Source organism: Pongo pygmaeus, chromosome 13 (assembly GCF_028885625.2).
Source record: "Pongo pygmaeus isolate AG05252 chromosome 13, NHGRI_mPonPyg2-v2.0_pri, whole genome shotgun sequence".
Classification (NCBI taxonomy): domain Eukaryota; kingdom Metazoa; phylum Chordata; class Mammalia; order Primates; family Hominidae; genus Pongo; species Pongo pygmaeus.
The window spans coordinates 124,350,373-124,482,752 of record NC_072386.2 but is presented as its reverse complement, the minus strand read 5'-3'; the positions used below and the strand labels follow the sequence as shown (position 1 = coordinate 124,482,752).

Genomic DNA, 132,380 nt, shown 5'->3' with positions numbered 1-132,380 from the left:
TGTGGCCAAGGAAGAGGTGCAGTTGGGGGGACATTTACAAGGCGTTGCAGGAAGGCCAATGCCACTGTTAGACACACAGTGGGTTTGCATTCCAGAGAAAGACACTGTCGCCTCCACCCCATGACTACCTTCTTATAGTGCAAGCATGAGAAAATGGCTTGTCAGGTGGAGGAAACATGGAAACGACTTGGGTTCCAGTGGCTTCCGGGAGTTTTCAGAAAACGCCTGCTGCCCAGCCCCCCAGGACCTTGGAGTGCAGGGGAACTTGTAGCTTCATTTGCTAACAGAAGGAAGTTCTTGGTCCTGGGGGAAGCTGGATTTTGGAGCAGCCTCTCTGAGAGAAGGAAAATGGCCCTTGGTGTTTCGCCGTTTATCACAGTGAGCTCTCAGGGTCAAGCAGCCCTTTTGTACCACAGATATTTACATCACAATGTATGGGTTTAACCTTGGATTAGACAAGAAAGAATCGGTGAACTGGAAAATAGTTCTAATGACATCCTTGACGATGCACAGATGAAACTAATGAAGACGGAGACGGAAGGAGAATTTCTAACGTACATATAATTTAGACAAATTCCAGAAGAAGAAAGTAAAATGGATGAGGAAGTAGAATGGATAAGAAGCAATATTTGAAGAGACACTGGGTTTGTGTCTGCAAGTAAACTTGAGAGGTAATCTAGGTCTTCAACATACAGACTGCAACTCTTAGGTGAGTCGCAGTGCTGAACTAGGCCCAGAGACAGTGGACTTGTGGGGCAGGGGGTAGGGGAGCATGCAACATACTGAGACACCAGCTGGGACAGCCGAGAGGGTTCTGGCATCAGCCCTCCCTTAACCCTAGGCTGCACAGCTTGTGGGTCTAAAAGAGACCCCTTTCTTCCGCTTGAGGAGAGGACAAGGAAGAGTGGGGAGGACTTTGTTTTGCATCTTGGACACCAGCTCAGCCACAGCAGGATCGGGCACTGGTCAGAGTCATCAGGCCCCTATTCCAGGCCAAGCTCCCAGATGACATTTGTAGACACACCCTGGGTCAGAAGGGAACCTGCTACTTTGAAGGGAAGGACCCAGTCCTGGAAGCATTCTCAATCACCTGTTAACTGAAGAGCCCTTGGGCCCTGAATAACCAGCAGCGATACCCAGGTACTATAAGTTGAGGGCCTTGGGTGAGCCTCTGAGACTTGCTGGCTTCAAGTACCAGCACGGCCACAGTGGGATAGAGCGCCAAGTGGGCTCTTGAGGTCCTTGATTCCAGGACTTGACTCTTGACAGCATTTCTGGATGCGCCGTGGGCCAGAGGAGAGCCCATTGCCCTGAACAGTGAGTCCCAGGCCAGGCAGCATTCACCACGAGGTGATTTAAGAGACCTTGGGTCTTAAGGGAACATTGGCTGGTAGTCTGGCAGTATTCCTCACGGCCTGGGGTGGTGGTGGCTATGGGGTGAGGCTCCTCTGCCTTTGGAAAGGAGAGGGAAGAGTGGGAAGGACTGCTGCTTGTGGTTTGAGTGCCAGCTCAGCCACAATACAGTAGAACACCAGGTAGACTTCTAAACTTTTTCACGCTAGTCTCTGACTCCCAGATGGCACCTCTGGATCCACCTGAGGCCTAGGGGACCTTGCTGCCCTGAAGGGAAAGACACAGACCTAGCTGGCTTTGCCACCTTCTGATTGTAGAGCCCCAGGGCCTTGAGTGAACATAGGCAATAGCCATGGAGTTTATAGCAGGCCTGGGGCAAGACCCAGTGCTGTACTGGCTTCAGGTCTGACCCAGTGCAGTCATAGTGGTGGTTGTCACAGGGGTGCTTTTGTCACTCCATCCCCAGCTTTAGGTGACTCAGAACAGAGAGAGAGAGACTCGTTTGTTTGGGAGAAAAAAGGGAAGAGAACAAGAGTCTCTGCCTGATAATCCAGAGAATTCTCCTGGATCTTTTCCAAGACCATCAAGGCAGTACCTCTACGAGTCTGCAAGAACCACAGAGTTACTAAGCTTGGGGTGCCCCCTAAAGCAGATACAGCTTAGATCACGACATCCAAGTCTTTTCAAAATCCGGAAAGCCTTCCCAAGAAGGATGGCTACAAATAAGCCCAGACAGAGAAGACTATAATAAATACCTAACTCTTCAATGCCCAGATGCCGAAAAACATCTACTAGCATCAACCCCATCCAGGAAAACATGACCTCACCAAATGAACTAAGTATAAGGCACCAGGAACCAATTCTGGAAAAACAGAGATATGTGACCTTTCAGACAGAGAATTCAAAATAGCTGTGTTGAGGAGACTTAAAGAAATTCAAGATAAACACAGAGAAGGAATTCAGAATTATATCAGATAAATTTAACAAAGATGCTGAAATAATTTAAAAGAATCAAGCAGAAATTCTGAAGCTGAAAAATGCAATTGGTATACTGAAGATTGCACCAGGATCCTTTAACATCAGAATTGATCAAGCAGAAGAAAGCATTAGTGAGCTCGAATATAGGCTATTTGAAAATACACAGTCAGAGGAGACAAAAAAGAATAAAAGCAATGAAGCACCCCTACAGGATCTAGAAAATAGCTTCAAAGAGGGCAAACCTAAGAGTTATTAGCCTTAAAGAGGAGGTAGAGAAACATATAGGGGTAGAAAGTTATTCAAAGGGATAATAGAGAACTTCCCAAACCAAAGAAAGAGATCGATATCCAAGTACAAGAAGGTTATAGAACACCAAGCAGATTTAACCCAAAGAAAACTACCTCAAGGCATTTAATAATCAAACTCCCAAAGGTCAAGGATAAAGAAAAGATCCTAAAAGCTGCAAGAGAAAGGAAACAAATAGCACACAATGGAGCTCCAACACGTCCGGCAGCAGAAACCTTACAGGCCAGGAGACAGAGGCATGACATAAAGCGGTGAAGGAAAAAAAAAAACAAAAAAAACATTTACCCTAGAATAATATATCCAGTGAAAATATCCTTCAAAAATGAAGGAGAAATAGACTTTCCCAGACAAACAAAAGCTTAGGGATTTCACCAACACCAGACCTGTCCTACAAGAAATGCTAAAGGGAGTAATTTGATCAGAAGGAAAAGAACATTAATGAGCAATAAATGATCACCTGAAGGTACAAAACTCACTGGTAATAGGAAGTACACAGAAGAACACAGAATATTGTAACACTGTAACTGTGGTGTGTAAACTACTGTTATCCTAAGTAGAAAGATGAAACAATGAACCAATCAAAAAGAATAACTACAACAACTTTTCAGGACATACTCAGTATAATAAAATATAAATAGAAACATCAAAAAGTTAAAAAACAGGGACGAAGTTAAGGCATAGAGTCTCTATTAGTTTTCTTTTTGCTTATTCGTTTATGCAGATAGTGTTAAGTTGTTATCAGGTTAAAATCATGGGTTATAAAATAGTATTTGCAAGTCTCATGGTAACCTCAAACCAAAAAACATACAATGGGTACACAAAATAGAAAAAGCAAGAAAGTAAATCATAACACCAGAGAAAATCACCTTCACTAGAGGAAGACAGGGAGAAAGATAGAAGAAGGAGAAGACCACAAAACAACCAGAAAACAAATCAAAATGGTAGGAATAAGCCCTTATCAATAATAACATTGAATGTAAATGGACTAAACGCTCCAGTCGAAAGACATGGACTGGCTAAATGGATGAACAAACAAGACCATTGACCTGTTGCCTACAAGAAACATACTTCACCTATAAAAACACACATAGATTTAAAATAAACGGATGGAAAAAGATATTCCATGGAAACCAAAGAGCAGGAGTTGCTGTGCTTACATCAGACAAAATAGATTTCGAGACAAAAACTATAATACGAGACAAGGTCACTATATAATGATAAAGGGGTCAATTCAGTAAGAGCATACTTTCAAAGTCATTCTATGAGGCCAGTATCACCCTGATACTGAAATCAGACAAAGACACATCATAAAAAGAAAACTACAGGCCAATATCTCTGATGAATATTGATGTAACAGTCCTCAGTAAAATACTAACAAACCAAATTCAACAATACATTAGAAAGATCATTCATCACAACCAAGTGGGATACATCATATGCAAATAGTTCAACATATGCAAATCAATCAATGTGATACATATCAACAGAATGAAGAATATAAACCATATGATCATTTCAATTGCTGCTGAAAAAGCATTTAATAAAATTCAACATCCCTTCCTAATTAAAAAAAAATTTAAAAACTGGGGATAGAAGGGCCGGGCACAGTGGCTCATGCCTGTAATCCCAGCACTTTGGGAGGCTGAGGTGGGCAGATCATGAGGTCAGGAGATCGAGACCATCCTGGCTAACTTGGTGAAACCCCGTCTCTACTAAGAATACAAAAAATTAGCCGGGTGTAGTGGTGGGCGCCTGTAGTCCCAGCTATTCAAGAGGCTGAGGCAGGAGAATGGCATGAACCTGGGAGGCGGAGTTTGCAGTAAGCTGAGATCACGCCACTGCACTCCAGCCGGGGCAACAAAGCGAGACTCCTTCTCAAAAAAAAAACAAAAACAAAAACAAAAAAACTGGGGATAGAAGGAACATACCTCAACATAATAAAAGCCATATACAAAAGACCCACAGCTAGGATTATACTGAATGGGGAAAAACTGAAACCCTTTCCTCTAAAATCTGGAACATGACAAAGATGCCACTGTCATCACTGTTATTCAACATAGTACTAGAAGTCGTAGCTAGAACAATCAGACAAGAGAAGGATGTAAAGGGCATCCACAATGGAAAGGTAGAAGTGAAATTAACTTAATTGTACACTTTAAAATAACTTAGTGTAATTGAATTTTTGGTAACTCAAAGGATAAATACTTGAGGGGATTTATACCCCATTCTCCATGATGTGCCTATTTCATATTGCATAACTGTATCGAAGCATCTCATGTACCCCATAAATATATACACTTACTGTGTACCCACAAAAATTAAAAATAAAAGAAATCTTCAAAAAAGAGAAATTCTCAAAAGTCAAAGACAAAGAGATACATTTGAAAGCAGTGAGAGAAATGGAATTCATCACATACAAGGAAACCCCTAGAAGATTATCAGTGAATTTCTCAGAAGAAATCTCACAGGCCAGGAGAGACTGGGATCATATATTCGCAGGGCTGAAAGGATAAAACCGTCAACCTTGGAAAAGATGTCCAGAAATGAAGGAGAGATAAAGGCTTTCCCAAACAAACAAAAGCTGTGGGAGTTCATTAGCACTGCCTTACAAGAAATGCTAAAGGGAGTTTCTCAAGTTGAAATGAAAGGACAGTAACAACATGAAGACACAAAAGTATAAAAACTCTGTAAAGATAAAAATATAGTCAAATTGGGAGTACTCTGCCACTGTGTCTTAGTGCATTTTGCACTGCCGTAACAGGATGACACGGACTGGGTAATTTATAAGGAACAAAAATGTATTTCTCACAGTTTTGGAAGCTGGGGAGTCCAAGATCAAGGCATCAGTATCTGGTGTCTGGTGAGGGTCTTCTTGCTACATTCTCACACGGCAGAGGCAGAGGGTAGAAGAGCAAAAGGGGACAAACTTCTTCCATCAAGCCCTTTTATAATGGCAGAGCCATCGTGATCTAAACACCCCAAAGGACACACTTCCCAATACTGTTGCACTGGGGACTAAATTTTAATATGAATTTTATAGAAGACAAAAACATCCAAAGCATAGCATATTGTAATGGTGACACATAAATTATTTTTAACTCTAGTATAAAATTTAAAGAATAATTATAGCAATAATTTGTTAATGGATACACAGTATATAAAAGGTGTAAAGTATGACCCCAATAACATAAAATGTCAGAGAGGATAAAGTGTAGAGTTTTTGTATGTGGCTAAAGTTTAGTTGTTATCAGCTTAAATTGTTATAACTATAAAATGTTGTACATAAACCTCCTGGTAACCACAAAGAAAAATAACTGTAGTAGACCCACAAAAGATAAAAGGGAGTCAAAGCATACCACTACAAAAAAAAAAAAAAAAAAAAAAAACCTCACAAAGACAGCGAGAGAGGAAGAACAATATGACTACAAAACAATCAGAAAACAATTAACAAAATGGCAGTAGTAAGTCCTTACCTATTAATAATTACTTTAAATTTAAATTGATTAAATTGTCTACTCAGAAGCCACTAAGCAGCTGAATGGATTCAAAAACAAAACAAAACAAAATCCAACTATATGCTGCTTACAGGAGACTTGGTTTAGCTTTAAGGACACAGATAAGCTGAAAAATGTTATTCTATCCAAATGAGAAGCAAAAGAGAACATAAGTGGCTACACTTATATCAGACAAAATAGACTTTAAATCAAAACTATCCCAAGAGACAAAGATGGTTGTTATATAATGATAAATGGATCAATTCATCAAGAGGATATAACAATTCAAAAAATACATATACTAGGCCGGGTGCGGTGGCTCACGCCTGTAATCCCAGCACTCCCAGCACTTTGGGAGGTCAAGGCGGGCAGATCACAAGGTCAGGAGTTCGAGACCAGACTGACCAATATGGTGAAACCCTGTCTCTACTAAAAGAATACAAAAATTAGCCGGGCATGGTGGTGCGTGCCCGTAGTCCCAGCTACTCAGGAGGCTGAGACAGAAGAATTGCTTGAACCTGGGAGGCGGAGGTTGCAGTGAGCCGAGATCATGCCACGGCACTCCAGCCTGGGCAACAGAGCAAGACTCTGTCTCTCTCTCTTTCTCGCTCTCTCTCTCTCTCTCTATATATATATACACACACCCAACATGGGAGCACCTAACTCTGTAAAGCAAATATTAACATAACTGAAGGGAAAATAAATTACAATAATAGTAGAGGACTTCAACACTTCAAACAGTGGACAGATTATCCAGCTGGAAAATCAATAAGAAAACAGGAGACTTGAGCAACACTACAGACCAAATGGCCCTAACAGATAGATTCAGAACATTCCATCCAATGGCAGCAGAACACACATTCTTGTCAAGTGCACATGGAACATTCTCCAGGACAGATCATATGTTAGCTCACAAAACAAGTCTTAACACATTTAAGAAGATTGAAATCATATCAAGTATCGTTTCCAACCACAATGGTATAAAACTAGAAATCAATAACAGGAGGAAAAGTGGAAATTTTACACATGTGTGGAAATTTAACAACACACTCCTGAACAACCAATGAGTGGAATAAGATATCAAAAGGGAAATAAAATAACATCTTGAGGCAAATGAAAATGGAAATGCAACATACCAAACCTCATAGGATGCAGCAAAAGTGATTGTAGGTGGGAAGTTTTTAGTGATAAATGCCTACATTAAGAATGATCTCAAATAAACAACCTAACTTCACACCTCAAGGAACTATAAAATGAACAAATTAAGCCCAAAGTTGGTAGAAGGAAAGAAAGATCAGAGCAGAAATAAATGAAATACAGACTTAAGAAACAATAGACAGGATTGACAAAACTTAAGAGTTGAGTTTTTTTGAAAAGGTTAACAAAACCCACAAACCTTAGGCTAGACTAAAATAAAAAAAGGCTCAAATAAATAATAAAATTATAAATGAAAGAGGAAAGATTACAACTGATACCAAAGAAATAATAGACAACTATGCCAACAAATTGGATAAGCTAGAAATGAATAAATTGCTAGAAGCAGAGAGCCAACCAAGACTGAATCCCAAAAAAAAACTAGAAAATCGGCCAGGGCGTGGTGGCTCACGTCTGTAATCCTAGCACTTTGGGAGGCCAAGGCGGGTGGATCACCTGAGGTCAGGAGACCAGCCTGGCCAACATGGTGAAACCCCGTCTCTACAAAAATACAAAAATTAGCCGGGCATGGTGGTGCAGCCTGTAATCCCAGCTACTCAGGAGGCTGAGGAAGGAGAATCACTTGAATTCGGGAGGTGGAGGTTGCAGTGAGCTGAGATCGTGCCACTGCACTCCGGCCTGCATGACGGGAGCAAGACTCCACCTCAAACAAACAAACACACAAAAACAAAACAAACAAAAAACTAGAAAATCTGAACAGACCAATAATGAGTAAGGAGATTGAATCAGTGATCAAACACCTCCCAATAAAAAATAGCCCAGGATATCTGATGCCTTCGCTGGTGAATTCTGCCAAACATTTAAGAAAGAATTAATGCTGATTCTTCTCAAACTCTTCCAAAAAATTCAAGAGGAAGGAACACTTCCAAACTCATTTTATGAGGCCAGAATTACCCTGATACCAAAGCCAGACAAGGACATTACAAGAAAAGAAAATTATGGGCCAATATCCTTGATGAACAGAGATGCAAAAATCCTTACCAAAATATTAGCAAACCAAATTCAGCAGCACATTACAAAGATCATGCATCGTGATCAAGTGGATTTTATCCTTGGCGGAGGTGACTTCTTTGAGGTAACAGCCCCTCTGTTGGTGTGGTCTGGAAGAGAAGATAGGAGCCAGGCTGAGCCTAGGCTGTCAGTCCCAGCCAGTGTAAGATCAGCCCCCGTCTGCCTGCTAGTCCCCTTCTGAGCCTGGGTCCAGCTCCCCCATGTTGTAATACTCCCGTGTGGCCACCAGGGGCGGTGTTTCCTGCCAAGGCTACTCTTCCAGGGCAGACAGCCTGAAGGTGACCAGTGACTTTCATCCGTGGTGGGCTGCTGCCCTCACCTGAGTATCTGTAAGGGCATTCAGATTCTGGGGCCCAAAGAGAGCACTGCACAGTCCTCCCACCCTCCGTTCTGTGCAAGACGCACAGTTCCCTGGCTGCCCAGCCAGCACCAGCATCTTCTTTGAAGGTTACTCTTGCTCCTGCAGCTGGATGGAGAGTCCTGGTCAGTGCTGGGAGTCCTGGTCAGTGCTAGAAGGGCAAAGCTCCCAGACGCCAGCGGGAAATGCAAAAGGGCAAAATGCAGGGTAAGAACTGTGGCCAGCTGGACTAAGAGTGACCCACCTAAGAGTGTCCAATGGGTTTTGGGCCCCATATGGCCAGCTTTTCAAGATTGAAGCTTGGAAATCTGGATTTTTACAGGAAGTTTCCAGGGCAACACATACAAAGACACAAGCACAGTATTGGTCATGCCAGGGGTCCCCTGCCCCTGGGCAGGCACATAAGAGCCCTGGAAGATTTGGCTGACCGGCTGAGGGGTCTAGGTGGTACTTGTGGGTCTCAGACCCTGGTGAGCCCAGGCTTCCAGCTTCCGCCCTCCCTCTTGCTTCTCTATCTTTCTCTCCAAATCCCCAGTGCAGACTGGGGCCCTACGCCAGGGCTGAGGTCAGCTCCCCACTGTGGGCAGGAAGTCCTTCTGAAGCTCCATGTCCTGTGTCCCCATCAGACGGTGTCAGTGCCTGCGGCCATGGACACAGTGCCCCGAGATGATTTCTTTTCTTTTTTTTTTGAGACCGAGTCTAGCTCTATTCTCAGGCTAGAGTGCAGTGTCGCAATCTCAGCTCACTGCAACCTCTGCCTTCTGGGTTCGTGCCATTCTCCTGCCTCAGCCTCCCAAGTAGCTGGGACTACAGGTGCGCACCACCACGCCTGGCTAATATTTTTTTTTAATTTTAGTAGAGACAGGGTTTCACCGTGTTAGCCAGGATGGTCTTAATCTCCTGACCTCATGATCCGCCTGCCTCGGCCTCCCATAGTGCTGGGATTACAGGCGTGAGCCACTGCGCCTGGCCGCGAGATGATTTTGAAGCACTCCTGGTACCTGCCTGGCACAGGCTCAGCTGCGGGGATCCACCATGTTTCCATGGATTCCACCGCGGATTCCATCCACCATGTTTCTTTCACTCACAAACAGTGTTAGGCCATGGAGTGGAGAGGGTGCTCCGGGGAATGAGGGTCTGCATTCCGGCCCTCAGGAGCCCCAGCCCACAACTGCCCCAGGCCACAACTGCCAGGTGGGGGTCACTTCAGCAGCTCATTCCTGGGAATGCCTGTGCCCAGATGGCTTCAGGCCTGGAGCCATTTCCACCTGCCCCTGTGCATCAGTGTCAGGCAGATGGGGGCAGCCACCTGCTTCTCAGGAAGGACCACCCTTACCCTGGGAGGGCATCTCTTCTACTTTGACAGAGGATAGAAGACATTCTGTCTTATGAAATCATGGGGATATTCAGTGGTAGTTTTCTTTTTGAGGTTCTTATTGAAAAAATAAAATCTTGGCAGTGTAAATTCAGCCCTTGAAAATTGTTCTGGAAATTTCCCTGGCCCATGAATCACCCGGGTCTGGCACCTGTTGGCTGTGTTCTCCCTCAGTTTTCCCATCTCCACAATGGGTAGCAGTTGTTGCTGTCTCATTTGACATGACACATGCAAAGCCTTTAGCACGCCGCCTGACTCCCAGGAGGCCCTCAGAGGTGACTGGGGCACTGCCTTCCTCCTGGTCATTGGTGATGTTGGCTATTATAGTTTGGGTTGGGGTGCTGTTGCTCATGTCCTCTTTCATAGGGCTGCACGCAGAGCTCAGTGGAGGAGCCTCCTCCCCCAGCGCCTCCGCTTCTTCCTCCCTGGACTTCTGCCCCATCAGAGGGCAGCCTTGCAGGCACCTCCCTCTGTCCTGGAAACCTGTCCAGCAAGTGGGGGTCAAGGGCTGGTGGGGGCCTGCAGAGAGGGCCAGCCTGAGCCAGAAGAAGAGTCTTGGGGTTGGCCCAGGTATGTCCAGGCCATGAGGGTAGAGGAACAAGTCCACCACAATCCCCACTGGAGCGGTGGCGGGGAGGCTGGGGAGGGCAGTGGAGCTGGAGGCAGCCCCTCACTCCTGAATGTTGAGTCAGCTGTGACTTTGATTTGCACCACAGTTTTCTTCAGAGTGCACTAAACATAGAGTCATACTCATTTTACGAGGCCAGCATTACCCTAATACTAAAGCCAGATAACATTACAAGAAAGAAAATTATAGACCAATATCCTTGATGAACATAGATGCAAAAATCCTCATCAAAATATTAGCAAACCAGCCGGGCGCAGTGGCTCACACCTGTAATCCTAACACTTTGGGAGGCCGAGGTGGGGGGATCAGGAGTCAGGAGTCAGGGGGATTGAGGTCAGGAGTTCAAAACCAGCTTGGCCATTCATGGTGAAACCCCATCTCTACTAAAAATACAAAAAATTAGCTGGGCATGGTGGTGCGCGCCTGTAATCCCAGCTACTTGGGAGGCTGAGGCAGGAGAATTGCTTGAACCGGGAAGGCGGAGGTTGCAGTGAGCTGAGATTGTGCCACCGCACTCCAGCCTGGGTGACAGAGCAAGACTCTGTCTAAAAAAAAAAAAATCAGCAAACCAAATTCAACAGCACATTAAAAAGATCATGTACCGTGATCAAGTGGAGGTGACTTCTTTGAGGTGGCAGCCCCTCTATTGGTGTGATCTAGAGCAGGACTGAAGGAAATTTACTCAGGGAAATTTATAAGGCTTCTGTGAAACTGACATGGCAGGGCTTTCAGCCTCCTGTTCCAAGATGGGAAAACTAAGTCTCAGCAAAGGGAGAGGTGATAAGACCAGCCTGAGATCATACAGGACCCTGTCTTGGCCTCCTTGTCCGGAGCCTGGCCCCTCCAGAGCTGTGACTACTAGTTCCCAGGGGGAGACAGCCTTTCTACCTCTCCCAGACCTGAGCTGGGTGCTAACAGGCCCTGCTGGATGAAAATCCTACGATGCTAACAGACAGCTAACAGGCCAGGACCGGCCCCCAGCCACCACCCCTTGTCCAAAGTGCAGGGTCATTGTGCTGCCCTCTTGGCTTGTAACAGTTTTGCAACAGTTGCCACTTGTCTTTGAGTGCAGGGACAGGAGAGGTGTGGGCTACCCAGCCACTGCCCTGGGGCTGTGGTGACTGCTGCGTTTCTCTCCCATGCACCTGCACGTCCAGGGCTCCTGGGAGAACTTGGGCCACACTCCTTCCTTGCCCTCTTGAGCTCATTCATCACCCTGTTGGGTGGGCACAGCCCTAGCTCAGGCCGCTGGGGAAGCCACACCATCCAAAGAGGAGGTCCTCTGCCCCGGGACCCCCACACCACCCCAGGTAAGCCTCAAACTGGTGGGGCCAGCTTTCCACTAGGCAGCCAGGGGCCTAGGCCAGTGAGCCCTTTGCCTTTGAGGCAGGGACTGAGAATAGTGTCAGCACGTGGTCAGGCCCAGAGCCCAGGCCCCCTCCTCTAAGAGGTCCTCCTGGATTCCCTGCTGGAAGGAAGCCAGCCTCATGGTGTCATGCCTCTCCCTGGATCTGTCTGCTTTGTGGACCCTGAGCCCCTTGAGGGCAGGGGCTAGGTGCTAGATGTCACTATAGGTTTCCCAGCAGTGCTTTGTATACATTAGGCGTTCAGTAAATGTAGAGGATAGACAAGCTGGCAACAAGACAGTCGGACATCCTCGGTGTGAATAAGAACGCAATGATTCGATTGGTATTAATTACAGCAGTTTACTATATGATCACTTCCGGTATTGGCAGCTGGCATCACTACAATATTAACAGACTGCCATTGAAATGCCCCGTCTTTGATCCAGCACGAGGAGGAGATCTTTACATCAGCACCTGTTCTGATTCTTTGGGCATCCAGAGGTGTATTCTTTCTGGGTTTCCTCCACACCCCTCCTCTGGGTGTCTACTTCTGTCTGGGAATGGGTAACTTGCCCCAGCCCAGAGTCAGGCTGCAGCGTCCGGTCTGCCTCCTCCACCAGCTTGCTGTGTGGCCCCCTCCCTGGGCACTGCTGTCCCCAACAGTCAATGGAGGCTGCAAGCCCTGCCCTGGGGCCTACGTGCTGTGCAGTAGAAGAACCAGTGGCTCGGGGCGTCTCCCCAAACACCAGAGGGGTCTGGGAGCTTGGGAAAGCAGGACGCAGACAGACCAGGAGACCCTGTCCCTGGGAAACCCACCCAGGCCTTCTCACTCGCCTCTGAAAGCAGTGAGCATCCCATCCCTGGGGGTGAGCAAACTGGGGCATGTGCTGAGATGACCTCACCAAAGGAGCCTCCCTGCAATGGACAGGCCCCCGGCCCAAGCTGCTGCTGACCCCACCTTTGCTGCCCACCCTGCCTGTGCATAGCTCGTTTTGGGTGTGGGGAGCTCGGGCAGGCTCCAGCAGGCAGGGGTGCCTGGGTTCACTGCAGCAACCCTGAGGCCCCTGTTTCAGAGACGAGGAAATGAGGGTTGGAGCGGGAGGTTGACTTCCAGGTCGCCTACGGGTAATGGGGCATGGGGTTCACAACCCTGCTCTGCCGCCCTCAGAGGGAGCTGCCCACAGGGCTGGCCTAGAAGCCCCGACTAAGCTGGCCAAGAAGCCGCGGTGGTGGGCGGTACGCTCCGCCCAGATCCTGGGCGGCGACATGGGGCTGGCAGCGAGGGTAGGGGGCGGGGGAGGCCTGGAGTTCCGGCCAGGCCACTGCTTGGGAAGCAAGAAGGTGAAGGCACCTCTGCTGGGCCAAGCACTCTTAGGGCCGAGGGGCGCTGCAGCTGACAAGAAGTACTTGGAGGTACACCCCCAGGGAGGGACAAGGCTGGGGCCTCCCCTATGTGGGCGGGGCTGGGCCTGGTCGGAGCTGGCTGGGATCTCCTTGTGCCTCTGGCTGCAGGGACCATCCAGCTGCCTGAGCAGGACCAGGGTTCACCATACGGGCAGCTGCCTCCCCGCCCCCCGCCGCTCCTCCCCACAACAGTCTGCCTTCCCCCACCAGGCGAAGGTGCCAGGCGCTCTCCTCACTTGACCCCCGCCACCCCCTGAGCCTGGGAGGAGGGGGCGTTCCTGGGTCCTCTGCTTTGCAGTGAGGTTAAGTTGTTGCTCAAAGTCCCAGTCCTGTGACAAAACCCCCACCCGTCTGTCTGATCCCAAGCCCAGGGCTGTCCTCAGCCCTCACTCCTGGGAAGCTGACTCAGGTACGGGACAGAGTTGGAGCGGGCAAGAGAGCGGGTTAATGTGGAGGCAGCTGTTTCCAGGGAGGTGGCAGGCAGGAGGGGCTCCGGGCTGTCCCCACTGGGGCCGCTGCCAGCCCCCAGCCCCCAGTCTGGCAGTCAGGAGAGCCCTGACTGACCAGGCAGGTGGTGAAGGGGCACGTGGTAGCCTCTGGCGCCAGCAGCTGTCACATTGGGCCCAGTCGGAAGGAGGAGGGAGGCTTCTGCCCAGAGCTGACCAGGTGTGCTGTGCCATGCGGCACTGTGGTGGGTGGTGGGGGGTGGGGTGGGGGTGTTCAGCCTTGGAGAGCCTTCCTCAGTGCCACTCAAGCTGGCTTTCCTCTGGTAGGGCACCACTTCTGGGGGCTCCTGGAAGACTGTGGACCTTCAAGGACTGAAGGTATGTACAGATATGTGCAGGAGGCATGCCTCCTTGTCTGGGGCCACCTCTGCAGGCAGGAGGCAGGCGGGCTGACACACTGAGGGCTGAGAGGCTGAGGACAATCTCCAACACCTCCTCCCTCCCCTACGCCGCTGCAATCAGACTCCCTGCTCCCTCCCTTTGGATGGGGCCCTGGGGCAGGAGATGGGAGGCAGCCCTGACCAGCCTGAGAGCTGGGATCCCCCGCACATCCCCACCGTGCCTAGGACAGTGTTCTGCACCTCGTCAGGGCTTGGGCAGTGCCCACAGTTCAGGTGGGACAGGGTGTGGCAGGGGGTCCTGAGTCCCCCTGGGATGGTCAGAAGAGTGGGCAGGAGAGAGTCCCCGGCACGGCCACATGGAGGCCCTGTGACCCTGGTCACCTCAGGGAGCCTCTCCGTGTGTCAGACTCCCCCGCTGTGATGTAGAGACGTTATCATGTGTCTATAGCTGCTCAATGAGAGTGAACGAACGTGCATAGCTATGGTCCACTCTTGAAAAGGAGGCTGACTTTCTTAGCTAATTACATCAGTCATTCGTACTGACGTAGGTGGCACAGCACTTCACACCTTGGATCACAGCCACATCCCTTTCACTTTTCCTGCAGATCCCAGAAAAGGGCAGTGGAGGTCCACATCGGGCAGGACACCATCCCACCCCTGCATTGAGGGCTGTTGTGAGACCTCGGTTCTTAACTTCTTAAAGAATTTAGGCCGGGCACAGTGGCTCATGCCTGCAATCCCAGCACTTTGGGAGGCTGAGGCATGCAGATCACCTGAGGTCAGGAGTTCGAGACCAGCCTGGCCAACATGGTGAAACCCTGTCTCTACTAAAGATACAAAAATTAGCCAGGCATGGTGGCATGCACCTATAATCCCAGCTACTCGGGAGGCTGAGGTGGGAGAATCGCTTGAACCCGGGAGACAGAGGTTGCAGTGAGCCGAGATCATGCCACTGCACTGCAGCCTGGATGACAGAGTAAGACTCTTTCTCAAAAAAAAAAAAAAAGAAAAGAAAAAAAGAATTTAAACATGAGACCCACAGCAAAAGAGCTGCAGCATAGAGCAATTTATTGCAAAGGAAAAAGAACATTTTGAAAGTTAGGTGCGGATGCACCCTGGGAGAAAGAGGATTCCGGCAGGGCGCTGCTCCTAAGGGTGAGGCAGCGTTGACGATTGCTGGAGAAGCCCCCTTTCAGGGAGTCTTCCACAATTATTCATAAGCGGATGGAAAGAGAGGAAGAGAGGTTACTAGGCAGCATGTGATGGCGGGTCCTCTGGGTGCACATGCGGTAGCTGTACATGCTTGTTCATACGTCACATGTCTCATTCACATCTTTTTTTTTTTTTTTTTTGAGACGGAGTTTCACTCTTGTTGCCCAGGCTGGAGTGCAATGGCACAATCTCAGCTCACTGCAACCTCCGCCTCTTGGGTTTAAGCAAGTCTCCTGTCTCAGCCTCCCGAGTAGCTGGAATTAAAGGCATGCACCACCACACCTGGCTAATGTTGTATTTTTAGTAGAGATGAGGTTTCTCCATGTTGGTCAGGCTGGTCTCGAACTGCTGACCTTAGGTGATCCGCCCGCCTTGGCCCCCCAAAGTGCTGGGATTACAGGCATGAGCCATGGAGCCCGGCCTCATTAGCATCTTAAAATCTCCACCCCGGGGGTGTGCTTTTTTACTATTAGAATGAGCAAAGGGTCAGTTTGAGGACAGGTAAAATCAATATGCGCATGCCCTCTCCAGGGGAAAGGCCCTACTGCAGACAGCTTTGCTTGACCGAGCTCAGTTACAACGCAAACGTGGAGGCTGATTGTGTTGATTGCAGTCAGCACGGTTGCTGCGTTCCCCTGGACATGGTGACTCCTTTGACTGCCTGTCCTGCCTCGCCCGCACCCAAGGAGACATCCGTCTTCATCAGCACCTTCTCTCCTGAGAAGGAGGGCTCCCTCTTGCATTCTCATTGTTATTGGATTTTTCTGACTGGAGAGATCTGGGAGAGCTTCCTGAAAGAGGAGAGAATTGGGGTAGATCAGCTGGGAAGGAGCAGAGGGGAGGAAGGCCTGTTAACCCAGCTTCTGAGCCCCTACTCTGCAATCCCAGGTGGCCCCAAGGGAGCAGAGCCGGGACAGCACATCCTTCATCAGCTTCCGCCTTAGTCCCACCGAGCTTTGGGGCTGATGAGGGGGCAATACCTCTTGTCTGGGTTTGGGAGGGGTCTGCCCAGGAGGAGGTGCTGGCTCCAGGCTTGGGGGTTGGGTGCCCCATCTCGAGGCTGCCTGCCGATACCCTGCGGCCACTGCTGTAGCATCCACAGTGCCTCTCCCTCCTCCTGCTTTCTGTCTGGGAGTGCAAGTGACTCCATCCCTCAACACAACCCCCTCCCTGCCCTGCTGTGCCACCACCACCGCCTTCTCTGGGCACTCCTGCCTCCCAGGTCCCATCCCCACACCGCAGGACCTGGGGTCTGCCCCAGCACAGACCTGCGGGGCCCCAGGGCTGCTTGGCCCCTCAGGAGCATCTTGAGCTCTGAAAGGGCTCTCGAGGCTGGTGGGACGGCCCCCTCCCAGCCCCAGCCTCTCACTGTCTGTGATCTGGGGGTGAGTGTCCCTGAGACCGGAGCCCCTCCTTTCCAGCTATTGGTCCTCTGCCCTCAGTCCCCTCCCCATCCTCCCTGCCCGGCCTCATGGGGCAGCCCACTTTCCTCAGGTCTCACTTTGGATCTCTGCCAGCCACATCAACCACTCTTCTCTGCCCCCCCCTTGTGGCCCCGACCCCCACTTCTACCCAGAGCTTGGCACTGCCTGTCTTTCCGTGGGCTGGCAGAGACCTATCCTTACCAAGGTTGCCCCTGGGCACTGACAGAGCCCGCTGCATACCAGGCCCTTAATACATACCACAGAATGAATGAATGAATAAGTGAATGAATGAATGAATGAATGAGTGAGTGAATGAATGAGTGAATGAATGAATGAGTGAATGAGTGAATGAATGAATGAGTGAATGAATGAATGCCATGGGGAAGCGGCAGTGTTACCCTGGGAGGTAACACTATAGGGCCCTTATTCCCCTGGGTACTCAGCACAGCCCCCACCGTGTCCCATCTGCACCCCACCCAGCTCTGATTCTCTCCCCAGTTCCCTGCCGTGCTGAGGCCCGGAGCCCCCATGGCCTCACTGAGCCGAGCCCTACGTGTGGCTGCTGCCCACCCTCACCAAAGCCCTACCTGGGGCCTGGGGCCACGCAACCTGTCCAGCGCAGCTGGCCCCACAGCCAAGAAGAGTGTGCCGTATCAGCGGACCCTGAAGGAGGGACAAGGCACCTCGGTGGTGGCCCAAGGCCCAACCCGGCCCCTGCCCAGCACAGCCAACGTGGTGGTCATTGGTGGAGGCAGCTTGGGCTGCCAGACCCTGTACCACCTGGCCAAGCTGGGCATGAGTGGGGCGGTGCTGCTGGAGAGGGAGCGGCTGACCTCCGGGACCACCTGGCACACGGCAGGTAGGGACTGGGGTCCAGGTAGGGGCAGGGAAGGATAGGACATAGCGAGGGGCCACAGCCCCTTGCTAACTGGGACAGTTCTTGGTTCACAACCACCGGCCTGGGGAAGAGACCCTGGGGAAGGGTGCGTGGCCAATTGGCAGGCAGGCGGAGCTGGGGGCACCACGAATCTCTGAAGAGCTGCGGTGGGAGGAGGGAGCAGATGCTGCTTGTGTGGCCTGGAGAGTGAAGCTGGGGCCAGGGCTGGAAAGTCCAGGCAGCTGTCCAGAGGGCAGAAGCCCCTTTCCTGGATGGAGCCACCAGGATTGAGGGCATTCCAGGGAGTGGAGGAGGACGGACGGGGACCATTGAGGGTGAAGCAGACCTGTGTCCTCCATGAGCACTAGAGGCTTCTACAGTTCTCATTCTCCTAACTAACCAGTGGGCATATATTAAGTACCTATGGTGTGCATGTCCCAGGACAGCCAACCTTCTGCCTTCACCCTTTCAACCATGGGTGTCCTGGCAAACTGGATCTCCTGACCTGCAGTGTTGGCCAGTTCCTGTGGTATAAACACTCCCGCCTTAGCCAATAGCGAGCCACCAGTATGAGGTCACTGACTGTGGAGTTGGGAAGAGGTTTATCCCCGGGCTTCTGAGAGCTGATACGAGCCGGCTCCCACACACCACCGCTCCAACTCTTGCTCTTGCCTTCTCACTGGCCCCCTAGCTGGGCTGTCATAGCCTCTTCCCTGATGTTTCACCAGCCACACCCCTGGCCTGCCACCTCTCAGATTCAGCTGCTGGAGGACAGCCTTTGTCGGGGAGAGTGCAGATTTAGGCTTCATTCAGTAGTGGGTTGGTGTCTCTGTCCCCCCTTCACTCACCTGCCCTGTGACCTCGGCCACAGAACTGTTGGTGCCACTTGAACTTGATCTATAAGAGAATCATGCCCTCCTCATAGGGCATGACAGGCTTAGCACAGGGCTTGGCACACAGTAGGTGCTCCCAAAATGGGGGCCTTTGCCATGTCACTCTCTGAGATGCCCAAGGGTGGGACCTCCCTCACATTCATCTTGATCCAGTTATTTCCTGCTCAACAACCTCTCCAGGCCCCCCAGGTCCTGCAGAGAAACACCTTGCAGAGAAAGACACCCATGGTTGAATATCAGGGTATCCCCTGATATTCGTCTGGGGGGAAGGAGGTGTAGTCCACTCCCTGGGGAGTGATGGCACCCACCCTCCTGGACAGGCCTGCTGTGGCAGCTGCGGCCCAGTGACGTGGAGGTGGAGCTTCTGGCCCACACTCGGCGGGTGGTGAGCGGGGAGCTGGAGGAGGAGACGGGACTACACACGGGCTGGATCCAGAACGGGGGCCTCTTCATCGCGTCCAACCGGCAGCGCCTGGACGAGTACAAGAGGCTCATGTCGGTGTGTCCTTCACTGCGGGGGGCAAGGAGGGGGGCTTGGGTGGGTGGGTCCACTCCCTGGGGGGCCATATTGGTGGGTGCACCCCCTGTAGGGGGTAGGGTGGGCTCCCTGTGAGGGTGGAGGTACGCGGGGGGTTCATGTCCGTGTGCGCATCCCCTGCGGGAGGCTGGGGGTGGGGGGGCTCGTGTGGATGAGTCTGCCTCCTGCGGGGTCGGGGGTGGGGCTCGTGTCGGTGGGCACCCTTCTGCCGCGAGAGAAGAGGACACGCCACAGGGAAGGAGCCCCGCCCCGGCAGGAGACAGATCTGGGTTCCAGCCCTAGCGCTGCCCCTTGCTGGCTGTGCCACCTGGAGAAAGCGACTTTGCCAGGCTTCATTCAGAATTCCCAGACAGAGAATCTGATTGGCTCAGCTTTTGCCTGTCCCAGTGGTCCACGCCTGAGGACACTGATTGGCTGTTCTTGGGCCAATCAAATGTGGGGGCGTGGTCTATCTGACAGTCTGAAACTGAGGATCTTGGCCTCTCTTGACAGCTGGTCTGACTGGGAAACCTCTCAGGCCCAAAGTATTAGACCTGTTGGGTTATTTATTTTATATAATAGACACTTTGTGCCAGGCACTGGTCTAAGTTCTTTGTCAATGACATACACTATTCTCACCCCCACTTCACCTGAGTGAGCCTGAAGCGACTTTGCCCCAGGTTGGTCACACAGCTGGCGAGGGTCGGATTGGCACAGGCAGCCTGGCCCCGGAGCCTGCCTCAATGCAGTATCCGCTGCTCCTTAACTCTTATGCTGAAGCGGATTCAAGGGACAGGCTCCGGGGGCGTGGGGACCGGCTAAGGCTTCTGGGAGAAAGTGAGGCTGGGGTTCGTGGTGGATGCCCAGTTGGGGAGGGGAGTGGCCCAGGGGTCTGCTCCCCATGGAGTCAGTTACCCTCCCCTGGGTCCCCCTAGCTGGGCAAGGCGTATGGTGTGGAATCCCATGTGCTGAGCCCGGCAGAGACCAAGACTCTGTACCCGCTGATGAATGTGGACGACCTCTACGGGACCCTGTATGTGCCGCACGACGGTACCATGGACCCCGCTGGTACCTGTACCACCCTCGCCAGGGCAGCTTCTGCCCGAGGAGCACAGGTACTGATGGCCGCCCAGCTCTGGGTCCCCTGTTCCCAGCCCACTCCTCCTGCCTTAGAACCCCGAGAGCAGAAGGCAAGAGAACAGGAGCCATTCTCTGACTGCTGTGTGACTTTGGGCCAGTGGGGACCTCTCTGAGCCTTCTGGTCCACTCCTGCCAAGGGGAGGCTATGCCTTCCGTCTGTTCACAGACATCAGGTCGTGCCGTGGGTGCACCCATTCCTCTGCTGCACAAGCAAATCGTCTCAAAAGCCCTTCCTTGTAATTTGTATCTGCGTTTATCTCAACTCCGCACATCATTGTAGAACAATTTTTTTTTTAAATTTTTTGAGACGGAATTTCGCTCTGTCGCCCAGGCTGGAGTACAGTGGTGCGGTCTCTGCTCACTGCAAGCTCCGCCTCCCGGGTTCATGCCATTCTCCTGCCTCAGCCTCCCGAGTAGCTGAGACTACAGGCACTCACCACCACGCCCTGCTAATTTTTTGTATTTTTAGTAGAGACGGGGTTTCACTGTGTTAGCCAGGATGGTCTCGATCTCCTGACCTCGTGATCCACCCGCCTCGGCCTCCAAAAGTGCTGGGACTGTAGGCGTGAGCCACCGCCCCTGGCCTGTAGAACAATTTTAAGAAGACACATCAGCACAAAAGAAGTCAAAATCACCCAGCAGTAACTAGTATTGACATTTTAGTATGTTTTACTCCAAATATTTTTCTATGAAAATATATATGTATGCAAAATAGAACCAAGCTGTTGTTGTTTTGTGACTTTGTTTTTTTACCAAGCAGTAGACTGCAAACATCTTTCCATTAATCAAATATCTTGCCTTTAAAAAAAAAAAAGTCAGCTAATTTTTCACGTTATGAAAAGAGGGCTCCCTCCACAAGTCAAGTGAAAGAACTTGCCCAACTTTCAAGTTCTCCAAGTCAAGGCATGGGTATGGGTGGGTCTAGTTTTCTGGCGCTGTGGTCATCCTGTTTCCCTGACAGTGTTGCAGGGGGCCTGCTGCTAGCAGAAATACTGTCCCCAGCTCCCCTCTGGGAGGAGGGGTTGGTTGGAGTGGGGTGGTAAGCACCCCCAGGGAGTCCCGTGGGATTTTAGAAGCAGTTCCTCTCAATCCCAGGTCATTGAGAACTGCCCAGTGACCGGCATTCGTGTGTGGACGGATGATTTTGGGGTGCGGCGGGTCGCGGGTGTGGAGACTCAGCATGGTTCCATCCAGACGCCCTGCGTGGTCAACTGTGCAGGTGGGAGTGGCATTTCTCCTGACTCCTGTGTGCCCGTGCTGGCTGCTCCCTAAACCTGCTCCCACCTCTGCAGGGCTTCTTTCTGGGGTGGGGAGCCCCTGCTAGGGCAGACAGGTCTGCAGAGGCAGCCTGTGCTCACCTGAGAGGCAGCTCCCACCTGGTGTCAGCAGAGCTGAGCTGTCTGTGCTCTGCCCGCAGGAGTGTGGGCAAGTGCTGTGGGCCGGATGGCTGGAGTCAAGGTCCCGCTGGTAGCCATGCACCATGCCTATGTCGTCACCGAGCGCATCGAGGGGATTCAGGTAGGTGGGCAGCCCCGGGTTCTATGTCAGTCTGTGAGGGGCACAGAGACCTGGCTCTGAATCCCAGCTTGAACCCAGGTGGTGCGACCCTCATGGGTTCCCTCACTGCCCCAAGCCTCAGTCACCTCATCAGTGAAATGGGGATTGTAACACGGAGTGTTTCCGGGTGGTGTGAGGATTAAACTAGGTAGCACAGGTGTATCCCTGTCGGGGCTGACCCCCTTGTTCCTCAGGACCTGGCCTCTCTTTGATGCCCAGAACACAGTCCAGCCTGTCCTGCATGGTGCAGGCAGCCTAGCTTTTTGCCATGTTCTGTGCCCAGGAGTTTCAGGGAAGCCCCGAATGTTTGCATGCTCTCAGTGTGCCTGGGGTGCTTGTCTCAGAGGGTGCTGGTTCCTGGCATGAAGAACCTCTCTGAGAGCCTTCTGCCAAGGGAGGTTGGGGGCCTGGGTGCACCTGCTGGCACCTGGGGCTAGGTGCCTCCTGCCCTCTCTTCTCTCCTGTCCTCAACTCCTCCCTCCAGGGATGGTGGCTGGGAGCTTCCTGCCACCTTGTTACTGACTGCCCTCTTTCCATCCATTCATCATGCAACCCTCCCTTACTCATTCCTCTCTCTGTCCAGCCCTCTGTCTCTCCATCCATCTCTCCATCCATCTACTCCTGTATCTATCCATGCCTTCTCCCATTTATTCCCTCATCCCTCTACCCATCTCCCTTCCCTTCATCCATTCCTCCCTTCATTCCCTCCCTCTATTCATCTTGCCATCTCTCCATCCATTCTTGCCTCCTCCATCTCTCCATCTATCTATTCATCTATTTATCCACATGTTCATCTGTCCATCCCTTCTTTCATATATCCTTCCGTCCACCCACCCACCTAAACTTCTACCCATCAATCCCTCCCTCCCTCCCTCTAGCCACTCATCTCTCCCTCTGCCCTTCCTCCAGCATCCACCCACATATTAATCCAACCATTCACATTCTATAGAACCCTCCCTGCATCAGACATTGATGGGGTGAGCTTGGTGTTTCAGGCCCTGTTCTAGAAGCTGTGGCCATAACACAGACAGAGACCTAGTTCTTGCTGGGCAGAGCTGAGGGGAGGTACAGACAAGTACATGTGCAATTCCAGAACATGCTGATAAGGGCTCTGATGGGGTCTCAGGGGCTATAGGAATTCCCAGCCCTAGTGGACCAGGGGAGGCTCCCTGGAGGAGGCGGCTGCATCTAGGTGAGGCTCTTGAGGGTGGCGTGGTGGACAAGGAGCGTGCACAGAGCATGGCCATTCAGAGAGCCAGGGCCAGAGGCTGTGGGGCGGGGTCAGTGTGAGAACAGACGGCCCTTGTTTAGAGTCAGGGCCAGTGAGAGGGAAGCCTGGGACCCTGAGCTGGGAGCCTCATCCCTGGGGGCTGCCCATCACCACCCTGTGCCAGCCTGGCTTCCCTACAGTCACCGGGGAGGTACCAGGCTTGGCTGCTTCGTAGACCAAGGTGGTGAAGAGGGTGGTGAAATGGGGCCGGAACCTGGGTCCCAATGTGCTCCTGCCTGTGACTCCTGTGCACTGGACAAGCCACGCCCCACTGGACACAAGACCCCTCGTTCATAGAATGAGTCTATAGAATGAGCCGCTCACTGCAGGTGGCTGGTGCCATGTGCCGGGTTAGGGACTAAGTAGTCACACGGTGGGTGTCGGAGCTGAGTGCTGACGCCTCCTCCCTGGCTCCAGGTCCCTGGGGAGAGCCTCCTCCCCTAGGTGGTCACCAGGGGTCACGCTCAGGTCGCAGTGGGCTCCGGGAGGGTGGGCAGAACTGTGTCCTGGGGCTTCAGGGAGGGTGGCCACAGAGTGTCCACCGAGCCCAGGACTGTGGCTCCATCCTCCATCCCTAATTCCTCCCAAGGCCTGCCTTTGAGGTGCCTTTCCAGGGAAGAAGCAAGGCAGAGTTGGCCTAGGTCCCTGCAGCTGCCTCCTCCTGTATATGTCAAAATTCAAGCGGAGCTAGGGGGTGTTACTTACAAAGCCAGTCCAGATCCCAGCGTGCCTCTGGTACCAGAGCACAGGAAAAGGGCCATCAGCCCCAGCAGCTCTGAGACCTGGTAGGAGAAAAGTGGAGATCTGGGGCTTCGCACAAAGCCCCTCATGTTCCTCTGACACCTGGCCATTTGCAGGTGTCTGGAAGTTGTCCCTTCCAGAGACTGCAGCTAGGCAGTTGGTGTGAATCTGAGGAAGGAGCCAGGCCGCTGGCCCTGACCCGCCCACCTGCTGTGGTCTGACCCTTGGATGGGCCACAGAACAAGCCAGGGGGCCCTCTCCTGTGTGCATGGCAGCTGTGCAGCCCATTTCTGTCTGCTCAGGAAGCTCCCCGGGCATGGCAGCCTCGTGCAGCAGGACACTGTCCACCCTGATCAGACACAGCCACACATATCGGGGCCTGGGGGCTCCAGCTGGCAGGTGAGGGCTCAGGTCTCACGTGTGGTTCATCTTTCTTCTTGGGTGGCCGGAGGGCTGTGTGGCCCCAAGGACCTCCCTTTTCTGTCCCAGGCCTGGGTCCTAGAGAGCTCTGCCCACAGCTTCCTTTGTGGCTAGGGCTCATCTCTTCCCTCTCTGAGCTATCATTAAAGCAGGTGGCTCGGGCGCTGTTAGGTGGTTTCACAATTGTGCTCCGGCGTACTTTTGCAGTAGCAAGGATCGGCTGTTCCATCCGTGGGCAGAGCTGTGGGTAACAGCCTGGGTGCTGGGTTTAAACGCTGACTCCTCCATTACCCAGGCTGAGCAAGTCTGTCACTGCTCTGAGCCTTGGTTCCTTTTTCTGCAAAATGGGTCATAACCATCCCTACTGCCTCAGGCTGTGCTGCAGGAAGGACAGAGTGATGCAGCTGGGCGTGGTGCCTGGCATACAGCAGGTGCTCGTGAGGTGGTAGCTGTGTGATGACAAGGACAAGGACAGAGGGGTGTGGAGTCGTTGCCAGCTGGCGCTTCGGAGGAAGAGAACACAGAGGGCAGGAGCAATCAGGCAGGGATCAGATGGAAGAAAGGGGCAGGTGGAAGGCATGGGCTGAGGTCAGGAGGCAGGTAGTCAGTGGCACCAGGGCCAGACTGGGGACAGCCAGAGCAGGAGGCTGCTGCCTGGAGAGAAAGTCCAGGGCTCCACTGGACGCTGATGCTGAACTGGGCACTCCGCTGGGTGCTCAGAGGCAGCAGGATCTGTGCAAGGGGCAGGAAAGTCCAGACATGGATCCTGCTGGGACAAACGTCAGGGGCTTCCCTGGCCACCAGGTGTCCCCACTGTCCTGCTCTATGGAACTCTGGGGCTGGCTTTGTTTTTAGAGTAGTAGTGCTAGTAGAGGTAAGGATATAACTATCATCATTATTATTATTATTGTTATTATTTGAGACAGGGTCTCACTCTGTTTCCCAGGCTGGAGTGCAGTGGCATGATCATAGCTCACTGCAGCCTCGACCTCCTGGGCTCAAGCAGTCCTCCCACCTCTGCCTCCCGAGTAGCTGGGACTACAGGCATGTGCCACCACTCCTGGCTAATTTTTGTATTTTTTATAGAGGTGGGGTTTTGCTATGCTGCCCAGACTTGTCTCAAACTGCTCAAGCGATCCTCCTGCCTCAGCCTCCTAAAGTCCTGGGATTACAGGTGTGAGCCACCTCGCCTGGCTATTATTTTTAAACAGTGCTCAGTTACTGGGAACTTCTATGTGCCGCCTGACAATGATACCCTGGTGCAGATATTCTCATTCCAATGAACAGGACTCCTGGGATCCTGGCGGAGAGGGAGGGAGCATCTGCCAGAATGTCCCTTCTGGTCTCTGCACATCCCCTTTCCTGCTCTCAGAGACGGGACAGCGGTCATATCTCCCTGTGCTCATCTCGAGTTCGGGGGCAGGTGACAGAGGGATTGAGAGAAGGCTGTTCCTCGCATGCAGAGGAGCCACAGTGGAGGTGGACGCCATGCCTGCTTGCTTTCTAAACAGTCTTGTTTGGTTTGGTTTGTTTATTGGTTAAATCAGTAGTTCCTGTTTGCAATATTATGATTATGTAAACATTGCTTTTTTTTTTTTTTTTTTTAAGACAGAGTTTCACTTTGTTGCCCAGGCTGGAGTACAGTGGCACAGTCTCGGCTCACTGCAACCTCCGCCTCCCGGGTTCAAGAAATTCTCGTGCCTCAGCCTCCCATGTAGCTGGGATTAAAGGTGCCTGTCACCACGCCCGGCTGATTTTTTTTTTGTATTTTAGTAGAGACGGAGTTTCACCATGTTGCCAAGGCTGGTCTCGAAATCCTGAGCTCAGGCAATCCACCCATCTCGGCCTTCCAAAGTGCTAGGATTACAGGCGTGAGCCAACATGCCCAGCTGATTATGTAAACATTGTTAATACCTGAGCAAGTAGTGTCCAACTTTTTGTGTTTCTTGGAGTTATTAATAGTTTTTGTCCCAGCTGCTCAGTTTCTTCTGTAACTGTTACGTGTGTGTGTGTAACATTATCTTCACGCCCCAAAACCCATACCTGTTATCAATCACTCCCCATTTCCCACCCTATCCCCAGACTTAGGCAATCCCAAATCTGATTTCTGCCTCGATGGAGTTTCCTATTCTGGACGTTTAGTATAAATGGAATCACGCGATGTCTGGCTTCTTTCGGGTGTTGTGTTTTCACGGTTTGTCCGTGTAGTACATGTATCAGTATTTCATTCTTTTTTGCAGCTGAATAATACTCCATTGTATGGATACAATGCACTTTATCCATTCACCCACTGGTGGACATTTGGTGTTTCTCGTTTCTGGTTATTTTGAATAGTGCTGCAGTGAACATCCATATGCACGTTTTTGTGGGGACCTATGTTGTTATTTCTCTTGAGTTTATACAAGTTGAGCACCCCAAATCCGAAAATCCAAAATGCTCCCAAATCCAACACTTTTTGAGCACTAACATGATGCTCAAAGGAAATGCTCACTGGAGTATTTTGGATTTTGATTTTTGGCTTGGGGATGCTCAACAGTTAAGTATAATGCAAATATCCAAAATCCAAAAAAATTAAACATGTGAAACACTGCTGGTCCCAAGCATTTCAGATAAGGAATACTCAATCTATACATTGGAGTGGAATTACTGAGTCATATGGTAACTCTATTTAACATTTCAACGAACTATCAGACTATTTTCCAAAGAAGCTGCACCATTTTACACTCCCACCATTGAGGTATACAGAGGGGTTCCAGTTCCCTTCCATCCTCACCAACTCTTGTTATTTTTTGTCTTTTTTTATGCCAGTCATCCTAGAAGGTGTGAGGTGGTGTCTCACCGTGGGTTTGATTTGCATTTCCCTAATGACTAATGATGTGGAGCATCATTTCATGTGCTTACTGACTATTTGTATATCTTCTTTGGAGAAATGTTTACTCAGACACTTTGCCCATTTAAAAATAGGGTTACTTATCTTTTTATTGAGTTGTAGGAGTTCCTTAAATATTCTGGATACAGGTCCTTTATTACATATATGATTTATGAACAATTTCTTCCATTTAGTAGTTGAAACTTCTATTCAGTGGTTGTCTTTTCGCTTTCTTTTTTCCCCCCAGAATCCAGAAGTCATTACAAATCACTTTGTTATGGTACAGTTTGTAGCACAAGTTTTAAATTTTAATAATGTCCAATTCATCTCTTTTTTTCCCCTTTTGTCATTTGTGCTCTTGGTGTCATATTTAAAAAGACATTTCCCAACCCAAGACTATAAAGATTTACTTCTAATATTTTCTTCTAAGGCTTTTATAGTTTTAGCTCTTATACTTATGTCTGTAATCCATCTCGAGTTAAATTTTGTGCATGGTGTGAGGTAGGGATCCAACTGTATTCTTTTGCATGTGGCTATCCAGTTGGCCCAGCAACATTTTTTGCAAAGTCTGCTTTCCCCCAAGGAATTGTCTTAGTGCCCTTGTTGAAAATCAATTGACTCTGAAGAAGAAGGTTTATTTCTTGACTCTCAATTCTAATCCATTGATCTGTAGGTCTATCCTTATTTAGTATCTCACTGTCTTGATTATGTAGCTTTGCAGTAAGTTTGGAATCAAGAAGTGTGAATCCTCCAACTTTGTTTTTCCTTTTCAAAATTCTTTTGAGTATTCTTGGTCCCTTGCATCTCTGTATGAACTTTAGGGTCAGCTATTTAATTTCTTCAAAGAAACTAGCTGAGATTCTGACAGGCATTGTGTTGAAGCTATAGATCAATTTGGGGTGTGTCATCACCTTAACAAAAATAAGTCTTTCATTTCATGAACATGAGATGTCTTTCTATTTATTTAGGTCTTCTTTAATTTCTTTCAAAAGTATTTTCTAGTTTTTAGAGTACAAGTTTTGCAATTCTTTTGTCAAATTTGTTCCTAAGCATATTTATTATTTTTTATGATACTGTAAATGAAATTATTTCTTAACTTCCTTTTCAGATTATTCAATGCTAGTGTGTAGAAATACATTAGTTTTTTGGCTGAGCCCAGTGGCTCACAACTATAATCCCAGCACTTTGGGAAGCTGAGGTGGGTGGACTGCTTGAGGTCAGGAGTTCCAGACCAGCCTGGCCAACATGGTGAAACCCTGTCTTTACTAAAAATATAAAAATTAGTCAGGCGTGGTGGCACATGCCTGTAATCCCAGCTACTGGTAGGCTGAGGCAGGAGAATCACTTGAACCCAGGAGGTGGAGGTTGCAGTGAGTTGAGATGGCACCACTGCACTCTAGTCTGGGCAATAGAGCAAGACTCTGTCAGAAAGAAAGAAAGAAAGAGAGAGAGAGAGAGCTAGTAGTTTTTTAGTGGTTTCCTTAGGATTTTATATATACAAGACCTTGTTATCTGCAAATAGGAATATTTTTACTTCTTCTTTTTCAATCTGGGTGCCTTTTATTACTTTTGCTGCCTAATTGCTGCCCTGGCTAAAACCTCCAATGTAATGTTGGGTAGAAGGGGTAAGAATGGATATCCTTCTCTTATTCCTGATCTTGGGGAGAAATCAGCCATCCTGCTTCCTTGAAGTATGACATTCGCTGTGGGTTTTTGTAGATATCTTTCAGCACTTTGAGGAAATTCCCTTCTTCCAAGTTTGTTAAGTGTTTGTTGAGGCTTTTTAAAAAAAAGATCATTAAAGATGTTGGATTCTGTCAAATGCTTCTTACGCATCTACTGGGATGATTATGTGGTTTTTGTCCTGTACTTTGTTGATGTGGTGTATTCTATTGATTGGTTTTCATACATTATACCAAACTTGCATTCTTAGGATAAATTCCAGTTGGCCATGGTGTTTTGTTTTGTTTTGTGTTTTTGAGATAGAGTGAAACTCTGTTGCCTAGGCTGGAGTGCAGTGGTGTGATCTTGGCTTACTGCAACTTTCGCTTCCTGGGTTCAAGCAAATTCTCCTGCCTCACCCTTCTGAGTAGCTGGGATTACAGGCATGTGCCACGACACCCAGCTGATTTTTGTATTTTTAGTAGAGATGGGGTTTCACCATGTTGCCAAGGCTGGTCTTGAACTCCTGACCTCAAGTGACCCTCCTGCCTCGGCCTCCCAAAATGCTGGGATTACAGGCATGAGCCACCATGTCCAGTCTGGCCATGGTGTATCATCCCTTTTATATATTGCTGGATTCAGTTTGCTATTGTTTTGTTGAGGATATTTGCATGTGTATACACAACTGTCACTGTTTTTCTCCAGTTGTGTCAAGGGATCTGTCAAACATATTGATACTATTGATACTATTTTCTGAATACGCACAGACATCAGATAAACCACCTAACGCCTCTAAGTCCCATCTCCCTCCCCTGGAGGACTTCCTGCTGCCTTCAGATCTTCCGCTCCCTTTCAGACTGACCGCTGCGTGGTCTAAGCTGTCACTCCAGGGCCTTCTTCACGCCTCCCCACTGGAGCCATGGCTTTCACTCCTTCTGGGCTTATTTTCCTCCTTTTGTCACAGCGTGTTCTCTGGCTGTTTACTGCAAAGGAGTATGTGAGAAGTACGTGTTTTGTGTCCACGAATGTCTGAAAAAGCCTTTATTCTTTTCTTACACTCGGTTGATGGCTTGACGGGATCTAGAATTCTGTGCTGAAAATCATCCATTAGACGTTTGAAGAGTTTGCTCCATGTCTTCCAGCCTCCAGTGATGCGGTCCCCTGTTGATGGCCCTCCTGGCCACCCGGTGTTGTGATGTTTCCCACGGCGTGGCCTTGGGGCAGGCCTCTGTCCAGACCCAGGGCTTGGTGGGCGCTCTTGGGCCCTTCCATATGAATGCGTGATTTTCAATCAGAGGACTCTTCTTGGATTGTTGCTTGGACATTTTTCTCGACTCCATTTTTCTCTGTCTTCTCTTTCTGGAACCCCTGTAAAATGGACGTTGAACTTTCAAGATGGACCTTCTGATTTTCGTATTTTTTTCCACTCCTGATTTCTGTTTTGTTCTTTTTCTTTTAGCCTAGTTGCTGGATGATGGTCCCAGCCTTATCTGGCCCTTCCGTTGAATTTTAAATTTTGACTATCGTATCTCGTTTAAAGACCTCTTTCTTCATCTTAGATTCCTTTTTCATAGCACTGTCTTTCACTCTGATACAGTTTGGCTGTGTCCCACCCAAAGCTCACCTTGAATCGTAATGATCCCCATGTGTCAAGGGTGGGGCCAGGTGGAGATAATTGAATCATGGGGTGGTTTCCCCCATACTGTTCTCATGGTAGGGAATAAGTCTCAGGAGATCTGATGGTTTTATAAAGGGAGTTCCCCTGCACATGCTCTCTCTCTTTCCTGCTGCCATGTAAGACATGCCTTTGCTCCTCATTTGCCTTCCACCATGATTATGAGGCCTCCTCAGCCATGTGGAACTGTGAGTCCATTAAACCTCTTTCCTGTATAAATTACCCAGTCTTGGGTATGTCTTTATTAGCAGTGTGAGAACACACTAATACACCATCTTCTTGTGTTCCCGATGTTCTTGTTGTGGTTTGTGGTTATTTATTTATGAGACGGAGTTTCACTGTTGTTGCCCAGGCTGGAGTGCAATGGCGCAATCTTGGCTCACTGCAACCTTCACCTCCCAGGTTCAAGCCATTCTCGTGTCTCAGCCTCCTGAGTAGCTGGGATTACAGCCACGCACCACCATGGCCAGTTAATTTTTTGTATTTTTAGTAGAGATGGGGTTTCACCATGTTGGCCAGGCTGATTTTGAACTCCTGACCTCAGGTGATCCACCCGCCTTGGCCTCCCAAAGTGCTGGGATTACAGGCGTGAGCCACTGTGCCTGGTCTGTGGTTTTATTTATTTATTTATTTATTTATTTTGAGACAGAGTCTCGCTCTGTCACCCAGGCTGGAGTGCAGTGACACGATCTCGGCTCACTGCAAGCTCCTCCTGCTGGGTTCACGCCATTCTCCTGCCTCAGCCTCCCGAATAGCTGGGACTACAGGCATCCGCCACCACACCTGGCTAATTTTTTGTATTTTTAGTAGAGACGAGGTTTCACTGTATTAGCCAGGATGGTCTTGATTTCCTGAACTCGTGATCTGCCCGCCTCAGCCTCTCAAAGTGCTGGGATTACAGGTGTGAGCCACCGTGCCTGGCCCTGTGGTTTTATTTTTATGAGAGAGTGAGCAGCAGTCTGATTGGAGGCTTGGAGGGGAGGACTGGAAAGCCTCTCAGGAAGGTTGGGCAGCAAGCCCTTTGCTTTTAGAGGGACCCTGGTGTCAGCATCTCAAGCCTTCCCTGGGCCTCTCAGTGTCTCACAGAAGAGTCTCCAATCTGCTTCTGGGGTGGGGGGGTGAGGGGATGGCAGCCCACTCTCCCCACGTCTGGAGCCTCTCAGGACCCACCTCTCCAGAGGAAGATCCTTCCATACATGAGCAAGCGCATCACCCCCTGCAGAGGGACCTGGGGTGGCTCTGAAGATTCAAGAGGAGGCAGGAGGGGCACACTGGCTTGCCTTGCTCAGTCTCCCTCTCCTCCAGGCCCAGCTAAGGCTCACCCCTCCTCCATCCACTCTGCATCCTCCAGGGTTGGTTGGAATCTCCCATCCTCTGGTGTCACCTCTGCCTGTTCTCTCATCTTTGTGGGTTATATGTTTTGCTTCCCTCCCTCCCTCGCTCTCTTCCTCGATCCATTCCTTCTTCCTTCTTCCCCTTTTGCTGTTATTTTATGGGATTTGGGGAAGGAGAGGCTTGAATGGCAGTGACCTGTTCACCGTGTGTAACTTGAGGCCCCATGTCCACTCTGTCCTCAGGGTCCTACAATGAGAAGGACCATCTCGAGCCTGTGACCCTGGGTGGAGGTGCTGGCCCACCATGGGGCATGGGGAACCAAGTCCCCACCCGGTTCTGGCTGATGCCAAGGCCTCTCTCTCTGCCTTCCAGAACATGCCCAACGTCCGTGATCACGATGCCTCTGTCTACCTCCGCCTCCAAGGGGATGCCTTGTCTGTGGGTGGCTATGAGGCCAACCCCATCTTTTGGGAGAAGGTAAGATGCCAGGGCCCTGGGATAATGGGAGGGAGTTGGGGCTGCATCTCAGCATGGAGAAGGCCTCTTTCAGGAAGTCCACCCTCCTGAAGCTCCTCAGAGGCACACCCGAGAAGTGGCCAGTCCCCTGGCCCCACCAAGCTCAAAGCCATCTTGCTCTTACCCTGACAGTCCTGGCAGGCAGTGAAATACAGAACCAGGGCAGCTGGAGGGCTTTGCCTCAAAACATCAACAGTGAAGGGCTGTGCAGTGTGGAGTGGTGACCTCAGAAGGGCATGAGAGCACACAAGTCCCATGTCCTTCAGCAAATGACACTGCCCTCTCGGCCAGCTGCTGCAGCGGCATTTCCCCTGGCCTGAGCTGTTCCTCGGGCAGCTTCTGGGGTTAGGGCAGCCCTGCAGCCCTGTTCTATGTGTATATGCATTTAGTCTACACATGGAATGACTGAGCGGCTACTTTGGGCTAAAAACTGTTTTAATTTCTGGAGAAAGAGGGAAACTAAGATAAAAGTCCCTGACTCTGGGTGCCTATATTTTGGTGGGGAGACATACAATAAACAAACAAATGGCTGGGCAAGATTACAAGGCTCACACCTGTAATCCCAGCACTTTGGGAGGCTGAGGTGGGTGGATCACCTGAGATCAGGAGTTTGAGGCCAGCCTGGCCAACATGGTGAAATTCCGTCTCTACTAAAAATACAAAAATTAGCCAGGCATGGTGGCAGGCACCTGTAATCCCAGCTACTTGGGAGGCTGAGGCGGGAGAATCACTTGAACCCGGGAGATGGAGGTTGCAGTGAGCCAAGATCGCACCACTTTACTCCAGTCTGGGCGACAGAGTGAGACTCTGTTTCAAACAAACAGACAAACAAACAAACAAACAAGGAATGAAATTCTGGAAGATGTTTGTGCACTGAATAAAATTAGCAGGTTAAGGATCAGCCTAGAGAGACTGGAGCAGAAGGATATCTTTTAGATGAGTGGTCAGGGCAGGGTTTTTCAGGGAGGGGACATCCAAGCAGAGCCCTGTACTGAGGCAACAAGCTAGCATGCCAGGTCTGGGCGAAGAACTGCCCCAGTGAGGGGTGAAGGCCTTGAGCTCACACAAGCTTGCTCTTCCCAAAGAGCTGCAAGAAGGTTAGGGTGGCGGGCCTAGTGGTAGAGGTAGGCAGGCTGGCACACGGCATACAGGGCTTTGGGGCCATCGTGAGCCGCAGGGGGCCAGAGGAGGCTTGTGAGTAGGGAAAGGGCATGGCGGGATCTAGGGGAGTGGGTGGAGGCCTGGGCTGGGGTGGGGAGGGGGAGCAGAGAGACCTCGCCGATGGGTTGGTGGGTGGGGGAGACAAAGGGCCGGGACGTGTGGGTGGCCACCAGCCCTCTAACGCATCTGATTCAGCAGAGGCTGGCCTGGCAGCCGTTACAAGGCAGGTTTGGCATGGGGATGCGTGGCCTTCTTGGGGACAAAGGAGATGTCCCCCTGCCCTGCCTTGGCAGGTGTCAGACAAGTTTGCCTTCGGCCTCTTTGACCTGGACTGGGAGGTGTTCACCCAGCACATTGAAGGCGCCATCAACAGGGTCCCCGTGCTGGAGAAGACAGGAATCAAGTCCACGGTCTGCGGCCCTGGTGAGTGAGAGCCTCGGAGCTGGGGTGGGCGTCCGTGGGTCTTTTGGTCTGACGACTGTTAGTAGTGATGCCCCGTGAGGCCAACCTGTGTCACGCAGGGGACCCAGGGCTGTCACCAGGCCCTCTCGCTGCACGGCTCCAGCAGCCCTGGGTGTTAGGTGTGGCCTTTATTCCTCTCTACGGGTGAGAGGCCTGGGCTTCACGAGGGCTGTCATCTGCCCCAAGCACGAGGCCAGGGCCTCCTCCTGCCTCAAGGGTGGCTTGTCCTGGCTTCCCCACCTGGGCTTCTTCATCCCTAGACTCGATTTGTCCCTGGAATTCTGTGTCTTCATCTGTAAAATGGGAAGAGCGGGCCACATCCCAGCACCCTGTGAGGCTGAGGGAGGAATGGAAAGGCTGAGACCTTCCCTGATGAGAGGCTTATACAGCTGTGAGTCCCAGTTCTGCCTCCAGCCCCAGCCCCCACCACTCCCAGAGAGCACTGCCCTGGCCAGGACCCCATGCTGCTGGCCTCCCCACTGTTCTTGGCGGCTTGCACCTGGAGGCCAGCTCAGCGGGGGATGGCTCTTGTGCCAAGATTCCCCTAACTCCGGCCCTCCTTGCTAGCCCCAGGAGAACTTAGCTGGAGGAGGCTGGAGCAAAAAGGTGGGCTCAGCTCCCAGATGCCCCACGTGGGTCATCCGCAGTGCAGCTCAGCCCCACCCCACCCTGCTGGCCTGGGGAGCCCGGAAGGCTCTGCCCCGGGGGGCGGGTGTGGGGCTGAGGCTGCTGGCCTGGGCCCTGGCAAAGGTGCACTCTCTGGGAAGCAGGAGAGGCTGCAGCTGACCTTGGCACCCCGGTGTTTATAACCATGGGACTTTGAGCCAGACGTCCCTGAGTTGAGTGTGGGGCAGCCCAGGAGCTACCGGTGACCCCAGAGCACCAGCATTCCTTCATGAGGGCATTTATTCTACATCAGGTGGCACTTCATCTGTGCCGGAGGCAGGCACGCTCAGGGCCAGCGCCCTCCTTCTGGCAGGGGAGACCCAATGCAAGTCACTGATCACAGCCCGTGGGTGGGTGCTCTGACAGGAGGCATGGGGTGACTGGGTGGCCACAGCCTGAGGACACAGATGGGCGGCCGGGAGGAGGGGCAGCCTAGCCCAGGCCCTGGAGGGCAAGTCGGCGCTGGGCCTGCCGCGGATACGCGATCTGGGCGGGGGAGCACCAGGTGGGCACAGAGAATCCCCCACATCCGGGTTCCGGCAGAATCACACGGTGTTCCCCACTGCTTCCTGGTAGGGGGAGCTCTGGCCCCGCTTCAGGGCTGGGAGAGAGGTTCAGGAAGACACAGTGTTGCCCCCAGGGAAACTTTGTGTCAGAAGCCCGGTGAGTCCCTCCGCGCCTTTAGTGAAGGGCACTGGAGTGGGTGCATCTGTGAGATGGTGACGGAGCACCGACTCGACAGGGTAGCCTAGGGACTAGAAGCCACAGGGGCGGTGCAGGCACGGGCCAGGCCCAGCAGCTGTAGAGAGCATTTGAGTAGAGGTGGGCGGCACGAAGCAGGGAGCCCAGGGACTTCCACGGGCCATGCAGGGAGCGGACGAGGGCCCTAAAGACAGGGAAGAGTGCCAACACAGAAGGGCTGTGGCCCACCGGGGAGTCCAGCCCCCTCTGTCCTGGCACGCTCAGCATCTGTTCAGCTGTTGGCAGGGGCTACTTTAATGGATTCGACTCCTGTGGGAGCCTTTGGTGTGAAGTGCAGCCCTGGGGAGAAGCAGATGGAGCCCCAGGGGCAGGGGCAGCGACAGGGTGGGAGCACACCCCTGAGACGCCCCACCCCCCCGCCCCCCAGCTTGCATGGGTCTGGCAGCGAGAAACACAGGCCCGGAAGAATCCCAGGGGCACAGATAACCCCAGGCGTCTCTCTGTCTCTCTCTATCTTTCTCTTCCTCTCTCTCGTTTTAATTAGCCTGGGGAGCTGGTACTCCCCACGAAGCCCTATTTTGGGGAAGATGTGCAGGCAAGGACATCTTGGATCTGGTCTGTTAGCTGGATGGGAGACTCGTGGGGAATCAGCATTTCTCCTTGCCAGGCACGGCCAATGGCCTTTGACCTCCAGGAAAGAGCAGGGAAGTCCCAGGCCCCCGTGACTTAGGGAGTGCCTCAGAGGGCAGGCAGAGCTCTCATTCCAGCATGGTGGAGCTCACCATGGCCTGGCCCCTGGCCATGCTGCCTGGAGGTCCCATGTGTCCTCGGGTTGCTCAACCCGCCTAAGTCATTTGTGAAACATCCAAGAGAACCTTGTTCCCTGCAGCTGCCCCTCCACTAGCTCTTCTTAACGCTCCCCACAGATTCCCTGTGAGGTTGTTCAGAGCTTCTTTCCTGTCCTCCCTGGGCCTGGAAATAGTTCCAGCCCTCCCAAGCTGCTCCCTGGGCCATCCCCAAACCCAGCCCAGGTTACCTCCCCCACCACCTTTCTTTAAAGGTCTTGCTGTGTTACCCAGGCTGGAGAGCAGTGGTGCGATTTTGACTCCCTGCAGCCTCCACCTCCTGGGCTCGAGCCATCCTCCCTTCTCCGCCTCCTGAGTAGCTAGAACTACAGGCTCGCTCCACCACATCCGGCTAATTTTTAAATTTTTTTGTAGAGATGCCGTCTCACTATGTTGCTCAGGCTGGTCCTGAACTCCTGGGCTCCAGACATCTGCCTGCCTTGGCCTCCCAAAGTACTGGGATTACAGGCGTGAGCCACTGCACCCAGCCTCAGCTTACTCTTTCTGCCCCATCATCACCTTCTCTGGAGCCTTCCTTGTCTCTCACCCAGATGGCTGCTCCAGCCTCTGCCCTCTGCTCTGATAACCCAGGCCCTCCACGTAGGGCCCTGCCCCTCTAGCCTGCCTCCTCCACCCTCCCCTGCAGTGGCCCTGCCACCTTCTGCCCCTCAAGGAGCCCTGCCTCTCCTGGCCAGGCTCTCAGCCCAGGCTCCCCATGGCTCTCTGCTCCCTCAGCTCCTAGTGTGGGGCCCTGATCGCTCTCCGGGGAGCGGGACGGCACTTGCTCCTGGTCTGCAGGCAGAGGATGACCCCCCAGACTCGGAGCCATCCCCGTATCATCGTTCACGAACGAAGTGCCCTGGGGTCCCTCAGACCAGGGCCGGCCGCTTCCTCATCTAGAGTCTAACACGGTGTGGTGCTGGGGCGCCAACAGTAGCAGCCGGCACCTCAGTGACGCGTGGCCCTCAGTTCATCGTATTTTCTTTACCAGACGGTCTGTTTTTTGCTTATTTAAGTATTTGCTCCCTCCCTCCGTCAGCTCCTCGAGGGCTGGGACATGTCCTGCTCAGCGCTGCCTCCCAGGGCCAAGTCCAGGACATGAATGTCTGTAGGCTAGCGAGCACACAGCCCTGGGGAGGTTCTGCTATCCCAGTTTTATAGACTAGGATGCTAAGCTTTGCTCAGAGAGGCGAAGTGACTCGCCCAACGCCACACAGCTAGGAAGGGGTGAAGCAGGGTTTGAATCCAGGACTGTGGCTGCAGAGAGCCGGGGTTCCCCTTCCACCATGTCCTGGCCTCTGTCTGAGGCTCAGCGGTGGCTGCCGGAGTGGGACATTGGTCTCCTCCCCCGCAGAAGTTGGGAGCCTTTGTTGGCTCAACAAACATTTATCAAGCACCCGCACTTGCTGGGCTCTCACCCTGTGCTAGGCGAGGGGACGTGGAGTGAGAAAACTGGTCCCTGCCCTCTCAAGGTCCAGTGGGCAGGAGTGACAAGTCTCTGGCAGGGACACAGCAGGACGCTGGTGCAGTGGGGGAGCCGCGGCGTGGTCTCCAGGGTCAGAGAAGGGCTCCTTGTCGGCAGGACAATGGCCACAAGACAGAGCTGGACCCCACCAGGCAGAATCCAGCCTGGTCGCCGTCGGCTGGTTCTGGCAGCACACGTGGAGGCGCTCGGAGAGCATGGGCAGGAGCCAGCAGGGAGGCCCCCATGAGGAAGTGGTGCTGAGCAGGACCTAGAGGAGGGAGAGGGTTTGGGTGGAGGGGCACCTGCAGACCCCTGCCTGATCACTGCTCTCTTGGAAGACCCCACCCTAAGAGTGTGTGCACTGCAAAAGGGACTCCAGGCCTCTCTCTCCCTTTCAGAATCCTTCACGCCTGACCACAAGCCCCTGATGGGGGAGGCACCTGAGCTCCGAGGGTTCTTCCTGGGCTGCGGCTTCAACAGCTCAGGTGAGTCCGGGCAGCAGCCCTCCTGGCCCCCAAGAAGGAGGTCCTGCCATTCCCAGAGCTCTGGGGGAGGCGGGCGCAGGAGCACCGTGGCCCCTGACAGTGGTGGGGACAGGAGAGGCTGGGGAGTCCAGCCCCTCCTGCTTCCCAGAGAGTGCACCTGTGCCAGGGTCCAGGCCAGCAGCAGTCCAGTCGGGAGGCACGCAGCACCCCAGGTGTGAGAGCAGGGCTTGGAGTGTCTGTGCTGTCCGTGGAGATGGGGGCACGGGATTGGACATGGGTGGGGGACCCTGGGGGACAGACCACAGCCCTGTGCTTCTCTTCCTGCCAGGAATGATGCTGGGTGGTGGCTGTGGACAGGAGCTGGCCCACTGGATCATCCGTGGGCGCCCGGAGAAGGACATGCATGGCTATGACATCAGGTAAGTGCCCATTGGGACCTAAGAGCAGGGCCCACCACTCAGGAGAGGTGGGGTGGGGTAAACAGTGAGGGCTACTTAGAAAGGAGCCTTGCCTGAAATCCAGGTGGCTTCCTGGAAGGGGCAGCAGTGAGGGAGGAAGGCCACCAGCAGAAGGCGGGCAGTGCTGAGGGGGTGGCTGGGGGACAGGTCCACGCCCCTTTACAGCTTCCAAGATCTCTTGTCCCAGGGTCCTGCCTGAGCCCCTGGACAGCTCTGGAGTCATCAGTGGGATGGCATCACCCCACCTCACAGATGGGGAGACTGAGGCCTGGGGGCAGCAGAGAGCAGGGCTGAGCTGGGAAAATTGTGCTGAGTGTGTGTGCCACGGCTTGCAGCCAGGCAGCCCCGGCTGTCCCATTCAATCGTACACTGACAAAGCAGCCAGGAATGAGACCCAGTGCAAGCCACTTCCTCGTCTCTAATGCAGGGTGATGGGGAGGGGCTGCAGAGGTTTTGGGAGCAGGAAGGGCATTTGTTCTGGTGAGGTGCCCAGCATGGGGTCTGCACATGGAAACGCTAAGTCATCCCCAGCCGAGGCATGGACTGGGGTGCTGGTGGCCAGAGCCGGTGATGGCAGCCTACCCCAATGGCCTTCTGCCAGTCAGGGCCATCTCTTGCAGAACACAGGACAGTGGTGCAGGCGCTCCCCGGCAAGGAGGGAGGCCCCTCCTGTGTCTCGTCCCCATGGCGGTGGCCTCTCCAACCCACACAGCAGGGCCTGTGGCCCGGGCCACACCCCGTGCGTTGTGGGGTGGCTGCCGAGGTAGGGCGGCTTGAAGGGAGGCTGGCCTCCGGGTCTCTCCAGCCCACTCTACTCCCGGCTGCTGCTGCTGGTGGACAGCCTCCCTGGGGAGGCAGTAGGTGGGGTGGGCTCCGGAGGGAGAAGGCCTGGCTCAGCTCAGTGCGCCCCTAGCCTCTGCTGACCTAGTCCTTTCCTGGCCTGATGAGGTCATTACGCCCACTGTGGGGGAGAATGTCCGACCCCACGGAGACAGACAGTGACACTGAGGTCCCCCAGCTGCCACCCCTCCATGGCGCCTGACACAGTGAAGCCTCCTCTGGCTGACTCAGAGCCCATCTGGGCCTGCGCCCCTGCACTCTCCCAAGCGAGGAATATTCCAGAAATGATAAAGCTGTAAAGGACTTCAAGGAAGGGCCAGTTCAGGCTCCTCCTGCTACAAACAGCAAAATGGAGGTGACTTGCCTGAAGTCACCCGGCTTTTGAACCAGAGCCAGGTAGGGACCCAGCTCCCTCCCCAGGCGGGACAGTCTTCATGCCCTGGGCTCCCTTGGGGACTCCAGCTCTGGAACCCACCAACCAGGGTTCTGTGTGGCCTCTCTGTGCCTCTGTGTCCTCGGCTGCAAAATGGAGCTGCCCAGCCTGCCCAGCTCCTGACCGGGGCCTAGTCCCGCACACAGCAGGCGGGATGTTTGCTCATGGGCTGGCAGAGGCCCTGAGGCGACCCCTGGCAAGTTGGGGACAGGCCTGGGCCTCCCTGGGTCAGCTGTCTTCCTTCCATCACTGGGACTTTGGCGGGAGTGTGCCATGGGCTGCTCTGGGGCTTGGAGCCAAGGGCACAGGTGGGGAATCCCTAGAGCTGGAGTACAGCAGCAGGAGGATCACCCACCCTGTTGGTCCCAGACCCCTGCCAAGCAGCCTGGCTGGTGGCACCCAGGACACACAGGCTAATGCCGTCCTCAGCCCAGCTGTCACTGACGTGGGGCTTCCAAACCCCTTCAGTGTGCCAGAGTGGACGGCCACCACCAGAAGGACCAGCCGGACCAGCCACCGGCCCCCAGGGCCTGTAGCGCTAATGCAATGTTCTGCCACCTCGGGCCTGTGCCCGGGGACAGAGACAAGACACAGACCCTGCAGGAGAGAGACAGAGCGAGGAGAGGAAGGAGGTACCTGGGAAAGTCGTTGAAAGACCCAGAAAAGAAAGTGAACAGAGAGCGTCGGCGCCAGAACGGAGCTTTCCCCTGCCCAGAGACTCCGGGTTGCTCCCCTCAGGCCAGAGCCAGAACACGCCTGGGTCGTCCTTCATCATACACATGGGAGACACGCACAGCGAGGGGGCATCCCGGGAGACCAGGCAGCCAGAGCCGTCCCTGGGTGCAGGGCCTGTCTGGGCTCCAGGCTGTGCATGAGGGCCCCAGGGCTGGCCGGGCACCAGGCAGCTTCCAGGCCATGGCAGCCGCCCTGCGCGTGAGTTCCTTTTGAAATCAGATAAGAGGCAGCCACTCCAGCCCCACATCTGTCAGCTGCATGGCCCTTGGTCAGTCGCTCCTGTTCTCTGAGCCTGTTTCGCCATCTGGAAAATGGGAACAATATACCACCCTCTTGGAGCACACTTGAGGCTCATGCGTGTGGATGCTTGGCCCAGTACCCAGTAGAGGCAGAGCCAGAGTGTGGGCTGGGCTGTTTTTTCAGGGAAATTCCTTGGGGACCAGGTGAGCCAGGGAAGAGTTGCTCTTTATTTAAGTGAAGAGGGTGGTCTGGGCCGGCCTGGTCCTTCTGCCCACTTGCTCACAGGCCAAATTGGCAGCTGGGACTCTGTAGGTCACTCACTGCTCCTGCCACCCGACGTGCACCTCACTGCTGCCCCCAAGAATGCTCCCAGACCTTCACCGGCTCCATCACCCCCTCCTTCAGCTCCTGGTCAGCGTAGCCTGGTGCAGGTGTGGGTTGCCTTTGCCGTGGCCTTGCCGTGTGACCGTGAACACTTGTGAGACCCTTCCGAGCCTCAGTTTCCCTCTCACGTGAAAGAGTTAATCTTGGGTCCCATGCAGAAGGCAGCTCTGGGGACAAAGAGAGAGGGATTTCCTCCCACGGCAGCACTCAGCTCTGGGCCTGCACTGGAGCTGGGTGCCATGAGCGACAGCAGCTGTTAATGATATCATTAATAATAATCCTCATGTCTGCACCTCTACTCCCCACCCGTCCAGATCAGAAAATCCTGCTTGCTGGAATTACGTGCAGGCTAAGAATCAGCCCTGACAGGTGTCACTGAGGATAGAAACGTCTCTGATGTGGCTGCTGAGGCAGCCTTGAGTGATGAGTGAGGTTCTAGCAGGTGGAGTGTGAGGGGGAGGCGGAGTGCTGGGAAAGCCGGGGGCTGACAGGGAGGTTTGTGCGTGGGAGGCGGCTGCAGGGCCCTGATGCAGCTGGGCCCAGGTCTCACTCCAGCCAGCAGTTCCGCACCGTCTGATTTGGGACGGGCGGCTGGTCTGAGGAGACCAAGGAACAAGCTGCGGGGCACTGGCTGCTCTGCCCACTCAGGGGCAGCAGAGGCCTAAGCCACAGGTGCAGCCACAGAGCTCCATAGCTCCATGAGAAATAGCATGGGGCCCGCCGGGCTCATGCTGGACACCACCGGGGGCTGCAGTGGCTGCACACTGTCCCCAGCCTCGAAGGAACAAACCCAAAACTATCGCAGCCACATCATCTCTGGTCCCAGGGGCTGGATTCTGCAGCTGCTCCCCAGACACAGCTGGGATTTCCCCCAGAGACTCTGTACCTCTTGGGTCCCTGGTCTGACCCACAGACGAGGCCCAGCTTTGGAATCACAGACTTGGGGGGGCCCGATGGGACGGGGGGCCCAATGGGACAGGCGGCCACCCTTGCCCCCACTCCCCTGCGGCAGGTGGAAAGGGGGGGGTCTCTTGCTGAGGAGGGGGACACTGGTGTTCTGACGCATCGCCAGGCTAAACTTCAAAGACCCTTCACATGGACCCTCCCCAGAGCATTCTGGGGATCTGAACCCATCCCTCCCAGGGGCCGCTCCCTCCCCAGTTGTGTGGGGGAAGCCAGGACTCCCCAGCACTGGAACCTAGGCAGCAGACAGCAATGTGTGGAGAGCGAGGCCGGAGCCCCATGTCCCTGTGGGGGATGAGAGCCTCAGCTGGGCCCTCTGTCCGCAGTGCCCACTCACTGAGGGCCACCGGGGTGGGGTGGCTCTGGGGGAGAAAGCTGAGTTCACCCAAGTGTGGGGCGAATGGAGAGTCAGGGGCCCCGCTCAATGCCGAGCCACAAAGGGGACTCTGGTGCAGGGGACCGGGGTCCAGGCTTGCCCTGCGTCCTAGGCTAGCCCTTCCCTGACGGGCTGTCTCCAAAGCAGTGACCCGTCCCCCTGTCTGCGGCAGGCGCTTCCATCACTCGCTCACAGACCACCCCCGCTGGATCCGAGAGCGAAGCCATGAGTCCTATGCCAAGAACTACTCCGTCGTCTTCCCCCACGATGAGCCGCTGGCCGGGCGCAACATGAGGAGAGACCCGCTGCACGAGGTAACGCCCCTACAGCTACTGCTGGGGACTGGCGGCGAGGGTCTGGGACGTCCTCAGGGCAGCAGAGTGACAGAAATGCAAGGCGTACCCCAACCGCAGGTCAGGCGCGGTGACGAGGTGTCAGTCATTCCCCAGGTAGTAACCCGGCACCCTCATGTGTTGGGCGCAGTGCTCAGGGCCAAGGACACTAGGGAATAAAGTGGAAATGGCTCCTTCCCACCCGGGGGGCTTCCGTTCTGGTGGAGGAGCAGGAACACACACCCAGGAACCGCCCCCCACCAACTGCTGGCAGCAGCGCCAACAATGCAGGGGTCCTGGGGGCGGGGTCTTGGTGGGTGTATGCAGCCACGTGTCGGGGAGCAGCCAGAACACGGCGTACACTGGAGAGGGGCTCCTGCTTGTAGAGCCTGCTGCGGAGGCTCTTCTGCCCTGGTGAGCTTCGACTTACCCATTCAGTGAAACCCACTGTCAGGTGCCCCTTTCTCAGGTCTGCCCCTGTGCCCTCCCCTGGGCCCCCAAAGACCCAGGAGCTCCTTCCCTGCGCTCCCAGCCCCGTCTCCATTCCTTTCCCCTCTCCCTGGCCATCTCGTGCTGGACGCTTTGCTTTCTGGGGAACAGGGGCTATGTCCTAGGCACTCTGGTTCCTGGGCATTGAGGTGCTCAGGGGATGTTTGTTGAACAGATGTATGGTGGGGGGAGGCAAGAGGGCAGGCTCAGGGAGCAGGTGGTGTTTAAACTGGAGAAGGGGCCTCCCTCACCTGAGACTCCAGTGTCTGGCCCCAAGAGAGATCCTGGTATTAGCTGCACCTCCTGGGGAGAGGCCCAGAGTGGTCAGAGGGCTGGCTCCCAGACTGCCCTGGCCCTTTGGCCTGGCTTGGTGGACCAGCTATGATCTCAGGCCACACATGGCCCTGGGGTCTCCCTAGCATGCCCCCAGGCCTGTAATCAGTAATCACGCCCTTGCCAGTCCTGACAGTTCAGAAGCCTCCCTGGGTGAATGCAGGGTTTGCTCCTCTCGCAGTCAGCTCAGACGCATTCCTCAGAACTGAGCAGCTCTACCGAAGAAACTTGGCAAGGGCTGCAGCACGCCCCTGCCCCCCAGGGAAATCTTGGTTCACCCACGCCTCGACTTCCCTTCCTAGTTAGCAGCCTTCTTGTGACACTTGACAGCCGCTTAAGTTTGTTCTCTTTCTTTCTATCTTTTATAAAGAGGGGAGCGTGCCCTCTTTTAATGGGCTCTTGAGATGAACAGTTTCCCTCCTTGGAAAGGTGGCCCATGGGATGTCCCCATGGTTCACTGAGGGGTGGGTGGATTTTGTGCCCTCGATTGCCACCCCCTCAGAATCCCAGGCAGGCAGGGAGGACATGTCCATGTCATTGATGAATGCTGTGGCCTTGGGCGTGCCTCCTCCTTCTTGGGGCCTCTGGGGTGGAGTGCAGGGCAGGTGCTGTTGGGACAGACCCTCAGCAGGCCATCCGGAACCAGATGCGGCCCCCGAGGCCCTCTCAGCCCTGGGCTCGGGGCCTCGTTCCAGTCAGAGGGGGTGGCCCCTGGGTAGGCCCTTCCAAACCTGAGAGTGGGTTTTCTTTTTCTCCCAAAGCAAATTTATTTTTAAAGAAATCTCCCACTCTGTTTCTCTAGTGTGTTCATTACATTCGTTGTTGTGATTAAGTAGGCAGATCTTAAAATGAGCCATTTTAACTGCTCTAAAGTGTACAATTCAGAGGCATTAAGTGCATTTGCAGTGCTATGCAACCGTTCCCATTACCCAGTTCCAGAACATTCTCATCACCCCACGGGGAAACACCATCCCCAGTAAACAGCCCTTCCTCATCTCCTCCTGCCAGCCCTGGCAACCACCAAGCTGTTTTGGTCTCTATGGATTTGCCTGTTCAGGTCACTTCATATGCCGGGAATCATCCAATACATGACCTTTTGTGTCTGGCTTCATTCCTGTAGCATGTTTTCAAGGTTCATCCATGTCATAAAATGTGTCCAAATTTCGTTGCTTTTTATGGCTGAATAATATTCCATGGTGTATGCAGACCACGCTTTGTTGATCCACTCATCAGCTGAGGGCCACATGGATTCTCTCCCCTGTTTGGCGGTTGTGCATAGAGCTCAGTGAACATGCATGAACAGAATTTGTTTGCAACTCTGCTCTTGGTTCTCTTGTGCATACTTGGGAATGGAATTGCTGGGTGGTATGATGCATCTTTCTGCTAGGGCAGCCACAGCAAAAGGCCACAGGTGGGGAGGTTTCAACAGACCTTTTTTTTCTCACATTTCTGGAGACTGGGAGGTCCAAGATCAAGGTGTTGGACGATGGGTTCCTGGAGAGGGCTCTCCTGGCTTGTAGTCGGCCACCTTCTCACTGTCCTCATGCAGCGGGGAGAGGGCCCTGGCGTCTCTTCCTCCTCCTATAAGGGCTCCAGCCGTATGGGATTAGGACCCACCCTGATGACCTCACTTAACCTAAAGATCCCATCTCCAAATAGAGTCACGCTGGGGTCAGGGCTTTGACATATGAATTTATGTGGGGATGTGATTCCGTCCATAGCAGATGGTAATTCTACAGATGGGGGTTCTCAGGGCAAAGGCAGATCAGGGCAGGTGGTAATTCTACAGATGAGGGTTACTGGGGCCAGGGCAGATGGGGCAGGTGCTATTCTATAGCTGGGGGTTCTCAGGATGAGGGCAGATAGGGGAAAGTGATAATTCTGCAGATGGGGGTTCTCAGGGTGAGGGCAGATGGGGCAGGCGGTAAGTCTATAGATGCGATTCCTGGGGCAAGGGCAGATCAGGGCAGGTGGTAATTCTATAGATGGGATTTCTGGGGCAAGGGCAGATTGGGGCAGGTGGTAATTCTATAGATGGGGTTTTTGGGGCAAGGGCAGATCGGGGCAGGTAGTAATTCTCTAGATAGTGTTCTCAGGGCAAGGGCAGATGACGCAGGTGGTAATTTTATGCATAGGGGTTCTCAGGGTGAGGCAGTGAGGGTAGCTGCAAACACTGGGCTGGGGGCCTGGTTGCAAGAGTCAGGGCCTCCTTGCTCTCCGCACCCTTGGGTGTAAGGTGGCGGATGTGGCGCTCTGCCCTGCGCAGGGGTATCGGGCTGTGTGTGATGGGTGCCTGTTCCCCACTCCTGCTCAGGAACTCCTTGGACAAGGCTGCGTGTTCCAGGAGCGGCACGGCTGGGAGCGACCGGGATGGTTTCATCCCCGAGGCCCAGCTCCGGTGAGTAGCGCCTGCTGGGCTGTGCCGCTGGGAGGCCCTGCCCTGTCAACCCCCTTGCCCCTCCGTGTACCCTGTCCTTGCCCCTCCATGTACCCCGTCCTTGCCCCTCCGTGTGCCCCGCCTCCCCAGGTGGTTCCACTGTCGTGATCATTTATTCTGCACACGGGAAGCCAAGCCCTGCCGACCTGCCCCCAGGGCTCAGTGCATTCTTTGTGCCGTTCACGCCGTCCCCACTCCCTGTCCTCCCCACTCCCTGTCCGCTGTGGCCAGGCCTTCCATGGCCTAAGTGGGAAGGGCTGTAGGCAGAGCAGAAGGGGTGTCCTGTGGTGGGGAGACAGCAAGAAGACTCCCCCAGGTTGCAGGAGGAATGGAGCGTCTCCTAATTCTATGCATCTATTTTTGGCCACTCCGACTGTTGGTTTATGTCCGTAGGAGGGCAGGCACTGGGCGGGTTGATGCACCCAGGGTTCTCAGTTTCCCAATGGAGGTTTCACAGTGGCCTGGACTCTGGGCGTCCTCTGGGGCCTCCCAGGGACCTGGGTCCTCAGAGAGAGGAACAAAGGCAGTCCTGCTGTGAAACCTGGGACCCAGACCCTCGGGAGCAGGCGACGCAAGGCCTTACGGCCAGCTGAGGGGTAGCATTTGATGCAGATTTACAGAAATCGAAATCCCCTTCCTGGGGCTGCGTCTTATCAGTCCCTTCTGGTGCACCCACCTTCCATCCCCATGGCAACCCACAGCCCAAGACAGGCTCCAGAGCTCCAGGGCATCGGGAGGGGAGATGGGAGACAGAGCTGGCTAACGGGGCCTTGGCTCTGGGGTCAGAGCCTTGCCAGTCATCAACTCTTCTCCTGCTGGCCCCTAGGGACATGCCGTCCTCATGAACCCTGTGGGGAGGAGGGGTCTGGGCAGACCCTGTCTTGAAGCGCAGCCCACTGTGTTCCAGTCAGATCTGGCCCTGGAAGCCCCTCTCCCCTGTCCCTGGGCGAGGAGAGTCAGGAACACACCCCAGGTCCCAAGATGGGCAGATTTTGCACCCCCACCCGGGAGCCAGCCTGGGTGTCCAGGACACCTTGGCAGGGCTGCAGCTGGTGGGATGTCCCTGCTGGGGAGGGGGGGACTCCATGCAGAGATGCCAGCAAAGCGTGACTCCCTTACAACCTCACACTGGCTCCCACCTGTGTGTGAAGAGGAGGTGAGGCTTGGACGGGCGGGCAGGGCTGGTGGCCCTGGGAGGTAAGTATTGCCCGCACCTGCATTCACAGCTGTGCCCTGCCGGCAGTTAGGAGGGCAGGTGGTGGTGGGGGAGGGGGGGAGGTGGTTGTCTGCAGGAGCAGCAGTCAGGGAGGGGCATGGGGCTGTGGGGTGTCTGATGGGGGCAGATCCCAGGGAGGCCAAGGCAGTGGCAGAAAAGCTGGACTCTGGAGCCCACGCACCTGCCTGGCTTCGTGCCACTGCCTGGTCCGGGACTTGTCTGTGCCCTTGGGCGAGATATAACTTCTCTGCGCCTCACTTTCCTCATCTGTAGAAAGGGGCCCACCTGGTAGGAGTGTAAGGCACTTCCCGCAGGGCGGGACCCAGAGCAGGAGCTGGGCCTGGGATTGCCGTGGCTCCAGAGAGCAGCCCTGGCTGAGGTCCTGGGTAACCACCTCTCCCTGTCGTTCCCCGCCTTGGGTGCATCCAGTTTCTCCTCCAGCCTCCTGGGCCCTGGCTGGGCTCTCAGACCCACCAGGCAACCCTGCTGCCTCCTTTGTGCGGCTGTTTTGCCTGGACCTCATGGGAGCCCCCTGCCCATGTCCACAACACACTGGCACTCAGTGCAGGGCTCTCCGAGGGCAGGGCCAGGCCTGACTCCATCACAGCCTCAGCGGGACCCCGCTCTGGGGAGAGAAGCGGGGAGGGACCAAAGAGGGAGGCTGAGGACCACGTCTTTTCTTCCCAGGTCCTCGAGTACGACTACTACGGGGCTTACGGGAGCCGCGCGCACGAGGACTACGCCTACCGCAGGCTGCTGGCGGACGAGTACACCTTCGCCTTCCCGCCCCACCACGACACGGTGCGTAGCTGGGGTCCACCGTGGGGGTCCGTCCCTCTCCCTGTCCCTCAGATGAGCCTCCCATTGCGCCGGCCCTCGGCTGGCCCTGCAGGGGCTCCCCTCCCCCAGGAGTCTCTTCAGGCTCTGCATTCACGCTTTTTTCGGCTGACTCCATTTTGAGGAGGAATCATGCGTTTTCCTCTCCCCCTCCTCCCTCTGTGCCGAGATTTTGCCAGCAGCCAGGCCTGAGCGGAAGTGGTGCTGCTGGGGATGGGGTGAGGTGGGGGCTGAGGCGACGGGCTGGGGCCCGGCGGGGCTTGCACCGCTCTGAGCCTCCCCCTCCCGCTCTCCGGAGCTGCGCCGAGGCTGGCACGAGACGTGGTGGGGGAAGGGGTTCCTCCTTCTTGGAAGCCAGCGCAGAGTAGATCCAGGACAAGGTGGCCGCGGGCTCCTGGGCATCAGGCCCTGTTTGGGCCCCTCCAAGGGACAAGCAGAGGGAACCAGAGCCGGGAGGGCCGTGGCCTGGAGCCTGCTTGCTGTTCCTCTGGCTCCAAAGTGGGCAGGCGAGGCTGGTCACACGGGGCAGCTGGCAGCCCGTCGCCCCTGCCTGGGGACCTGGCTCCCACGTGCAGGGGGTGGAGGTGAGGAGTCTTGGGGGTCTTCTCCCTGCAGCAGCCTGCACCACCCAGGGGCGTTCTGCCCCGCAGCTGTCCGGGAAGGAGCGAGGCCAGCGTCTGTCCTGGACTGCCCAGTCGTGTTGTAAAGTGCTCACAGGTGGAGCACAGCTGTTGTCCCCGTGCCACCCCAGGGAGACGCGTGACATCTCACTGCGAATCTGACATAGGAGCAGAGCCAAGGCCTGAGCCCAGAGTCTCAGAGCCCAGGGACGGCTTAGGAGGCATCCACGAGGGGGTTCCTTCCTGGGGCCTCTGGGACCGTCGCAAGCCCAGCTTCGGTAGGGTCTGACCCTGCGGTCGCCCGTTGCCTTGAAGGGCCCAGCTTGGGTTCATGCTCTGCTGTCAGTGCTTTGAAACTGTTCATGGTCTTTGAACAAGTTCTCCACTGGGTCCCGCACTGGGTTCTGTAGCCAGTCCTGGAGGGAAGAAACCGTTCATTTCCACCATCTCCCCCAAAGCTTGCTCTAGTGGCAGAACATCTGTTCAAGGCGTGGGAAGAGGGGGCTCCTGCAGGAAGGAGGAGGCGTGTGTGTCATGAAGCGCCTGAGCAGCAGGGCCGGCTCAGTGCCCGAGTCCCTTGTCGCTGCCTCCCAGGGAGCGCTCGGGGCTCCGTCTGGCACCTCCGCACCCACAGCTTCTAAAGCCTGTGGGACTCTGGCCCTCGAGGATGTGGGTGCTCGGGGGAGATGCCAACTTGGCTTTGTGGCTTCATCCGGCCTCCGCAAACGCGCCTGAAGCCGTCCTAAAGCACGAAACACGTGCTTGTTCTTGGCGCTGGCAGCTTCCCCGGCCCACTAGAGGAGCCCAGCGCGGGAGGCTGCTGAGGGTTTTGGTTGGCAGCCCCCGTGGCGTCAGCAAAGGTACAGCAGAAACCGACAAAGGGGAGCCCTGTCCTGAAGGACAGTGATGCCTGGCGGGGCTGGAGAAGCCGCGGACAGCTCAGGAGGCAGACGGTCCCAGTGGTGTGCTGGTAACAGCTTAACAACCAGCTCTGTGGGGCAGAGGGGAGGATGCTGGCTCTGTAGCACTGGCCAGTTTCCCTGATGTAAATACTTTCTCCATGGCTGATTTCAATCCAGTCCACCAATGAGGCATCACTGAATGTGGAGCTGGGCAGGCATCTGCATGACCAGCTGTCGGGGTCAGTGCACCCCTGCACAGCCTGGCTGGACCATAACTCTGCCACTGCCTGACTGTGCCACCATCCCTGGCCTCCCTGAGTACGTGAGGGGTAATATGAGTTCCCTTGTGGAAACTGAAAGGGAGTTTGGGAGGAGATGAAACAGCTTCCCGACACACGGCAACTGTTCAGGAAGCTGTGGTTGTTGCTGTCATGATTATTTTTTTCCCATAATAACAATGAGGTGGGCACATCTGCTCAGCAGTGGGGGTCATGTTGAGCCCTGAAGGGGAAGACCAAGTAGAAAATACAGTGAAGAATAGAAGATTCTGAAAACCTCACCCAGGCATTTGTAAACCTGGGGAAGGAAATAGGGAGTGATGTTGTGTGTGTGTGTGTGTGTGTGTGTGTGTTTTAAAAACAGCTTTATTGAGATCTAATTCACATATTATATGATTTATTCATTTCAAGGGTACAACTCAATGTTTTTTAGTGAGTTCACGGGATTGTGCAACCATTACCATGATCTAGTTTTAGAATGTTTTCATGTCCCAGCAAAAGATACCTCATACCTCACCCTATCCCCAGCCCGGGGCAACCTTACTCTACTTTCTCTCTCTGTAGATATATCTAGTTTGGATGTTTCACATAAGTAGAATCATAAAATATGTTCTTTTGTGATCAACTTCTTCCACTTAGCGTGATATTCTCAAGGCGCATCCATGTTGTAGTGTGTGTGTCAGCACTTCATTCCTTTTTTTAAAAAATTTTTTTATTTTTATTTATTTATTTATTTTTTGAGATGGAGTCTTGCTCTGTTGCCCCAGCCTGGAGTGCAGGGGTGCGATCTCGGCTCACTGCAACCTCTGCCTCTCAGGTTCAAGCGATTCTTCTGCCTCAGCCTCCCAAGTAGCTGGGATTACAGGCACAGGCCAACCCGACCAACTAGTTTTTTGTATTTTTAATAGAGACGGGATTTCACCATGTTGGCCAGGCTGGTCTTGAACTCTTGACCTCAGGTGATCCACCTGCCTTGGCCTCCCAAAGTGCTGGCATTACAGGCATGAGCCACCATGCCCGGCCACTTCACTCCTTTTTATCCCAATCATATTCCACTGTATGGACCCATCATATTTTACTCATCCATTGATCCGTTGGTGGACATTGGAGTTGTTTTCACTTTTGAGCTCTTATGAGCAGTGCTGCTGTGAACATCCATGTACTAGGTGTTGTATGCATGTATGTTATCATTTCTCATGGGTGTGTAACTAGGCCTGGGTCAAGTGGTATCTCTGTTTAACATTTTGGGGGAATGCCAACTGTTCTCCAAAGTAACTGTACCACATTACATTCCCTGCCACAGTGCAAGAGGGTTCCAATGTCTCCACATCCTTGCCAACACTTGTTATTATCTGACTTTTTGATTCTAGCCATCCTGGTGGGTGTGAAATGGCATTTCAGTGTGGTTTTGATTTGCATTTCTGGAACAACTAATGATGTTGAGCACATTTTCATGGGCCTGTTGTCCACTTGCATATATTCTGTGGAGAGATGTCTGTTCAGATCCTTTGTCCCTTTTAAAATTGGGTTATTTGTCTTATTATTATTATTATTTGAGACGGGGTTTCGCTCTTGTTGCCCAGGCTGGAGTGCAATGACATGATCTCGGCTCACTGCAACCTCCGCCTCCCGAGTTCAAGCAATGCTCCTGCCTCAGCCTTCCGAGTAGCTAGGGTTACAGGCATGCGCCACCACGCCCAGCTAACTTTGTATTTTTAGTAGTGGTGGGGTTTCTGCATGTTGATCAGGCTGGTCTCGAACTCCTGACCTCAGGTGATCCAACTGCCTCAGCCTCCCAGAGTGCTGCGATTACAGGTGTGAGCCACTGCACCCGACTGTCTTTTTATTATTGAGTTGCAAATGTTTTAATATAGTTTCGACACAAGTCCCTTATCAGATCTGTAATGTGCACACACTCTCCCCATCATGTGGTTGTCATCTGTCTTCCTTGATGGCATTGTTTGCAGCTTTTAAAATGTTGATGCTGTCCAATTCATCTCTATGTTTTTCTTTTGTCGCTTGTGTTTTTGGTGTTATGTCTAAGAACCTAACCGAAGGTAAAAAACATTTATGTTTTCTCGTAAGAGTTTTATAATCTTCGCTTTTACACTTAGGTCTAGGATCCATGAAAATTAATTTTTGTGCATGGCGTGAGATCGGGTCCAGCCATGTTCTTTGGCACGTGGCTACCCAGTTGGCCCAGCAGCAGTTGTTGAAAAGATTGCTCTACCCTTGGAATTGTCTTGGCACTCTTGTTGAAAATCAATTGACTGTAAAGATGAGGGCTTATTTCTGGACTCTCAATTCCATTCCATTGATCTATAGGTCTATTCTTATTTAGTACCTCACTGTCTTAATTATGTAGCTTTGTATTTTAATAGCAAGTTTGGAATCAAGAAATGTGAATTCTGCAACTTTGTTTTTCCTTTTCAATATTGTTTTGAGTATTCTTGGCCCCTTTGAATCTCCATATGAATTTTAGGATTGGCTAGTCAATTTCTGCAAAGAAACCAGCTGAGAATTTTGATAGGAACTGTGTTAGGTCTGTAGATCAATTTGGGGTATATTGTCATTTCAACAATAGTGAGTCTTTTGTTTCATGAACATGGGCTGTCTTTCCACTTATTTAGGTCTTCTCTCATTTCTTTCAAAAAAATCTAGATTTTAGAATGTAAGTTTTGGACTTTTTAATTACATTTATTCCTAAGCATTTTATTATCTTGATGATATTATGAATATTTTTTAAAACTTCCTTTTGAGATTGTTCACTGCTAATATAGAAATACAATAGTTTTTTTTTGTGTTTTTATATATTGACCTTGTATCCTGCAATCTTGTTGAACTATTTTATTAGTTCTAACAGGTTTTTTTTTGTTTTTTGTGTTTTTTTTTAGTGGATTCCTTAGGATTTCCTATATACAAGATACTGTTATTGGCAAATAGAGACGTTTTTATTTCTTCTTTTCTGATCTGGATGCCTTTTATTCTTCTTTTCCTGCCTAAGTGCCCTGGCTAGAGCCTCCAGTACAATGTTGAATAGAGTGGCAAGAATGGACCCCCCGTCTTGTTCTTGATCCTTCATCATGAAGTATAAGGTTTGCGACGTGATTTTTATAGGTGTCTTTCATCAGCTGAGGGAAGCTCCCTTATAGTCCTAGTTTGTTGTGTGTTTTTATCATGAACGGGTGAATTTTGTCAAATACTTTTCTGTATCTGTTGGAGGATCAGATGGTTTTTGTCCTTTGTTCTCTTAATATGTTGCATTACATCAGTTGATTTTTGAATGTTAAACCAACCTCATATTCCTGGAATAAATCCCATTGATCATGGTGTGTAATCTCTTTCCTATGTTGTTGGATTTGATTTGCTAGTATTTTGTTGAGGATTTTTTTGTATCTATATTTGTAAGAAATATTGGTCTGTAGTTTTCCTATAATATCTTTTTCTGCTTTTGGCATCAGGGTAATGCTGGCCTCCTAGAGTGAATTGGCAAGTATTTCCTGTTCATATTTTTTGGAAGAGTTTGGGAAAAACGGGTATTAGTTCTTCTTTGACTGTTTGGTAAAATTCATCAGGGAAGCCATCTGGACCTGGGATTGTGGACAATTTTTCAATTACGAATTCCATCTCTTTTTTGTTTTAGTTCTATTAAGATTTGTCATGTCTTCATTCTGTTTCAGTAATTTGTGTGTTTCTAGGAATTTGTCCATTTCGTGTCTAGTCTGTTGGCATACACGTGTTCAGAGTTCCCTCAGAATCCCTTTTATTTCTGTAGGGTAGGCATGATATCCTGTCTTTCATTCCTGATTTTAGCACTTTGAGTCCTTTCATTTTCTCTGTCACTCTAGCTAGAAGTTTGTCAATTTTGTTGATCTTTTCAAAACATCAACTTTTTGTTTTTTTCGATTCTTATTTATTCTGTTCTAACATTTCATTCCTTCTGCTTGCTTTGGGTTTAATTATGCTCTTTTTCTGGTATCTCAAAGTGGAAGATTGGGCTATTGATTTGAGATCTTCTTTTATAATACAAGCACATACAAGCAGAAATTTCCCTGTGAGCATCGCTTTAGCTGCATCTCATAAGTGGTTGTGTGTTGTGCTTTCATTTTCATTTAATTCGGTAGCTTCTAATTCCCTTTGTGATTCTTTTCTTTGATCCATTGGTTCTTTAGCAGTGTGTTGTGTAATTTCCACTTATTTGTGAATTTTCCAATTTTTCTTCTGCTATTGATTTCTAATTTAATTACATCGTGGTCAGAGGACATCCTCTGTATGACTTCAACCTTTTTGAATTTATTGAGCCTTGTTTTGTGGCTTAGCATATAATCTATCCTGGGGAGCATGTCCTATGCTTGAGAAGCATGTGTCACAGCACAGCACCTGAGCTGAGAAGGGCTTGGCGCGGGCTGGAAGAGGGGGAGGGGAGGCTCAGTACACGTGTGTTGGAAAGAGCCCCCATTCTCCACGTTCTTGAGGAAGAAGCACACCCCAAAGGCCCCCGTAGCATTCCCACCTGCCTGGAACTTTTCAGATCAAGAAGGAGTGCCTGGCCTGCAGAGGGGCCGCCGCTGTGTTTGACATGTCCTACTTCGGGAAGTTCTACCTGGTGGGGCTGGATGCAAGGAAGGCTGCCGACTGGCTCTTCTCCGCAGATGTCAGCCGACCCCCAGGTATGGAGCCTGAGGTTGGGGGGCATGTTCCTGTCACTCCATGGGCACAGCCTCAGGCACTGAGATGAGCTGGCAAGCCACCCTGTCCCCTCGGGCACCCTGAGCACACTGCTCCTTGCCCTCACCTGGCTTTGAGCCCCACTGTCCGGCCCCCTTTGCCCCATCCCAGGCCCCAGGCCCTCATTGCTTTTCTCCACCTCTCCCTCCTGCCTTCCTTCTCCCCACCTCTGCCTTTGTCTCTACTCTTCCAGAAAGGATGTGTGGCAGCTGGCCCTCAGCCACCTCTCTCCTGGGACTGTGGGGCCCAGTCCCCGCCATGCTCTCACAGGTGGGATCACCAGAATTAAATAGAAACACAGGATGCTAAGCTACATTTGAATTTTGGATACATAATGACTCATTTTTAATGTAAGTATGTCCCAAGCCATATTTGGGACATACTTGGGATCTTCATCTGCCTTTTCGTCACCCACCCACCCACCCACCCAACAGCTCATGCGTCCCCATCTTCACGAGTGTCCTGGGCTGCCAGAACAGAGGATCACAAACCTGGTGGCTTAAAGCAACAGCAATTTATTGTCACGGTTCTGGAAGCTGGAGGTCAAAATGAGGGTGTCAGTAGCTGACACTCTGCAGAGGACCCTTCCTTGTTCTTCCAGCTGCTGGTGGTGGCCGGGAATGTTGGCCTTCCTTGGCATGCAGCTGCGTCACTGCAGTCTCTGCCTGTGTCAAAAGGCCTTCTCCAGGTGTTCTCTTTTTTTGTTTGTTTGTTTTTTTTGAGACGGAGTCTCGCTCTGTCGCTCAGGCTGGAGTGCAATGGCGTGATCTCAGCTCACTGCAACCTCCGCCTCCTGGGTCCAAGTGATTCTCATGCGTCAGCCTCCTGAGTAGCTGGGATTACAGGCGCACACCACCATGCCCAGCTATTTTTTCTATTTTTAGTAGAGACGGGGTTTCGCCATGTTGGCCAGGCTGGTCTGAAACTCCTGACCTCAGGTGATCCTCCCGCCTCGGCCTCCCAAAGTGCTGGGATTACAGGCGTGAGCCACCGTGCCCAGCCGTGTTCTCCTCTTAGAAGGACAGCAGTCAGATTAGATGAGGGCCCACACTAATGACCTCACTTTAACCTGATCACATCTGCTAAGACCCCATTTCCAAGTAAGATCACATTCCCAGTCCTAGTGAGGACTTTCACATATCTTTTGCGGGGGACACAATTCAACCCCTAACATCATCTCTCCAGCCACAGCCAACCAACAAACCCACTCCCCAGACTCCCAGGCACCTGCTGCTCACCTCCCGTTAATCCAGCCACCCACTCAGTCTTGCATCCACCCATCCGCCAGCCCACACATCCCTGTTTCTCCATACATCTGTTCCCCCTTCTACTCACCCACTCCCATCCTCCTATCCATCTGCCCACCTTCCCATCTGTCCATCCATCCTCCATCCACAAAGTAATTTATGCCACAGACATTTATGGAGTCTTCTCCGGTACCAGGCACAGAGCTAGGAGCCCCAGAATGAATGGAGGGCATGAATCCTGTCCCTAGAAACTTCTCAGCATGGTGGTGGATGGGTAGGAGGGGCCAGTGCCAAGGCATTTCAAGAAGAAAGAAGCTTCCTTCCCACAAGGGTGATGGTGATGGGATGACCTGCCCATGGCCAGTCCTCTCTGGGTCATTCAGCTGAAATGGCATCCCTGGGCTGAGGGGCTCTCCAGGTCACCTCCCAGTAGGGCATCCTGTCTGGGGGTTATCCAGCCTCTGTGACAAGGAGCTGCCCCTGTGAGCGGCCCTGGGGAAACTGAGGCAGCACAGACCCAACTGGGGCCTCAGCACAGACCCGGCTTCCTTCTCCCTCTCGCAGGCTCCACCGTGTATACTTGCATGCTCAACCACCGTGGGGGCACCGAGAGCGACCTGACTGTCAGCCGCCTGGCACCCAGCCACCAGGCCTCCCCGCTGGCCCCCGCCTTTGAAGGTATGGGATGCCTCTGTGCGCACGGCGCTGTGACTGCGGCCTGCTCTGTGGACTGGTGGTTGTGGACAGGGCAGGATGGACGGGATGGGCTGCTGATGGCAGCTCTGTCATTAGCTGTTGTGCCTGCTGTGGTCAGAGCTGGGAGATTAGAGGTCTCGTTTCAGGCTAAATGGGGGCTTTGTTCAGGCGGCACTGCTGGAGCTCCCCGTACTCAGTGATTGCATCCCTGAACCTGTCCACACTGTGCGGTTCAGAGTGGCTGCAGCGTGGGCGTGCTCAGCTCGGTTGCCCGGAACAGAGCGTGCCAACGCTAGGCTGTGCCTCCCACTCACAGCAGTCGGCTCCTTTCTGCCACTGACATCCTTGCTGGGTTGACTTCTCAGGCCCGTGTGACCCCCTAGTCTGGGGCTTGGATAAGCCCTTAGAAGATGTTCAGCTCAGGGCCCACGCTGATGCCTGATTGCCTGCTGCAGTCCCTCCATGTCTGCTTGCATACCCTCAGGGACGGGTAGCTCAGTACCCTCATCCCTTGTTTGCTCTGCCCCGACTGTTACACAGAGCCAGGACCTGCCTCCTGTCCCTTCGGCTTCCGGATCCTGTCCCTGGGTTCACACAGGAGCCATCTGATCTCTCGTCCTGTAACCTATCCCCACCAGGGATGGAGAAGCAGAGAGGGAAACATTCTCTTTCTCCAGGAAGGGGCATTGCTGCCTCTGGGACGGGACCTGCACAGGGGAAGGTGCTGACTGTGCAGCTCTCTGTGCTGTCCTCGGGGCAGGGGTACAGTCAACGGGGAGGGCTCAGCCCATTCAGAAAACCTGGCATCTCCTGGTTCTTGACCTGACTGTGCTGCTGGTAAATGTAGTTGTTTCCTCACTGGGACTCGGTCAGTGTCGAGTCCCAGCTTGGGCACTGGGGGAGAGAGGCAAGGGGCGAAAAGGGGCTCATTCATGATCAGCTCATAACCCGCACCTTCGGCACCAGTCATTGAGCACCGACTGTGTGTCAGGCTCAGTCTGAGGCACAGAGGACCCAACAGTGAGCCAAACACAGAAGGTTCTGGCCCATGTAGAGTTTGTATCTCTGGTGGGAGGAAACAGGATTAAAAAAATAAAATAAGTGGAAGGTGTAGGAGGTTAGATGGGTCAAGAGGAGAAATGAAGACCGGAGGGGGTGGGATATTGGGGGCCAGGGTGGGAGACAGCATTCCTCACTGCCCAGGGGGTCTTCGAGGCTGGGGGCTGGCAGGGGCTCCTGGGCCTCTGCGGTTCTGCCGAAAGCAGGGAGTAGTGAGGTGAGCTCTGCAGTCTCGAGGCTGGTGGCGGAGATGAGGCTGCGAGCATGAGTGAGGGGTCCTATGGGGTGCACAGAGCTTGCCCACCTCTTCCCTCCTGCCGTTGCTGACGTGGAGGCTGAGAGAGCCATGGGCTGAGCCAGAGCGCCTGTGCTTCATGGATCCGTGAGCTCGTTCCTTCACTCGTTCCCTCAACAGTCATTGTGGAGCCTGTACTGTGCAGCAGCGCCAGGGCAGCCAGAGTCGGGAGGAGCTGAAGGAGGCCGGTGGAGCTTCAGGGACCCCACAGTGGACTGTATGTCCGGACGGGGGCAGGAAGGGCCCCGTAACACCTGGAGGGGGACATGTAAGGGGATGGGAAAGAGCGAGGTGTTAGGGAAAGCCATGTGAAGCCGCTGAGCCGGGGTGAGCAAGGTTTCCTGGAGGAGATGGCCGGCCTGAGCTTGGAAGGATGGGTAGGAGCTGCTGGCTACAAGGGTATAGAGGTGAGAACCAGTGTGACCTGCCCATCGCTGGTCCTCTCTGGGTCATTCAGCTGAAATGGCATCTCTGAGCTGAGAGGAGTGATGCCTGTAAGGAGCTGGGCATCAGCCCCCAGTAGAGGGGCGGCCCAGGCACAGCCCATAGCCGCAGACTTAGTGAGTCTAGCTAGGGAGACAGTAGAGGGGCCAAAATGAGGACACAGGTCATCAAAATCCTGGCCAGGCCCTGCCACTGCCTGGCTCAGCGACCTGCCTCCCTGAGCCTCAGTTTCCCCCATCTGTGAAATGGAGTGAGGAAGACGCACCTCCTGGAGCTGCGATGGAGAATTGCGTCAGAGTCTGGGGGTGCTGGGAGGGCTGGGGAGCAGCCTCCCTGAGCCTCAGTTTCCCTGGCTGGGGAATGAGGACCTTGCTCGTCCTCCCTCATAAGGGAAAGCTGTCAGGCTCAGCTTTCAACGCTGAGCCATCTCCCAGTGGTGCACAATTAGCTTTCTAGAGGATTCTGGTGGATTCCTAGAGCTGAGGGCTGGGGATCGGCGGTGCTGGTTGCTGGGAAGGTTTGCACTTGGTGGGTGTGGAGTTAGCACAGTGAGTCACATCCCCCAGGGCTCTGCGGGTCCTGGGGACACCACTCAACAGGAGAAAACCACCATGTGGGCTTTGCTTTACTTTCAGGCTTCAAAACTTTACTGTTTGAGTTATGAATATGCATGGGCATTAAATATGCATGTATTGAATACGTGTGCTACCTACCCATGCTGCATCAGATCACCACGAAGCCGAGAGAATGTGATGATTTACACAATGAGATCAAGGTGGCGTACAAAGCAGCTGTCAATCTTAAAAGTAATTTTAAATGATCTTTATTGATCTTTTTGTAAGATTACAGAAGGATACATGCTCCTGGGAACCATTCCAATGATACTGAAAAGCACAAAGTCAGCTGCACAGCCCACAGCTCCCCCCACACCCAGTGCCGATGGCGCGTCCCCAGCCACCTTGCCTTCTCACTGCTCCCTGCCATGTCAGCTTTGCAGGCCAGGCCTGGACCTGGGCTGACTGACCTCTGGCCTCAGGACTGGCATCTTGTTTTCAGGGAAGTTGATCATGGATGGTCAGGGCCACAGGAGGCCAGGCCCATCAGCTGCCATCTCCCTGGGCACCAACTGGCCTCAGTAGCTCCCAAGACCTCCTGGGAGGGGCCTGGGATGGCTGCAGACTGGTGGGGCCACCCAGGAGCCAGGGGCCTGAGAGTGGCTGTGTATGTGTGTGTGTGTGTGTGTGTGTGTGTTGGGGGAGGTGAGGTGGGGTGTCTGTCTGGCATAGAGCTGAGGATGCCGTCCAGAAAGAGCCCCAGTCCAGGTGTCGGGGAACCCCTTGAGGACTGGCTTGTCTCTTTGCCTTCATCCTCTGTTGTGCTTATGGTGTGAAGAGGAGGGAGGGAGGGAGCAGCCTGGCTGGGGCCTGCCGGGGCCCTGAGAGGTCTCCCGTCCAAGGGGTGCTTCCAATAGCCCTGTGGGACCAGATGTTGTGGGTCTACCCCTTTTACAGATGAGAAAATGGGGGCTCAGAGAGGTGAGAAGCAAGGCCGGTGAGCCGCAGAACTGCATCTGGGCCAGGCTGGCCTAGGCCTGTGTGTTCCCAAGACACCGTCCTCCCAGGGTAGGGGCATCCCTTTGAGGTGTCTGCAGAGGGGTGGGTGGTAGGGGTTGAGAAGCAGGTCCTTCTCCTAACCCCCATGGCTCAGAGGATACTCTACAAGGCGTGGCCCTGGGGGACCGAGGGAGGGACAGATACGGTCCCTGGGCACTGTGAAGGCACAGGCCCCTGAGAGGGCATTTGTTTTCTCAGCCGGGAGACCCGTGGGTCACCCTCTCTGTCCCTACCTCCCAGGCCCTGAAATCCTGCTCTAAGTCCAGGTGCTTCTCTTCCAGGGGATGGTTACTACCTGGCCGTGGGCGGGGCCGTGGCCCAGCACAACTGGTCCCACATCACCACCGTGCTGCAGGACCAGAAGTTCCAGTGCCAGCTCATCGACAGCTCCGAGGACCTGGGCATGATCAGCATCCAGGGCCCAGCCAGGTGAGAGAGGACTGGGAGCCCACCCCTGGGTGCACCTGCTGCCTAGACCCAGGTCCTCCAACAGGCCCTTGGGCAGAACAGCTTGTCCAGAATGGGCCATTCTGAATAGTTAAGCACTCTGGTAAACCAGAGATGCCATTCTGAATAAATATCTTCAAAGCACTGGAATGCAGATAAGCTGGTAACACGAGTCAGACTGAAATTTACGATGTTCAGTCACTGAGGACCCCAGGATCCCAGAGGGGATGGCAGTCTCTGCATCAGCAGTGCAGTCTAGGAATTACCGTCCACCATCCCAAAGTGGGCAGAACCAGGCCAGGGTTCGCCCTGCTACCTGGTAATCTCTGTACGCCACCTTGACCACACACGCAGAATAATATCCTGTACCGAGGGGTCCCTGGCTCCTCCGGAAACACCCCCCATGACAAGGTCTCTGCATGGCTTATCCATGCGTGCATTCCTTCTATAAACACCTGCCGGGCTGTGTTCCCCACCCATGAGAAACCAGGACCGGGGAACACCCTCGGCTGCTGGCTCATACACACAGCCACAGAAGTCTTGGGCAAAAGGACGGCTGAGCAGGTGTGCACCTTGGAAAGACCCCTCTGACTGTGCTTCGGAGGCTGGGAGAAGGGACTGGGGGTGGGAGACAGAGAGGAAAGGCATCATGTTAGCAGCCACCAGTGGAGGACCTGTTACTTGCCAAGCCTGAGCCAACATCTCCCATCCCCATAGTAGCCCTTTGAGGTGGTCATAATTGTTCTTATTTTTACTGATGCAGAAACTGAGAAACAGAGAGGTAGAGACATTTGCCCAAGGTCACACAGCTGGTCAGTGCCAGGGCTGATGGAGATGCACCCGCCTTGTGCTCAGAAGCCTGCACACGCTCACTGCCACCCTTTTTCAAGAGTTAAAAACCCTTTGTGAGAAAACGGCCTAGTCTAGGCCTTCCATTGGTGACCCTCCCCCCCCATGCTAAGGGGCCAGGACACTCATCTCAGTGTGCTTCCTGCACCACATCTGCCTTGGGGCTGGACAGGGTGGCTCTGCTGGACTGCGCAGGAGGAAGAGGCAAGAGATGAGGGCACTGCTTCTGGGGACATGGAGGGTATCAAAGGGGTGATCTATCTCTGGAAAATGATGGGGGCAGCTTCGGGGAGAGGACGGGAAAGGAGAGGAGGAGAGGTGGGGAGGGGTGGGGGGAGATGCGTCTCCAGCCTGAAGGTCGCCGAGGTGAGCACTTGACGTAGCAGGGCTGTGTCTGGGTGATATCCTGTCAGCCTGGGATTCTGCTGAGACCTCTGGCTGGAGTGCTCAGACCCTGCCGTGGGGTCCGTTTTCCCTGGCACCCCACGCTGAGTCCTGGGCCAGTCGCTCCCCTCTTGGGCTACAAGGGACTGAGTTGTTGCTGTCTGTCCAAGCATACGCACTGTGGTGCTCAGAGGCACACGGTAGACGCGTGCTTGCTGATGAAGGGATAGAATCGGAGAGGGTCGAGTGCTTTAACATTAACTGGCGTCTGCCAAGTGTTTGACTTGAGGCTGCTCATAGAAACCAGCGTGCCTTAAGGAAACATTTGGGCAGAACCCTGCAGGAAACGAGTGACCCAGCCTTGGTACTCTGGGGGAACTGCTCCCGGCAGCGGCCACAGCAGGTGCAAAGGCCCCGTGGCAGGCAAGTGCATATGTCTGAGGCATGCATTGAGGCTGGGATGGAGCAGGCCAGCAGCCGGGCTCAGAGGGCAGCAGGGTGAGATACTGGAGGCCCAGCGGCTGCTCCTCTGAGGGAGGGGTGCTGAGCAGAGGAGGAACATGGTCGGGCTTGGGCTTTGGTTGGGTGGGGGGGGGTCTCTGCTGTTGGGCCAGCGGGCAGGGGGCCAGCAGGCCTGTGAGGGGCCTCGGGCCAGGCGAGGCAGGGGCGTCCAGGAGGGAGTGATGAGCTGAGTCCACACGGCTCATGGCCGAGGGTTTGGCGTTGTGGTGGTTCCCGTGGACTGGGCGAGGCTCATAGCACCCGACAGTGGATGGGGTGTGCTGAGAGGGTCAGGGGGAGGGGAGCGGACAGAGACAGCTTCCGCGTGCATGACGAAGAGTGGAGGGTGCTGGCCGCAGTGGCAGGGAAAGGGACTGGGATGCGGTGGAATCATGCAGGCCCTAGCCTGGCCCACAGGCAGCCGCGATGCTATGTGCTTTTCATTTCTCACCTGGGTGACCCCAACCTCCGCATCTCTGGGGTAGAGGGAGGGGTGTCAAGGCCTGGTCTTTGGAATCCTCTGGCTTCATTGCCACGCCAACCTTGGACCGGGAGTGGGGATATTTTTAGTGTGGGGGAGGCAGGTGGGCTGTGGAGGGAGAAGGTGGCAGACGGACAGATCAAGGTGCGGCCCGGGGGCGGCTGGTGTGCCCAGCCTCATTATAAGCTGCTCCAGGCGGCGGCGGGGGAGGCAGCCAGGGCGGGAAGAGGAGCTCGCTGCCTCCTGGTAATTTCTTAACTTTCTCCTCCAAAATGTCCTCTATCTTTCAAAAATAACCCAAAGTTTCTTAGATGAATAATAATACTGGTGCTGCTGATGAAGACTGCACCTTTGGAATTGTTATTCAGGACGTGCTCAGCACACCCACTGGACCATGGAGCAGGGGCTGTGTGAGCTGCTGCCCCATGGAACTTTCTGAAAATGTTCCATAACTAGTCCCAAGCCTAGTGGTCCAACACGCAGCCACTAAGCCCTGTGTGGCTACTGAGCCTTTGAAATGTGGCTAGTGCGACTGCATTTTTAATACTAGTGGATGTAAACTCAAATAGCCTCGTGCTGGTAGAGGCTGGGCTTGGTGGCTCATGCCTGCAACCCCAGCACTTTGGGAGGCCGAGGTGGTAAGATCACTTGAGTCCAGGAGTTTGAGACCAGCCTGAGCAACATAGCGAGATCCTATCTCTAAAAAAACAAAAAATTTTTTTTCAATTAGCTCAGCATGGTGGTGCACACCTGTAGTCGCAGCTACTTGGGAGCCCAAGGCCGGAGGATCGCTTGAGCCCAGGAGGTCAAGGCTGCAGTGAGCTGTGATTGTGCCACTGCAAACCAGCCTGGGTGACAGGGTGACCTTGTCTCAAGCCAAAATGAAACGAAACAAACCAAAACCAATATCCTTGTGTGGCTGGGAGAGACGGTTCGTGCAGCCCCAAAGTGGCCATCACTGTGGTCGTGGTTAACACCAGGGGCTTTGCGTGTGCTTTCTTGCTGGTTCCTCACAATGGCCCACGGCATCACAGATGAGGGACTGGGGCTTGGTAGGGTTGATGGGTAAGTACAGGGCCTGGGACTAGAACTGGGGCCTCCGACTGGGAAGCTCGTGGACCCCTGGAACTGGGCTTCCCCTGAGGTTGCTGAGCCCACAGCCTGGGCCAGAGCCCTTCAAAGCCTTGGACCAGGTGGCAGCTCCAGGCTTCTGCCCAGGGTCCCTTCCGTGTGGCTGCCACTCAAGGCTGCAGAGAGCATGTGCTTGTCAGGTCTGAGGCGCTGGTATCACTCTCCAGGACTTGGCACCACGTGGGTGCTGGGTGGTTACATAAGGGTCTTGGCCAACTGTACCACAGCTGAGCACCTCAGGCTGACGTGGGTGGTGGCTCCCAGCACTGCGACGATTGGAATTAGGGTCAGCAGTACTTCTGGGCAGCCCACCCTGCAGCCTCAACACCTGCTGGGACCCCAGAGGGACAGAAGTGGGGGGGCGTCTCCTAGCAATGGGGGCCTCACCCTGCTGTGCCAAGCCAGGGTGTTCACAGTCAGTCCTATTTACGGAGAGCCTGCTCTTTGCCAGGCACATTGGGATGGGGGGATGCTGTTGGCACGGAGCTCCTGGGGGGTGGATGCATTGGGGGTGGGTACAACCAATGTGAGAGACACCCTGGCAGGAGACTGTGGGATCTTGGACAATGAGTACCTGCCCAAGACCTAGGGAGTCAGGGAGGGCTTCCTGGAGGAGGTGACAGCTGAGCCAAGAGCTGAAGGATGACAAAGGGTTAAGTGGTGACAGGGGAAGGGGTGAGAATGTGGAGGGGCACAAGAGGGCTAGACCTGGAGGTGGGCACGGTGCCCAGGAGGTGAGGGCTTCCTTGGAGACCATGGGTGTTGGCTCCAGTGAGGTCTCCGGTACTTGCGCAAGTGTGAGAGTAGATGTGGTGCTGGGTACCACGGAGCGGGGAAAGTGGGGAGTGAACCCCTGCCCTCGCAGAGCTTATAAACCAGGGGTGGACCCAGCAAGTCTGTGCAAACTGTTGAGTATGGACTGAGTGTCCACTGCTCAGGAACATTCCCGGGCCCTCGTAGCACTGTGGCACTCGGCCCTGCCCTCGGTAGGTGACAGTCCCCTAGGAGGTTGAAATGGCTCTTAGCACCTGCTGGGTGCTAAGCCCAGCTCTCTACCTCCTCCAAGTCTGAAGCCTCAGTGTCTCACACCCATGTCAGGCAGAGGACTTTGGGGCTGAGGTGCCTGGTTGGAGGGTTAGGTCAGGGAACAGAGCGGGGTGGTGTCTGGGAAGAGCACTTTCTGCAGGGGGCTGGGAGAAGGCCGGAATCTGCTTCAATCCAGCTCTGCCTTGGGCAAGTTACTCTACTCTTCTGTACAGTACTGAGGCCACCATAGCCAGCTCCTCTCTCGGGCCGTGGATACCGAAGCAGCAGCTGAGGCCCCTCTGGCCTCTGAAGAGTTGGAAACCTGGAGGGGCCTGGGGATGTGGATTTTGGACCTGGCCCAGATGCTCTGTTCCTCCTGGCCTGTGGGCTTCAAAGGCGTTCTATGGTTAGATAACCACTCTGGCCTCAGTTCCCCATCTAAGAATCGTGAGTCCCGTTAGAGCTATCTCCAAGTCTGGCCTCCCCCAGGGGTCCTGCTAGCCCTAGCGTTACCCCGCTGGAAGGTGGCTGTCTTATGTATATTTGGAACGTACATCTGTCTTGGTGTATTTTTATTAATCCATGTTTATTGTCGTCTGTCTCATGAGGACAGGGACTTGTCCCACTCATGGCAGGTCCCCGGGGCCTTTCCTACCCGGGCCCCACCCGTGAGCACTTGCTGACTGAGCGACTTTGCTCTTGCCTGCAGCCGAGCCATTCTGCAGGAGGTGCTGGACGCAGACCTGAGCAACGAGGCCTTCCCGTTCTCCACCCACAAGCTACTGAGAGCTGCAGGGCACCTGGTAGGTTCCAGCTGGCCACGTCCTCTGGGTCGTGGTTGGCAACATGGTGTGAGGGGCGCGCCAGGGGATCTGGGGGCTTGGGGCTCTTGGGCAGGTTCCTTTGCCTCCCTGGGCCTCGGTCCCCAACTGTGAAGGGGGGACAGTGGGACCAGGCGGCCCTCCTACAGGCTATTGGGAGCTTGGGGAGGTCATGTGGATCAAAGTCACGGCGTCTTCCATCCCTCCCCGGTGCCTGGTGCATGCCAGGGACTCAGTCCCAGGGAAGGTGGCCTTGGCCTCACCGCCTGCATCGCCACCTATTGTATCCCCTCCTGAAAGGTGCAGGGCAGCCCTCCCGAGGCCGAGTGACCTCCTGGAAACGGGAGGGCCGAGCTCTGCTGAGCAGTAGCCGGCTCCGGAGAGCTCCGTGTGGCAGCCTCCCAGCTGCCATTGTGGGTGTGGGAGGAGGGGCTGCTGGGGTGGGAGCACAGCCAGTCCCCAAACAGCACCCCACACGTCCCCTGCCAGCTCTAGAAAGCCTCTATCCTGGGGGCCAGGGCCCGTCCCTTCTAAGATGGTGGTGGTGTCCGGAGCCAGCACTCCATGGGAGCCGGCCCCAGGCAGGAGGCTCCCTCGGAGACCAGAATCAGGGCCCAGGTTCTAGTTCTGGGCCAGCACGTCCCTCTTCTGGGCTTTATTTCCTTGTTGGAAAACAGGCATCTTGGCATCTGCTTTGGCTTCTCGAGGCTGAGATGAGGATGGTAAACACAGCAGCCCCTGTTTGCCGAGGGCTTCCTGTGTGCCAGACACTGTTCCGAGAACATCACAGCACACTTCCCCATGTAATCCTCACCGCAGCGCGGGCGGCTCTGTTACAGGGTCTCCCAACCTCAGCACTACTGACGTTTTGGAGCAGATCCTCTCTGCTGTGAGGGCCCTCCTGTGTGACACAGGTGTGTGGCCGCCTCCCTGGCTGCCACCCACTACGTGCCAGCGGCACCCACCGTTGTGACAGCCACAAGTGTGTTCAGACATGGCCAAGGGTCGGCTGGGGGCAGGATCGCCCATTGAGAACCTCGGTGCATGACCACCCTGCTTGTTTGCAGGGCTGTAAGCCATGTAGTGGCAGCGGGCGCCGGGCCTCCAGAGCCCTCCAGCGCTCATGCTGGAGGAGATGTCGCCCTGCGTGACAGATGTTACCCAGATGGAGCTCAGAGAGGCTGGATGGGCCAGGCTGCTCAGGGCCACCCGGCTAAAGAAACCCAGAAAGCCCCCGATATGTGTCAGTGACACGGATGTGGCCTTCAGGAGCGGGTGGGCGGGTGCACGGCCGCATTTGGAGGCAGCTCCCTGTCTCTCCTTCCTGTATGTTCGTCTGGGGTTTGGGTGGGGAAAATGCTAAGGAAGGTTGGGGAGGAGCGAGGTCCTGGCCTGCAGAGGGACTGGAGGTCCTGGGGGACAAATCTGGGTTCTGTTAGCAGATAAACAACGTGGCGATGACTGTCAGGGAGGAGGCGGCCAGAAACTAGGGAGATCCCGGCGGCTCTACTCTCACCTCCCCTCTCCAGAGGCTGCGCAGGGGCAGGAAGCAGGGCCGGCTGTGTCTAGCTTGCTTCCTGCCTCTGGTGCAAAGCTGCCTGCTGGGACCAGAGAGGGTGGGCACTCAGAGAGAGCAGCACAGCTGGATCCAGGCCACACGGCCTTCAGATGGCCCGACTCCAGCTCCAGCAGGCCGGGGTCCAAGCAGCATCCAGCTTTGTCTGCAGCTGGGTTCTGGTTTGCAGAAGGGGAGGGGGGCTGCGGGTTCTCCCACCTTGCTGAGGCTTGGCATAGGTGCTGCCTCTGTCTGGTTTGGCTACAGGAGGGGGAGACGACCAGGTGGGAACATGTCCCCTCCCATTTGAGGCCCAGCAGCCTCGCCCCCACCCGCACGGCCACTCCAGCAAGCCGCTGGGACTTGTTCTCAGACAGGCGGCTCCAGCTGCCTCCCCTCCCCTGGGGCTAGCCCTTTCCTGGCCCTGGCGGCCTCCCCAAGCCTAGGCAGTGGCTGCCTGGGTCAGCCTCCACCTGTGTGGCCTAGGAGCCAGGCCAGGCCAGGTGCTTGCTGAGCTGACCCAAAGGCTCTGCTTCCGGGATGACGTCCCGCAGAGGAACAGGCCAGGCCAAACACAGCGTGGGGGGGGGGGGGCGTGCAGGGGGTGCAGGGGCCGCCTCTCCCCACAGTCTCCTGCTCATTGGTGTAAAATCACTGGTGTTATAAAAAGCACATCACGGCTGCATAAAATACTGCTCATTGCTCGGTTTCCAGCCATCACTGCACATGGGTTTCAGCACAGGGGCTGAGTGCAGACCTCGCTTCTAGCAAGCCCACTTTGGGCACGACCCTTGCCCCCTCAGAACAAGGATGCTGGGTCTGTGCGCAGGTCTCATGAGCTGCGGCACGAAGCTCGTCTGGCTGGGACATGGTGGTCAGCGGCATCTCAGAGGACTGTTGGGGACATTCATAGCCTGCCAACGAGTTAGCGAAAACCCCTCTAATCCCATCCCCAGAGAAACCAGGGTTGACAGTTGAGTGTGTTGCCCGCCATCTTCTTTCCGTCATCTGTGACTATCTGTGGATTTTAAAACGTAATCAGGGTATCCCATGCAGTCTGTACACACTGCTTTATTCTCCGAATGTTGTAACTATTCTCCTGTTCCTTTGAACGATCCCCGAGAACCACTTGGAACGCCCTCAGCTGCATCTCCAGTGCCCTGGGCATGCATTTCACACCGGGTCCACCTCTTTGCTTTGGAAGTGGCCCCAGGAGTAACTTCCCTTGAACACCATCCTCCCAATAGATGCTGACTATTGGTCTGAGAGAGGGTAGAGCTGGGCCCACCAGGTCGGAGGTGTGTGCGGTTCACGGTCCCGGGTCACTCTGTGGTGTGTTCTTCTCTGTCCTCGGTATTGCTGCCCCCCTCGCTTACCCAGTGCTATCCTAGGTCTCAGGTGGAGTGGGAGAGAAGCACAGTGCTTTCTAGGCTGGGGTCCCTGCCTGTGGGATGGGAGGGAGGGGAAACACAGGGGAGGTGGGACATGAGCGTCAGCTGGCGTGAGCGATCGTGGGGACACAGGAAACAGGCGGTGGGGAGGTGCTGCACACATAAGGAGGCCCAGCTGCTGGGAAACACGCTGCGCACCGGCCGTGGCAGTTATCCATGGCGTACCTCCCAGCACCGTCAGCTCGCGTTGGGCCACTTGGGACTCTCAGTCAAGCACTAGTGTTTTACTAAACTTAAGGATCCGTTCCCAGTACTGTGCTTCTCGTCCTCTCCCTCACCAGCGCTCGAGAGACTCTGGAGTGAACTCTGGACGTGCTGCCTGGGAGCCTGCTGGGTGCTGGACTGGGGTCCCAGGATGGAAGATGTGCCTCCTGCCCTCAATGGGCTCAGACCCCGAGTGAGGTTGGGGCCCAGGAAGGGAGCTGCAGCCACAGCCCAGCCTGTACTGGAGAGAGGTCCTAGGCAGGGTGAGTGGTGACCCCAGGCCAACGGGTTCTCATGGAACCGAGAGTCCCACAAAGATGGCCACAGAGAACTGAATGTTGGCAAGAAACAGACAGGGTGGGGCAAGGCCCCGAGTGTCTCGACTTCTCGGCTGGGAACAAAGTGTGGCCCATGTTGGGGGGCTCTGCCCTGGGACTGACCCCAGGGGCCTGTGGACGAGCCGGGAGCCCACATCAGCTGCCCCTGCTCCGCCCACTACTCACCAGCATTCTCCCCATCCCTGTGGGCCCCATCCCGACACCTCCCAGCCCCCATGGCAGGACCAGGGCGGCAGATGTCCCCGGTGCTGAGGGCAGGCTTCCATCCCCCCACAGCCCCAGCCAGGAGCTCGTCCTTGCCGACAGCCAGTGCCCCAGGGCTACACTCCTTAGGAAGACAGACGACCTTAGCGCACACAGATTTACTGTCACCTGGGCTGAGTGGCCGGCTCTGTGGGGTCATTCCCATGCTCATGTTCTTGGAGTCCATGGGGTCCATCGGGGACAGGCTGGGGGTGAGCTGGGGCTAACCATCTTCACCTAGAGACCCCGATGCCCAGCACTGAGTGCAGCTCCACTGGCTTCTGATCCCTCTCCCTCCTTGTCCTCCCAGAGACTCTCTGGAGTGGCCAGTGTGGGCCTGGCGGCCAGGTCTGCGTGTGTCTGGAGCGGCCAGTGTGGGCCTGGCGGCCAGGTCGGCGTGTGTCTGGAGCGGCCAGTGTGGGCCTGGCGGCCAGGTCGGCGTGTGTCTGGAGGACGACTGTGGCCCTCAGGGGCTTGAAGTTGCTGGGTGGCCGGTGGGTCCAGATCCCATGAGATGAAGCCGGGGACTTGAGGAGTGTGTGGAGGACAGAGCGGCCAGGGATCCTGTCCTCAGTGACCTCTGCCTTCTCTTGAGGGCCCTGGGGAGGTGTGGGCCAGGAGAGCAGAGGTTCTGGGCCCTTAGTGTCAATGTTACAGTTTTTGCTGACCTGGGAGGCTGTCCCTCAAAGTGGCCAGGGCCACACGCTCCCAGGTGGGCCCAGCCTGGGACACAGTGCCCTCCCCATTTCTTGGCCAGCAAGACAGGTGGGGATACAGCCACTGGCCACGGCCAGCTCCCCCTGTAGGGGGGCCTCACAGGCAGGTGGGAGATGGGAGTTGAGTCAGCCACAGACACTGGGGGGTTCGGGACCAAAGCGTCCATGTTACCCAAGGCTCATTGGAGCTCAGGCCAGAAGCCTGGCTTCCCATCCTGCCCCGTCCTTCTGCGGGACGCCTCTCTGGGCCTCAGTGTCTGCACCTGTAGCACGAAGTCTAGCACAATGTCTAAAATTCTTTCCGGGCCTTTCCATAAGTCTGTCCAGACACTCTGGATTCTCTGAATCCAGGGAGAATTTCATATTCTCCTAAATAATATCTTGTGCTGGCTTAAAAATATGTTGATGACATATCCGTCAATGTGAAGAAACGCTGGGCTGGAGTGTGGGCCTGAGCCAGGTATTTATAGGCGATCAGTTGGGTTCCAGCCAAGCAGATGGAGGAGACGAATGCGCATGCCTGCGCACTCAGCGGAACCTCTGGGTTGAAAGCAGATGCAAGGGCCGATGAGGACAAGGGCCAGAGCTGCAGACCCGGGCCCCGGGTGTGAGAGCGGGCGCTGCCCGCTGCCCAAAGACCCTCCTCACCACCAGACGAATTGGGCACGGTTCCCAGCTGAGCACTGCTGCTGTTGTACAGTGATTCTTCTCTGAGAGGCTGGGATCTGACCCTGGCTGCCATGATCCCTGCACTGCTAGAGGAGGAAGCAGGGTGGGGAGAAGTTATTGTCCGTTCAGCAGCCAGCAGACCAGCTGTTCTTGCTCCCCAAACATCTGCCTCGAGGCCAGCAAGATTCCCCGTGGGTCAGTGCTCTCCCGGCGTGTCTCCCAGAGCTCCGCTCGGCCAGACACGGTGTTCCGAGAGCCCCTGCCGAGGACAGGCCCTGCTGCGAAGCAGTATGCTGGGCTGGGAGCACTCCGTGGGGGCACGGCGATAAAGTGATTTTCTCTGAAAATTAATTTCAGCTCAAAAGGAAATTGAATGTCTTTTCCTGACAGCAAGAAGTCCTAGTTGCGGCACTGTTAGGATTTGATTAGTTCAGGATGGAGCAGTCCTGCACCCACACACGTTAGATAACCATGACATGCCAGTCAGAGACCAACTGAGTTCCAGCCACTGCCTGAACACTCGCTTTACAGAACCCGTGCAGATTTGCTGAGGCCTGAGACAGATACCCGATATCTCGGGCAGGTTTCCTGACGCAGCGCAGAGAGACTGGTGGCCGCAGGCTGGGGCACCGTGTTCCCTGTCACGGGTCAAGCTGCTGCCGTGATAGTGTGAAGTGCCTGGGCCCCAAGGGGAAGTTGGAGCGAGGGTGTTTGTGGAGTGGGTGGTGGGAAGCTTCGACCTGCCCTGGGTTTGCTGCTTCTGTCTGGGGCAAGTGACCTCATGCAGAACTGGGTGCAGAGGGCCTTGAGCTGGGGGCCTTGGAGACTTCAGGGGCAATTGGTTCCAGGTTCTCATCTTGCCCTTGTAAGGAAAGAAAAGGTGTGACCCCTCCCCTCACCCATTATCAGGGGCACGGGAGACAGCCTTGTGACAAAAGACAGGTTCACAAGAGAAAAGCACACCAGATATATTTAATCAAAGCTTCATGTGACATGGGAGCCATCAGAAAGGGGGACCCAGAGACCCAGGGAAGACGGTTCCTATGCTTAAGGTCGGTGAAGAATGGGGAGCTGTTTGGGCATGTGTCAGACGGCAGGGGATGCCTGTGGGGATGGACTGCAGGGAGGCCGGCAACGCCAGCTGTGCAGCTCCCCCTTGGCCTCTCCATGCAGTGCTTCTCACTCCCAGGCATGGGGCAGGACCCCTGGAGCAAGGGTCTTATGACCCACAGTCAGACAAGGTGGGCGGAGAACATCTTTATGACCAGCTCCTCCCCAGAAAAGTGGGGAAGGCTTGAATTGTATTTCTAGGTCTCATGGCTGGCTTTGGGGGAGAGGGCCTCTGCTGTCCATGACCCACCTGGGGAAAGAGGAATTCTGGCTTCTGTGACTTGCTGCGGGGGAGAAAGAGGGCAGGAGACAGGAGGGGAGGAGGAGGTCAGACAGACTTGGGCTGCACCAGAGGCCTTCTGGTCTCCTTTAGTCCCGAGTCCTCATGCCAGGTGCCCTGCTTGGGGGATCATGGTCTGAATCCTAGAACCCTTGCAGCAGATGAGCCTCGAGCCTGCTGGCCACTGTGGTGGAGGCTGGTGGGAATGGGTACCAGTGCTGTGTGGCCCAGGGAGGGCGGCTTCCTGCACCTGCCCACTGACCGACACTTGCCACCCAAGTGGCCTGAATGGAATGGGACAGGCAGGGCGGGGGTCCTCTCATCCTTGGGGACATCCCAATGGCATCCCACAGAACTCCCTCCAGGGCCTGGAAGGGTCTGACCTCCAGAACCTTCCAAAAAGAGAGGGTCCTCAGGCCAATTTGGAGGGAGATAGCCATGGTCATAGTAGTGACGCTTGCCTAAGTGTGGGGGACTCGGCGGGCCTCAGCCCCACCCCACATGATCTGTCTCCACAGAGGGATCCTCTCTCATCACAACCTACAGTCCAGGAGTCTGAGCCCCAGCAAAGGCCACCAATGGCAGGTGGCTCTGCTGGCTTCAGGAATCATTCCCCTCCTGTCCAGGCCGACTGGCTGGGAACAGCGCCTGGCCACTGGGAAGATGGGCAACAGACAGCCCTGTGGGTCCTGAGCCCTTGCCCCCAGCCAGGGCCAAGCAGGAAGGGGACTTAGCTCCCAGCAGGGTCCACGCTGTCACAAAGGACCCCTGCCCCAACCCTTTATTTGCAGAGCTACATCTGATAATAACAGACATGTCACTCCAGGGGACTGATTAGTTCCATGGGTGGAGAGGTCCCCTGTAGCCCCACCCTTCATGGGTTTGATTTCAAAGCATCTTTTCCTAAAAAGGAGGCAGAGTTCCCCTCACGTTGGTCTTCCTCCCTCCCAGCTCAACCCCCCACCTGGCCAGGTATCTGCTCTGGTCCGACCCTCAAGCTGCACCCAGGTGAGGTCAGAGGCCCAGGCTTGAAGGTGCATCCCCTACAGATTCTTTCAACAAGAATCGTGCTTAATAAGCTCTGTCTGGGTCTGAGAACATTGTCGATTCACCTCACTCCTCCCACCCCTGCAGGATGTGGGTTTCCAGACTGACAGTTATGTTCGAAGCTCTGTGCTTCGAAGATATTCTTCTACAGTAGATTAGCATCTACTAGAGCCACGCCAAGGGGTGGTTTCAGGGTTTCAGGCCTCTCTCTCTGTCTTATTTATTTGAGATGGAGTCTCACTCTGTTGCCCAGGCTGGAGTGCAGCGGGGCGACCTTGGCTCACTACAGCCTCCGCCTCTCAGGTTCAACCAGTTCTTCTGCCTCAGCCTCCCAAGTAGCTGGGACTACAGGTGCCCGTCACCACAGCCAGCTAATTTTTGTATTTTTAGTAGAGATGGGGTTTCGCCGTGTTGGCCAGGCTGGTCTCAAACTCCTGGCCTCAAGTGATCCGCCCGACTCGGCCTCTCAAAGTGCTGGGATTGCAGGCGTGAGCCACCGCGCCCGGCCTCTTTCTGTGATTTCCACCATGCAGGGATTCACTGGTATTTATCCTGTTTGGTACCCACTGTGCTTTCTGCAGTCTGACAGCTCATGAACGACCATCTTCACTTCTGGAACATTCTCTGCTGTTCTCTTTTTAAGTACCGCCTTTCCCCCAGTCTCTCTGCTGTTTCCTTGACCTTCTGTTGGACACAGGCTGCAGCTTCCTGTCCGGCCCGGGGCCATTCCCTCACATTTCCCGAATTCCCATCTCCCCTGGCTCCTGTGTCCCTGTGGCCCAGGATGTCGAGAAAGTGCCGGTCACTTAGTTCCTAGCCTCAGTTTCCCATGAAGAAAAGGAGTTGGTTTGTTGGCTGGTGTGTTAGTTTAAGTGTACAGTTCGGTAGTGTTAAGTACGTTCACATTGTTGGGAAACAAACCTCCAGAATGTCATTTTGTGAAACTGAAGCTCTGTCCCCATTGAGGCAACTCCCTTCCCCTCTCCCCAGCCCCTGTGCCTTCCATTCTGCTCTTGATATCTACGAATTTGGTGACTCCAGGGATCTCATATGAGTGGAATCAGACAGGACTTGTCCTTCTGTGACTGGCTCCCTTCACTTAGTGTGATGTGTTTATAATGTGTTGGTCTGCGTTGTGTTATGCATCCGAAGTTCCTTCCTTTTTAAGGCTGAATGACATTCCTTCGTGTGGATAGAACACTTTTTGTCTGTTCATCATCTGTTTTTGGTGTGGTTTTTTAAAATTTTATTTTATTTTATTTCAGACAGAGTCTTACTCTGTCACCCAGGCTGGAGTGCAGCGGTGCGATCTCAGCTCACTGCCTCAACCTCCTGGGCTCAAGTGATCCTCCCCCTTCAGCCTTCCAAGTAGCTGGGACTACAGGCACATGCCACCAAGCCCAGCTAACTCTAAAATTTTTTTGTAGAGACAAGGCCTCCCTATGTTGCCCAGGCTGGTCTCAGACTCCTGGGCTCAAGCAGTCCTCCTGCCTTGGCCTCCCCAAGTACTGGGATTACAGGTGTGAGCCACTATGCCCCGCTTGTTCATCCTCTGCCGATGGACACTTGGGTTGCGTCTACCTCTTGGCGATTGTGAATAACCCTGTGAATATGAGTGTGCAAATACCTCTTCGAATCCCTCCTTTCAATTCCTTTGGGTGTATACCCAGAAGTGGGGTTGCTGGATCACATGGAAGTTGTATTTTTAATGTTTTAAAGAACTGCCACCCTGTTTTCCACAGTGCTTGCATCATTTTCCATTTCCACCAACAATACACAAGGGTTCCAGTTTCTCCACATCCTCACCAACACTCGTTACTTTCTTTTTCTTATTTTTATAATTGTCATCCTCATGGGCACAAAGTGATAACTCACTGTGACTTGGGTTTGCGTGCCTCTGATGGGTAGTGATGTGGAGCATCTTTTCCTGGGCCTATTGGCCATTTGCATTTGCTTTTGAGAATTGTCGATTCAAGTCCTTTGCCCATTTTTTTTTTCTTTTTTTTTTTTTTAGATGGAGTCTCACTCTGTTGCCCAGGCTGGAGTGCAGTGGCACATTCCCAGCTCACTGCAGCCTCCACCTCCTGGATTCAAATGATTCTCCCACCTCAGCCTCCCAAGTAGCTGGGACTACAGGCACGCACCACCATGCCCAACTGATTTTTTTAAAAAATATTTTTAATGGAAACAGGGTTTCACTATGTTGGCCAGGATGGTCTCGAACTCCTGACCTCAGACGGTCCTCCCACCTTGGTCTCCCAAAGTGCTGGGATTACAGGCATGAGCCACCACACCCGGCCCCTTTGCCCGTTTTTAATGGTGGTATTTGACTTTTTATTGTTAAGTTGTAGGAGTTCTTTATTCTGTCTGGGTAGGAGGCCCTTATCATATGTAAGACTTGCAAATGTTCTCTCCCCTCCCGTGGGTTGCCTTTTCACTCTTAATTAGCGTCCTTCGATGCACAAATGTGCTTGTGATGAATGTCCTTCCATCTGACTTTTGCTTTTGTGACCTGTGCTTTTGGTGTCCTCTCCAGGAAACCCTTGCCATTTCCAACTCCCCATGCTTTCTTCCAGAGGTCGTACAGCTACAGATCTTACCCTTGTGTCTTTGTTCCATGTCTAGTTAATTTTTGGACAAGATGTAAGGTACGCGACCAGCTTCTCGCTTCTGCATGTGGCTATCAGATCCTCCCAGCACCACTTGTTGGAGACTCTTTCCCCGTGAGTGGCCTCAGCACCCTTGTCGAGATCATGTGAACACATACATGACGGTTCATTTGACTTCGCTTCCTGCAACTTTGCTGACTTCATTTAATAGTTTCAGCAGTTTTTTTTGGCGTGGAATTTTCAGGACATGGAAAGGGTTTAAACAAAACCTGACATAAGGCCCTTCCTGCTGATCTTCCACAATTCTGTGAACCCATCCACAGCCAGGAGTCCCGTCTTGCAATCTGGGGCTTTCAGAGCCCACCTGAGCCAGGGTGGCCAAGGACCTCATGCCGGGACCACGTGCTTGGTGCACACGCACCCATCCCTGGCCGATGGGTCAGAGGAGGGCACTGAGGCTGAGTGGGCCGACCCCCATGGGCGCTGGGAGATGCTGTTCCCACCCAAGCCCGGCTGACTGGGAGCCCGTGTTTGTTCTGGATGTCCTCACTCGGCCTGTCCCTTTTCTTGTGGGTCGCCACTTGGAAGAACTGCGGACTGATCCCACTCCACTGCTTTGGTAGAGAAAAATGCAAGATGCCTCAACAACCAGTGATTTGGTGAACTTAGAGAGGCCCCTGGATTTCCCCAGACTCCCTCCCTTTGGCGGGAAGCAGATGTGGCCCCCGTTTTGCTCCTTCATTCAGGGACTGTTTCTTGGGCCAGGCTGTGCACAGGGTACAATGGAGACCCAGACCCAGCTGACCCCATCCTCGCTGAGCTGCTGGAGCCAGGAAGGATGGGACCGCTCCCTCCCTTCCACCCGTGAACTCCAACCCTCTCACTGAGCTGGGTGATGGGTCTTTGTCTGAACAGGGATCCACAATTGGAGGGCCGTGGATAGGTGCACTTTAAAAATTATTTTTCCTGTTTCAAAATGAGATTGGCTTTGAGCCCCGAGCTCCTCCATAGGCTACCTAAAATTAGAACCCCGTTGACAAGGCAATCTTTGTCAGGGGCCTACGGCTCGCACCAGGGAAGCAGGGAAATGTCAACAGTATATTTTCTGTGTCAATTTTGAGTTTTTTAGGGGGCCTGGGCAAATGGCAACTTAGAGCAAATTTGCGCTATTTCCAAAGCTTTTAGAATCCAGCCCCTCGGCAGCCATGTGATTAAAGTGTCAGGTTTATAAGGAGCTGCTCCTGTGGTTGGGAGAGCGGCCTCTGCCCTCCCTCCCACAGGCGTATCCCAGCGGGAGCTGTACAGGGAGGGCCTTTCCGTTCAGAGCAGCGGTGGAATCAGCTCCTCCGCTGTCTGAGATCCTGCAATCAGCCTAGCTCTCCCCATTCCTTTTGTGAGCTCTGTGGTCCCAGGGCTGAGCACTCAGGCCTTCCCATGGGAGTCAGTGGGTTCAAGGGTTTGCCTGAAGGTGAGGATGCAGACTACAGTTACTGGATGTGGACGTGCCACGCACCCGAACCACGTGTGTGAGGAAAATCACGCCTCCTGCGCAAGGAGCCCCCGACGCTGCCTGTGGCCTCCACGCAGCCGAGTGCTAGCCTGATGTGCAGGTGTGCGGGACACACCCTCCCAAAGACACCAGCTGTCCTCAGTGGAGCTGGGTGTGCCTAGACTCAGTGCCTCTGGGAGCCTCTGTGTCCGCCTCAGCCTGCAGACATTATTGACAGTGTTCCCACCATTGCAAGGGCCGTGGAGGGAAGAGATGAAGCTTAGCTCACGAACACCTGATAATCGGTACTGTCACTTCTGCAGGGCTTGGGGCCACCGTGTCTTTCACAGTCAGGTATCCACAGCCCCACAGGCCTTTCTCTCCTGCCTCCCACCACATCCGCTGGGCCTTTGCACCCTCACCTGGAAGGCCCGTCTGCGATGGCAATCTCCTGCTCTGCCTGCCAGCCTGGTCTGGCGTCCCAGGCAGGGGCTTTGCTTTCCGGCCCCTTCCTCACCCAGAACGTGGTTGTGCTCACGGCCGAGCTGAGTCCTGAAGGGCAGAGGCTATGGCTGTCTTCAGAGCCCGGCGCCGGGCCGGGGCTGACCAGAATGGTGGGTGATGGGCTCCTCGGACAACAGGCTTGACACCTGGCTGTCCCCTTCCCCGATGCCTCTATCCCCACCGGGTGCAGCCAGGGTGGTGTCCCCTGAGCCGGGCTGCTGCCTTCCCCCTGCTCCTCGCAGACGTGTCTCAGAGCTTCTGAAACAGATAAAGCTGGGCTCCCAACCCCATCTTACAGACAGGGAAGGGTGAGAAGCTTGCCCCATGTCACTGCTGTGGACTGAATCGTGACCCCCAAAACATATGTCTACATCCTAACTCACCAGAACCTGTGAATGGGGCCTTGTTTGGAAATAGGATCTTTGCAGGTGTAATTAAGGTCAGGATCTCCAGATGTTATTATCTAGGGCTAGGGAAGGTCCTAAATCCAGTGACAAGTGTCCTTAGAAGACAGAGACACAGAGGGGAGGCTGTGAGGGCTGAGGCAGAAATCACAGTGATGCAGCCACAAGCCAAGGGGCGCCTGGAGGTGCTCGGGAGGAGGCTCCCTCGAGAGTGGACACGTCGTCTCCGGAGCCTGCAGAGGGAGCTCGGCTCACCCACACGGTGATTTTGGATTTTGAGCCTCCAGAACTGAGAGAGAGTTTACTGCTATTGTTTTAAGCCACCAGTTGTGGTCATTTGTTATGACAGATGGGAAACTAACCCAGTCCTGGAGAAGATCTGAGGTCTGCAGACAGCAAACCTGCCATCTCCCCTTCCCAAAGGTGACCCCCTACTTCTCCTCAAAGATTTCCAGAGCAGCTGGAGGGAGCAGCTCTCCTTGGAGGATCCCATTTCTTGGTGACAGTCTGGCTGGGACCCAGGGCCAGCTGATAATCCTGGTGACGGTAGGAGCTGTCCACCAGGAAGTGGTGGCCTGGGCCTGGACCTCAGCCATCTTACATGGCCACATCTAAGCCATGACCTTGTCCCCCAGGTCCGGGCCATGCGGCTGTCCTTCGTGGGGGAGCTGGGCTGGGAGCTACACATTCCAAAGGCGTCCTGCGTGCCTGTGTACCGGGCTGTGATGGCCGCGGGTGCCAAGCACGGCCTTGTCAACGCAGGGTACCGCGCCATCGACTCCCTAAGCATTGAGAAAGGTGAGTGCAGGGTCTGGACAGCACGGGGCAGGGGCAGGCGGAGTCGGGGGGAGTGACGCTCGAGACACCTGGAGGCTGAGAAGCTGTTTACCTTCCCTGTGTTGTCATCCGGCTTCCTTCTTTCTACACCATGATTTCCTCCCCCATACCCCAGCGCCTGACATCCACCATTTCCCCAAACCCTCTTGCTGCCCAGGGTCTTCGTGCAGGGCCCCAGGGACAGTGTTGGGATCTGCGACACCTACACACACCCGAACTCAGAGAGCTGAGGTGCTGCCTGACACCTGGGGGGCAGGCCCAGGCTGGGTTGGAATTGAGGGCCTTGGTTTCTCTGAGAGCTATGAAGAATGGAGCCGGGGAGCAGGTGCTACGGCCTCTGTAAGAAGCCCAGACCCTGTCCAGGGCAAGGATGGAGGCTCAGAGCGGGCTTTGGGCGGTTCCCCAGGGTGTTGGGCACCCAGCTTGGGTGTTGGGCAGCTCCCCTGGGTGTCGGGCACCCAGCTTGGGCATTGGGAAGCTCCCCCTTCACGAGCCCCTCCTTGATGCCCCCACCTGAGGGTGCAGAGGGCTGCAGTGCTGATGGGCAGTCTGCTGAGGCGGGGGGGTCGCCCGAGGGAACCTTCTGGAGTTGGGGATGCCCCTGCCTCCTGCCCAGGTGACTAAGCAGCTCTGAGAGTGTGGCTAGGGGCTGGAGGGGGTGGGTTTAGGCAGCATCCTCATGCATCTCCTGAAGGGCTTATCCCCCTCAGGGTGGCACCGACCCCGTGGTTTCCCTTCAGGCTACCGGCACTGGCATGCAGACCTGCGTCCAGATGACAGCCCCCTGGAGGCAGGCCTGGCCTTCACCTGCAAGCTCAAGTCGCCGGTGCCCTTCCTAGGGAGGGAGGCCCTGGAGCAGCAGCGGGCCGCAGGCCTCCGCCGGCGCCTGGTGTGCTTCACTGTGGAGGAGTGAGTATCCCGCTGTCCCACGCCCACCCGGAAGCAACTGCCTACAGCCAGGGCAGGCAGGCCCTTCTCGGTCCCCCAGTCAAAGCCCCTGGTACCAGCACTTCCCATGTGCCAGCCATGCTCTTCCAGAACGCACCCAACAGCCCACTGCAGATAAGGAAATTCAGGCCAAAGAGAGAGGCCATCTGGCCAGGTCACATGCTGTTAAAGGCAGAAAGGCAGAGAGTTTGCTCTTTTTTTTTTTTTTTTTTTTTTTTTTTTTTGAGACAGAGTCTCACACTGTTGCCCAGGCTGGAGTGCGGTGGTGTGATCTTGGCTCACTGCAACCTCCACCTCCCAGGTTCAAGTGATTCTCCTGCCTCAGCCTCCCAAGTAGCTGGGATTACAGGCGTGCACCACCACGCCCAGCTAATTTTTGTGCTTTTAGTAGAGATGGGGTTTCACCATGTTGGCCAGGCTGGTCTTGAACTCTCCTGACCTCGTGATCTGCCTGCCTCGGCCTCCCAAAGTGCTGGGATTACAGGCGTGAGGATCCCAACGTGCTGGAATTCAAACCAGGCCAGTGTAAGGTTGCGCACGTGGGGCCCCTCCCAGGCCAGCAGGGCCCGTGGGGAGGTAGGGAAAGCTCCACGCTCTTCCAATGCAGGTCTCAAAAGAGAAAGGTGCAGCCAAGCCCAGGCCACCCCTCTGCGGCGGGTCTAGGCCGAGGGCCTTGGGAGGGTGAACCCAGGGAGCCTGACCTCCCAGTCACTGCAACACGACCGCCCATCCTGTTCTGGTTCAGTCTCCCCGCAGCCCTGTGATAGCGGGAGAGGGGCTCGGCTGGGGCCGTCATACCCACTTACGGGGGTCCGAAGCACAGGTATCCGGGGAAGTGGGCGGCTTTGGGCTCTGTGGACATGGAGCTGACAGCCAGCTGCAAACACTGCCACTTCTCCCAGATCTCTGGAGCCTTCAAAAGGAGTGTCAGAGTGAGGAGGGGAGGGAGAGGGAGGATGAGGGAGAGGGAGGGTGAGGGAGGGTGAGGGAGAGGGAGGATGAGGGGAGAGGGAGGGTGAGGGAGAGGGAGGGTGAGGGAGGATGAGGGAGAGGGAGGATGAGGGAGAGAGAGGATGAGGAGAGAGGGAGGGTGAGGGAGAGGGAGGGTGAGGGAGGATGAGGGTAAGGGAGAGGGAGGGTGAGGGAGAGGGAGGGTGATGGAGGGTGAGGGAGAGGGAGGATGAGGGAGAGAGGGAGGGTGAGGGAGAGGGAGGGTGAGGGAGGATGAGGGAGAGGGAGGATGAGGGAGAGAGAGGATGAGGAGAGAGGGAGGGTGAGGGAGGATGAGGGTAAGGGAGAAGGAGGGAGAGGGAGAGGGAGGGTGGGAGAGAGGGAGGGAGAGGGAGAGGGAGGGTGAGGGGAGAGGGAGGGTGAGGGAGAGGGAGGGTGAGGGAGAGGGAGGGAGAGGGAAGGTAAGGGGAGAGGGAGGGTGAGGGGAGAGGGAGGGAGAGGGAGGGTGAGGGGAGAGGGAGGGTGAGGGGAGAGGGAGGGTGAGGGAGAGGGAGGGAGAGGGAGAGGGAGGGAGAGGGAGAGGGAGGGAGAGGGAGAGGGAGGGAGAGGGAGGGTGAGGGGAGAGGGAGGGTGAGGGAGAGGGAGGGAGAGGGAGGGTGAGGGGAGAGGGAGGGTGAGGGGAGAGGGAGGGAGAGGGAGGGTGAGGGGAGAGGGAGGGTGAGGGAGAGGGAGGGTGAGGGAGAGGGAGGGAGAGGGAGGGTGAGGGAGAGGGAGGGAGAGGGAAGGTGAGGGGAGAGGGAGGGTGAGGGGAGAGGGAGGGTGAGGGAGAGGGAGGGAGAGGGAAGGTAAGGGGAGAGGGAGGGTGAGGGGAGAGGGAGGGTGAGGGAGAGGGAGGGAGAGGGAAGGTAAGGGGAGAGGGAGGGTGAGGGGAGAGGGAGGGTGAGGGAGAGGGAGGGAGAGGGAAGGTAAGGGGAGAGGGAGGGTGAGGGGAGAGGGAGGGAGAGGGAGGGTGAGGGGAGAGGGAGGGTAAGGGGAGAGGGAGGGAGAGGGAGGGTGAGGGGAGAGGGAGAGGGAGGGAGAGGGAGGGTGAGGGAGAGGGAGGGTGAGGGAGAGGGAGGGTGAGGGAGAGGGAGGGAGAGGGAGGGAGAGGGAGGGTGAGGGGAGAGGGAGGGAGAGGGAGGGTGAGGGGAGAGGGAGGGTGAGGGAGAGGGAGGGAGAGGGAGGGTGAGGGAGAGGGAGGGAGAGGGAGGGTGAGGGGAGAGGGAGGGTGAGGGAGAGGGAGGGAGAGGGAGGGTGAGGGGAGAGGGAGGGTGAGGGGAGAGGGAGGGGGAGGGAGAGGGAGGGAGAGGGAGGGTGAGGGAGAGGGAGGGAGAGGGAGGGTGAGGGAGAGGGAGGGAGAGGGAGGGTGAGGGGAGAGGGAGGGTGAGGGAGAGGGAGGGAGAGGGAGGGTGAGGGGAGAGGGAGGGTGAGGGAGAGGGAGGGAGAGGGAGGGAGAGGGAGGGTGAGGGAGAGGGAGGGAGAGGGAGGGTGAGGGGAGAGGGAGGGTGAGGGAGAGGGAGGGTGAGGGAGAGGGAGGGAGAGGGAGGGTGAGGGGAGAGGGAGGGTGAGGGGAGAGGGAGGGTGAGGGAGAGGGAGGGTGAGGGAGAGGGAGGGAGAGGGAGGGTGAGGGAGAGGGAGGGTGAGGGAGAGGGAGAGGGAGGGAGAGGGAGGGTGAGGGGAGAGGGAGGGTGAGGGAGAGGGAGGGAGAGGGAGGGTGAGGGAGAGGGAGGGAGAGGGAGGGTGAGGGACGGTGAGCAGAGCCATGTTGTCGTCATCCTGTGGCTTCTCCCTGGGTGCCTGTCAGGCTCTGCCTCTCGCGTGGCAGCCTGTCCAGCTCCCGAGATCAGCTCAGCTTCTGGAGAGGGGGCCCTTGCAGACAGGTCAGCATCCATGGGTGCTTCCTGCTTGCCTGACCCTGACCTTCTGGCCCTCCATGAAGTACCTTCAGCCTGATGTCTGGGTTTAGGAGGGCCTCGGACGGCCCCTGTGAGCCAGTGTGCTCTGCTCAGGGGTTTTCTGTGAGGCTGCATAGTAGCTGCCCTGCGCCGCGGCTCTGGACTGTTGCAGTTCCAGGACAGATGCAGAGAAGATGCTGGCAGTGGAGTCACAGAGAACGGCCCTGCCACACTGCTCTGGGACTCCGGGCAGTTGGGGCCTCAGTGTCCTCATGTGCAGAATGAAAATTAGGGCGAAACCAAAGATGTTTACAAAACCTCCTTCCAGCATCATCCTAATCTGATTGATAGGTGGGACCCAAACAGTGACTCCAGGCTGAGGATGCAGGAGGCGCCGTCAACATCACCCCAGCCCTTCCATTCAGGGACCCCTTTGCACAGCTGCAGCCAGGATAACCCATCGCACAGGGAGAAGTCTGCAGACTGGCAACAAAGTGTTACCAGTTAGCCCTGGGTGCTGGCCTTTCTTTGATTTTAGCTTACTTTTTTTCTTTGTCTTCCTGCTTTTAATTTTTAAAACGTTTACAGTGAGCATCCATGTGTTACATGTAGTAAAGTCCTTTGAATAAAGTATGTATTGTGCTATAAAAAAAATGAACCTGGCCGGGCACGATGGCTCAAGTCTGTAATCCCAGCACTTTGGGAGGCTGAGGTGGGCAGAACACTTGAGGTCAGGAGTTCGAGACCAGCCTGGCCAACATGATGAAACCCTGTCTCTATTAAAAATACAAAAATTAGCCAGGCATGGTGGTGGGTGCCTGTAATCCCAGCTACTCCGGAGGCTGAGGCAGGAGAATCATTCGAATCTGGGAGGTGGAGGTTGCAGTGAGTCTAGATTGAGCCACTGCACCAAAAAAATAAGAACCAGAGTTGAACAACAATGGAAGGAAATCAGAAGCAGGGGCTCTCCCAAATATACGAGGCTCGCTTCTGGAAACAGCAAAGTCCACTCCTGGTTTTGATGTTTTCTGTTCATCCCTTTTACTCACTCGAAGCCTGAGCCCTGGTGTCCAGGCCAGGTGCTGGGCTGGCTCTGGGGACCAGCGAAGTCCTAGTAGGCCAGCTCTCTCTGTGTGCAGCCACGGTTGGGTGGGCACCATGCAGCCCCCCATTCTCCTCCAGGCCACTGTGGACGCATCCCCACCCTGTGGTTTCTGGGGCCCCAGCTTTCTCTACTGCTTCTTCTAGCAAAGTACCCATGTTTGGCCTGGAGGCCATCTGGAGGAACGGCCAAGTGGTGGGCCATGTCCGAAGGGCCGACTTTGGGTTCGCCATCGACAAGACCATCGCCTACGGTTACATCCATGACCCCAGCGGTGGGCCGGTGAGTCTCCTTCTCTGGCCCTGCTAAGGCAAATGCCGATCCCTCCCCAGCTCCAAACTAGCACCCTGCACTGCACCCTGAGTGTGCTGGGCATAGGGAGGAGGCACGGGTGGAGTCCAGAGGAGGAGGAGGGAAGAGAAAGGAGGGAAGAGGGAGGGGAGGAAGAAGGAGGGAGGAGGGAAGAGGGGGAGGAAGGAAGGAGGAGGAGAAGGGGGAAGGAAAAAGGGGAGAGGAGAAGGAGGAGGGAGAGGGAGGAGGGAGGAGGGGGAAGGAGAAGGGGGAGGAAGAGCCTTCAGCAGGTAGAGGACTCCCCAGCTGTGCCTGGACAGAGCCAAAGCTGCTCTCTGTTTTCTTTCTGGAAGAATCTGACTTTGGTGGTTCCAGACTTTTTTTGGTTAGAAGGAAGTGCCAGCCAGCCAGGCTGATACCTTCCAGCTCCTGACACCAGAGACTCAAACCTCAAGCCACCCACAGCCCACCCTTTACCTGGGGTACAGGGGTGGCCCCCAGGGTGACCGACCAGAGACTCAGACTCAGAGATCTATGTTCCTATCTTCCTCTCTTTCCTCACCCCTGACACCCCTGACCCCAGGCAACCCCACAGCCTCCAGGTGATCCTGACCCCTGGCTGCAGGAGGCAGGAGCAGGCTGGAAAGAGCAGGCACTGCCCCCAGGAGCAAGTCCCAGGACAGCTCTGGGTGGCCAGGGGTGGGGGGGCAGGGGGTGGGCAGCCTCCCCAGAAGGGGAAGGGGTGGTCTCTACCTCCACCTCCTTTTCCCATCTTTCTGGCGCCGCAAGTAGAGGTGCCAGTGAGGAGGGTCACGTCTCTCCATGGGAGCTGATCTGGTATTTGGCCCAAGCCCTAAGTGAGGCCAGGAGGTGCTGGCCTGGCTCCAGAGCTTTCCAGCCTGAGCCCCTGATGGACACGTAGAGGGAATCGGGGAGGGAGGGAGCACTTGGGAGAAGCCACGAGGAGGGGTAGGCTGGAGACGGAGCAGCCTTAGCAAGAGCTGCAGAACATGCGCAGGCCCGGCTCGCAGGCCCAAGGGGGAGGGGACACTGCCAGGTCTCAGGCAAGGCCATGGTCCTATGGAGCTGTGGGGAAGTGGCAGCCCATGAGGCTGAGTCCAGCGGTGGAGCTGGGAGGCTCAGGACACACTTGATGCCACTAGCCTTTGGGATCTGCCTTTTACTTGCTTTGTGACCTTGGATAAGGATCCTCTCTTGGAGCCTCAGTTTCCTCATTTATAAAATGTGGACACTCACCCACCATGCAGGGCCGTCGTATAGGCCACTGCCCAGAGTGGGGTGTTCATATGCAGGGATTGTGATGGCATGGCTCCCACGGTGGGCAGGGCCTCCTGACATGGCCCTGGGGCCACGGTTCTGGGGGCCACAGCCCTGGGGCCCAGCTAAACCGGAGTTTATGGGCTCCATGCCAGGGTGAGCTGGGGAGTGGAGGCTCCATTGCCATTTCTTCAAACAACAGTAATGCTCGCCTTTCTCCGGAGTCAGGAATGGGTCCATAACCAACGTGACCAGGGAAGCCGAGGTTAAACGGCATCCAGACAGGCAGCCGGGGAACCAGTCGATGCACCCAGAGCTGCCAGTGCACATCTCCTGCCCCCTCCATCGGGGCCGTCCAGAGCATTTACACCATGGAAATGGGCAAATGCTACAGTCACACCCGCCTCACCCTAGAGCTGGTTGTTAAACATTTTCTAGCACCCAAGTGGGGTAACGGAGGTTTCTTCCTAAGATAGGGAAACCTGCTCATTGATGGGAAAGGCTCCGAGATGGGGAAGGAGTTTCTGCCTCGTAGGTATTTGTTAGCAAGGCCAGATGCCCGCTTTGAGTTGTGCCTGCCTGTGGACATCTGAAGGCCACCAACTCTCCATGCTGCCTGCCTGCGGGGGGCAGCTCAGAGCTCTCAGCCCTGCAGGTACACACATGGCTCAGGAGCACCACTTCTAAAGCTCCTGTCACAGAAAAAGCTTGGTTTGATTTTTATTTTTTTTATCCAGTCCTGAGCTGCTAGGAACAAGAAGGAGCCCTCTGACTCCCAGAGCAGAGCCCGAGGCTCCCTCCTGTGGCCCTGGCCTTGGGTTTAATTGCTGTAAAGGAAGAACAGCTTCCCTGAGTGGCCCAGCCTGCCCTCCTCATAGCAGCTGCGGCAAAAGTGCCCGGCATTACCAGCTGTGCCAGGCTGGAAGTGACGCCCTCCTCCTGCCTAAGAGCACCTGCACCTGGAGCTGACTGGCTCCCGGCGGCTTGCTGGGGAGGCCGAGCCAGGATGTGGGATGGGGAGCACACAGAGGCTAAGCTGTCTAGAAGGCTGTTCCAGCCGCCCCTGCCCCGAGGGATTTGAGCCGGATTGGCCGCCAGCCTCGGTGCTGGTCCGGCCGCTGTGCTTGCCTGGGTCCGGGGAAGCCGCCGTGTTTCTGCTGTTTCCTAGGCATCTGGAATCGCTGGGGTGGGAGGTGTGTTGTCCTGTGGAAGTCGTATTGGCTGCCAGATCTTGGCTTTGCCGGACCCCAGATGCCCGTGTCCAACTCAAGGTCACATGGACACGAACTGCACCTGCTCTGGGGCAATGCCTGGGTTCAGAAAGGAGTCCCTGGCACAGGGATGAGTTTGCCCACAGGGCAGGCAGCAAGACCAAGACCCCTTCCTCCAGAGAAGCAGGCAGGCGTGAGCCCTGTACCTACCAACAAAGAGTGATCCTCATCCCCACCTCTGCTCCTAGGTCTTGCTGGACTTTGTGAAGAGCGGGGACTATGCCCTGGAGAGAATGGGGGTGACCTACGGTGCCCGGGCTCACCTGAAGTCACCCTTCGACCCCAACAACAAGAGGGTGAAGGGAATCTACTGAGGGCTCAGACCCCATGCCCCATCCTGTGCTGTCCATCCATTCTCACAGGTCCCAAATGGCCCTGGGTCCCAGGACCCTGGACCCAGCCAGAACTTGTGCCCTCCCTGTCCTTAGTCTAGGCCTAGTCCTGCGAAAACCCCCAAACCAGATACGAACAGAGACCAAGATGGCCCATCCTGTGGTCACTGACCAGAAGGCAGTCTCTATTCCACCCCAGTCCTCCCAGAAAGCAAGCCTGTAAGTGTCTTGGGCTCAGGGACCATGGCTTGTAGCCCTCTCTAAGCTTCTAGAAGGTGCTTAGTAAATACTTGATAAGCCCCACGTGAAAACAGGGAAGTAAATAGGTTTCATCTTTTACTCCAAGCTTGACTGATCGGTGGTGGGCTTCCCTGGGGCACTTGGCTGAAGAGCATGAGGCTGTGTCTGGGTCAGGAAAGAGCGGTGATCGACTGGCACTGTCTGCCATCAGCGATCGACTGGCACTGTCTGCCACAACGCACATGGAGGCCTGGGACCAAGGCCATTCTTCAGGATGGTGCCTCTCGGATCTCAGGTTGGCACGGGAGCTGGAAATCTCTTCTTACCTTGCTCGACCTCCCTGTTCTTCAGGTGGCAAAGCCTCCTGAGAGTCGGCAGCCCGGGAACAGAGGAGCCGAAGCAGGGAGCGGGCAGGGCCTCAGATTGGTGCCCTCCTAACCCACACAGAAATGCCAGCTCCTGCCTCAGTTTTCCCTTGAGCCCCTCGCTCACCAGGCCCAGGCAGGAGGGGCGTGCTGCTGGGTAAGAGTCTGGTGGAGTACCCTTTCTAGGTGACCTTTGTCTTTGCTGTTGATTTGGATGCAGTTCCTGCCCATGTCCTCCTCCTTGTCTGGCCCTTGCAGGAGGACCCTGTCTTAGGCTCTGCCCTGCACGCTGCCTTGAGATGGGGTGGCTCCTCTGCCTGCCTTCTCTTCCCCCCTATAACTGCCTGTGTGTCTGAAGCAGCTCTGCCTCTCCTGCCTGGGAGAGGTGTCTCTCTCTGTCCATCCCACGTGCTCAGTCCCCTCCCTTGTCCCCCCGAGCCCAGGTTCAGATCAGGCCCGTCATAGTGGCACTGTGGAGTCTTGCCAGGCATGCCCTGCAATCTGGGAAGAGCGGGTGGCAGATGCTTGGGGGTATCGTGGAGCCGGGGCCCCACAGAGCCACACACACAGCAAACGCCAATCTGGGGGCAACAGTCCTGGCAGGCCCCAGCTGCCATTGGATGCTCCCAGGCCACACGGCCCACTGTGGACTGAGCTCGAACAAAGCTATGGGCAGACGTTTGGGTTACAGATGGCTGTGAAAAGCGGGTTTGGCCCCCTGAGTCTGGGGAGGGGCCTGCGGCTGGAGAGCAGGGTGGGGGCCTTTGGCTTTCACACGCTTCAGGCTGAAGGAACACCTGCAGCCTCACCTTGGTCACAGGCGGGCCTGGCTCCTGGATGAGACAGCTTTGTGGGAGCCAGAGGAGGAGAGGAGGGGAGCTGGCTCCCCAGATGGCCTGGCCTGCTTCCTCTGGGTCTGCGGTTTGGCCACAGACCCCTGGATTGGGCCGGTGACCACATTCATCTCACGGCCCATCCTTGGGGGAAGGCTGAGGATGAGGGGAGGTCAGAGCCCGGGTTCCGCTCCAAATTGTTTCTCGTGGCTGCAGCTGGGGAACGCACGCAACGGCACCACCCTGTCCCGAGGAGAGAGAACCTGGCCGCGCTCCCTGTCCCAAGGAGAGAGAACCCGGCCCCCCTCCCTGTCCCCTGTGTGCTTCCCCTGCCCCTGCAGAGAGAGAAACTGGCCCCTCGGGGAGGGCACTGGGCATTGATGTGAGCGCAGCCTCCACAACTCACCTCCTGAGCTCACCACCTGCGGGCTCTATCCCTGGGCTGCAAGAGGTCCTGGCCCCGCCATGGCTCCCAAGCGCGCCGCCGAGGGACCACATCACAAGACCCACCTCCCCGGACCCTGAGCCAGGTCTTCCAGACCTCGACTCTAAAAACACTGTTTCATAGCCATTTTTAATTTTTTTCTGGAAATATTGATACCATGACGCTCACTGTGGCTGAGTACTTCCTCTCAGGAATTCCGAGCAAACTGTTTTGAAAGTCCCTACATTGCCTGGGCGCAGTGGCTCACGCCTGTAATCCCAGCACTTTGGGAGGCCGAGGGGGGCGGATCACCTGAGGTTGGGAGTTTGAGACCAGCCTGACCAATGTGATGAAACCTCGTCTCTACTAAAAACACAAACTTAGCTGGGCGTGGTGGCGCACGCCTGTAATCCCAGACACTTGGGAGGGTGAGGTGGGAGTAATCGCTTGAACCCAGGAGGCGGAGGTTGTGGTGAGCCGAGATTATGCCATTGCACTCCAGCCTGGGCAACAAGAGGGAAACTCTGTCTCAAAAAAAAAAAAAAAAGAAAGTGCCTACATTGTCACCGGCAGAGCTCTATACAGCACTGTGCAGTGAAACAGCCTTGGGCCATATGAAAAGTTGGGGTTGTGAATGGGACACAGAAGGTTCCATTTTGTATTTTTTTTTTTTTTTGAGACAGGGTTTTACTCTGTTGCCTAGGCTGGAGTGCAGTGGTGTGATCTCAGCTCACTACAACCTCCACCTCCCAGGTTCAAGCGATTCTCCTACCTCAGCCACCCAAATAGCTAGGATTACAAACGCGCACCACCACAGCCTGGCTAATTTTTGTATTTTTAGTAGAAACGGGGTTTCACCATATTGGCCAGGCTGGTCTCGAACTACTGACCTCAGGTGATCTGCCCGCCTCAGTCTCCCAAAATGCTGGGATTACAGGCGTGAGCCACAGCGCCCAGCCCTAATTATTGTATTTTTTGTAGAGACAGGGTTTCACTATGTTGCCCAGGCTGGTCTTGAACTCCCAGGCTCAAGTGATCCTCCCATCTCAGCCTCCCAAAGTGCTGGGATTACAGGCGTGAGCCACAGCACCCAACCTTGTATCATTTTAATTAATTTAAAATTAATTAATCATAAGTAGCCACATGAGGCTAGTGGCCACCAGACAGCACAGCCCTGGCGTGCTCTGGGACCCACTCGGGCAGGCACCCCTATGCTGGCTGGAGCCTGGGGTCTGGGGCCGCCCCACCTCTCTCAACACCGATGGGCATGAGCATTCCTTACCCTAGGGCTCTTAGCACCTCACAGATGGTGGGTTGTGCCACCCTAGCAGTCCTTGCCCCCTGGGAGGCAGTGGGCAGATAGGGAGACCCAAGCCCAGGGAGGGAAAGTAACTAACTCAGGGTCACACAGCAAGGGCAGGAATAGCAACCTGGGCTGCTGGACTCACACCTCAATCATTCAGAAGGTGGGCGAGCCCAGAGTCCCTTTGGCTTGGGGCACGTAGGTCATTTTCAGGTAATAAAGCACTTCCCCTAAGCCTCCAAATAAGGAACTTATTTTAGATAAAATCCCCCACAAGGGTCCTGGGGAAATTCTTAAGTAAGCAAACAGAGGTTGAGCGTTCAGACACTGGAGTCAGACCTGGGGACACTTTGAGCTCCCCGGCTTACTCTGGGTGACCTTGGCACCTAACTTTAAGTCTCTGAGCCTCAGTTTCCTCCTCCATCAATGAAAACAGAAACTACATGGCTTCACAAGATTGCTACGGCTGTGCATAGCCTCAGTGTGGGGCAAGTGGCAGCTCTCAGTGACCACGGGGTTACGCTTATCTGGGTGTGGCAGGTGCGGGTGCTGCTGGAGCGGGGTCGGGGGGACACGGCTGCTGTCTCTGCAAGAGGAAGAGAATAACCAGCCTGAGAGCAAGAGAGTGAGTGGGGGGTGAGGTGGGGGTGGGGTTGTCGCTGTGGCAGATTCCAAAGCTGGCTGGGATTCCCAATCACTGCTGCTCTTGGGCCCCAGGTGAGGTACTTATCTGGGAGTCTCAGTTTCCCTGCTCGAGATCGGCAGCTACAAGTGCCCCCCAGGTGTTTGGGCAGGACCCTGGGACCCTTCTCTGGGCTGGCAATTGGGTATGATCGTGGGAAGAGGCTTCTTGGGGCTGCTCCATGTCTACTGTCACCCAGGCTGTAAAGATGACAGAGGGCCGGAGCGGCTCTCCAGGCTGGGGCCTGGCATTTCACAGTGCTAGCGCCCTGTGACTTATGGGCCACAAGAAGCTGTGATTTATACAACGTGAGGCAGAGCTCCTGGGCTCGTGAGTTCCCTTCTGTGATGAAGTGCCTTGCAGAAGAAGCAGCCGCTTAGCTGATGCAGGGGGACTCCGAGGCCCATCCATCTCCCTCTCTCCCCAGGAGGCTGGGCAGCGTTTTGCTGAACTGGCTGAACACAGGCGCATCTGTTACTCTCTCCAGAAACCATCAAAGACCTGAACTTGTCCCTGAGAGGCAGCTCAGAGGGCAGGAAGGGGAGACCCACCCAGGCCAGCTGAGGCAGCTTCAGGACGCTCAGGGGGAAGCACTTGATACCACGCCTGGCACAGGGAGGAGGCTCGGAGCAAGCTTCTCTCTCCTGGAGCGACGGCCCGGAGTGCAAACATACCTACCTCCAGTGGGTGCCAGCCCAAGTGTGAGCTTTATTGGCTCATTAGCCCGCACGGCATCAGCCCCGTTTTCACAGATGAGAAAAGTGAGGGCCAGGGATGTGAAATGGCCCGCCCAAGGCACACTCCACTGAGTGACAGAACCACGCGGAAAGCACAGCCCTGACTCCACCCCGGCCTGTTCTGCGCTGGCCCCACCGCCAGAGAAGCAAGCTGGTGCTAATAATTCCACCCCCCGTGGAACCGGCGCCCAGAAGCCCCGCTGGATCTTTGCCGCCTCGTCTTTTGGTGATAGTTGTTGTCAGGGCTTCCCTTTAGGTGGGCGAAAATATCTGTTTACTCAGGAATGGAGCAATTTCCGAGGCGAGTCTCTAACTAGCTAAATGCCTGGTCCTGCCTCCGTCGCAGGGAAGCCGCCCACTGTGAAACACGAGCCACTCAGCAGGGAAATGTTTAAGCGGCACCTGCACCCGCCGCACACCGGGAGCAGCGGGGCGGGGGCGGGGGCGTTCCCGGTGATTCCACGCCCCGGCCCAGCATGGCGCCTGTCCCAGGAGCCTGGCCACACCCAGTGAGGCGGAACAGGGCTGGCGGAGGGCTGGACCCTGGACCACTGTGCAGGCTGTCCCTGCACTGAGTCAGCCAGGTTTAAATGGACGAGGTCGTGGTCCACTCGGTCCAGGGTAGGTCAACAGGGCACCCACACCCTCTCAGCCATGCAGGGGAGCCTGGGGGAAGAAAGCTGGACTGGACCGTGGTCTCAGGCAGGGACGTGGTCTGGCCCCTTCATCCCGGGCGTGCAGGGCTGTTCCATGGGGATCGTCACAGAGTAGAGTGCACAGTGCCGGTGTGAGCCCACAGGGACAGCATGGAGGAGGGGGAGGGGTAGGTCCCCCCTCAGCCTTTGCCCCCACCAATGCTGACAATGGTGGGGCCGGCAGGGCTTTGGCCCTGGCTGGTGGGGCACTGTGGAGTGGGCTCTTCCAGTGTGGAGATGACCTTGGGCAGGGGCTGCAGGTTCCATTCACCCTGCAAGGAAGGGAGCAGGAGGTAAACTGAGGCTGGAGGGGCAAGATGGGTGGCTGCTTCCCCAGCCACTTCCCAGCCACTTCTTGGGTTCTTGCCCTCAAACTCAGTTTGTCTCAAACTGAACTCACTCTTCTCCCCCAAGTTGCTTTTTGGGGGTCTTCACCTCAGTAAATGCCCCCTCCTCTGGCTTCCCATTCACCTAGTCAGGAACCTGGGAGTCATCCAGGCCTCTCCCTGCCTCTGTCCCCACCCAATTTAATCATTCACCCTAATGTAGCAACCAGAGCCCCTGGCTGCAGGCTCTGATATTTTTTAGCTATCTCTTCCCCTCAAGGCTACACCAAATGCCAAGTTTTCAACCCCAACAGACGTCCACCCCACACTATTCTCAGCAAGCCAGTATTAGCCCTTCCTTCCCTTGGTGCTGAGGATGTTTGACTTAGCGGTTAATCCGGCTCCCAAATGCTTCTGGGAAGGATCTTCCTGGATCTCCAGGCTGCGGCACCTTATGCGACTAACTCTGCATAGGCCCTGGGCTCCTGACCGCAGCCCTCTGGGCTCAGGATAAATTAGATGCCTTTGAATACCAGTGGGTCTCAGATAAGGAGGAAAAAACCAGCTCACAGCTTCAGACTGGTTCATTTCTCACCTTCCCCTCCCCCGGCGCTTTATTTTTAGGCGCAAGGGGCAGGTTAGTGCGCCCTGCTGACACCACTGGCATTTGGCATTCGGTACAGTGTGGAGGTGTCACCTGGAGAGGGTGCCTGCCCTCCCTTCCTTGCCTCGTTATTGGTGCTCTCTCTCTTTCTCTTTCTCTCTCTCTCTTTCTCTCCTCTCTCTGCTGGCTGTCTGTCTGTCTAGGCCTGTGTGTCACCACCTGGCACTTGCTCTAATTGTCTTGTGTGAGTGCTTTTGCCGGCAGTTTGGAGTGCAGGCCCGTCACCCCGCACTGGGGCCCCCCATGAGGCCTGCCCAACTGCATGCCCCGCGCAGGCCCATGGCAGCGTACCTGGAAACGGACGGCTGAGGACTTGTTGCAGTGCATGGAGATGGGCGCGAAGCTGTACAGGGCCTTCAGTACGTCGCGGTTGAAGGAGTTCCAGGGAACAGAGGTGAACTGCTGAGACACGGACGCCTGAGGGCAGGTGCAGACGTCCTCATTGTTGAACCTGGTGGGGACAAGGAACAGCCAGGCTGGGGAGCAGCCGATGGGCAGGGAGCTCAGTGGGCACCAGCAACACCTCCCTGCAGCTCAAGTCCTGTCCCTGGGGCGACCCTCCTGCCACCTCCTCCCCAGCCCCGCTGCCTCCGCCAGGCCACCCCAGATGCTGCCTTCACCAGCAACGGCTTCACCTCTCCTGTCACCTTGGCGGGTGGGTAATGGCTGCTCTGGGCTGGGTTGAGGAGGCTCTCAAGCCAAATCCAGACTCAGCAGGAAATGAGTGAGGGGAGGGGTGAGTGACGCCGCCACAGGTCTCTGCTCCTAGAACTTAGCCTGGACTCCTCCAATCTGCCCAGCCGCCTAACAGGCCCGAGGTTCTGTGTCGGGGTTCCCTGGGGTCAGGGAGCTTGTGCAGGGAGTCCTCACCTGTTGATGAGGTGGAAGTACCTCTGCAGGAAGCCGGCGTCCACAGCGCTCTTGCAGAGCTCCAGCTGCGTCTGGGGGTAGTAGTGCACGTAGTTGACACACATCTCCTCCAGGATCCCAAAGCCCCCCTGCAAGTTGGAGAAGAGCCATCAGCCCCGGGCCGTGCCATGCAGACGCTGCCGTCCAGCAGCTTTCGCCGCACCCACGTGTTCACTGCGTCCACTCGTCTGTTCACTGCACCGTGCCAGGCATGCTCTGGGCAACTAAGTCCCTGCCCTCACGGAATTGCCACCGTTGGCAGGAAAGACAGGCAGTGAGTGAGTCAACCGAAATTCCTATCAGGTACTGATGATGCTGTGAAGAAAAATGAAACGGGAGAAGCGGATGGGGTGTTATTGTGCCCATTTTATGGATTCAGAAACTGAGTCTCAGAGCGGGCAAGGGGACGCCCCGTGGTGGCCACAGCATCGGTAGCACAGCCTGAGTGGACCCAGCCTCCCAGCCATTGTCTGGAAGCTGTCCCCGTGACCTCCAGCGAGAGCCTAGAGCCAAGGACTGAAAGGGAGGCCCTTTCCACTGCAGCCCCGCCGCGCCCACCAGTCGTTTCTCGAACGTGGCTCTGATGGGAGCAGGGACTCTAGAACACAGGACCATGACTAGAGGCCGCGACAACCTCCAGCCTCTCACGGCAACCCTACGGCCTGCCATCGCATGAGCGGGGCAGGGCAGGCGCCCTCTGAGTCCCCACTGCCAGCTTTAAGCCCCTCGCTGGGTTGCTGCTCTTGGAGCTGGTGACCGTGGAGCCTCAGCCATAGGAGGAAGAACAGCAGCAGCTTGGAGGAGCTGGGGCTGGAGAGAGCAAAGCTCCCCCGGCAGCAGCTCAGACCCCAGCAGGTCAGGGGCTGGGACATGACGCCCTGGCCACCCTTGCCCCTCCAGGCTCCCCGCTGTTTGTGAAGCTGCTGTGGGCCTGGGGATTTCATCTGGCTGGTGGGGAAGAAAGGCGATCTTTATGGCAGAACAAAGGGACTGGGCAAAGCTCAGTGTGGCACTTACACCAGCTGCCGCCCCTCCTTCCGTGCAGACAAAGAGCATGGGGCAGTTCTGCCCTGAGACCAAGCCTGGCACCTGTTGGCCAGGACGGGTTTTTGCCAGCATTGTTCTCTGGGCCAGATTCCTCCTTTCCCAGCTTTTCTCATCCATCCCGCCCGCATCAGATTGGGACGATAGCCCTCCTGTGTGAGTTCCTGTCCCTCCCCACCCTCCGCCGCCACAGACATCAAAAGGGAACTGAGTCCGACCCTGTGTAGGATCTGTTCTCCTCTTTCACCTGGGGAAGGAAATCGAATTTCAAAGGCCGCTGTGTCTTGGATCAGCAGGCAAGGGCTTGTCAGAGCGTGAGAAGCTCAGGTCCACCTGGGGAGCTGTCCTCCCCTTTGATCCCACCTGGTGCTGTGATGTAGCCACTGCCAAGAGGAGGGCATGGGCCAGGGAAGCCGCAGAACTGCCTGCCGGGACACTGGCACTGAGGGCCTCAACCTGAAGAATGGGCATCTGAGCTGTCAGTGGTGCTTACCAGGCCTGGCAGCCCTGAACGCCCTGGGACGTGGCGTCAGTTCCGCCACCGTGAAGCCAGGTTGGGCAGGGAATATGCAGTCTCCTCGCTGGATGCCCGGCAAGACCCTCCCATCCCTGGCCCCGGGGCTGCGCCTGCAGAATGGGGCCGATGCTGGGGCCCTGCCTGGGGTGCTCCACCTGCAGAGCCCTGTGTGTGTGAGCTCACTCAGTCACTGCACAGGTGCTTAGCCGAGAGGCGGCAAAGTTGGGGTTGGCACCTTCACCCATACCAGCCCTGCCTCCTGTTCGCTGTGTGGCCTGAGTGGCTGGACCTCACTGTGTCTTCTGGTGGGATCTGCTGAGAGGTCTCAGCAAGGCTTGGTATGGTTAGGATGAGTTTATTAGAGCAGTGCTGAGCTGTGGCAAGCACCCGACATCAGCCACTGCTGTGATATACTGAGCACCTCCTCTAGAGAGAATAGAGGACTGACAAAGCTGTCCTGCCCCCCACCCTGAGTGTGTGATCAGGGACCTAGGACACTTGTCACCTGAAATCCAAGGGGGACAGGAAGGGTGTGGTAAGAGCTTTGAGGCACAAGGCCCTGGGTCAAATCCCAGCTCAGCCGTCTATCAGTTGTGTGACTTTGGTCAAATGCCTGCCCTCTCTGAGCCTTTATGGCTCACCTGTGAAAATACAAACACTGTCTGGGTGCTATGGCTCATGCCTGTAATCCCAGCATGAGGGATTACATGAGGAGTTCGAGACCAGCTGGCCAACATGATGAAAATCCATCTCTACTAAAAATACAAAAATTAGCCAGGCGTGGCGGCGGGTGCCTGTAGTCCCAGCTATTCAAGAGGCTGAGGCAGGAGAATCGCTTGAACTCGGGAGATGGAGGTTGCAGGGAGGTGGAGGTTGCAGCAAGCTGAGATCGCGCCACTGCACTCCAACCTGGGTGACAGAGCGAGACTCCGTCTCGACAAAAAAAGAAAAAAAAAAAACAATGGCAGTCTGGGCTCAGTAAACATCAGGTGAATCCACACTGGATTAAAACACAAAGAATAGGGCTGTAACACGGAACTGGGTTCCTGGCGCTGAGGGGTGTCGGGGTAGCTGTAACCCAGGTCTGCTCCCCTTGAGCCACACAATTCACAGGATAGTTATTGGAGACCACCATGGTTACCGAAGCAGCTGGCACAGATGCACTGGCAAGGTGGCCCATTTGCCAGGACAGCCCTGGCTTGTGCCTGGGACCCAGGTAATTGTGAACAGCATCCCCTTTGGCTCCCGGAAGCAGCCCTGCTGCGTGATGAATCACGTGGCTGCCCGTGTCCTGGTGCTGCCTGCATACCCAGCCTTGAAGATGGATCTCTCCAGTGCAGATGCTCCTTGAACTCTGCAGTGCAGCCAGAACGCATCCTCGGCTGACGCTCACCCTGCCTGACCCCCACCCATGTCTCCACCCTCTCCTCCTCTCCTTTCCATCCTGAGAATGTTCTTGGTCCTCTGGGCCTTCCCGCGCGCAGCTCCTGCGCAGAGCCTGCCTTCACCTCCGCCCTCTCCCCTGGGCTCCATGTGACGGCCACATTTCTGACGAGGCCCTCCCAGGTCCCTGTACCTCTGGCTCCTCAACCTGGTTTTTAAATTTTTATTTTGTAATTTTGTGTGTTGTTAGCAGCAGGTGCTCCAGGCCTGTCTCCCTGGTGCATCTTGAGCTCCACGGGACAAAGGTCAACCTCTTGTCCTACAGCTTCTCCCCACACCAGCCCCGGGTGCTGAGAAGCTTCCTGGTGTGAGTGCTTCTCAACCTTGAGCAGGGGTCAACATCCGCTGGGAGCTTGTTAAAACATGGATTGCCCGATGCCACCGCCCATGTCTCTGACTCAGTGGGCCTGGGGTGGCACCCAGGAGGTTGCATTTATCCCAAGATCCCTGGTGATGCTGCCACTGCGGGTTCGGGGAGCTGAGAATGACTGGCTTATTGCGGGGATGAGCCCGTGCCCTAAGTGAGGAGTCAAGACCTGTCCTCCTTCCTCAGATGGCTCAGGCTGAACACTCGCCCTGGGCAGGTGCAGGGGGAAGTGGGGGTGACTTACCACTGTGGCCAGCTCCCGGTCTTCCGTGTTGTACGTGCAGGACGTGATGAGCACATCTCCCTGAGGAAAAGCCAACGTGACCATCAGCACCTGCTGCCTGGCGTTGGCAGGTGCTCAAGGCCCCGCCCCCATGGGACCACGCCACTGTGCATGCCACGGCACCTCTGGGGTACAGTCCCTGTCGTCCCCTACAAGGAGCCCAGCAGATTCATGTGCGAAGGTCACAGGCTGAGTGTCCCCGGGGAAGCTGTAAACCATCAGCTCCTGTGACCCAGTGGGTCACAACAGGGCCAGGGCCCGGGCCAGTGGGAGTGCAGGCTGGTGGGTCATGACACATCTCAAGGGACTTGGGCAAGTCCCCACCGAGGCCTGGGCTTGGCCTTCTGTGGGATCAGGGCTCTACTGCTTGCCTTAGTGCCTTCATCTCCCCCAAACACTCTCGGGTTTGTGGTCGGCCCATCAGGCTGAGGACACGTGTTGCCTGGGAGTGTCCTGTCTGCTCCCCCCTTTCCGACGTCTCTCCATGAACTCCCAAATGAGTCTCCCCATGAGGCAGCCCAGCCCAGAGCCACCCACAGGCACCCTCCCCCTGCCCTGGATGACTCTCCCTCCCCCCATCACTTTGGGTGTCCCTCTCCTTCTGGTGGCACCCCCCAACCCTCTCAGCCACCCCAGCTGGTGGCAGTGAGCGGGACAGCCTCCCTGCTGGTGGCAGTGAGTGGGACAGCCTTCCTGCTGGTGGCAGTGAACGGGACAGCCTCCCTGCTGGTGGCAGTGAGCGGGACAGCCTCCCTGCTGGTGGCAGTGAGTGGGACAGCCTCCCTGCTGGTGGCAGTGAACGGGACAGCCTCCCTGCTGGGCACTCACCGGATGGACCGTCACGACCTTCTTCAACATGCGGATCTCCTGGGGCAGGCAGAGCCAAGGGGTGGGGGGAGAGGAGACCTCAGAGAGCTGCAGACCGGACCCCCGGCCACGGTGTCCTCCCTCAGGCCTCCCTGACCTCTGGGGGTGTCCATTTTGCCGCAGCCTCTACAGCGGAAGCCAGGGCCGGCTAAGTGTGGCTTCTGGCCAGCGTAGATTCAAACCAGAAGATGGTTATCCAAGACCAAGATTGACGTGACCAGAGGGCTGCCTGGGTCTCCCGAATCCCACCACCATCTGCCACGTGCCAGAGGCCCTCCCTACGATCAGACACCAGACACCCAAGCGGGGAGCACAGGCCACATCGTGGGGGCGGGTGGGGCTGGCCCAGGAGAAAGAAGCCAACCTGGAGCCATCCCTATGGTGTCAGGAGACAGTAGGCCCAGCAGGTCGTGTGGTGGCCGGGTGTGGGGGTGGGGCAGGGGTGGGGCGCAGGTTCCTACCTGGAAGTGAGGGCTGTAGTGATTGTCCTGGTTCACGATCTCCCACTCCCGGCCGTCCCGGACTAGCACTGTGACCACCTTTCTCCCGGTCAGGTGTGTGTGGAGCTGAGAGGCGAAGATGTGAATCCCGGAGGGAGGCAGTGCCTGTGGGGTCAGGGGGCTGCAGTGTCAGGGCTTGACCCCCGAGGGGACCCTTCCGTCCATGGCCAGGACCCGGTAAGGAGCAGCCACCCTGGGCAGTTTGCTTCCCTGGAACACTTGCATTTTCCAGGTCTTTCTCCCTGGCCAGGTTAGAGCCAACATCAGAAACCTCACGGGGAAGAGCGAGGTGGCCGCAACAGCCCCCGGCTCCCAAAGAAGCAGCCCCCAGTCCCGCTCAGGAGCGACTTTCTTTCCGAGTCCTTCATCCTCTCCTGAGCCCCTGAAGCCTGACAGGTTCATCTTCACTCAGTCAACAGGCCTTTAAGGCGAGCCCCCCGTGGACAGGGTGTGGCAAAGCCACCAAGCTGAGCAGCGCGTGGTCTCTGTGCTCAAGGGCTTGCCGTCCAGGGAAAAGCAAGTGGCAGAAGGTGGTACTTGGCAGGTGCCCTACGTGCTGCGCCGAGCAGGCCCTTCAGCTGCCCTGCAGTGTGGCTTCCTTTCAGCTTCAAAGCAGCCAAGGCTGCGTTTTCCCTGTGCTCAGCATTACCCCGTGCTACAGCTGGGAGCTGTAGCTACAATTGGAAGGTGGTCATCCAGGACCAAGATGGCTGTGACCGTGGGGTGCTGCAGCTGGATACTCTGAGGCTGCAGGCTGGCCTCGCAGGAAAGATGGCAGCCCTCACATCAAGAGGTCTTATGCCATCACTGGGGCATGAGAGAATCTTCCAGAGAACGAAAGTTTTCTCTAACCTAATGCTAAGTTTTCTTAGATAGAAAATGCATTTCCATGGCTGGGCATGGTGGCTCATGCTTGTAATCCCAGCACTTTGGGAGGCTGAGGCACATGGATTATTTGAGTTAAGGAGTTTGAGAATAGTCTGGCCAACATGGTAAAACGCCACCTCTACTAAAAATACAAAAATTGGCCGGGCATGGTGGCATGTGCCTGTAATCCCAGCTACTCAGGAGGCTGAGACAGGAGAATCACTTGAACCCGGGAGGCAGAGGTTGCAGTGAGCCAAGATTGTGCCATTGCACTCCAGCCTGGGCAACAGGAGTGAAACTCCGTCAAAAAAAAAAAAAAGAAAGGAAGGAAGGAAGAAAGAAAGAAAAGAGAAGGAAAGAAGGAAACAAAGGAAAGAAAGAAAAAGAGAGAGAGAGAAAGAAAGAAAGAAAAAGGAAGGAATGAAAGAAAGAAAGAGAAAAGAAAAGAAAAGAACACGTGTTTCCTGAAATCGAGCATTTTCTTTGTGAGTCAGTTGTTCTTTTGCCCACCCGCTGCCAGGCTCTGCCCAGTTTGTTCATGTGGTCAGCAGGTCCCAGAGCTCGAGGTCCCAACAGCCCCATCCCTGAAGGTCCCAGATGGCTGAGCTTTTTAGGACTCACTTTCGCTCCTTCCCTTTCGCTCCCAAGCAGCAGCCACCCTTGACCTTGCCGTCGCCTATAGCTTTGTGTCCCTTGCAATGGCTTGAGGGGCCATCGTGGGCCAGGCCTGGGAGCCCAAAGGGTCCCAATGACCCTTTGGCCCCCAGAGGCCGACCCTGGCCCAGAGATGCCGGGTGTTGGCCAGGTGGAGGGAGGACTACACTCTTCTGGGCACTCTGGTCCATAGCAGCACTCTTGTCTTGGCCTATTTCACTGAGATAGCTAGACTAGGCCGGATTTTGGCTGCAGAATTTGTGCCCCTCTTTTATCTGCTAAAGGAGAGACAAGACTGAACATTCTCATTCTGTTACTTAAGGTAGTGGAGGACTCTTGCAAGGGGAGGCGGGTCTGCATTCCTGAGGCTGGAGAGAGGCATTCTCACGGTCAGCAGTCAGCGGGATCAAAGGCCCCAAGGCCCTGCAAGGGGCAGTGAGTGCTGCCTGGCCGGAAGCCGCTCCTCCCCATGAGCCCTGGCCAAGGTGCCTTTTACATGGGCCCACGCTTCACCAGTGGGAGCTTTAGGGAAGTGAGAGAGAGTGTCCACCCCCCGTCTGGGACAAAAGGAGCTGATTTCCTGCCGGAGACAATGGGTGCCGTGCCAGCCGAGAGCTCTGTCTCCCCTTCAGCCTTGAGGAACCTTTGCTTGGAAGACTGGGACGCTCTGGGGGCTCACCCACATGAAGAACAAATCCCAATCGACCCGTTTACTAGGAAGGAAAATCCACTATAAACCTCATTACAATGAAATCTGCTGTCACGGCCACAGCTTTCAAAGTCAGACAGACTGGTATTTGAATCTTCACTCTGCGTGACTGCTGGCAGTGTGATCCCAGCAAGCCTCAGTCTCCCCATCTGTGAAATGGGTACGTCAACACTTACTTTGCAGGTCATTGTGAGAAGTAAAGCTACCGCACAGGAGGAAATGTTTGTAACATATACACAGACTATGAAATAACATCCATCATATAAGAAGAACTCCTAGAAACCAACAGTAAGAAAAACAAACCACCTACTGGCAAAATCAAGCACAGGAATGAACAGAAAACAGGAACAAATGGCCAAGAGGCAGAGGAAAAGATCCTCAAGTCCACAAATAGAAAATTCAAGTTAAACAACACTGACATGTCTTCCTCCCAAATGACAGAAAATATTTACAATATTAATAATCCAATGGGTCAGTAAAACCGGGCACCCTCTCGTCCTGTGTGTGGGAGGAAGCAGCAGATGGGCTTTCTGAGGGGCATTTTGCAAGATTTACTCAAGGGAATGCTCACATCTCTGAGCAGCAATTTCACGCCTAGAAATCTACATGAGAAAACGGTTTCCTACATAGACAAGGATTTTCCGGAAGCTTCTTTCTATTGGTGAAAAGTTGAGAACAGCCTAGACACTGATTGATAGGGAGACAGTTCAGCACAGGCTTGGACCAAGATAGGAGAAGCAAAGGAGGAGATTTTAGTAGTCACTCCCTGAACTCACCAGAAGCCAAGGACAGGACCTGCTGTTGGCTCCAGTCTAAGTGCCAACCTGTGCCTCCACCCAGCGTGCACAGCCCTGAGGACGGGTGCTCCCTGAGATCCTGTACCCGGCACTTCACTTCCTCACCTAGTCCTGCCCTGGTCAGGTGCATGGTGAAAACCCCATCCTGTGGAATACTATGCAGCAATAAAAAGGCAAATCACCAGAAAAATGCCTCCCATTTGTTGAAAAATTTGTAAACTATTCAATACGACTTTTTAAAAAACACAAAAGGTTTCTAACACCTGCAAGGGCTTCCTGAAACACACAGGAAAAAGGTCTGGAAGGACACAAAGAGCCAACAAGTGGACATCTCAGGGGAGGTGGCAGCGGATGAGGGGAGCATTCTCTTTAGCTGCAGTGCCTGCGCTTTTGAGTGGCAAGTGCATGTGTGTGTTGCTTACATAATGAAAGCATATTTTAAAATGCAGCGTGTGGAAGCCTGGCACGTGGGTGTGGACTACTGGGAGCCATGGTTATTGCTGGAGAGGGAGGTGCATACACACACAAATGGCCTCTCGGCAGCAGGGCTCCCTTGCATACAGAAAAGAGGGAGGACCGCAGGGGGATTCAGGGTCAGGGGAAACCAAAGCTGTGCCTGCTACCCTTCGTGGGCCACCACCTGCCAGGCCTCCACTGGGGGACGTGGGAGGAGGGAGGGTGCAGTGTCGGGCCCAGCCCCACTCACCAGCTGGGTGCACTTGTCCGTGCAGTAGCCAGTGAGGTCAAAGGCGGTCTCCCGTGGTGGAATGGCCATCACTGGTGTGTACACCAGTCCCAGCTCCATGATCCCCGCGTTGAAGCGCCGCAGCTTGGCTGTGTAGTACAAGCGGATGCCTGAGGAGTCTTTTCGTCCTGGGAGAAGGTGGGATGGATGGAGGTGAGCGGTGAGTGGAGGCCCTCTCACTTCCCCCTGCCGACAGATTATCCCTATGACCCCAGCCACCTTCAGCCAGGAGGCAGGGCTGGTTACCCCCCATCTGCTCCCACCTGCTAGGCAGACCAAGAGCTGGCTGTCTTTGTTTCCACACCTGTGGATGCCAGGCAGCTCGCAAGATCAATTAACGCAAACAGGCTACACTCACTGGGAAGAAAGAGCTGCTGTTTCTATGAAAACTAGTTGAATGCTATGGAAAGATGTGATCAAGGTGAGCCACTTAAAGCCTCCATGGAATCAGGTGCGAGTGAGATGCTGCTGATAGACGGAAACTCATAAACAACTTGGGTTCTGTGCTCAGATTGTTTCATAAGTGCTTTGATGTTCTTCCACGTTCAAAGGAACCTAAGCTGGAAATCAGCCTCCAGGACGGTGACAACCGGCAGGGTGTGGTCTGGGCAAAGAAGAGGGCATGGAACTCCCATCTGCCGATGGCACAGAAGAGCCCTGGCCCTGCGTCAACACTGGGCAAGTGTGAGTGTATCTCTGTGTTGAGGTTAACAAGAAGCATTCAAGGAGCACATCCTCCCAGCAGCCCCCACTTTTACTACTTTGATTTATGTCCTGCAGACCCAAGGAATCCACCTGCCAAGCTGACATCTCAGGAACAATTTGAGTGAGAATGTGGCCCCCCAGGAGGAGGGCCAGCGTTGCAGGTCTAGCCCCTGTTCATGCACAGCCCCAGGTCCCGCTTGGTCAACAGCGTGCTGTGTGCTCTCAGATGACTAGCTGTCCCTTTGTGAGCCTCAGCCCACTGTCAAGGGCCTCTTCCAAAGGAATAACATGGTGCTTCTTCCAATCACAGAGACTGTGTCTCCTGATTATGGTGTGGCCACACTTGTTGGTTCTCCTTGCCGTTTGCTAATTGGAGAGTCCCTGAAGCTCCCTGGGCCAGCCTCCCAGCGGTCACATGAAACTGATGATCAGAGGTCCAGGGGGCCGGGCACGGTGGCTCACGCCTGTAATCCCAGCACTTTGGGAGGCCGAGGTGGGTGGATCACCTGAGGTTGGGAGTTCGAGACCAGCCTGACCAACATGGCGAAACCCTGTCTCTACTAAAAATACAAAAATTAGCCAGGTGTGGCGGCACGCGCCTATAATCCCAGCTACTCGGGAGGCTGAGGCAGGAGAATCGTTTGAACCTGGGAGGCGGAGGTTGCAGTAAGCCGAGATCGCGCCATTGCACTCCAGCCTGGGTGACAGAGTGAGATTTCGTCTCAAAACAAAAAACAAAAAAACAGAGGTTCAGGGATGCTAGCACCCACTGGAACATCCTCACAACCAGGCATCATCCAGGTAGCCCCACCGTTCCTGAAACTCCAGGAGTCAGCAGCCAGGCTCTGAGTACGGGCTGGGCTCATGGTTGGGGGAGGATCTAAAGGCCTGGCCCCATGCCCCCGGATGCATGGTGGACATGGCGGGGTGGTCTGGAGGGGCTGTGCAGCAGGAGGCTCTGCCCCCTGGGTTATGTATAGAAAAGGGATGTCAGGCGGCAAGGAGTGTGAAATTGACAAGGGGTTTTAATTCACAGGGAAGAGGCTTCTGATGAAGATTAAGTAAACAAACAAACAAACAAACAACAACAACAAAAAGATATAAAATCCTAGTCACAAGAAAAAAATTAATGGGCCAGAAAAGCAGTCAGGACAGACACACAGCCAGGTGACCAGTGCTCACTTCGAAACCAGGAGCCGGGAGCTGGGGGGTGGTTTCAACTTCTTCATGCTTTTCTGTTCTCCATCTTCTCACCAGTGTGCATGCATTGCCCTTTCTGATCAAACAAACTAAGAGGGTGGTACAGATACTAACATCTTCCCTGGGTGCTAAAAATGCTCTAAGCATGACCTATCCCTTTCACGGGAGTTTTGCACGGGGAGAATCATCAGCCCCTCTTGTACAGATGAAGAAACCGAGGATGGAGCCTGAACTGAAGACTCCACAGGGCTGGGAAGTGGCCAAGCTGAGGTTCAAACCCAGGGCTGTGGACTGGGGTGCAGGACACTTTCAGGGGGCCCAACCATCTCCCAGCTTGTTGCCTTTAAGATGAGGCCAAAACAGTTCCTCTTGCCTCTGCCTTCTTCCCTCGACACCCCTACACCATCCAAACTCAAACGGCTCCTGTATCTCCAGGCTGATTACATCAGAGGATAATAATAAAAAGGGTGTTGCAATTGGTTAAAATTCAGATGGGGATTAAATCATGAAATAATTGTGGGATTTTGATATTTATAGAAAAGCAGCCCATCTCAAGATGGGTGAAGTGACAGGAGCGTCCTTATATTTGGCAAAGGATCCATAAATACAACCAGATAATCATGAAGAGACAGACTTCCCTGATGCTTAAGGAGTTTTCAAAAATCCATTTGCTTTCAGGGTTTAAATGAGCAATAAATCCTGTATCATGCTAAGGCCCAAGCTGACTTATACCCTTCTCTGTGCGTGTGGAGATAACTCCAACAGTGGCGGAAGGTATTACTTATGCAGCCAGGAAAAAAAAACCCACAGGCGACTGTTAGCTGAGCACAGCCCCGTGCCCACAGCAAGTTCTGTGCGTGAGCCTTTCCCAGCTTCACAATAGCTGTGGGAGGTGGGAGAACAGGCAGCGGGTGAGGTCATCCACCCAGCGTCCCCAAGGTGGTGAGGCACAGCCTAGCACCTATCTCTTAGGCCACTTCTGCGTGTTGCACAAATGAAAATAAGAAGCACCATTCAGAGAGAGAGAAAAAGTGTGTGCATGTGTGTGCTTCTGCGTGCGTATGTGTACATGTGTGTGTCCATGTGTGCATGTGTGTGCGTATGTGTGTCTATATATGGTGGAAGATGCTGGTGCAACAGAGAGGGAAGTACTTTTTTCAGCTTCTGAGACAGCGTCACCTGGCCTTGCCATGCTAAGAGCTGACCCTGCTCACTCCACCCTCAGGTATGGGTGATCCAACAGCAGCTGCCCCCAGCTCCCCTTCCCATACCTGCACTCCTGCCTGGCCGGAGCTCCTGTGTCCTGGAATATGCCCTGCTTTACCACCTCCCTGTTTATGCACACACCCCTCCCTGTATTTGGAACTTGGCATCTGGCAGCTTCCCTTATGAAAATTCTCCTTGTCCTTTCCCCTGGGATGCACAGTGCTGCGCCAATGGCAGCCAGTATTATAGGGACGAGGAGGGAGGTGTGGGGCCACTGCCGGGCCCTGGCGAAGCTGTGAGCAGTGAGCCCCTTGAGGTCCTGTCCCTGGGAGCCCACCACAGCCGTGGAAGATGGACAGTGGATGAGGCAGACGCAAGGGCCTCATGCCAAGAGGAGCTGTACAGCAGGGGCGCCATGCTGGGCAGACGAAGGGTGGGATTTTCTCACTGGCTCAACACAGCTGAGCCCTAGGGCTTCTGAGGGGAGGATGGCAGCAGAGCCCCCTACCTTCTATCACCAGCGGGTTGTGGTAGTGAACTTCCAGGCGGAGATATCTGGAGGACCCAGGGCCCCCGAAGGCAAGGCCGGCTTCCTCTGGGTAGTAAAATGCCTGTGTGGGGCAAGGTGTCAGACAGACGGGTGTGTCCTGAGAGGGTCCCAGGTCTGGACAGGGGCAAACCCAGTCAACTGTTGGGGCCTGAGCTTCAGGGGTGGTGGAGGGGCACAGCAGGATTAGAGCGACGCTTCCTCCTGACAGGCAGCTCATTAAACGCCCCAGGAACATCCTGTGAGACTCGGGTCAGGGAGCTGGGGAGAGGAGCTGGTGCCTAGGGCTGAGCCTTCCCCCAAAACCCCTTCTCTAGACGGGTTTAAGAGCTGGGGAGACCCCCATCGTCTCAGCCTGTGGAGGCCTCAACACTGACCCCACCACCAGCCAGCCCTGGGACCACTCTGTGCACAAAACCCTGACTCCAGTTGGGAAACAGAATCAGGACCCACTGAGGGCATAAGGTCCTGGGGCACTTGCGTTTCTGTGGAAAATTTAAAAAAGGCTGGAAGCAGGTGGCATTTCAGACATCACAGAGGCGAGGGGGCCACCTCAGGCCTGGCCCTTCTGGTGGCCTCGTGAGCCCCCTTAGGAGCCCCTTCTTGGAGCCTCTGAGACGGTGAAGCTGGGGAAACAGAGGTGTGGGGACGCCCGGGGCCCAGGCAGGAGACACCATGCTGGGGTCGCAGGGCACGCACCTTGGCGCCCAGGGCCCAGGCGGCCAGCACGTGGCGGCAGTAGTTGAGGCGGTCGGGTTTCATCTTGGAGTCACAGGGCCCGCTGAAGTGGGGGACGTTGTCCATCTCGGGGGCGCACTGGAAGACTTCCATGTGGTGCACGAGGGCCTCGTTGCCCTCGGTGACGATGGGCTCGTACTGTGAGGAGGCAGCCCCCTGAGCCCGGGAACCGGCCGCCCACCCTCCCCTCCCCAGCAGCCCTCCTCCGTGGGCTTCCGAATGCCCATCTGTAAAATGGGAGGGATGATCCAGACAATTTCAGGGGCACTTCTGGGGTTCACAGCCTTGAGGTTGGAGCCACCAGCCCAGAAAGAAATCCCGTAGACAGCTCCAGAGTGAAGGAAATGAGGTTCGTACAGGCCATTTCCTGCCAAGGCAGGGACAGGACGCAGCCGTCCTCATGCATATGGGGCCATGGCCGGGCCAGCTCCTGCAGCTCCAGTGGGAGGCAGGGCAGCCCTGAGGTTAGAGCCCGGGCCCAGAGCGCACCTTCAAGGCCATGCCCCTTCCTGCTCTGTGACCCCGCACACTCAACCTCCCTGGGCCACACTTCCTCTGCTGGAAACTAGGGGCTCTTGTGATGAAGGAGGGATCACCTCGCCCCTCCCCCAGGGCCAGCGCATAGTGGACACTCGACAGCTATCGCCTTTGCTATTCTCTCTTCCCCGGGCGGGTGTTCGAGAGCAAGTGAGTTCTAACTTGAGCTGCTTTTTCATGAAGGGGGAGGTGGCCTGGCAGACAGACAGCAGTTCCAGTCCCAAGGAAAGATGCAGAAGTCAAGATGTTGGTCGCTTTGGTCCAGGCGGGGAAGTGGGAGCTCAGAGGCCCTTTGAGGGTGGGGGAGTGAGCAGAGTGATGGGGAAGCCAAGACCACTCGCTGCTCCTGCGGGACTTCAGGCAGGTGCCTGAGGTTCCGGTGATAAGAGGACACCTGGTCCAACCAGGACTGTGGACAGCTCTCCAGGGTCAGTGACAACCCAGGCCCGGGAGGAAGGCAAGGCTGGGCGAGGACCTCGGCCCTGGACCCACACGTACCTTGATAATGTGGTGCCGAGAAAAGCCCTTTGGAAGCTCCTTAATGTAGCACCAGTATGTGGTCTCCTGGCTGGGGATCTGGATATTGGGAGCTTGGACCTCCATGGTGTACGTGTCTGAGGGCAACTCCGGTTCGGGGATATTGGGCTTCAGGAGCTGCACCCTCTGCAGCCCCGTCTGCAGGCCTGAGCCGTTGATGGCCTCCAGTGACCGGAACGGCTCCTCCAGGATCCCGTAGACCAAGTGGACAGTGCCGTCCTGCAGCCGAGACGGGGCTCAGTTGGTCACCCACTCAGAGCCCCCAGAGTTGGGCTTCTGAGGGGATGCCACATCCCTGCCCACCCACAACTACCAGGTGACACACCTCAGTCTCATCTCTGTGAATAAGGGACCCTTGAGGCTTGCATGGCCCTGGCTGGGGCCAAATCCTGGGCTGACGACCCCCAGGATCCCCTGTTTGCACCAGCCATCAAATACTTTTCTCTTCTAAACACATTCTACCTACGTTCACTTAACATCCATTCAACCAGTGACTACTGAGCCCACCGTGAGCCTGTGTGGCCAGAACATTTGTTCCCTCCACCAACCCCAAGGTCACTGGGGACTGGGTGTGGGGGATCATTGGTCAGTTCAGCAGCCCAGCCTGAGGATTCAGTACCCTCTATGAAGGGAAGGAACCACCTGGGGCTTGCTGATGGTCACACTGAGCTGTGGAGCCACGCTATATTATGTAGTCACCACCAGCTTGGCAGGAGAGGACCAAGCAGCCACAGAAAGCTCCGTGGATCTACATGGTGCTGGAGGCCACAGGCAGACTCAGGAGGCAAGATATGGGGCTGGCTTCCTCACATGCTGTCATGAATGGAAACGGGGATCGGGTGTGGAAAGTGCCTTTCGTAGCTTTCTGGGCACTCCACAGTGCAGACCCATGTGGGTGGCTAATTTGCTCTTTGAGTTTGTGGAAAGCCGGTGGGCCGCCCTGTGCAGAGGACGCCCAGAGCTCCAGGCAGAGGCCCCTATACCTGGCCTGGAGTCTCTGGGCTGAGCACACACAGGCATTGGCCTCCCCTGTGAGGTGCTTCCGGAGGGTTCTCTGCTCACCCTTGCCTTGTCCACTGGGAAGCAGGGTAAGGGCTCAACAACCTCCTGGAAGAACACCTCTTCTGGCACCAGGTCTGCCCCAGCACACCCCGAACCCCTGGGTACATCCACTCCCTGCCTCTGGGCCTCAGTTTCCTCATCTGGCAATCAGCCAGCTGTTCTGTTTTCTTAGATTCTGTATTTGTCTATTTGCCATCTATTAATGGATTGCAGGCTCAAACAGATGGCCAGAGTTGTTTACACCTGCCCTGCCCTCCAACATTCACGCGTGTGTGAGAATCATATTCCCAACCCTCCAACCCATCCCAAGCCCATATCCCTAGCCATCTCCTCCACCTGACTCTCACATCCCAGGCCAATATTGCCCCAGCCCTAAATCACCCTAGGGCCAGGAACCAGGCAACTAGAGACCACCCCAGCCACCGAGAACCCACCAGAATTGTCGAAATGAAGCAACTTCCCTGCCCTGCCTGGCCTTTCCCATGGAAACCCCAAGAAAGCTCTCCCCTAGTTCCTGCATCTGCCTTCTGACCAAACCCAGGGTTCCGCAGGTGGCCCTGCAAGGCACAGGTGCCCCTTCTCTCAAGAAATGCAATCAATCTTTCGATGGCACTGGCCTCCCGTGTGGTCACTCAGCTGCCCCCATGATTAAGACCTGGCACTAACTGCCAGCCCAGGTCACTGCCACACCAAAGGATTATTTGCCCAAGACAAAAGGTGTCAGGTGTGCTGGAGTTAAAAGGGTTTTGTCTTCAAGGGCAAGGTGGGTTGCTTTCCCTAAGAGGTTGGGGGGCTCTTAGAGCAACATAAGAAGCCTATGGGTTTTGCAATGTTTTATGGCTCCCATGAACTCCCAGACAGAGTTGGTCAGGCCGTACAGATCATCTAGTTCCCATCCCCATTTTACAGATGGGCAAAGTGAGGTTCAGAGGAGGAGGGGAGCTGTCCCAAGCCTCACAGCGAGCTGGCGACAGGGCCGGGATGGAAAGCCAGGCCACCTGGGCTCCAGAATCCCACCTGATGGTTAATAGGACCAGGAGGAGAGAGACATCCAGGAGCAAGGTCTAGTCCAATGGGAGAGGCTTCAGCACAAGTCCCGAATCTAGAAACCATGTCAGCTACGTGTCGGCAAAGAGCTGCTTCTTTGAGAGCTCAGGGGCGATAGCAGAGCTAGACCATCCTAAGTGCCTTGGCCCCACCACTGCCTCTGGCCATCCTCCTTGGCTTTCTCTCTGTCATAGCTGGCCAGGCCCGGGCCCCAGACTTATCAGGGACAGGAAAGGTACTATGACATTGGCACAGGATGGCAGCATGGTACACGCAGCCACGCCCTCCTGGGTGCTCGCGGCCACCCCTTACCTCAATGAGGTAATCCTTGGGGTCACAGGTGCCAAAGGGCCTCTTGAAAAGCAGGGTCAGGCCTTCTGGGGTCCTCTGCACCTGCAGCAGCTGGTAGTCCTGCTGGGAATCCAGGTGGATCTGCCCCTTCTGGTCACTCCAGGCGTCCTGCAGAGACAAGCACTGGGCTCCAGGCATGAAGGAGCCAAGCTGGGCCAATCCACAAGGGAAGAGGGCATTCCCCGGCAGAGCTCCGCATTCATCGCCAGCTGAGCTGGGGATGCCGGGCCTCAGTCCCTGTGGATCTGAGGGTTCTGCCTGGGGTTGGGGTTTCACTCACACCTTCTATGTCCATTTCTGCCTGGAGGCAGTGGAGTTGAGCCCCGACAGTGGAGTTGGTTCCTCCTCTGCAGCCAGGAACCAGGGCTCTCACTTGCCAGCAGGTCACAGGTTCTGTTAGCCATGGGGATTCCCAGGCCTGGGGGGCTGGACACTGAGCTTCTTAAGAAGATGCCTGAGGCTCCCAAGTCCTCATCAGGACTGGGAACAATGCCTCAGACCAGTGCTGCCCACATTCATGCAGGCAGGAGAGTTGCAGAGCCTCAGAAAGGGAAGAGCTGGGAACAGGGCGGGACGTGAACAGAAAGGGAGAGAGAAACCAGGGTGCCACATCTAAGGTGGTGATTGATAGCAGGTGCCCACTCTGCACTGGCACAACCCTGAGAACAAGCACCACTTTATTACTCTATAAATACATGTAATTTTGGATTTTTTTTTTTTTTTTTGAGATAGGGTCTCGCTATGTTGCCTAGGCTGGTCCTGAACTCCTGGCCTCAAGCGATCCTCCTGCCTTGCCCTCCCAAAGTGCTGGAATTACAGGCATGAGCCACTACACCCAGCCTGAAGCACCACTTTAAACCCTGCAGCCTAGGCATTGTTCCCCTCACCTTAGTCCCAGCCCTGCTTGGAGAAGGTAAACTGAGGCCCAGGGAGGTATTGGACCTGCTGCATTCTCCCAGGATGCTTCCTGGGATCTGGATCGGTGACCTCTGCCCTCCTCGCCTCTGGCTGCTCCCCTTGCCCTGGGCCCTAAGGGGCAGGGACACGGTGGCCCCAGGCCAAGTCACAGGGAAGAAGACCACCAGGGGGACCCACTGAGAGACAGCGAGGAGCCTTCCCCGACAAGCAGGCTGCCCTTCGTACTCAAGAAGGGCCCTTCTTGGATTCCACATTTGTCTATTTGACATCTATTAATTGATTGAAGGCTCAAACAGATGGTCAGAGTTGTTTACACCTGTCCTGCCCTCCAACATTCACGCGTGTGTGAGAATCATATTCCTAACCTTCCGACACACCCCAAGCCCATATCCCTAGCCGCCTCCTCCACCTGACTCTCACACCCCAGGACAATGTTGCCCCAACCCTAAATCACCCTAGAGCCAGGAACCAGGCAACTAGAGACCACCCCAGCCACCCAGAGCCCACCAGAATTGTCCAAACGAAGCTGCTTCCCTGCCCTGCCTGGCCTTTCCCATGGAAACCCCAAGAAAGCCTCGGGCCCTTGGCCTTAAGGACTTTGGGTCGTGTTTCTTTTTAATCTTACATTCACGGGTAAAACATCTTTTCTTCATTTCCTTGAGAAAAAAGAAATCTGCAAAAGATACTGCAAAACTTTCCCTAGAGAAAAAAGCCACGCAATGCAACCCTGCTGGGGACATCGCTGGTTTGCCGAGAGACTCATTTTAAACAGAGGCAGAAAGTTCGCCTGTGATATTTCAGCTGGAAATCAAGAAGATATTAGTTGAACATATTGCTTAGGGAGGAATAACAAGGCTGACATTTGTTTTCGTAGGAATTTGTTGTACAAATTAACCTTGCCAGTGCATGGAAAGGCAAAGTCACCTGGTTTCCTCTGGCTTTCCTAGCAGCCAGGAAATGCAGGCAAGGGGGACACCGCCCCAGAGAGGAGCAAACGCTCCTGCATTCAGGGTGCGTCATGGCAGAGGCTTGCAAAGAACTCCAAACTGTCAGCAATGGGGTTCAGCTGCTCCTCCAGACGGCTGACGGCCCAGAATCAGGGCTGTCCCAGGTCTTTCTTGGCTGGAACCTGAGCCAGAGTGTCTTTGTGCACAGGAATCTGTGCAGCCTCATGGGTCAGAGCAGGGCCCTTCCCAGGCAGCTCCACCCATCCTACCTGGGTGGCCCTAAGCCTCACTAGTGACACAGGCAAGCGCCTCCTGGCTGAGTCTTGGGAATTGGAGGGTGCAAGCTCAGCTCCAGAAACAGCAGCCACCATCTGCGCTCATGAATTCACAACACCCAAAAAGGCAGAGAGGGACTGTCTGCCCCACCATCCCATGGTGAGACCAAGGCGCAGAGCTGGAGCCGGCCACTCCGCACAGACACAGCTCCCCTGCTCCAGCTCTGCACTCCCAGATAAAGCGGGCACCTCCTGACTTTGGAAATAAAACTTTTTGTCACTCCTTTGTGTGTTTCTGTGGAGAGAGTTGGGTTTCATCCACAAAGAAGCCCTGGTGGCCAGTCCCATATTAGAAGGAAGGCGGGAGCAGGACCCATTGTAGGCTGTGGGCTCGCCCACTTCGGGGACCCCCTGCAGCTTGTGGAAGGGCCTAAAGTCCTCTCCAGTTTGAAGGGAAACTTTTCCCCTTTCTCCACCCTGTGAAACAAGAGTGGAGGGAAATTTGGACGGAAAGGAGTCAAGAGCCCATCCTAACAGTTTTGGCTGAACCCTGTGGGGCTTGTTCGACACCTGTGGGTGGGGGCAGGGTGTCTACACCTGCTCAGTCGGTCTATGGGTACAAGCACAGTAGGTCAGGCTGGATCCCATGGGTGCACAGGCCTCATGCTGTGCCTGGCCATGCGCCACCACCTGACCCACATCAGTGGGCATGTGTGCTCTGGGGACGTGGTACTGGGCATTGTTTACAGGGCCGAGGATCGTGGGGTCTGTGATCACGCACGTATGGTGTGGAGCGGCATGAGTCTGTGTGGTGTGTGTGTCCTCTGTGTATAGTTCCATTCCTTGGGATTACTGGGTCCCGTGATTTGGGGTGGGCAGTCAAGGACCACGGAAAGCATGTCTTTCCTATTTTGTCCTCAAACTGAGATTCCCATGATGCCCAAGCTCGGGGTGCAGACTTGGCTCAGAGCAGAGTCAACTTAAACACTGAGAGGTGACAGAAAAACTTTCTGGGTTAAGGAGGGTGAGTGTAGAAAGACGGCCAGATAGGGTGCCGGGTCGGGAAGGGTTTGGATAGCTGGCAGGGAGGAGAGACTCACCGCAAAATAGGCAGTGTCCCCATCGGTCCAGAGCACCACGAGGTCCGCATTCTCAAGCTCGCCACGGTCGGACATCCCAAACAGGACCCCAGCCTTGAGCCTCCGCACCAGGAGCTGGAAGTGGATGGCCTCCTGGGTGTAGCTGACATTCCACGAGAGCTCCAGGGACCCCTCGGGGTCCAGGGGGATGTGATACGGGAGGGGGCTCTCACGGGGAGCCGAACCCTGCAGTGCGGCCACCAGGATGACCAGGAAGACGGCCACTGCTGTGCTGTACATGAACGCTGCCTCCCGCACGCTGGGGCCGGGCAGGCTGGCCCAGCGACTGAGGGCAGGCATGGCTGGGGTGAGCTCTCTGGTCCCACCTGGCCATTTATGTCCCGCTCCTGAATGGGGTGGGTCCAGGCAGCACGGGTAATCACATTTGTCTGGTGGGGAATTCAATTGTCCCTCCCACGAGCTTGCGCCCCAGGCCAAGCACTCTGCCTGCTGCCCTCCTCTGCCCTCCTCTAATTGGCACTAATGACATACGGACGTCATCAGTGGGAGTTGAAGCAGACAGGCGGATGCTGTCCCTTCTGAGATGGCTCTGAAGAGCTGTCCCAAAAGCAGATGCCCCCTGCAGCCAAGAGGCCTTTCAGACGCCCTCTGGCCAGGCACCGGCTGACTGCCTCACAGGCTGTCTGGCCCAGTCCCCAGTGGGATGGGGTCTGCGCCACCTCCACCCACGGATGAGCAGACTGAGGTCCGAGGAGCTGCTCCAGGCTGACCAGTGAAGGATAGGCCCATAGCCACTGCAGGCCTGGCCCAGCGAGCAGAGCCGTTTGTACAATACTAGCAGGTGGGCCCATTTCAAACCAAAAATAAGACAATCTCCAAATAGTCCCTGTGTTTAGACACTCTCTCCATGGCCTGCTGTTCCCACTTTTGTCTCCTCTCAATTTTCCCACAGTCTCCAGCTGGTACCACTGCTGCTCCAGAAGGCGCGAGAGCATCATAGGGAGTGGGGGACATGGGCGTGGGGCGCATTGCTGGGGACAGATGGAGCTGGAGCTGCACAGGGGATAGGCAGGCTGCAGGGTGCACTGCTGGGGGTGACAGCCTTTAAGGAAAAGAGGGTGAGTGACAGGCCTGCTCCCCTGTCTCTGAAGCTCCCAAACCCACAGCTTCCTCTTGCCCAGAGCAGATCTGGCCTGAATTTGAAGCCTCTCAGGGCAGCTGGCCGCAGCCCTGCTTCTCCCACACCTGCCACAGGACCTTTGCCGTCATCCACCTATGGGCCCAAGGGTCAGTCTCACCACAGCACCTCTCCCTCCTGTCCTCTCCCACAAGTAGACTGAGGGCAGCTGCCTCCAGGACATTCTGCTTGATCCCTCCAGCTCCACCCCCCAGGCTGGGTTGACAGATCTCTCCAGCTGGACTAGAAGCTATCCCTCCTCCCTAGCCTCCTCCCTCCCTTCCTTCCTCTTTCCTCCTCTTGTTTCTCGTCTCTCTGGAGAAACCCAGAATCTAGCCTTAGGGGCACATTAATGTCATAGGCTGACAGCGACATTTAAGTCCTCAAATACCCATGACGGCAGGTCTGGAGGCTGCTTCAGCTCTGAGCTCTGTGCTGCAGAAAGGAATGACTGTGTCTTTGCATGAACATGAAATTTGGAGAAAGTGCCAGCCTTCTCCTGGCCCTGGCAGGCGGTGCTCTCTGCCCCACAGTGGCCAGGCCATCCTGCAAAGCCAAGCTCAAGCCATGAGCCCCTCCCCACTTACTGCACCCAGAGGGGCACCGTTCACCGCCACCCACAGCCCAGGCAGGTGAGGACCAAGTGCATAAGCACCTCTGCAAGAGTGTGGCATTGGTGTGAAATTGACTCCCAGGCCAGGGGAAAGACACTCTTGGGAGTTCTCTGCTGAGCCTTGGGAAAGGTCTCAGCCTCCGAAGGCCTGGCTTTCCCATTAGGACATGCCACCTCCGTTGCCTGAGAGCACCTCACCTTCATGCCTCAGATTATTTCCAAAACCTCCTCACCTGTGCCACGTAAGCAGGTGACTGCTGCATCCTGGACATTCACTCTCGGGATTGGGGAGCGGCCACAGCGAGCCGGTGATATGAAGAGCCTCCAGGGTGGGCAGGCACCGGTGTTCCCAGCACGGGATAACAAAAGCCAGCAGAGGCAGAGGTGGGGGTCACGGGCTCCACAGCACACCCAGCTCAGGGGCGAGCCCTCCCAGCAGCCTGGTGGCCACCCAGGTGGCTCCAGCTAGACAACAGGCTAAACGAGCACCAGCTGGGGCCCGCGTTGTGGGAAGGCGGGCACCTCTTTCCCCTCTGGGGTATTGAGGCCCCAGGCACCCCTCCTGCTCCTCCGGGGTCAGAGCTCTGGGGTCACATCCTGCTCCGCCCTCCTGAATGTGGGGTCAGAGCTCTGGGGTCACATCCTGCTCCGCCCTCCTGAATGCGGGGTCAGAGGTCTGGGGTCACATCCTGCTCTGCCCTCCTGATGCGCAGCTGGCGTCCTCAGAGAAGCACTTTCCAACCCAGCGCCTCCTCCCCATCTACAGACAGAGGAAGCTGGATGACAAGGACAATTGATCCCTCCAGCTTCCTTCAACCCAGTGGTTCTGTGGAGTGAGAGGCAGTGAAGAGCCCCTGCTGCTGCCAGCCCTCGGACGGCTCAACACACCTCCCGGCCTCGCTCCTCTCCTGGATATGCCAAAGACCCACAGCTGCTGGGAGCTCTAAGGAGGGACGGCAGGTGCGGTCTCGTACTCAGCAGTGTTATGCACACATGTTTATTTTTAACAGGAATCAAAAGACATTTTCTTTATCCAACTCAAAACTGGCTTTCCTCTCTCATTTGACAGAAATGATTCAGCTGATTCCAAAATAATGATGACTAAGTCCTAGGGAGGGACAGGAGACACAAGTCAGGCCGCACCAGGGCTTCCCCTGCTCTGCCTCGCTCCATCCTGGCCAGCCTTGGGTGGCTGGGTGTGCGATCATCCCTGTCTCAGATACAGGAGAGGCAGCCTCGCAGAGGCGAGACAACGCGCCTGAGCTCACAGTGTGGGCCAGTGCTTGGGGCAAGCACCCCAAAGAGGGTGCCCTGAGCTGGAGGGGGCTGTACACCTTGGCAGCCAAGGTCAGAAAAATTCCACTGTAGTCAGGAGGAAGGGACGCTCGGATGAAAAATGCAACCACAGAGAAAATCTGCAGAGACTGGGGCCGGGTGGGAGAGAGCGGATCCAATCGGATGGCCCCGTGGCTGCGCCTTTCCTTGCATTAATGGATTTTAAAAAGGAGCAATCTGACCCCAGGGTAAGGAAGCAGCGGTTAGCTCTTCTCCTGCCCTCACCCTCCTCAGAGGCGACACCTGCCTGCCAGGTGCTCTCTCGGCCACATGCCTCCCTGTGGTGCCCCGCCGGGGGCTTTCCTCCCTGCTCCCACCCCTGCTGCCTCTGCTCCAGTGTCTGGGTGCAAGTTGCCCTCCAGAGGTGGGGGTGGGGGTGGGGATGGGGATGGGGGTGGGAGTGGGGGTGGGGGTGGGGTAGGCTGGGGAGGTGCAGGGTGTCACGGCCACGGTGTCAGGAAATAAGCCCCATTCCTGCTGCTCAGCGCCTGGCTTCCCACCAAGGCACATCGACGGCTGACCTCGTTTAGAACCAATTTCAGCTTTTTAATAAGCCCTTTGCTTTCCTGCATCTCTCTGATGCCATCAGCCTTTGCAGGCTGTAATTCCCCATCACCTCTGCCACATGAGGCTGGCTTCTGCTGACGTCCTAACCTCGGGCAGTGACAACCCCGAGTGGAGCGACTGTGGTGCAGACCGGAGCTGTGTGAGTGAACAGGCCAGGCCACTCCCCAGCGACAACGGGGCCTGGCCACAGGACAGCACTGTCCTTCGCCTGTGCCTCAGGCTTTTAGGGACCTCCTCTTGGCAGGAAAAATTCAACTATCAAACTGATGGCAGTGCCTAGACCCGACTTGTGATGGGATGGATTGGGAGCTGCTGGGAGACAGTGACTCCGTCCACCACGGAGCCCACTTCAGGGTGGCACAGTCCCCTTGGGGAACTTGGGGCAGCTGGCCTACATCCCTCCTCGTCCTGAGCATAGGGGCTGTGGTATGAAAGTTAAGAGGCACATTCTGGGCTGGGCACAGTGACTCATACCTCTATAATCCCAAGACTTTAGGAGGCAGAGACGGGAGGATTGCTTGAACCCAGGAGTTCGAGATCAGCCTGGGAAACATAGCATGACCCAGTCCCTACTAAAATAAAAATAAAAACAAATTAGCCAGGGATGGTGGCGCAAGACTGTAGTCCCAGCTACTCGGGAGGCTGAGGTGGGAGGATCGCTTGAGCCCGGGAGTTCGAGGCTGCAGTGAGCCATGACTGCACCACTGCACTCCAGCCTGAATGACAGAGAACAACCCTGCCTCAAAACAAACAAACAAAAAGCATATCCTGCCTGAGGAGGCAGCGGTGGCACCATGCCCCTGCACCTGCTCATAAGTGTAGGTGGCCGTGAGAGTTTGAATGCACAGGACATCCCATGGCCTGAGGTGTCCAGGGCCTGGGACAACAAGTAGGGTGGCTACAGTAGGATCAGCATGAGGGCTGGGCCCAGGGCAGGTCACAGAGGTGCCCAGAGCACCACCGAAAGCTTTCCTCAGCTACTGGACCAGAGGCACCCTCTGGCCCTGAAGCCCTGTGCCAAAAGCAAAGGCCACTGATCCCAGAAGGGGTCGGTATCGTGAGCCCCAGTGACACTCCCCTGGAAGCTCCCAGGGAAGCAGAACCCAGGAGTCCATGGCTGGCTCCAGGGCTGGGGCTGCCAGGCCTGCCAGGCCACTCCTGTGTGACCCCAAGCAGCCCCACTGTGAGCAAGTCCTCCACTGTCACTGGCAGGCAGCTGGCCTGGGCAAGACACAGCCTCCCCCACCTCCATCTCTCCTCTGTACACAGGGGTCAGCGAGACGGGGAGGTGGACCCTCACACCTGCATGGCCTGCACCCCCAGCTCTGGGCTCATGCTCACATACTCAGTTTTACACACACACACACACACACACGCGCACACACACACCCCTCCAATAAGTTGGCCTCAATCTTGGGGCTGAGGCCTGCTGGGCCCTGAGGAATCTTGCAGGGAAACCCTTTCTGGGTCCTGCTTCTCCTTTTCTCCATAAGGATGCGTGACTGCTCCTCTCTCTTGAGCAGCTCATGGGGGAGGTGCATGTGCCTGATTTTTGCATTTTCAGCTTTTCTGAAGGGGCCACACTGCCAGGATGGTGGTGGGTCCTGAGGCAGTAGCTCCAGACCACACCCAAGCCACATCATAGCTGTGGGCGCTGGATGGACAGAGAGGCCCTGAAACTTGCTGGCCATGTGACCCACCTGGAGAGTCCCCCACGGCCCTGAGCCTTCTTTCCTCATATGTTAAATGGCCGTCTTGCCCAGGACCGTCACTGGCACTGACTTCTGGCTGCAGAGGCTGGGCCCTGCGTGGCCTGCACCAGCACTCAGGGCTGCTGGTCTTGCCCCCCGCTGGCTCCTGAGGCTGTGGCTCATCTGTCAGTAAGCTCGGTCACCTCAGAGATCCACCAGGTTGACCTACTGTTGACCCAGAATGGGCCGATGCAGTGAGGGCTAGCGAGGCAGCCCCGGGCTGCCCTCACCCGCATCCATCTCGGGGGCTGCTGCTCCCACTGACATCACAGGGTCCAACAGGCAGGGCTCTGGCCCGGGAGGCTCCAGGAGAATGTGAGAATCCGCCTCCCTCCCTGGAATCTCTCTGAGCTTCTGGCATGTGGTGTGACAGACAGAGGGATGTCCCCCAATGGCCACGCCCAGATCCCTGCGAGTCGGGTAGGCTACCTGGGGAAGGGACTTTCAGTGTGATTAGATTAAGGACCCGGAGGTGGGAGGTGCTCTTGGATTGGCTGGGTGGACCCCATGTCACCACAAAGGTTCTACGAGAGGGAGGAGATGCATCGATGGGGTCCAAGGAGAGAAGGCTGCTTCCAAGATGGAGCAGGGATCATGAGCCAAGGGATGTGGAGGCCTCTGGTAGCTGGAAAAGGCGGGAACAGATTCCCCTCCCAGAGCGCTCAGAAGGAGACAGCCCTGCAGTCACCTTGATTTGAGAGCTTCTAACCTCCAGACCTGTAAAAAAATCGTGTTGTTTTAAGCCTCAGAGTTTTTGCTCATTTGTTACAGTGGCCGCAGGAAATACAAGCACAGGACAAGCGCCCTCCTCTCCCAGTGTCTGCTGGCACTGTCACGCTCTGGTGGGACCCCCAAGCGCAGTCGGAGACTGTGTTCCCTTCTTTTTGTCATGTTATGGGTTTGGTTCCCCCAAAAGCAGACGCTGAGGCAAGGGTCTGGGTGTGAGCAGGCTGTGTGGAAGGGGAGCTCAGAGTGTGTGGAGACGGGTGGACAGGAGAGTGGGAACACTCATGAACCATACTTTCATAATCAGTTTCCGCCATGGGCAGTAGGGACTCAGTCCCAAGGGGACCCTGGACAGACTGTGGAATGCACCCCAAAACTGTCACATCAAGGGTGAAGAAGCCGGGGCCCTCACCTTCCCACCTCCATCCCTCACTGGGAGAAGGATGCTCCTGGGGTATTGGAGCCCAGCATGGGGGCTGCCAGCTTGTGGGCCAAGCCCTTTCCCACAGCCAAGCCCACTCCAGGGTGGGAGGGGGGCAGAGATGCAGGAAGTTGTGGGGTACCAGTTGCCTTGGGCAGGCCCAGGAGATGGGGGCTGTGGTGAGGATTGAGGGTTGATGCCTTTTAACCATGCCATGTGCAGTGGGAGCCCTGTGTGGGACAGCTGTCACCAGGCTGTGGTCTGGGCTCCCGAGTCCTGAGATACCCTCTGAGCTCACAGGCTCATAGGAGCCATGTCTGCAGCCCACCTGCCTCTTCCCTAGACAAGGATGCAGGCACTGGGCGTTCTCATGAGTGAGGGCACCCAACCCTTCCAAGTCACACGGAGGCCCTGACTGTCACCATTTCACAACTTAGGATGCCGAGGCCTAGAGACAAGTGGCACTGGTCAGGGCTCCGTGGTCATGGGTGGTGGCTGCAGAGTGGTAGGCCTAGAAGAGCATGGCATCTGGCGTCCATGGAGTCTGGAGAGGAAGGCTGGCCTGGGCCTCCCGGGCAGTTCCATGCAGGCTCTGCTGACTCTCAAGATGGGGGCTATGGCAGCCTCGGAGTGGGCGGGCAGGGGTCGAGTGAGCTGCCTGGCAAAGGCTACAATGCCAGTGACCAGCCCTCAGACCCCCACTCAGGGCTCATGGGCCACTTCACCACCAGGCACTGGAGCTCGGGGCTGCCACACCCCACGGGACACAGACAGGCCCTATTCGGCTGAGACCGGCGCCACCCAGCCCAGGACCCCCGGACCTGCCCTGACTCCCTGGGCTTTTGCTGAGAACAGGGGACTTGGGCCCCAAGGTCTGAGTGGTCAGTCAGCCCTCATCCCACCCCCCATGCCCATTTCGGGGCCAGGTGTTCTTGGAAACCTGATCCCAGAGGTGCTGAAGGGCAGAGCCTCCCAGGCTCAGCAGGGCTTCCATCGGCCTCAGTGCCCAGGGCCAAGGGGGCATCTGAGGTCCTGCCTGGGGGCAAGCAATGTGGAGGCTGAGGCGCAGAAGTGCTGTCCCTTGACATTTAGGTGAGTTTCACTGGGAGGGACATGGTCCTTATCCCAGAGAAGTAACCAAGACAAAGGCAGAAAGAGGCAAGTGCATGTTCCTCAAACTCTGTACCTTGTTTCATCAGCTTATGGGGACAGTGACAGAACTACACTCCCATTTCCTCAGGCTGGGGGCTCCCCGAGTCAGTGCAGGCAGAGGCGGGACCATCTGTGCTTAGTAAGGGCTCCCTCCATGGTGGCGAGCTCTATCATTATAAACATCCAGACATGCCTGAAAAACGCGGTGGCAGAATCGCTCCCTCAAATATGACTACCATTAACAGCTCAATATGTTGTCTGTCAGAACAGCTTTTCATTCTCTGAAATTTTAAAAATTGTTTATTATTGATTGGTCACATCATGTAAAATGTCCTGCCTTAACCACTGTAAGTGTGCAGTTCAATGGCTTTCGGTGCATATTCCTATTACCATGCAACAGTCACCACCATCTGTCTTCAGAACGCTTCATCTTGCAAAACTGAAGTTCTGTGCCCATGAAACAACAGCTCCCTATTCCCCCTTCCCCAGCCCTGGGCACCTACCATTCTACTTTCTGTCTCCATGATTTTGATGACTCTAAGACCACATAGACATAGAGCCATACAGGATATATCCTTTATGTCTGGTCTATTTCAGTGAGCATACTATCCTCAAGGTTAATCCAGGTTGTAACATGTGTCAGAGCTTCCTTGCCTTTTAATGCTGGAGAAGAGTCCATTGTGTGAATGCTCACACTAGATGTATCCATCATCAGTAGATGGACAGTTGGGTTGCTTCCATCTTTTAGCTGTTGTGAATCATGCTGCTGGGTGTGCAAATACCTCTTTGAATCCTTGTGAATTCCTTTGAGTGTGTACCCAGAAATGGCATTGATGCATCCTGTGATAATTCTACTTTTAATTTTTGAGGAGCCATCACTGTTTGTTAAATGGCCTGCTGTACACACTATCCTACCACTGGTGTTTTCCACGTGCACATTGGATATATACCGAGTATACACGCTCAGTGCTGCCTCCCCCTTTGACAGCTCTCAAGTATCCCACTGTATGCATGGTCTCCGATTGATTTAGCCAGCTCCCTATTGATAAATATGTGGGTTGTTTGTTTCTTAAACTATGAGTGACAATGGTGCAACTCTTGCTCTTGTCTGCCAACCCTCATGCACTTGTACCCACGGTTCTTTAGCATCAGTCCCTAGAGCAGGAGCTGTGGAGCCAAGGACTTTGGGCTCCCTAATTGAAATCAACCCACAGGTTCAAAAGGCTTTGGTCAAGGAGGACACTCAGACGCTGGCTGTTATGCCACCAACCAAAGGCACAACTGCCTCCATGGAACAAATAGTTTCTAACAGGTAAGTAGGTTTAAACCCTGTTGATGGGCCAAATTAGCTATTGGACCAGGCAGCCTCCCTCCAGCTACAATCAGATGCATCACATACATAAACACAAATTCAATCAAGCCTAAGCCTTGCCATCTGCTTTTCAAAGATGAGACTTTGGAAACGAGCAGGTCTCTGTGCCCGGGGGCCTCTGACATTCACAAAGTAAGAAGCGGGCAACGATCTGCACACCCTGATCCAATTTCCCCTCTGCTGATCAAGTTATGGAGAGACTTGGCCCCATAAGGCCCTGGGGAAAGGGCGAATTAAAATGACCAGGACAGAGATTGTCTGTGTTACGTAGGAGGTGAGGAGGTAGCATGAGCTACAGTGCTGATGAGGATATCTTTCTGGGTGGCACTGGTCAATATCTGGAGCAACAGGATGTCTTGGAAGTGCTGGGGTTGCCAAAGGCCTGTTTGGTCCCAGAACGGGTCTGGGTTTGAAGTGTCTCGGCATGGTGGGTTGGCCAAGGCCACTGAAATGGTTTGGCTCTGTGTTCCTGCCCAAATCTTATGTTGAATTGTAATTCTCAATGTTGGAGGAGGGACTGGTGGAAGGTAATTGAATCATGGGGGCAGGTCTTTCCTATGCTGTTCTCATGATGATGAATAGGTCTCACGAGATCTGACGGTTTTATAAAAGGGAATTCCGCTGCACATGCTGTCTTGCCTGCCACCATGTAAGATGTGACTTTGCTTCTCCTTTGCCTTCTGCCATGATTGTGAGGCCTCCCCAGCCAAGTGGAACTGTGAATCCATTAAACCTCTTTTTTTTTTTTAATAAACTACCCAGTCTCAGGTATGTCTTTATTAGCAGCGTGAGAACAGACTAATACACTGTCCTCATGATAATGAGTGAGTTCTCATAACATCTGGTTGTTTAAAACCATATAGCACTTCCCTCCTCTCTCTCTCCTGCTGCTGTGTGAAGATATGCTTGCCTCCCCTTTACCTTCTGCCAAGATTGTAATCTTCCTGAGGCCTTCTCAACCATGCTTTCTTTACAGCCTACAGAACTATGAGTCAATTAAACCTCTTTTCTTTATACATTACCCAGTATCAGGTAGTTCTTTATAGCAGTGTGAGAATGAATTAATACAAAAAATTGGTACCAAAGAAGTGGGGCATTGCCATAAAGATATCTAAAAACGTGGAAGTTACTTTGGAACTGGGTAATGGGCAAGAGGTTGGAACAGCTTGGAGGGCTCAGAAGAAGGCAGGAAAATGAGGGAAGATTTGGAACTTCCTAGAGACTTGTTGAATGGTTTTGACCAAAATACTGATAGTGATGTGGACAGAGATGGCCGGGCTGATGAGGTCTCAGATGGAGATGAGGAACTTATTGGGAACTAGAGTAAAGGTCACTCTCACTATGCTTTAGCAAAGAGACTGGTGGCATTGTGCCCCTGCCCTAGAGATCTGTTGAACTTTAAACTTGAGAGAGATGATTTAGTGTATCTGGTGGAAGAAATCTCTAAGCAGCAAAGCGTCCAAGACATAACCTGGCTGCTTCTAACAGCATATACTCATATGTGTTCACAAAGAGATGGTCTGAAATTGGAACTTATATTTAAAAGGGAAGCACAGCATAAAAGTTTGGGAAATTTGCAGCCTAACCATGTGGTAGAAAAGAAAAACCCATTTTCTGGGGAAGAATTCAAAGTTGCAGAAATTTGCGTAAGTAAAGAGGAGGCAAATGTTAATAGCCAAGACTATGGGGAAAATGCCTCCAGGGCATTACAGAAACCTTTGAGGCAGCCCCTTCCATCACAGGCCTGGAAGCCTAGGAGGGAAACATAATTTAGTGGGCCAGGCCCAGGACCCTGCTGCTCTGTGCAGCCTCTGGACATGGTGCCCTGCATCCTTGCTGCTCCAGTTCCAGCTGTGTCTAAAAGGGACTGAGGTACAACTTGGCCATTGCTTCAGAGGGTGCAAGCCCCAAGCCTTGGTGGCTTCCATGTGGTGTTGGGCCTATGGGTGCAAAGAAGGCAGGAGTTGAGGCTTAGGAATCTTTGCCTAGATTTCAGAGGATGTATGGAAATATCTGGATGTCCAGGCAGAAGTCTGCTGCAAAAGCAGAGCCCTCATGGAGACCCTCTACTAGGGCAGTGCAGAGGGGAATTGTGGGTTTGGAGCCCCAACACAGAGTCACCACTGGGGCACTGCCTACTGGAGCTGTGAGAAGGGGGCCATCATCCTCCAGACCCCAGAATGGTAGATCCACTGACAGCCTGCACCATGCACCTGGAAAAGCTGCAGGCACTCAATGCCACCCTGTGAAAGTAGCTGCGGGGGCTTTGCCCTGCAGAATCACAGGGATGGAGGTCCATTCCAGGTTCTTGTAAATGGTCACCTCTTGTGGAATTCCTAGTGCCAATCTCTTTGTCTAGTCTGGTTGATGTTGTCACCCCTTTGGCAGAAATCATCAGTTGCCATTAACAGTACATCAATATGGGATAGGAGGGAGTCTATTGACTGATTGATTGATTGAAATATTCCAAAGCCTTGGGAGTGCACCCCTTGCATCAGTGTTGCATGGATATGAGACCTGGAGTCAAAGGAGATTATTTTGGAGTCTTAAGATTTAATGACTGCCATGCTGGGTTTTGGACTTGCATGGAGCCTATAGCCCCTTTGTTTTGGTCAATTTCTCCCTTTTGGAATGGGAGCATTTGCCCAATGCCTATACCCCCATTGTATCATGGAAGTAGCTAGCTTGTTTTTTATTTTACAGGCTCATAGGCAGAGGGACTTGACTTGTCTCAGATGAGACTTTGGACTTGAACTTTAAGTTAATGCTGGAATGAGTTAAGACTTTGGAGGGCTGTTAGGAAGGCATGATTGGTTTTGAAATGTGAGAAAGACATGAGACTTTGGAGGGGCCAGGGGTGGAATTATATGGTTTGGCTCTGTGCCCCCACCCAAATCTCATGTTGAATTATAATCCTCACTGTTAGGGGAGGGACCTGGTGGGAGGTGATTGGATCATGGGGGTGGATTTCCCCCTTGCTGTTCTCGTGATAGTGAGTGAGTTCTCATGAGATCTGGTTGTTTAAAAGTGTGTAGCACTAACTTCCTTCACTCTGTCTCTCCTGTTTCACATGAAGATGTTCCTGCTTCCCCTTCACCTTCCACCATGATTGTAAGTTTCCTGAGGCCTCCTCAGCCATTCCTCTTGTACAACCTGTGGAACTGTGAGTCAATTAAACCTCTATTCTTTATAAACTACCCAGTTCCAGGTAATTCTTTATATCAGTGGGAGAACAGACTAATACAGTCACTGTGTGGTCATTGCTGAGAATTCTTGGTCCATTCCAGGTCCTCCTCTTGTGGAATTCTTAGTGCCAATCTCTTTGTCTAGTCTGGTTGATGTTGTCACCCCTTTGGCAGAAATCATCTGTTGCCATTAACAGTATGTCAATATGGAATAGGAGGGAGTCTATTGACTGGTTGATGGATTGAAACAAAGTCTTTCTCCATTGTCTGGACTGGAGTACAATGGTGTGATCAAAGCTCACTCCAGCCTCGACCTCCTAGGCTCAAGCAATCCTCCTGCCTCAGCCTCCCAAGTAGCTGGGATGACAGGTGTGAGCCACTGTGGCTGGCTAATTTTCCAAATTTTTTTTTGTAGAGATAGGGTCTCACTATGTTGCTCAGGCTGATCTCAAACTCCAGGCTTCGAGCAATCCTCCCACCTCAGCCTCCCAAAGCACTGGGATGACAGGTGTGAGCCACCATGCCCAGCCTAACCAAAATATCAACCAGCCTTTCCCACATTTGTACAGATAGGAGCTACAAGGCCAGCATCTTGAGGGTAAAAGGGGAGCTCCAGGTGAACTGGAGGCTCCAGTCAGAGAGAGGATGTCATATCCCCAGCTCAGAGAAAGGCCTGGGAGTTTTCCATTATGTTTGTGGCTTAAGCATTGTATTAGTCTGTTCTCATACTGCTATAAAGACATATCTGAGACTGGGTAATTTATAAAGGAAAGCGGTTTAATTGATTCACAGTTCCACATGGCTGGAGAGGGCTCAGGAAACTTACAATCATGGTGGACGGCGAGACTAAAGCAAAGGCATGTCTTACATGTTGGCAGGTGTGAGAGAGTGAACAAGTGAAGGGGGAAGAGCCCTTTATAAAACCATAAGATCTTATGAGAACTCGCTCACTATCACAAGAACAGTATGGTGTAACTGCCCCCATGATCCAGTCACCTCCTACCAAGTCCCACCCTTGACACACGGGGATTGTGGGGATTACAATTTGAGATGAGATTTGGGTGGGGCCACAGAGCCAAACCATATCAAGCATCCTGATTATCTTCTGTTGTGTGGTCTCAGAATGTCAAGCAGATCCAAGTTTTAGTCTCAACCCAAAAGCATCATTCAAATGAAAGAATGTACCTCTTGGTGGTGGGTGCTCCATCCAGAAGACCTGCCAGTGCCTCATCTGTCCTGAAGAAGGTTCCCTTGGGCATCCAGGTGAACATGCCCTTCAGAGTGTGTTCAATGATATTCTTGGCCTTCAGTCAAATGGCAAACTAAGTATATCCCCAACCCCCATCAAAATCCCACAGTTTCAGAAAAATATTTTAAAAGAAAAAAATTATAAAAAGATTGATTGTAAAAAAAGAAGATCAACTAAAAGTCTTTTTAGTGGATCAGACTTACGTACAAATCACAGAAAGATGCAAAGAAACAACATTGGAGGAAACCACACCCCAGAAGGTGTTCTAAGATGGCAGCAGAGGTAGCCTGCAGCTCCACAGTCATGGCCAGGGTGGGTGGACGACAGTCAGGGTGATGAGTTGAGTTGCTGCATTGGGACCAGCAACTTGAACATCTGCTCCTCCCCGAAATGGTGGGCAACAGGGAGCCTCTGAGCCCTTAGGCCGAGCAGAGTAGTCACCGTAGCAGGGCAGTGGCCAGAGAGCTACTGACCTCAATGAAAGATAGGAACTCCCAACCCAAGGGAGTGACTCCCTGCCGCTCAGTTGGTTGCATATTCCTCCCCATCTTCCATCAGAGGCACAGGAGCAGACACAGCAGTGGCAGATGAACAGGGACTCTTAGGTGCAGACAGACATAGGCACACTGCCTGCAGGACCAAGCGTGTAGGAGAAACAACCTCACAAAAGAGAGACATCATCTCAGAAACAGAAACTCCGATGCCCAGAGAAGCAGCATAGATTGAGTCAACAGAAGAAGCCTTTTGAAAATAAGTATAATTACTATCCTTAGAGAGATAAGAGAGGTTATCTATTCATGAAGCAAGAATGGGCTTTTATATAAAAGAACTAATTAGAGATCATGGAAATTTAAAATAGACAGGCTGAAAAGCAGAAAGAGACAGCTGAGGAGCAAATTAGTAAGCAGGAAGATCAGGCAGGGGCTGCTCGAGGAACTCAACTTAAAGGGCAAAGTGAAGGAAACGAGAGGGGAAAGGTAGGAGATCTGGGGGAGCTTCGGGTCCCCCAGCCCGGGGAGTGGACATCTCCAAAGTATGGAGCTGCCAAGAGGGAAGAAAGAAGGTGGTTAGACATCCCAGAGCCTCAGAAGGATGTCGGTCTTCAGAGTCAACGAACCTTCCAGGTGCTGCACAGACCAAATGCAAACAGGCCCACAATAGACACAGTGCGGCTGTTTCCTATTAACCAAAAACAAAGCGAGGGCTCTGATGCTTCCAGAGAGAGCAAGACAGCAAGAGCCTGAGGGCCAAAGCGGGAATGAGAATGAGGGCGAGCAGAGAGGGTCTCCATGGAGGAAGAGGAACTAGACCCATGTCACCCTTCATAGCAGCAGCATCGGGTGACAGGAGACCACGGGTCTCTCCTGCAAAGTTGTGAGAGGAAATGTTGTGGAATCTGCTGTTCCAAACCCAGCATTCTAGTTTGAGAGCGAAAGGAAACATTCGAACATGCAATAGTTCTGAAATTTTATTGCTATCTTCCTTTCTGAAAGAATTACTCAAGGGTATATTCTAAAAAAACAAAAATCTTGGCCAGGCGCAGTGGCTCACGCCTGTAATCTCAGCACTTTGGGAGGCCAAGGCGGGTGGATCACGAAGTCAGGAGATCGAGACCATCCCGGCCAACACGGTGAAACCCCATCTCAACTAAAAAAAAAAAAAAAATTCAAAAAATTAGCCGGGTGTGGTGGTGGGCGCCTGTAGTCCCAGCTACTTGGGAGGTTGAGGCAGGAGAATGGCGTGAACCCAGGAGGCGGAGCTTGCAGTGAGCCGAGATCACGCCACTGCACTCCAGCCTGGGCAACAGAGCGAGACTCTGTCTCAAAAAATTAAAAAAAATAAAAAAATAAAAATATTAACCCAAGGAAGAGAAAGCCTGGGGACAGAGGAAATAAGGGAGAGGTTAGCACAAACCTTTAAAACATAGAGTTAAGTCTAAAGAATTGTGTCATTATCATAGTAGACTCCCTTAACCACAGTTTCACTTTCTGAGGTTTCAGTTACCTGAGATCAACAGGGGTCTAAAAATATTACATGGAAAATTCTAGAAATGAACAATTCATAAGTTTTAGACTGTGTGCCATTCTGAGTGGCGTGATTAAACCTTCCAATGTCCCTCTCTATCACATCCTGGACATGCCCAGCATCTCCACACTGCCTGCGCTGCTGGCTTGTTAGTTGCTTACTAGCTGTCTTGATGACAAGAACAACTGCCCATGGCGCAGTGCTCATGTTCATATAACCCTTATTTCACTCAGTAATGGTCCCAATGGAGAAGAGCAATGAGGCTGGCAATTTGGATGCCAAAAAGAAGCCATAAAGTGCTGTCTTTACAGGAAAAGGTGAAAGTTCTTAATAAGGAAAGAAAAGAATCATATACTGAGGTTACTAAGATGTACAGTAAGAACATATCTGTTAGCTATGAAATAGTGAAGGAGGGCCGGGAGCAGTGGCTCATGCCTGTAATCCCAGCACTTTGGGAGGCTGAGGCGGGTGGATCACTTGAGGCCAGGAGTTTGAGACCAGCCTGGCCAACATGGTGAAACCCCATCTCTACTAAACATACAAAAAATTAGCTGGGCGTGGTGGCGTTTGCCTGTAGCCCCAGCTACTCAGAAGGCTGAGGCAGGAGACTCGCTTGAACCAGGGAGGCAGAGGTTGCAGTGAGCCGAGATCGCACCACTGCACTCCAGCCTGGGTGACAGAGCGAGACTCCATCAAAAAAAAAAAAAAAAAAAGTGAAGGAGAAAGAAGAAATTCTTCTCCAAGCTTTGTATCTATAGGGCTTAGCCCTATCCGAGGTTCCAGGCATCTAATGGAGTGGGAGGAATTACCCTACTGCCTTTGTTTTACGAAATATTTCAAACATAAGAAAAATACAGAGAATGATGATGAACAATATTCATCTGCTCACCTCCCAGATCTTCCATGTGTTTATTTGCTATATTTGCTTAATATTTTTAAATCACAGATTCCATTAAGCCCCTTCTGTGCTTCTCTAATGGAACCATGTTTTCATCACCTGTCTAATTGGGTTATGGTAATGGGAGAAAAAACTTTGACTTAAAAAAAAGTTTATTGTGTATGTGGCCAACTTGCTAAACTCGTAATTGTGCTCATAAATCTTCACTGGGTTTGCTTGAGTTTACCGAGTGGAATTTTCCAAGTGTCAGTGAGCAATCACAGAACTGCCTCCTCTGGTTCAATATTGGTGTCTTTCATTTCCGCTTCTGTCTCGTGGGTTCGCCAGCCCTCCCTTTCTGTGGCTGATGTGGTGGCTGGGAGGCAGGGCTTAACTGCTTCCTGCAAACGCTCCTAGAGTCTCCCACGTGCGGGATGCCTGCGATAGGTGCTATTCAATCCCCGTCAGCGGGCTAGTGAGTTTCTCCCCATGTCTTTAAATCATCAATGGTGCTGACTTTGATTAGCTGCTTTCTCAGCATCTGTCAAGATGATCAGGAGTTTCCCAACCTCTCTGTTAATATAGACCTGTGGTTCTCAAATTTTGCAGCTTTAGGACTCTTTTGCCTTCCTAAAAATTTTTAAAGACACTAAAAACTTTATATGAAGAACTCTACAAAGTTTTGCTTAGGGTTAAAAAAATAGAAATTCTAAATAAATAAAGATGAAAATCCCAATCCTTAATAGGAAGACCCTGTAACGTGGTAAAAGTAAGATCCCGCTGTGTGGATTCTAAGGTCTACACCTTCTGCATTGAAACATCCCTGAAACAGAAACATTCCCAATCAAGGGCATATCTCAGCTTAACTGGCAGCATTGTTTTCCTTCCAAGTAGTAAATACAATAATGATTTATCTTAAAAGAAATGATATCTGATTTAATATGCACTCTATATATCTTAGCTTATTCATTCTGTCAACCCTACAAGTAGCATCGGTGTTATTATTACTCCATATTACAGGTAATGAAGCTGAGAGACAGAGAAGTCAAGCAACTTGTCCAATATCACACAGCTAGGGAGTGGCAGAGCTGGGATTCAATACCAGGTGGTCTGGTCCCAGAGCCTCTGCCACTCTGCTCCACCTCTGAAAGGGTTGAATTTCTTCAAAGTCATCTAGCATTCAATCCAGTCTTAATTAAAGCCCCCAAAGGTAAAAGAACATGGACTGGGATCTCGACCTTCTAGATAACAAGTGCTCCATAGAACTGTGGTAGCTGCATCGGTCATGCATCAGTGAATGGACAGATGAGTCGACGGGTAGGGTGGCCAGGGCCAGACACGGAGTCCACGGGGAGGAATGCGATGTGTGGTTGAATGCAGGTTGCACCTCAATTGGGAGGGGAGTGACAACGGGTTATTCAT

General features: G+C 54.6%; 2 protein-coding genes across 10 annotated transcripts; one reads left to right on the top strand and one right to left on the bottom strand.

Annotated features, from left to right (window-relative positions):
• Window positions 1-11,796: 11,796 nt before the first annotated feature.
• SARDH (sarcosine dehydrogenase) lies at window positions 11,797-87,712 on the top strand. Of its 9 annotated transcripts, none has more exons than XM_054502398.2 (22): window positions 11,797-12,028; window positions 14,242-14,292; window positions 17,450-17,810; window positions 19,042-19,220; window positions 20,174-20,353; window positions 21,474-21,597; window positions 21,796-21,896; window positions 32,280-32,384; window positions 33,878-34,007; window positions 38,123-38,209; window positions 38,538-38,628; window positions 42,811-42,952; window positions 46,107-46,190; window positions 48,133-48,246; window positions 54,614-54,752; window positions 56,622-56,735; window positions 60,446-60,593; window positions 65,693-65,786; window positions 79,059-79,221; window positions 79,971-80,169; window positions 84,342-84,477; window positions 87,224-87,712. In XM_054502398.2, the coding sequence occupies exons 3-22, from the start codon at window positions 17,480-17,482 to the stop codon at window positions 87,347-87,349; spliced, it is 2,787 nt and encodes a 928-aa protein (XP_054358373.2). In that variant the 5' UTR covers window positions 11,797-12,028; window positions 14,242-14,292; window positions 17,450-17,479; the 3' UTR covers window positions 87,350-87,712. The 9 variants fall into 9 exon arrangements, 8 of the variants coding, with proteins under 8 accessions (XP_054358373.2, XP_063506104.1, XP_054358374.2 ...); XM_063650034.1 differs by lacking the exon at window positions 11,797-12,028 and adding an exon at window positions 13,352-13,477 and having other exon boundaries at window positions 80,001-80,169; XM_054502399.2 differs by lacking the exon at window positions 11,797-12,028 and adding an exon at window positions 13,352-13,477.
• A 4,177-nt stretch (window positions 87,713-91,889) lies between these two features.
• On the bottom strand, window positions 91,890-115,144 carry DBH (dopamine beta-hydroxylase). The gene is made up of 12 exons (XM_054501803.2): window positions 114,509-115,144; window positions 111,230-111,376; window positions 108,770-109,027; window positions 107,696-107,872; window positions 106,958-107,060; window positions 103,300-103,466; window positions 99,528-99,671; window positions 99,028-99,066; window positions 98,161-98,220; window positions 94,507-94,634; window positions 93,928-94,087; window positions 91,890-92,918 (listed from the first exon to the last, which is right to left on the bottom strand). The coding sequence occupies exons 1-12, from the start codon at window positions 114,845-114,847 to the stop codon at window positions 92,787-92,789; spliced, it is 1,854 nt and encodes a 617-aa protein (XP_054357778.1). The 5' UTR covers window positions 114,848-115,144; the 3' UTR covers window positions 91,890-92,786.
• Between the last annotated feature and the right edge of the window lie 17,236 nt (window positions 115,145-132,380).

Excerpts from the sequence above, each read along its gene's own strand:
- SARDH (XM_063650032.1), top strand. The coding sequence starts at position 15,262 with ATGCCACTGCACTGCAGCCTGGATGACAGA. Across the intron at positions 48,247-54,613 it reads TCCCGCCCCACCACGACACG|ATCAAGAAGGAGTGCCTGGC; the intron begins GTGCGTAGCTGG and ends GGAACTTTTCAG. Across the intron at positions 65,787-79,058 it reads TGAGAGCTGCAGGGCACCTG|GTCCGGGCCATGCGGCTGTC; the intron begins GTAGGTTCCAGC and ends CTTGTCCCCCAG.
- DBH (XM_054501803.2), bottom strand. The coding sequence starts at position 114,847 with ATGCCTGCCCTCAGTCGCTGGGCCAGCCTGCCCGGCCCCAGCGTGCGG. Across the intron at positions 109,028-111,229 it reads CCAAGGATTACCTCATTGAG|GACGGCACTGTCCACTTGGT; the intron begins GTAAGGGGTGGC and ends TCTCGGCTGCAG. Across the intron at positions 103,467-106,957 it reads CAACCCGCTGGTGATAGAAG|GACGAAAAGACTCCTCAGGC; the intron begins GTAGGGGGCTCT and ends ACCTTCTCCCAG.